The sequence below is a fragment of the Eptesicus fuscus genome, chromosome 16 (assembly GCF_027574615.1).
Source record: "Eptesicus fuscus isolate TK198812 chromosome 16, DD_ASM_mEF_20220401, whole genome shotgun sequence".
Taxonomy (NCBI): domain Eukaryota; kingdom Metazoa; phylum Chordata; class Mammalia; order Chiroptera; family Vespertilionidae; genus Eptesicus; species Eptesicus fuscus.
The window spans coordinates 55,801,347-55,939,201 of record NC_072488.1 but is presented as its reverse complement, the minus strand read 5'-3'; the positions used below and the strand labels follow the sequence as shown (position 1 = coordinate 55,939,201).

Here is a 137,855-nt window from a genome sequence, read left to right as displayed (position 1 = left end):
TCATCCTATATAATAAAACCCTAATACACAAATCGACTGAATGGCGGAATGATGAGCACTGACCACCAGGCGGCAGACACTCCCAGAGGGAGGCAACTGGCAGTGATAGGGGGGAGGGGGGCAGCCAGCAGGCAGTGCCAGGCCGCCAGCCAAGGCGGGTGCCAGCGGAGGGGGGGGGGGGGGGGGGAGCGGCCCTGATCGCCCCACCTGTCGGTCGCCCCACACATAGCCCTGATTGCCAGCTAGGCCTAGGGACCCTACCCTATATATTGGGAACAGTCTCCTAGATATAAAAATTAAAACCTGGCAAGGCTACTCTAACACTGAAAAAACAACAACACAGGATGATGCAGCGATGACATGCATGGACTTAAGCTTGCACATTTTGTGGTCAGCCCTGATTGTGACACTTATAACTGTGTGACAAAGCCAATTTACTTAACTTCTCTCTACTTCACTTTTTCCATCCATAAGATGAGGAAAATGGTACCACTGCCTCAGAAGGATCACGTTATGTACTTCTTTTCATAATTAGGGCAAAAAAAGTAGGTGCCCATACAACAGCAAGATGCCTTTCACCTGTATGAAAAATATGATCACTGGTACAGGCAGCATCTCCATGCAGCATCCCAGGGAGAGGGATGTCTGACTGCTGGTTTAGGCCCCACATCCCCCAAGGGGTCCCAGATTGTGAGAGGATGTAGGCCGGCCTGAGGGAACCACCCCCCAGCACCCACCTCCATGTGGAAGAATTTTGTGTACCGGGCCTGTAGTCAAGAAAATAAAAAGGAAACTCAGAGAGCAGAATGTGATGTTTGAGTGTGTGTTGTGTACAAGGAATTACAAATTAATCATAAAGGGACTGGCAAGCCAGTTAACAAAAGAACTGAGTTGGGCTAGGCCTGTAGGCTTGTGTGCCTGTGGCTGGGGTCCAAAAAAGCCTATGGCACCAGGTATTCCCAGGTGGTCTCCCATCCAAGTGCTAATCAGGCTCAATCCTGCTTGGCTTCTGAGATCAGACTAGATCAGGTGAGTTCAGGGTGGCGTGGCCCTGGGCGCTGAGAGCAGCCTCCAGGAGCCCCAAGAGCCTGGGCCTGGCCTCCAGGACCCTCAGCCCTGGCCGCACCTGAGCTCGTGCTCTCCCTCAACCTTGCTGGGACCAGACCTCTCCCTGAGCCCTTTAGCTGCCCCCTGCCCACCTTCTGCGCTTCCAAAGGGTGCAGGAGGGCAGCTCCTTTGTGGGTGGGATTCCCTGGGAAACACAGAAGGGGGTGCCCTCCCCAACTGGGCAGGACGGAGCCCACTATGGATCATGAAAGTTAGGGGGTCGGGATGGGGGAGTGGGGAGGGGGGATGGGCGGCTTCCCTCTGGGGCATGGGATTCCCTTTGCAGGTTGGTGGGGTGGGGGCAGCAGAGGGATTTGTTCAATTTCCTTCTGTTTCAGGGGAGCTGGGTTCCCAGAGGGGCGCTTGGGGCTTCCACCTGGCGTGCTGGGAAGGAGGTTAAGAGACAACCCCCTCCAATAGAGGGGTGCCCTCTGGAAGGCGATAAGGCAGGAGACTCCTTTCCCAATTGGGAGCGGGGTTGGGGGGCGCCCCACCAGGGCCTGTTCACAGAGTAGCTTGGAGGTTCCCTCCGCACACCCAAGGGGAGGAGGGCAAGGCCGGGCCACTTCCCTGGGGGGAAGGGAGAGCGGGAGTTTGGAAGAACAGCAGGCAGAGGGCGGGCATGGCAGGTGCCAGGGACTGAGAGACGCAGGCGCCCTGGATCCACAGCTGGGCCCCTGGGCTTGTGTGCCTGTGGCGGGGCGGGCAGGCGTCTGGGGAAGGGGGGAGGGCAAAAAACCCGAGTTGAATACTTTAAGGGACAGCCCAAGAGGTAAATCCTCAGCAGAGAAGATCTGGAGAAGAATCAGGGTGAGAAACGAAGTAAGGAACATGTTTGGCGACAAAGTGGGCCCACATCTAATAGTCGTAGGGCAATGTCTGTCTACCAGGTGACTAGGTTTTAAAAGTTATAGGGAGCCGTTAGGCTGATAAATAAAATGTCTACCTTCCTACCTTACACATACATGTTTATACGGATGACAGGGAAGACCAGGGTCTTTAGAATCCTCAGACTCCTAGGAAGACCATGCCAGAACATGGAAATGCTGGGAGGCAGGCCCTGGCCTCTGCTCACGCTCACCCCTCCTGCCCTCTCGCCTCTGACTCCATCCGGAGCCTGAGGGCCTCGCGTGTGGCATGGGGACATGCAGCCTGAAGCTCAAGCTCAAGCTCAAGCTCAAGACACAGACGGCTGCTCTTTGGCTGCCACCCAGGCCCCCGGGTGGGCATCCCTTGCCTGTCACCTCTACATTTCAGCCTCTCACAAAGGCCTGCTCTTTAGGTAAAACATTTTGAAGAAAGAAAACTTAATAAAACTTTTTTAAAGAAAGGTGTGTGTGTGTGTGTGTGTGTGTGTGTGTGTTTTAAAATATATTTTTATTGATTTCAGAGAGGAAGGGAGAGGGAGAGAGAGATAGAAACATTCATGATGAGAGAGAATCATGGTGGATCGGCTGCCTCCTGCAAGTCCCCCACTGGGGATCGAGCCCACAACCCGGGCATGTGCCCTCGACCGGAATTGAACCTGGGACCTTTCAGTTCGCAGACTAACGTTCTATCCACTGAGCCAAACCAGCCAGGGCAAGAAAGGTTTTAAAGGTTCTGTGAACAGTGATAAGAAATGTGTTTGTTTTGTTTTGTGTGTTTTTTGTTTTTTTTACAATCAGAAAGTTGATAAAATTAAAAGCTCCACAGAAAGGAAGAGTTTAAGGGAAATGTTCCGCTCTTCCTGCATGTCGTGCTGTACAAACGTCTATGGACCATATTGGTCGTTTTCAGATGAGGTGTCTCCAGGAGTCTTCCCGTCCAGTTTGCACAGCCCAGAGCTGCTCATTATTCCACCACGTGGATTTGGGTCTGAGTTGAAAAACCGATTTTCCCTCCTGTGTTTCATTCTCTTATGAGCCTGTCTCCACTCCCCACACAGACACCTCAACACCAGGCACTGGGAGCGGGGGGAGGGGGGGGAGGGGGGGGGGGTGCCCCGCCAAGCAAGTCTTTGCGACAGGGGATGGGTCTCCTTCAATTCAACTCACTCCTGCCCGAATTACCATCCCTCCCAACACTTTTGTCATTCATTCCTTGAATCAAGTCCGCTTTGCTTTCCACACCTTGTGGCTTCTGTCTTCCTGACCAGACACAACTCAAACACTGTCGTCCTTAGGAACTCACTGCAAGTCAGGGAATGGATGACAATTAGAAGAGGAAATAATTCTCAGAGGTTTGGCACCATTCATACACCCCCACCTCTGGTTTCCTCAATTGTCAAAGGAAGCTGTAATTACCTGATTGCTCTCTGGAATAAGTGAGATGATATAAGGAAAAAACCTGGGATACAGCCCGTATCTCATCCACCTTTGTGTCTATTTTCCATCTAGTGTAAACCCCCATTCCTTTTATTGTTCCCAAGAGATAGTGGCCTGAATAGTCACTCACAAACCCAATTCTTGTGAAAACCCATACAAGGGACCTAGAAAGAAGCCAGGTTAACGAAACTGCTTAGTTATCGTCCTCTGGTCTTCATTGGTCCCAGTGCCGACTTTCCTTTCAGTCCCCCAAATCAGAACGTTTTGAAGACCCGCAGTTGAGTCTCATTTTTATGACTGGATGGATGAAAACACTTAGCTTCTTTCTCATGCTCAGATCTCGTTCTTATTCCTGTAAGCAAGCAGGACGTCCAGAGTTGCAGAGACGGCAGGCCTTCCGTAGGCCCATGCATAAGTTATGAAGTTTGCTTGTTACCAATGCCACCTGTGACGTCAGCAGCAGCGTCGGCTGACAGGTGCTGGAGAGGCGGCTCCGGGACCTGCAGTGTGGATGTAAATAGATTCCTGTTGCTGGTTGGAAACCGCAAACTGGATTTCTGACATTCAGAGTAAATCCTGTCATCTGCTCCTGCGCTTCCGGTGTGGAACGTGTCTTCCCATCAAGGTAAGCAAAAAGGCCCTGCTCTCTCTTGTTGATTCTCTGTGGGCGCTGAATTCTCAGGACTATCAGTCAACGCATGTTCTTGGTGTGAGATGGGGTTGGCTGAGTTTTGGCATATTCAGAAGCAGGGGTAATCACACCCCCCTTTGCTTATGTGTTAAACTCTGTTATCTGGAATGGCTCATTTTATAATACATTTTTGGGTTCAAATGTTCCATTAACTGAGTTCATACTAAATACATCATGTGAGTTATCCACTTAAAAATGAGAAGACAAGATCCACTAAAGCAAAAAATAATACTAGATACAACAACTTCTTTTTCGTTTATTTTTTATAATTCAGATAGTGGGCCAGTTTTCTGTAGCTCCTCCCTCCATCTCTGTAAGCACGACTGTGGGCGACCTGTAGCTGTACAGACTGGAAGGTCCCCATCCCTCCAAGGGTTCCCAGGTGTATGTGCTGGGCCTCTTTAACACAATCAAAGTGGGGGGTGGGGGGGCAATGGTAAGATATGTACACATATAATACATTAATAAAAAAAAATTGGAAAAAAAAATAACACAATCAAAGTGGTTTTTAGCAAAAACAAAGAAGAGTTTTTGGAGGACAACTTTTTGCCTGAATCCAAGGGTTTAAGCAACATCTTCAGGACTTGGTCACCCTGTCTTCATCCCTTGGAATCGCTATATACACAGACAGGCGCCCATTACTGGCTCCCAGCACAGAGCCTGGCTCTCCACAGGCTTGGGGCTTAGCGCTAACTGAACAAACTGGTTTGGAGGCACATGATGGAAGACACTCCTTCAGGAAAAGCCTGTAGGGGAGCAAGGGGGGGGGGGCAAGAATGTGGTCTCAGGTCAAATCTGACCTGTGCTGACCCACAGGATATTACCCTGGAGGCAAGGAGGCCTGACCATTTACACTCCATATCATTTAGTCATTGGTTAGGGTCACCCTGGGGAAGGTATTACTCTCCAGGGAAAATAGGTCTGCAGCTCAGAGCAATTGCATGGGAGGGGGCAGCTGTGAGCCATCAGCGGCCAAGTCAGAGCACCAGGTGCTCTGGCTGGTGGAGTCTGCATGGGCCCCACAGCACCCACTACTTACGTTTAGTGGGACTTTTCCTGTGGGTACATCTTGCTTTGGGAACCAGGGTTTCCAGACGCATAGCACAAATCCCCCCAGTAGGACAGCGAGAAAGGTCACTCCTATCTCCACCACTAGGTCCTGCTATCAGTGGAGTCTACCTTTTGGGAGCAGCACATTTCAGTGGATGGGAAACCATCCTGTCACAGGAGCTCATCAATGGCCTGAGAGAGGCTTATGTGTGGGCATTGATGGTCCAGGGCCATGGTTGGCAAATTGCAGCTCGCAAGCCACATGCGGCTCTTTGGCCCCTTGAGTGTGGCTCTTCCACAAAATACCATGGCCTGGGCGAGTCTATTTTGAAGAAGTGGCGTTAGAAGAAGTTTAAGTTTAAAAAATTTGGCTCTCAAAAGAAATTGCGATCGTTGTACTGTTGATATTTGGCTCTGTTGACTAATGAGTTTGCTGACCACTGCTCCAGGAGAAGGGGGATTGCACTGAGCTGAGGGTGTGGCTGGAGCTGTAGGGTTGGAAGCTGACCTTCTGAGGGCCACTCTTTGCCTTGGAAGTTTGGCACAGTCTTAATGACGTGGCCCCGAGTCTGTGCTCACTTCAGCTAGTGACGTCTTGAAACTGATTACCCCCGACTTTTTGGAGAGCAGTTCCCTTGTTTGCTATGCTTCTGAAACATGAAGTCACTGATGTTGTTGCTCAATTAAAGAACTTTGTTTTTAATCAATGTGTTCTGGGTAATACAATTAGGGAGTTATAAATTTAGCAAAATTACTTTAGATAGTAGGTTGATCACTTTGTTTTTGTGTATCATCTCAAATATAATATATTATATTCTTTGGTATCTAAAATTCTAAGGCAGTGCTACCTGCTGTTTTTCTGCTTGGTATCCTTCCTCTGACCACAGGGACTGGTTTTCCATATAGAATCCTCCGCCCCCACCTTTAGTCCATGAGGTCTGTGGGGCCAATCCCAGCACTGGCTGTAGGGGTGGGCACATGAATTGTACTTGATCTGTCAGTATATCCTTCCTTCCCTGAGGTGGGCTGCCTTTGCCAGGTCAATGCATCCACCTCCGGCTGCTGATCCACGGAGCATCCCTTCTCTAAAGAATTGCCCTCAGCTCAGGAACAACCTCACCTGATTCACAGTGTAGATGTGCCCTCTACACTGTGCCTGGCCATGGGGAGGGGAACTGGGAGGCAGCCCTCAGCTAACAAGTGAATGATGTGGATAACGTTTGTGTCCCCCACCAAATTCGTATGTTGAAGCCCCAGTGTGATGGTATTTGGAGGTGGGGACTTTGGGAGGCAATTTGGGTTAGATTAGGTCATGAAGGTGGGATCCTCATGATGGGGTTAGTGCCTGCTAGAAACAGGAGGAACCACGATATGTGTCTCTACCATGTGAGGACACAAGAAGGCTGCCATCTGCAAACCAGGAAGAGAGACCTCAACAGACACTGAATCTGCTGGCACCTTGATCTCAGACTTCCAGCCTCTAGAACTGTGTTTCTTGTTTAAGTCCCAGGCAATGGTATTTTATTATAGCAGCCTGAACTAAGACATGGGGTACCAAATGCTGGCCCCTTTAAAGGAAGCAACTCTGCAGTATGATTTATGCTCTAGAGCCCCCACCCCACCCCCGCCATATATCAGGCCAAGATACTGATTATCTCTGTCCAATTCCCTATTGACTCAGTCCCTTCCGGCTGCTCTATCAGAATACAACAGACTGGGTGGCTTACAAACAACAGAACTTTATTTCTCACTGTTCTGGAGGCTGGAAGTCCAAGATCAAGCACTGGCAGAGTCAGTATCTGGTGAGGCCTGATTCCTGGATCAGGGGCAGCTGTTTTGCCCTGGTGTCCTCACAGGGTGGAAGGGGCAAGAGAGCTCTCTGGGGTCTGAAATAAGGACACAAATCCCACATGCCAGGGCTCTAACCCCCATGACCTAATCACTTCCCAAATGTCCCCCCTTTATTAATATTACATGGGGTTAGGTTTCAGCAGATGAATTTTGGGGGACGCATGGTGTAGACCACAGCACTCTCCTGCTTCACTCCCTCAGTGACTCGTGTCACCCAGACCCTGTGTCAGGACACACCTGTTTCAGGGAGTGCAGCCTGAGAAAGTCATCCTGGGAAATGTCCTGGGAAGCAGACGCTGAGGACAGACTCTGAGCTGGGTCTCTCACCAGCCAGCTGGCAATGCATGCCCCACGCTCACGCTAAGGGGAGTGCTGGCAAAACTCTCATAAGTTTCAAATTTTAATTTTTCAATTACAGTTGACATACAAGATTATATTCATATCAGGTGTACAACACTGTGATTAGACATGTATATAACATATGCAGTGATCACCCTGATAAGTCTAGTACCCACCTGACACCTCACAACATGGTCATAATTTAGCTGCTCAATTGCCTTTTTATCTCTGGATGCTTTAAGATTTTTTCTGGTGTTCAATTTTTAGCAGTTGGACTATGTGGTGTTTCTAGGGGTGGGGTTGTTTAATTACAAAATGTTTTTGAAATGTTTCCCCCAGCACAGGACTGCTGATTAGTCCAAGCCCTATTCCTCAGCCTGTGCCCAGATTGTCAAATGCACCTGAGAAAATAAACAGTCATGAGACTAACTAAGGTCTCCAAGAGCCTCCCCTCTGGAATTCCAGGCCGGCTCACCATTCTTGCTTCCACAGCGATCTGCATTTTGGAATAGAATGTGTATAATTCATCTGACATGCAGGACCTTTGACCTGTGGTAATCTATTTTATCCTAACCAGAAGGGCAAGTCTGAGGTCCCTCTTTTCATCTCCATTTGAGGGGAATTTTGAACGAGAGAATAAAACCGAACAAGTCACAGAATTTCAGCATTGGAAATTTGTCTGTCCACCAACACAGGGCTTGACCTTTCTAAATAACACCCTTGAGTTGTCAACCCTCTTTGCAAACCGCCTGGGAAAGGACGTTTACTAGCCCCCAGGCAACAGTGCTCCTAGGATCTGTGAGAATTTTGTCTTCAGATGCCCATTCAGGCTCGTGGAGGACCTTCTCCTGCCATGTGGCTTTCACCCTTGTTCTGAGGAGCATCACAGAGTAAAAGTTGGGCAAAACATGTTTGTTCTACATGTGCAAATAACGAGGACCTCAGGCGTGTTTCGTCATTAACCATTTCTTAAGCTGATGCAGCTAGGAGGTCCGCTTTCCATTCTATTTCTCTGAGCCAGTCTCATTGTCTGAATCACGCTTTTCACCTGCTGCTAAGCCACAACCTACTCTATACAATCAGGCCAGCAGGGGAGCAGTTAGGGGCGATCAGGCCAATAGGGGAGCAGTTAGGGGCGATCAAGTAGGCAGAGGGGTTAGATCCTGACAATTACCCCATTCATCCTTTTAGTATTTCATAGATTACTTTCCCATTGTAAAAGTAAAACTAGATGAACATCACATCAGAGAGAAACATCCTTGGGTGCCAGTCAGCGTGGGCTGTGACCCTGTCACTTCCATTCACAGACAGGAAGAGATGGAGTATTTTGTCTTTGATGACATCGGCTCCATGATTCCGAACGAGGCCATCAGGAGACTCATCTTGCCGATGACGGTTCAGCTTTGCCATCTGATCATGTCCATGGAGAGGAACGATGCGGAGAGTGAGACATTCGCCTCTCTGGAGAAGACCGCAGAGGAATTGGCTCAGGCGAGTGAGGAGTTTGTGCAAATCGCGAAAAGGTAATGATTTCAAAGATTGTGAGCCCTTTACACTGACACGTCTGCAGAAGGAGAGTAATAGAGCCTTATTCGAGTCAAGTCAGGTGTGAAAAATAAATTGATAATACATAAAGAAGGCCTGCCGGTGTGGCTCAGTGGTTGAGCATCGACCCCATGAACCAAGAGGTCACTGGTTTGATTCTCGGTCAGGGCACATGTCCTGAATTTGGGCTCAGTCCCTAGTAGGGAGGCAAGCAGGAGGCTGCTGATTCATGTTTCTCTCACATTGATATCTCTCTCTATCCCACTCCCTTCCTCTCTCTCTCCAAAAATATCAATAAAAACACATTTAAAAAATATAAAGTAAACTTGCTTATGTTATGTTATTAGTTGGGGTGTAATTTCAATATGAAAACATTTCAGAATTAGTTGGGTGGGTTTTGCATTAAGAAGCAGTTGTATGTCCCATCATAAGGTTTCTAGATTCATTCCTATTTCACAGATTGTTTTTATTATAGGGAGAATAATTCTCAGAGTTGTCTAAACATCTTTTTCATGTCTACCATTCAGTGCATGGGGCCTGGTCCTTTTAGTAAACCTGCATGCAAATTATCCTATATAATAAAGAGCTAATATGCAAATGGTCTCCACTCCCTTATGCCGTCATGCCTTAATGGCTCAGACACTCAACACTGGGGAGAGAGGAATGGGGACCAGCCAGGCTGCAGCCCGGGAGAGTCCCGCCTCACAGTCCTGGGCACCTGTGGCTATGGCCCCGGGCAAAGCCAGCCTGGGTCCTGGGTGCCTGCTGCCGGTCAGAGGGAGGGAATCCTGGGTCTCGGGTGTGGGGCGAGGTGGTTAGGGGCTATCAGGCCAGCAGGGGAGCAGTTAGGGGTGATCAGGCAGGCAGGCAGAGGGGTTAAGGGTGATCAGGCAGGCAAGCAGGTGAGTGCTTAGGAGCCAGTGGTCCTGGATCGCGAGAGGCAGTAGGACATCCCCCGAGGGGTCCCAGATTGGAGAGGGTGCGGGCCGGGCTGAGGGACCCTCCCCCCCATGCATGAATTTCATGCACTGGGCCTCTTTCCATATTGAATTCCAATCCCAGGTTTAATAGAAAAGGACCTAGTTATAGCAACAAAACTGAACTCTATAAATGAAAGTTGATTGCAACTTACATGTTGTAACAAAAGTGTTACACTTTTACTGCCCAACCATACTGTAGATGCTGCAGCCAGATTTCCTGTGTTTGAGTCCCACCTGAACACTTACTAATTGTCTGGCTAAGTTCTGAAACCTGTCTGTGCCTCATCTGTCAGGGTAGAAGTGATAACCAAGCCTCCCTCACAGGACTGTCATGGGGGCATGAGAAAGTCACCGTGCCTGGAGCATGGCAGCAACGAACAATTGCTTCAGATATATCTGTCAAATAGAAAGAGTCCCATAAGTATTCCCCTTTCACCCAACAGCATGCACTGACCACCTGCTAAGATGTCAGGCACGGTTCATGGTGCTAAAATGCAGAATGAGTAAGACCTTCACCGTCCCTGTCCTAGGAGCAGAGGAGCAAACAGAGGAGAAAGCATATAACTATATCAACAGGGAAAAGCCAAATACCTATCACTGCTGTTGCAGGTTATCACAAAACTCGGAACTTGAAACAACACAAATCCATCCCCCCACAGGTGTGTAGGTTAGAAGTCGGCGGGCCTGACTGGTTTCTCTGTTTTGGGTCTCACAGACCGGAATCAAGGTGTTGGCAGGCCTGACTCTTATACAGAGGCTCTGGGAAGAATTTGCATCTAGGTTCTTTGAGGGTTGGCCAAATCCAGTTCCTTGTGGTCATGGGTCTGAGGAATCCCTTTTGTAAGGCCTTGAGCCAGAGGCTGGTCTTTGCTTGTCAAGGCGGCTTGTATTCCAGGTGTCCCTCATTCCAGGCGTACACCCCCCCTCAGCCCTGCCGCCCCCCGCCCCCTCCCGGCCTCTGGCACCCACAGTGATGTCAAGGCAAGCTCCTCTCATGCTTTAAACCTCTCTCTGATGTCTGCTTCTGCCTTCCTCCTCTGCTTTCAAGGGCTCATGTGATTACATTGGATCCACCTGGATAGTCCAGGGTCATTTCTCTATTTCAAGGTCAGCTAATTATCACCCTAATTCCATTGGCAAAGTGCCTTCCCAGCGGGACCAGATTAAGATTTGATTGACTGACCAGGAGGCGGGGATTTTGAGGTGGGGCATCTTTAGAACTGTCCACCACAGGACTTAACAATTAACCTTTTGCACTCGGATGTCGAGTGTGACTCGACACGGTTAGCATCGGTAGCAGCTCTTTATAGTCTTTGAATGTATCAATAATTTGAAATATAAAAAAATACAAATAAATAAGTTTGTATGAAAAGAAACTCCAGTTTTTTATTCTACTGCCGCGCTTTGTAAAATCTGGGGTATTTAAAAAATTAAATCCCGAGTAGAATAAAGGAATCGAGAAAAAAGCAAGCGAGTGCAAAGGGTTAAATTTCCCCTGGTTGGAGTTGGTCAGTGGTTAGAGCATCGGTTCCATGCTCCAAAGAGTTGAGGGTTTGATTCCCAGTCAAGGGCACATACCTAGGTTGCAGATTCAATCCCTGGCCCCAGTCAGGGTGAGTACATGAGGCACCCAATCAATGTGTCGCTCACATCAATGTTCCTCTCTCTCTCCCCCTCCTTTCCATTCTCTCTAAAATTCAATGGAAAAAATATCCCTTGGTGAGGATTAACAAATAAAAAGCAACACAAATTTAATGCATGTTCTCAGATTGGGGACAATTAACAAAATTTTGTTTGGTTAATCCTCACCCAAGCATATTTTTCCCATTGATTTTTATAGAGAGTGGAAGGGAGGAGGAGGAAGAGAGAGAGAGAGAGAGAGAGAGAGAGACAGAGACAGAGACAGAGACAGAGACAGGAACAATTGATGTGAGAGACACATCAATTTGTTGCCTCCTGCATGGGCCCTGACTAGGGCCAGGGATTGAACCTGCAACCCAGGTATGTGCTCTTGACTGGGAATAGAACCTGGCACCCTTAGGAGTATGGGACTGGTGCTCTAACCACTGAGTATGCCAGCCAGGGTAGACAACAAAATTTGAATATTGACTTTGGATTAGATAATAGCATTGTGTCAGTATTTAATTTCCTGATTTTGATGATTGTTCTGTGTTTATGAAAATGAACGTCCTTTCCACAGGGAACCCATGTTGAATTATTTGGGGGCAAAGAAGCATCATATCTGGAACTTTCTACACACACACACACACACACACACACACACATGGACACACACAGACACATGCACATACACCCACACATGCACACACACATCCATACACATGCATAGAGAGAAAGAGAGAATAATAAATATGGCAAAATGACAACAATCGGTGAATCTGGCTGATGGATATATCAGAGTTTGCTACATTATTTTTTGCAACTTTTTTGAAAGTTTAAAATTATATAAAAATAAAAAGTGACAAAATATTGTTGAAGATAATCATGCTCAAAAGTTAAGTGACTTGGAAATAAAGAGGATTCAAAACTGTCTATGAGTCATCAAAAAATTGAGACTAGGATCACCATATGGTTCAACAACACTGCTTTTGGGCTTTTACCTAAAAGAAGTGAAAGCAGACTCGTATAGCTATCTGTACATCTATGCTTATAGCAGCATGATTCACAACAGCCAAAAGCATCGTGCCAACATTTAATTTCCTGATTTTGAAGATTATTCTGTGTTTATGTAAAATGAAAAAAAATCATGAAAAAATTGCCAAGATATTAATTTACTTAGGAGTTTGAGAACATAGTGATTGTACACCAATTTCATAGTCTTTTGTATATCCTAAGTTTTCTAATGCAATGCATTTTGTAATCACACAAAAAAGGTACGTTAAGTTTGGGAGAAGATAAATGTCCTTTTGGTCTGTTTCAATAGTGTCTGTTCTGGGCAGGTAAATTATTTACAAAGAGAATTATCCGTGCTCATGACCATGGGAAACGGTCCAGCCCATCCATCGGGGCAATACTGCAAACAATGCGTATTCTGGCTTGGGCTGGGCTCCCCCGGCTGTCAGGCCGCTGCTGGAGCCGAGCGGGAGAGGCAGTGGAGGCCTCGGAGCAGGCCAAGCGTGGGCTGGTGAGTTCCAGTGCTTCTGCCAGCTCAGCTCTCAGGAGCCAGAAAGAAGCCACCACAGCACAGAGCAGAGCTGGCAGCAGGCGGGGCGTCGGGAAGACCCCACAAGGGGAGGCCAGCACAAGTGATGAGAGAAAAATGATGAGAGAAAAATCCTTGATTGGCTTCCTTTTGCTTCAAAATATATCCTATGGGGACTATTTAGAAAATGCGGATGAGATGAGGAAGAAAGGAATTACCCATAAGCCTACATCCCAGAGATAACCACAACAAACACCGGAGTGTATATTTATTCCAGACATTTTCTCTTTCTCTCCCTCTTTCCCACTTCCTATTCCCATCCTTTTTTCTTCCCATCCCTCCTTCTTCCTTTAAAAAAAAAATGTATATGAAGCACTGTGTAACTATGTGTATTCATATCCATGTATACACATATGTATCCATGGATACGTAGGTATAAATGGGCCTCATATATGTGCAAGCAGGGATATGGATATGTAAAATTAGTCACACTGATTGGTGAACAGGGCCGGCCCCTGGGTTGACTTTTCCAGAGGTACCATTTGCTCCAGAGTCCGGGGACTGAGAAGGGCCTTTGAGGTGTGCCCTGCACAGTCAGCATGAGCATCCTGGCAGCAGCTCTGGGACAGATGGTGCTAAACACATCTCCTGCCCCCACTTCAACATCAGTCTCTCCTGGACCTTGAGGTCGGGGGTTTCCAGTTATCTTTTTGGTCTGATTTCTAGTATAATTGCACTGTGGTTTAGCAAATCCTTTGTATGATTCAAAAAATATATATTTTTTATTTATTTCAGAGAGAGAGGAAGGGAGAGAGAGAAACATCAATGATGAGAGATAATCATGGATTGGCTGCCTCCTACAAGCCTTTACTGGGGCTCAAGCCCGCAGCCCAGGCATGTGCCCTGACCAGGGAATCAACCCTGACCTCCTGATTTGTGGGTTGATGCTCACCCACTGAGCCCACTGGCCAGGCCTCTGTATGATTTTTGAGCCATGTTTTGTAGCCCAGCATTTAGTCTGTATTTGTAAATGTGCCCTGTGCTCTCAACTAGACATGCATTCTATTACTGGATGTATATGTCATCTAGGTCAAATTTATATGTTCAGATCTTCTGTCCCCATTTGCTTTTCTTTTGTTTCTCCTTCCTTCCTTCCTTCCTTTCTTCTTTCCTTCCTTCCTTCCTTCCTTCCTTCCTTCCTTCCTTCCTTCCTTCCTTCCTTCCTTCCTTTTCCTTCTTTTCTTCCTTCCTTCTTTTCTTTCTTGTTTTGGCTGAGAAAAGTGTGATAAAAACCTCTCTCTGTGATTGCATTTAATTGTCTCTCCTTTAGCTTTTCCAGTCTGTGGCAGTTCCTTATTCTTTCTTTGTCTTTCATGACCCTGGCACTGTCACAAGTACTGGTCAGTCATTTTGTAGAATATCTATCAATTTGGGTTTGCCGTTTCTTTTTGTTGATTAGATTGAGATTGTGCCTTTGTGGCAAGGATACCGCAGAAGTGATGCTGTGTCTCTTGTCATGCATTCTCTCATGATGTTACTCTGTCTTGTTACTGGTGATTTTACACTTTATCATTAGGTCAAGCTGCTGTCTAATAGACACCTCCACTGTTTTCCCTTTGTGACTGGAATCTTGCAGTTTCTCTTCAGACTTTCATGCATTGACTCTAGTGTCCATCATTGTATCTTTTAAAAATATATACATATTTTTATTGATTTCAGAGAGGAAGGGGAGAGAGAGAGGGAAACATCAATGATGAGAGAAAAATCCTTGATTGGCTGCTTCCTGCACGCCCCCTACTGGGGATCCAGCCAGCAACCCAGGCATGTATCCCCAACTGGGAATTGAACCCTGACCTCCTGGTTCATAGGTCAACCCTCAACCCCTGAGCCATGCCAGTCATTGTATCTTGCCTGCAAAAATTGAATCTGTGATGTTTGCCTAGTGATAATTTTTTCAAAATTCCTCTGTATAGAAAGGTTATCCTTTCTCTCCCATTCAATTACATTTATTTATTCAATTATACATTATAGACTCATGGATATTTATTTGATTAGGTGGGTTTTAATCCAATACTGTCATCATTTATTTTATCGTTCAGTTCATTCCTGCTTTGTTCACTGGGGGCTCCTCCCCTGGGCTCCGGTGTTCTTAAGAGACATTTCCTTTTTTTTTTTTTTTAAAGCACTTCCTTATTTTCCAGGCTCATCTTGTATTTTTTTCCAGCCCCAGCCCTGGAATCTTCCCCAACAGCCCTGGTTTCTTTTTTTTAACAAAAAAATATATTTTATTGATTTTGTACAGAGAGGAAAGGAGAGCAATAGAGAGTTAGAATCATCGATGAGAGAGAAACATCGATCAGCTGCCTCCTGCACACCCCCCACTGGGGATGTGCCCGCAACCCAGGTACATGCCCTTGACCGGAATCAAACCTGGGACCTTTCAGTCCACAGGCTGATGCTCTATCCACTGAGCCAAACCGGTTTTGGCCAGCCCTGGTTTCTTTACTGGAGAACACTGTTTGGAAACCAAGATGTGGGCTCTAAATGTGCTCATGAATGACCACAGGTGTTGTTGCTCCTCGGGCCTCAGCAGACAGAGTAAAGATTATATGCATGTATGCCAATTCATGGAAGCACACTCCTCCATACTTCTCTGTATCTGAACACATATTCATATGTAACATTCATATGTAATCATCCTGACACCTTCCATTTCAATCCAGCATCAATCCCTCTCCTTATTTGCAACTTCTTTCTCCAGCAGTGGAAATCCTCACTCTCATGATCCACTTACCTGTTCAACCCTCACATACACATGAAGCTGCAGAGTTCACCCGTAACCATCTGAGCCCAAGATGGACTAACTAGATGGCAGTGTGCATGCAGTTCTTATTGTTTTTAGCCTGGCTCTATCCTGGAAAAAATGCTGTTCTCCAAAGTTACCTAGGTTAGTTCTTTTCTTGCCCAAAGTATTATAATGTTATTCATTTGTAATTGTATTCATTTTGTATTGCTGCATCATAAATTACCATTTAGCAACTTAAAACAATACCCATTTATTATCTCACAGTGTCTGTGGTCAGGAGTCTGGGTCTGGGGCAGCTGATTCGCTGGCTCACCAGGCTGGGTGACCTGGTGACCCAAATGTTGACTGGGCTGCAATCTCACGTGAGGCTCGGGAATCCATCAGGCTCACTGGCTGTTGGCAGAATTCAACTCCTTGGGGTTGTAGAACCCAGGTCCTGACATGTGTCCCCCTCTACAATGTGACAATTTACTCCTTCAAGGCCAACAATTGAGTCTCTCTTCAATAAGGATCCACTCTCTCTGGTAGGCGCTCACCTGATTTGGTAATCTTTTGATTAACTCAAGACAACTGAATAGGGACCTTAATTACATTTGAAAAAAAAATCCCTTTTTTCATATAACAAAACATAATCAAAGAGTGACACCCCATCCAATTCACAGGTCTCACCCACAGACCAGGAGAGGCCATTGAACAGGGCGTGCACCCAGGGGATGGGAACCTTGGAAGCCACCTTAGAATTCTACCATCTACCATAACTAGTTAGAGTCATTTCTTACTTTTCATAATTCATTCTGGGGTTTCCTTACATTCTAGGTATATTTTCTGATATATTCTTTCTTACCTAGGGTAGTAGACTATAGATATTATTGTACACTTTCACTTTTTTAAAAAACTTAACAACATATCCTGGAAATAGCACATATAATTTTACAAAAATATCCTTAATTTTGAAACGATTTCATAATATGCCATTATGTGTATGAAGGCACAACAATTTATTCAACCACTCTCCCACCAATGGGCATCTAGGTTGTTTCCAGGATTTGACATTATAAACAACTAGAAGCCCAGTGCGTGGATTCGTGCACTGGTGGGGTCTCTCGGCCTGGCCTAAGGACATCCCCCGAGGGGTCCTGGATTGCAAGAGGGCTCAGGACAGGCAGAGGAACCCCACCGGTGCATGATTGGGGTTGGGAGGGGCTGTGGGAGGGCTCCAAAGTGTGTCCAGCCCATCTTGCTCAGTCCTGATCGGCTGGACCCCAGCAGCAAGCTAACCTATTAGTTGGAGCGTCTGCCCCTGGTGGTCAGTGCATGTCATAGCGACTGGTTGAACGGTCCAACGAATAGTCAAACACAGCACATTAGGCTTTTATTATATAGGCTACTGCAGCCAATAATGCTGTGCATGTGTACTTTCAAGTTATTGGGGATGGTAGAGTCCTAGTTGGGAGACTTCTGGGTTAAAATATATATTAAATATGTATTAAGTTATTAGCCCTTTGTATTATTTATTGGATTATATTATTAATCCAACACACAGGTATATTAAATGATAAAGCAAAGTGTACATGGATAGTTATATTATCAGGTTTATAAATATGGGAATGTATTATGCAGTAAGGTTTGAGCCCATTGTCTGTCATATATATTGCAGATATCTTCTCCCAGTTTACCATCAGTATTGTGATTTTTAAAAATGTGTGTGTGTGTGTTTGTTTTTTGCCATTTAAACTTTTAAAAAATTTTTTTTAAATTACTTTATTGATTAAGGTATCACATATTTGTCATCAACCCCTCCCCCCGTTCCCTTCCCAATCCCCCCCCACGCAAGCCCCCCTTCCCCTGTTGTCCGTGATCATTGGTTAGGCTCATATGCAAGCACACAAGTCCTTTGGTTGATCTATCTCCCTTGTCCCCACCCTCCCCTACTTTCCCTCTGAGGTCTGACAGTCTGATCATTGCTGTTCTTGTTCTTCAGTCTATGTTGTTCATCTTTTCCCCTAGATGAGTGAGCTCATGTGATACTAGGAATACACTTATAGGAACTGAAAATGAGACAAGCAATAATGGTTATGCTGAGAGGCAAATGAATCAGTCTGTAGTGAGTTTCTTTCTGGGCCAACAGTTCTTTTGAGTCCCGGTTTCTATGTCCAACAGTTGTTAATGTGTTCATAACAGCAATGATATTTCAGTTCTGGATGGTGGACAAATGGTGGTAATGCAGGTCTGACCCTCTCTGGTTTGGTCCTGGGCAATCTGCAGTGACGCATATCTGCTGACTGCTAGTATGGCAAGGCATCGTCAGCGTCTTCCATCTCTGGACTGTTTCTCTTCTGACTTCATGGCTGGAGCACTACTGTCAATTCCTCTCTGTTGCAGTAATCCACATGTCTCGGAGTTGTTTTCTTTTTCCAGGAGATCTCTGCCCTTCCCAGCTGCAAACTGTCTCACCAGCCGCTTCTCCTTCGCCAATTCGGGCTGGATTCCTCTCGTTTCAGCTGCTCCCTCTATTTCCTCCTGCGGGTGCGGGGCCGCGCAGACTGCTCACTCCCTTCCCGCCGCCATGTTCCTCTAAACTTTTAAAATTTTTGTGGAATTAAATTTATTTACTTATTCTTTTATTATCTTTGGACTTTAATTTATAGTTACAAAGATTTCTCTACACCAATATAAAAGAGGAATTCACTCATCTTTTCTTGTATGGTTTTGATTTTACATTTAGAATCTTTAATCCATTCGAAGTTCAAAATTGTATATGTACTGAGATAGGGAACTCACTTTATATTTTTCCAGATGGCTGCTCTACTCAGTTGCCCCAACCCTATTTGTTCCAAGTTCTATCTTTCTTACCCAAGTAATTCAAGATGCCACCTTTATCTTTTCATGTGGCGTAATTTTAAAACACTGAGTACAGTACAATATAAAATTATAGTGCTTCTAGATAGAATTGTCTCCTATAGAGAATTTAATTTTATTCTGGTGGCAGTTAAACTAGGGAGAGGCCATTCTTATCCAATCAAAGTCTTGAGATGATTCAAGACCAGTTTCAGTCTTTCTAAGGAAATGCCTGTTTCCAGATTGTTCTCACTCCTAAGGTGTAGTCTTTGGGGTCTCAGCTGAAATCCTGGGGTGATCACCAGGTTCTGTCCACATTGACAAGACCCAGACCCTAATTCTTGTTTTCTCAGCACTGTGAGACCTCTGAGGTCACAGCATAGCTGCCCCTTTTCACATGGCTTTTCTGCCTCTTGGCCTGCGTTACTCAGGATGAAGTTCCATTGCCTTGTTTTTTCTCTAGACCCTTAAAATATCTGAAATTTTTTTTTAGTATTTTATCTATCTTTTATAAGTGTTGTTGGTAGAAAGGTTGGTCTCAAATTTCCACTTCAAGCCATGAGCCTTGAAGTGGATATTTGAGACCGCTTATACTATGATTCGCATGATTTTAAAGGTCAAGCCAATAGTGTCATTCAAACCATAGATTAAAAGCAGGAAGGCATACAAATCATACATTAAAAAAATAGTGGACATGGAAGACAGATCCAATTTGCAAATAATGGGACTTCTAGAAGGATAAAAATGAAGACATTGAGGAGAGGCAATAATTAAACAAATAATAGAAGAAGATTTCTCTGAGCCAGTTAATGACCCAAAATCTGTACATAATAACTGCTTCCTGTGTTCTAGGTGAGATTGTGGAGGAAAGATATGCATAAAGCATACGGTTGGTAATTCCTGAATTCTCAGTGCTTTCAGACACAAGAAAGCAAACTACTTAAGAAGGAAGTTTAACTAGCCTGGTATCAGATAGACTGGCCTCAGAGTTTGACCCATAACTGGAGGCCAGAAGATGCTGGAATCAAATATGTGAACTGGAGGGGACAGGCCCACCGCCAAGTATGCACCATCCAGACAGCTTATCATTCAGTGGACCACTGGGAGAACATGAAAGTAGATGAGCAAGGACTTAGTGACTATCTCTCCTCGCACCCCAACTCAAGAAACTCAAGAGAAATATTGATGAGCGACTCTAACCCACAAGCGGAAACCAGAGACCTCAAGAGAAGGGAAGAGGAAGAAGAAAAGCATGTTGGGAAGGACAATACTATATGTGTCCTTGAAAGAGAAGATGCTTGGTCAAGGGAAACTCGAATAGTTGTTTCAAGTTAAAAACATTAAACCAGCTCAGCCACATCTCAAAGTGGCGATGGGAGTGAGAGAAGAGAGAGGAGAGCGGGGAAGCTCAGCGGGTCATCAGAGGGTTCTCTCTCTGTGTGAAGTACCTTATCTTCGAGGTCATACTAGGACATAGTCTTAAATTGCCTGAACACTGGACAATACACCCCCACTTCACAGTAGAGCCTGATGCTTCATAGCTGTGTTTCTCCCTCCTCTTTTTAACGCTGAGAAATGAAAAAACCCAGGAAGGGAGGCTGTGTGGATTAGGGCCCCACTCTGCGAATGAGCAGCTGTCAGGATGTGGCGCTGTCATATGTATAGGCCGAGTGACCTGAAGGTCAGCTGCGCTGGTGAGCAAATGCTGCACAAGGAGTCAACGTGAAATAAAGGGAGGAGACAGCTGTTCTTCCCTCTGCTTTTCTGTCCCAGGGTTTGAACAGTTTGCCATGCTGGGCTGTTTGGGTTGAAGTGACACTGCACATGGGAGCCAGGGAACATTTCACATGAGGGAAGCTGGGGCCGGTGGGGATGGGGTGATGAAATTGGCTGCCGCTCATAAGGGACCACAAGCTGAGAGGAGCTGCTCAGTAACCTTGAGGTGGCACTTGCGAGTCCTCCCAGCCTTCACCTCCAAAGGCACAGCCCTCAGCCTTGTTCGTAAGGAACAACCGCTATCAGGACAGAGGACAGAGGGGGAAGCTTCTCTTGTTTCGTTCTGTGTGGTTAGGGATTATTACTGGCAGAGGAATGTTTGCAATCACATGAGCAGAACAGTTGCTGTGGACATCTGTGTTCATGGAAACAAATTTTTGTCACATAAAACTTCTCTTCTTGATAACACGATGGAAATGAGAGTCTACATATTTTTCCCAACAAAAAGAGGCTTATTGTGTTTTGTAGTAATTATACATGGTCGTTACAGAAGATGAGATAATACAAAAGGAACAGAGCATATTTTAAAACACCAAAGATAGAGCTGCAGCTGGACGTTTATTCTCCTGGATACGTGGTTCTGTATGTAGATCTGCACGTAACTGAAAACAGTGAGATCTTGCCATATATGCTAGTATATAATTTGATTTTATTTACGTAACACTACATCTTGGAGAGGCTGTGTCATCATAAAAATAGGCCTACGTCGCCTTAAAAAATTAATGTATTAGGAGAAGGGGCTCCTAAGGTGACAGGAGAAGAGTTGACTTTGGATGGTGGGCACACGGTGCAATAGACAGATCTTGTAACATAAAAACCCACACCTGAAACCTATATGGTCATGTTGACCAATGTCACCCCAACCAATTGAATTAATAAATATTTAAATTTTAAAAATGTATCTATTTAAAATTATAGTTGACATACAATATTATATTAGTTTCAGGTGTACACTATAGTGATCCAATGTTTATATACCTTATGAAGTGATCACCACAGTAAGTCTGGTACCATCTGCCACTGTACAACATTATTACGATAATATTAACTGTGTTCCCAGTGCTCTACCTTACATCCGTGACTTATCTTAGGGTGAAGGGTTAGATCTACATCACCATTTTAATGGCTTCATGGTGCTCTGTAACTTCTATGTATCATAATTTCCTGGTGGGTATGTTTCTTTGTTGTCACATTGCACGTTGGTAAATGCTGAGTGAGAACGTGTCTGCAGGCTGGCCGAGGACTCCGAGGAGGAGTGGCTCTGGGAGGAAATGGGCCCTGCTGCCGACTCTCTCATCACATCTGGGAGGAACATCATGCTGGTGGCTCAGAAGCTCCGAGTTCAGCCAGAATGTCAGAGCCACCGGGAGGAGCTAGTGTCCACAGCTCAGCAGGTCCTGCTGGACACCATGAAGGTGAGGCTGATGTCAGAGCTGGCTGGCGGGCTGGCCTGGGCAGAGAGCTCATCATGGGAGCCGTGGATGGGGCATGCTGCTCCCACAGTGGACACCCTCCCAGGAGAGAAACCTGCCCAAGTTCCTGCCAAGGTCACAGGCACAGAGTTCATTACCAATTGAATGAATGCTAAGTGTGGAAGCTGCCATAGGGAGCTGAGCAGACATCCTGAGTGAGGCTCTATGGTCTTAACCCTATGTGCAGCCCGTCCACCCCACACTTGTCCACCAACCCCTAATGAAAGGTGTCACCGAGGGCTTCATTTCCCACCCGACCCGTGGCCAGGAGCTATGTGGAGTAGCTACAGAAACCTCTGCAGCTCTCAACCTGTTCGGCAAAGGAGCCTCTAAAACGAAAGTTCTGCTTATTGGCCTACAGCTGGGAGGCCCCGGGGCCAGGACAGCCCCTCAGCCTCCAAACGCTCCCCACACTCCGTCCTGACGTGCCACTAACGGGCACAACTCTTCTTGGTTGGCACATGCTCCCTGTTGGAATGTGTTTGCCATAAATATGATCAAATATTAGTAATGTTCATCACTCAAACTTTAGTAGTGTGGGTTACTGTGGGTGAATTTGTAATTTAACAGAACCTCATTAAAGGGAGATGGAAATGAGAAGATGAGAGCCAGAGGGCCTGGGCACATGGTGCGGGGAGGGGAGTGGAGGAAGGGCCGGCTCTTGGGAACTGCTGGGCACCTCCTCTGTGGAAGGGGAGGGAGAGAGCTGGGGGGGGGGGGGGCAGGCCGGGAAAGAGTCTCAGGGTGCTTCCCGGACAGGCATCTATCTCCCCAGCCCCATCCCCTCATCCAAGCAGCAAGTCCCTCCGACACACCCTTTCCTTGGTTATGTCGGCTACCATGTGGACGGGTGATGGCCTCCTCTAACCTGGAGATAGGCACTCAAGCCCAGACTGGGCCCCTCATGAGATGTAGTTCGAATTCAGGAGGTTTACATTTTCAGCTACACAAGAGTTTTCTTTAAGTGTCACTCCTAGGTGCCTTGTGTGGGCGGGGTGGAGCGGGCTGCAATCCAGTTCTCTTTAGTGTGGGATGACTGGACGTTTATTTGTAAACCGGTGTGGGGTCAGGGAAGCTCGCAGTCGCTCCAGAAACCTGCAGGCCTTTCAAGCTCCCTTCTCCTCCCCTCTGCCCAACAGGTGCTGCTCCTGGAAGACGCGGCGGCGGCGAGGACTGCGGCTCGGGCTGCCGGCCGGTGCCTGGCTTGCCTGGACGCACTGGAGGCGGCAGGCACGGGCTCGCCCCGGGGACCTTGGATGGACCTGGCCGGCGCGCTGCTGAGCCTGGGCCGCCTGGGTGCGCGCTGGCCCGGGGGCCGCCTGCTGAGGAGCCGGGTCCCCGCGCTGCTCGCCGCCGTCCACGCCCGCTCCCCGCGCCCGCCGCTGGCCGCCCGGCGCCGCCTGTTCGCTCTGGCCCGGGAGGCGCTGGGCGAGCTGCTGGAGCGGCTGGAGCCTGGCGTCCAGGCGACCCCGGCCTGTGCGCGTGGCGCGCTCCCCCGCCACCTGCGGCAGCTGCGCTCCCTGCTGGCGGCGCCCGGGCCCGAGAGCCTGCGGGGCGGGCTGGACGCAGTGCTGGCCGCCGTGCTGGGGCCCTGCATGCGCCTGGCCGCCGGTGCCGCGCCGCCCGAGAGGCTGCGCCTGGTGGCCCCCTGCCGCCGGCTGCTGGAGCTGCGGCGCCTGGAGCCCCCGGAAGAGCGCGCGGCGCTGCGGGCCGCCACCGAGGCGCTCTCCCAGGGCGTGCGCGCCGGGCTGCTGCGCCAGATCCTGGGCACGTTCACCGACACGCAGGGTCCTCTGCAAAGGCTGGTCGGAGCCGCCTTGGCGACAGCACCTGTTCGCTCCCCGCGCGGCAGCGAGGCCGGGCCCGAGAGCCTCCAGCTTCTCCTTGCCGCGTTCCAGGAGCAGGCCCAGCAGATGCTCCGGGTGGGCCACTTGGCCTTGGTGTGCAGTCCCCGACAACAAACCGGCGGAGACTTGGAGGTCACCATGGCAGGCCTCTGGGGGCTTGTGGTCACAGTGCAGCAGCTTTTCTCACAAGGCCCGCAGGGGCCCGGCCCAGACTGGAGCCCCTCCGCCCTGCAGGCCCTGCTCCAGGCCTGGGCCAGGGCCTCTGGGCGCCTGCTGGCATGTTTTGATGAGGTTCTCAGTATTCCCGAGTTTCTGAGTGTATCCATTCAGGAGATGGGCAAGCATTTGGACTTCTTCACCTGGGCTTGGAGGAGTGGAGACGCCCGCGAGTTTCCCAGGCTTGTGGCATACTTACAGGGCCGCGCCACACACATAGTGCAGGTGATGAACAGATACGTGGACCGAGATCGAGACCCCATCTTCCGGAACGGCCTGAGAGTCTTGATCCGGCAGCTGGAGCAATCCTCCCTGGTCCTGGGTGCGGCTGCTGAGCGCTGTTCAGGTGGGCACAGCTCTCAGGACACAGATGCGTTTCTAACCGTGGCAAAACGTCTCATCTGTGCCACTCAGAGCCTCCAGGAGGGGCTGGATGGGACGAACCACCCTGATATCCTCAGCCCGCTTCGGGACCAAGTCCAGAGGTTTGACGTGGCAAAGAGACAGTCTCATGTTCTCCCCAGCCTCCAGGACTCCCCAGCTCTAGCACTAACGCACCAGAGGGGGCCAGGGTTCGAGGAAAGTGACCCAGGCACTTCCTATCCACCCAGGAACCATCTTTCCAGTCCCTTGAGTCCCAACACCTGTACACAGAGTAGGGGCCCTCCACTCCCCACCGTCAGCAAGCTCACTCTTGCTGCAGAGAGCTGTAGCCACCAGCCCGTGTCCTCAGCCGGCATCACCCCTCAGCAGCCGGGTGTAGCAGTGGCTGCAGCTCAAGAGTCCCTGGCTGGGGAGGGACCACTGGGGTCAGAGAGGATGAATGGACTCCAAGAAATCCCGGTGCTGGCACCTTCTGCTGCTGACTTGGCAGGGAAGACAGCACACTGCACAGCTGCCAGAACCAGCAGGCTTCTGGAAGTGTCTCTCCAGCTGTCTGGGAGAGCCAGGGACAGCAGGCAGGATTTGGTAGCTATGGCTGGTGACTGGTACCCTCTGTGTCAACAGCTGTTCCGTCACAACCCAGCAGCTGATCTTCCGGGGAGCGCGGCCGTGTTCATGGAGCTTCAGCAGAACTTAGTTTCAATGGCTCAACTAGCGGCCAAGGGTGAGGCCATGGATTTGGGTAAGAAGGACCCTGGCCCGATGGGGCATCCAGAAGCACTTTTACAAATGCAGGACAGGTTGGAGGAGGCGGAGACCCATGCTAAACAGCTGCTGGACAAGGTTCTGGTCTCGGATGGTCTCCAAGCCGCCATTTCTTGGGAGGAGAGCCTTGGGGACAGATGCCTGCTATGGTCCGTGGCTGTCCAAGACCTGCTCCAGTGCATGGAGAGGCTCAGCGGGAGACAAGGACTGTTCCTCCTGCCCCTGCGACAGGCTGTGAAGGACCGGCAGGGGCTGCAGGAAGGGTTGGCTCAGGCAGCAGATGTTTCTCAGAGGCTACAGGAGGCTGCCAGGCTGTCTAGGCTATTGTGTGGGGATGAGCGGGTCAAGGGCGAGGTCGCCTTTCTGTGCAGGGAAGTTCATGTGCTCACAGACGCGCTGCTGGATGTGGCGCAGATATTGGCCTCCTCCCCCAGACCGTCTCCCAGCCTGTCCACACGCTTTGACCTTCTCTGCTTGGAGCTCACCCTCAGAGCCAAGGCCCTGATTGGCCACCTCAGCAGCATCAATGCAGACTATGGACAGGCCCTCCAAGATGCCTTCAGCCCAAGGCTCTCTGTCTGTGAAGAGCCCCAGGCCCCAGGCCTCAGACCCTGCAGGCCAGAAAGCTCCCTGGAAAGGATGGTGTCTGGCATCCAGGCTGTGCAGACGATCGTGGCAGGAGGCCAGGAGGCCGGGCCCTGTCAGGAAGGCCTTCTGGTGGCTCTGGAGAGCATTCTCGTCCTCACCAAGGAGGTGGCCCAGAGGGTCCCTGTGCTCCAAGAACACCCAGAGGAGGGGGGAGCGCACATCCTGGACTGGCTTCAGTGGGAGTGGGCGGCCAAGGCCCACCACGCCGTGGCCCAGCTCCAGGCCTGGCAAGGTGGTCACAGCAAGGCCTGCAGACTCCTGGCGAGGTGCTTGAAGCCCAGGGATGAACAGGACCCTGCCCAGCCCCAGCTCCACCTCCAGGAGGGTGCCTTAGGAGCTGCTGCAGCGGGCGGTCTGGATTCTCCGAGTGCTGCCCCAAGAGATACCCCAGGGAGCTCAGCAGGGACCTGCACGGCCGGTCCAGCCATCACCGGGACCATTGCAGCGGACCTGGACATGGTAGGATAGCAGCACCTTTTCTCCTCCCCTCCTCAGCCCACTTTCTAGGAACCAAACCTGCTGCCGGGTTCCAGAAAAAGCTGTCCCGGTGCCCACGCGTATAACTCACCCCTGGCAGGCAGCACAGGCAGCCTTTGAGAGCCCAGGGTCGGGCAGCAGATGGCCTGGGCTGCGCCTGCCTCTGCCATTTCCCAGCCCCGAGTCCACAGAGAAGCTTTTAGCTATTTTGGGTTCAAGATTCTAATCTGGAGAATGGGAGTATTGATACCTTCTGGGCAGAGGGTTCCTGAAGCATCCACATGAAATACTTGCACATAGTGAGGGTGTTGTGTGGAGTGGCCATAATTACTGACCTCCAGGAAGTTTGCCAAGTTGCCCAGCTGCAGCGAGTCGCCTTGCTGTGACTGACAGCTATCCTCTATGGCCCTGGCTCCTGTGCCACCGTTCCTGCCCTGCTCCATCAGGGTTCTTCTGTCTCAAGTGGCAGGGACCCCAGCTGAGTCAGCGTAGGCAAAAGGAGGACTTGTTGGGAGGGTGCTGGGTCTGGGACACCCTCCGGCACCATCATTTCTTCCCAGGGCAACGGACAGCACAGTAGGGCATCATGGATCCCAAACACTTGATTTTCTTAGACCGACTGTGATCAAAGCCAGTGGGAGACACGGGGGGTTGGCGGGGCCCAAGAAGCTCCCTAGCAGAGAGCGGGGCCAGCATTTTAGGCAAACCTGCTCCGTCCCCTTTGCGACCTTGTGCTAGGAAGCCAGAGCCTCCAAACCCTGCCCGGGTCCTCTCCTGAGATGCAGTTGACCAGATCACCTGTTTCTTCACTCCATTACTCTTCATCTCTTTACTTCCCTTTTCTTGTAATTACACTGTAATTCAGTGTAATTACACTGGCCCGTGTGCTCAGTGGTTAGAGTGTCAGCAGGTGCACCAGAGGGTCACAAGTTCAATTCCTGGTCAAGGGCACATACCTGGGTTGTAGGTTCGATCCTTGCCAGGGCCTACGAGGCCTATGGGGGAGGCAACAATCTGTGTGTCACACATCGATATTTCTCTCTCTCTCCTGTCTCTCTTCCCTCCCCCTTCCTTCCATTCTCTAAAAATCAATGGGAAAAATATCCTCACTCCTCGGTTGAGGATTAAAAAAAAAAAGCAACTACCTTGGGAAGGGGCCCTGTTCCCAGCGTAGCTGGGCGGGCAGGCAGCTCCCTCTCCCAGCGCCTTCCAGGCTCTCCAGCCTCCCCGGCTCCTGGTCCATCCGCTCAGATAGCCAGTGGGCCCCTCCTTTTCTGTTTTCCCGACACTTAATGCCACTGACTTCACTGGCACATTCCGTGTCTCTCAGCTCACCTGACACATTCCCCTTCTCATCAAAACCTGCAGAGAGGAGCGCCTCACACACCTGCTGGCCGCCCAGCGCAGCGGCAGTGGGTGGACACCACAGCAAGCTCCTTCAGCCCCCGCCCCCCCTCCGCCCCCAAAGGGCTTCGTCTCTCCTGCGCAGCTGGAGGCCTCTGGGTGGACAGCAGGCCCCCACCTAGGGGTTTCTGTTCCAGGCACTCCTCCTCCACAGTGGCTCCCGTTCCAAAACAACAGGGACGAGGGCTTTGCCCAGGGCAGGGAGAGGGGAAGCAGCCCCTGTGCTGCGTCTGCCCCACTCTCCCACTAACTGGGGCTCCTGAGGGCAGAGACACCCCTCCACACAGCCCAGAACAGCACCCCCAACCATGAGCACCTGCTGAAGCTGACATGGTTTGGGAAGGGGTTCCTCATCATCTGGGCACTCGTACGTCACAGCCTGGGAATTCTCTGTTTCTAACGAGCAGTCAGAGCAGCTACGGGGCCTCCAGCGTGGTCCCCCTCATCACGGAGGAGCCTGGGGACATTTCTAACTTTGGAAGCAGAGGGTCCCTGACGGTTGCATGTGAGACACGAGCTGAAAAGAACATTTCTGACTTTCCTAACCCTTAGCTCAAGGGCTTTTGCCATTTTCTCCCTGTTTTTGGTCCCTGCAGTTGAGTCGTAGTCCCAGATGAGTCCTCTGGCCCATCAGGGTCCCCACGGGCCCTCGGTGTCATTGGGCCCCTCTCCAAGGCTTCCCCCCCACCCTCGCAGCATCCAGGGATGTCTCAGCCTGTCGGGAGCAAGGCCAGCGAACAGGCTGCAGGAGGTGGGGGGTGATTTCATTGAAGACGCCAACACAGAAAGACGATAGCAAAGCCCACGACTTCCCGTGTGCACTGGCTTAGAAAGACTGCATTGTCAGCGGTGAAGCTCAGGGACCCCGTCTTACCCGTCTTTCGATCCTTCATGCCAAGCTCAGTGTCTGGGCATCGCAGGTGCACAGTTAGTGGCTTTGATTGCTTGCTAGGATGTGAAAGGCAGCTGAGATGTGCAGGAGAGGTTCGGATTTGGGGCAGAATGATCGGGGGAGGCGGGGGAGGGATGGGGGGAGTGGAGCAGGTGTTCTGGGGGTGGGGGGAGAGCAGCCGCAGTCAGGCCAGGCCGTGCACATCCAGCCCCACCTCCAGTCGCCCACCTGCTGGCTGCTGCTCTGGCATCTGGTCAGCTTCTGAGTTGAACTCAGCTGTCAGGGCTCTCCCCACACGCATGCTCGCTCCTGGGCCAGTTCAGGGCCAAGCACACTCATATGAGCCCACACCGCAGGGTGGCTCACCTGGACCCCAGCCTCCGCCGTGTCCTAGCCCCATACTCACTCACATACATCCCGTCTGGTACACGGCAACTGCTCACTTAAACACTCGCCTGCACCCGCAGCTCTAGGGTACGGTTCAACCACCCCTCCTTGGTGACTGGTCTCCTGAGGCCACAGGGTAGCGGCAGCACCTTCCGCGTGAGGGGAGCGTGGCAAACACTGGACACAGCCCCCAACCGGGCAGGGGCGGAAGGCCACAGGCCACACGCGGCGGCCACACGGGGTCTGTCCACAGCCCTGAGCGCCCCTGTGATCCCATTCCTCTCTTGGTGGAGAATCTGCTACATTCACAGCCCCAGACCGAATAGGACCATGAACTTAAAGCTCCCAGTTTTGGTGGAATTTACCATCATGTCTGCGGCCTCAGGCTTTTCCAAAAGCTTAGTCATATCCCTTCTGAGGCCTTAGCGTGCTAGGAGGGGTGCTGGGGGAGGCGTGGGGGCGGGCGGGCCTGGAGGCGGCTCCCCTCCTGCCTCCTGCCCGCTCGAACCGGGGCCCAGGCCCTGCCCTGAGGAGCTGGAGACTGGCTGGCGAGGCAGAGCCACTCTTGAACTTGGTCACTGGGTTCACCGCTAAGTGCAGAGCAACTTGTGTGGCTCAGGTCCTGGGAGGCTCGGCTCAGGGCCCAGCTGGGAGTGTCCCGCTGCTTCCTCACTAGGAAGCAACAAGGCAGGGGGGTGGGGAGCTGTGAAGGTCTGTCTTAGATTTCAGGCTAGTTGGTGTCCTTCAACCTCTGCTCCCTGATGGGTTCAAGAAAGGCTATGATTTTGTGAATCATCTCCCTACGTGCCAGTATTTGGGTTCCCAAAGTTGGAACATTCAGGGATTCCTGAATTTCAAGAACCTATAGATTCCCCCTTCTCCCAGGTGAGGCCCGAAAACTCACCGAGGGAAGACACTGCTGTTGTAACTATCCTGGGATGGACAATGCCAGGTTCCAGTTTATGCAGATTCTGGGTGAATGGCCCCGAGTGACAGGGACCCGCTGTTTCCTCTTCTCCCGTTTTCCTGTGGGTTTGGAGAGATGCTAAGGGCAGCTGGCACGTGGGCAGTCGGAAGCCCTCCCGGTTCCCTCGGTTACACGATGACAAGGCCGTTAACCTCCCCTGGTGGTTGGAAGGTCCCAGCAGCAGGCGGCTCACCAGCTCTGTCTTCCTCCTCCAGCAGCAGCCCGGCAGCGGCCCTCCCTGCGCCCCCGGCGGCCCGGCCCGGCGGAGGGCAGAGCTGGAGCAGCCCCCGCAGGACCACAGCACGGACGGTGGGAACAGAATCACCCAGATGACCCAGGACATGGCCGAGGAGGTGCTCCTGATGGCTCAGAGTCTACGCAGCAGAGGACACCTCCTGGTACGTGGCCTTCGGGGACGTGGGTGATGGAAGGACTGGGCCACGCGGGGGAAACGGGTGCCGGGCGTTGCCCTCCGGGGCCTGGGGCTCCCCGCACAGTTGGGCCACACTCCTCCTCCGCTGCTCAGCACTTAGCATTTCTGCATGCTCTCGTCTTTCTCTGTCTACTGCATCATAAATGTCACGTCACCTCTCCTCTCCCTCCTCTTTTGGGCTCACTGACCACAGTTTTGTCTTACTCACCAGGAAGATAACTTGTCAGAAGCTGCAGTTTAGTAAAATCAAGGACTCATTTGTATCCCAGAAAGATGACTAAGGGGCCACTTACATCTTTTAAAATTGCCCCAAATAGAGGTGACAGGGCGACAGCCTCCGCAGGACCCGTTTAGGGCCAGCACGGCCTGGAGGCCTGGAGGGGAGGGCTGCTGCCTACGGGAGGGGCCGCCTCCACCCTGGCCCTGACCTAACTCTCTCCGGCCCGCGCCTGGATTCAGTTTCGTTAAGCATTGTTTACCGGCACTGAGAAAATAAAAGAGTGGGGACCAGAATGAAGAACTGGAATGACTCCAAAGCCATTTGGAAAACTCCTTCCACGTTGGTCTGCCAGGTACCAATGGCTCCCAAAACCATGGCCAGGCTGCGTGGGGCCCCATTTCTCATCCTGGGTGGGAAGGGAGTCCAGATGAGAAGGCTGGATGTCAGGGTGCCCCCTGACCAGGTGACTACAAGCCAAACCTAGCAGCACCCCCACACCTGCCGGTAAGACCTGCCATTGTCCCATCCCTCCTTCCAACCCTGCCCACTTCAACCAGCCAGCTTCTCATTGGACTGTGACCCCAAGGTCATTAGGTCAGACCTGGCAGTGGTGACCTCTTTTTGCTGACTCCTATTCCCTTTCCAAACCTCTCTGATATCCTAATTCATATAGGGCTTGGGTGTTGGCCGTGGTGTGTGGTCGAGGGGGCCAGGAATATGCAAATCCTGCGCCCCATGGGGTTCCCTGGGAAATGGCACCTAAAGAAGAACCAAAGGATACATTGTTTAAACATATGTTTTTATTGGTTTTAGAGAGAGAGGAAGGGAGAGGGAGAGAGAAATAGAAACATTGATGAGAGAGAAACATTGATTGCCTGCCTCCTGCACGCCCCTCAGTGGGGCTCGAGCCTGCCCTGACCGGGAATGGAACCAGCGACCTCCTGGTGCATGGGACGATGCTCACCAACTGGTCCACACGGGCTGGGCCCAGAGGATAATTTCAATAGTGAGGCTCGTGACTGGTGAGATGGAGGAACATGAAGAATTCTCCTCCAAACCCTCAAATTCCCATCTTCCTACCAACCCGATTTCAAGCACCAAAGTGCCGGGTGCTCAGGAGTAAAACGGGAAAGAGTTTGAAATGGCGGTTAGAGGGCCACAGGCCACACAGGGCGGGGGACCCAGGGTCCTGAGCGGGAGCTGGGAGATTCCGTGACCCCTGGGGAAGGGCGTTAGACCTCGCCAGCGCTGAGGCTGGTGCAGCTGGAGGACGGCAGGAAGATCGAAGGGGTGTCCTGTTTTTGTTTTTGTTTTTTTAGTCCTCACCTGAGGATATGTTCATTGATTTTTAAAGAGAGCAGAATGGAGGAGAGGGAGGGAGGGAGGGAGAGAGAGAGAGAGTGAGAGAAACACTGGTTGCCTCCCTCACTCGCTTTGACTGAGGATCAAACCCACAACCTAGGTATGTGCCCTGACCAGGAATCGAACCCACAACCTTTTGGTCTACAGGATGACGCTCCAACCAGCTGAGCCACCTGGCAGGGCAGCATCTCCTTTCTTGGCGGAGATCTACACCAGACTACTCTCTTGTGGTCTGAGTTTTCTCTGGCACCTTCGAGTCCTGGGGTTATGACCTTCCATAACTCGAAGGTTATGGAATATCGAGCTTGACCTCTTCAGCTGAGCCCCTCTCCTTCATGCTGGAGACCACGTTAAACGGTGTTCATTCTGCAGTAAGCGGTGCCAGGCACACTTTGCACCGATTTCTTGGGGGAAACTGTGACAGCATTGCTTGCCCCCTTCTTTGTCATTTCTTTTGATTTAGACCAAAGAGCAGCTCATTGCCTCTGCCAGGAAAGTTGCAACTTCTGGGCAGAACTTCGCCAGGCTTGTCCGCATCATTGCGAAGAACTGCATAGACCACAGGTGTTCTCAGGAGCTCCTGTGTGTCGTGGAGCAGATCCAGACCATGAGCAACCAGCTCCGCATCATCTCCAGGTAGAAGCGCGTGGTGGGGGCAGCTGTGCTCTGCGGTCTCAGGCTCCAGAGGGCCGGGTGGGGAGGAAACTCCTTTTTTTAACACTCCTTTTAACGTTTCATCCTCCAAGAGCCCACATTGATTCTGGGAATTTCAAATTAATACAGAGGACCAGAAATGCATTTAAGCCACTGTTGTTTCTTATTTTATCACAAATATATCAGATGATACACATAATAAAGAAAAATAAGACTTAACATGAAAACTTGTTCCTGAGTAGGTGCGAACATAGAGTAACCGTAAGGATTTTCAGGAATCAAATCCACCGGCATTGACACTTCCTGTCTTCCTTTGTGACATCGCACACGCATGCTGGTGTTTGCATGTCAGGCTCCATCTACAAACACAAGTCTGTGCTTTATAACTATGTTTAAAATTTTACCATTAGTTATCTAGTTGTTTTTATACTAATAATATAACAAAAAAAGCCAGTTATCAGTAAAAATAATTGCAAAGTGGAAGTATATTCAGTGTTACATGCCCAGGAAAGACTATGCTAGCATATAACTTATGTTAAGATGAATTAATTTGATGTGCCTGAACTCTGGAGGTGAGCAGGGTTTTTGTTTGTTTGTTTGTTTTTGCTTTTAAAAAATATTTTTATTGATTTCAGAGAGGAAGGGAGAGGGAAAAATAGAAATATCAGTGATGAGATAGAATCATTGATTGTCTGCCTTCTGCACACCCCACACTGGAAATCGAACAGTGACCTCCTGGTTCATAGGTTGAACTCAACCACTGAGCCATGCTGGTCGGGCAGCAGGTGAGCAGTTTTGCTAACCATTCCTTACAACAGCTTTTGTGTTGACAATATACAATGTCATAAGTATGGACCAGCTTCATTTCAACTCAAGTGCCTTAAAGCTGCACTGCACATTCATCAGTAACAGACATATATCTCTATATAAAAGCCTAAGTGACCGAATGACTGAACAACCAGTTGCTATGATGTGCATTGACCACCGGGGACAGATGCTCAATGCAGGAGCTGCCCCCTGGTTGTCAGTGTGCTCCCACAGACAACCTCCCACAGCCTCTCCCAGGGGCCCCGATCGGCCCTGATTGCTGGCCAGGCCAAGGGACCCGACCCGTGCAGTGCACAAATTCGTGCACCAGGCCTCTAGTTTGTAATATTCTGGTATTATGGAAAGCTGCTAGTTAAAACTGGTATCAATTATTGTGAGTTATAAAAATAACATTGCCAAGATCAGGGTATATAAATTGTTTTTAAACTAAAAATGTAACCTGGTTACTTTTATCTAGGACAGCGATTTTCAACTAGTAGTGTTGCAAGAGTCAGGGCACTGACCTCTTTTCCCTTAGATTGTCAAATAAAATAATGACAACAGCCAACACAACATTAGCTATCCAATGTGAATAAATCAAAATTATGCCTATTTTCTTATGGTCAGATCAGCAAAAACAATTGTGTGTGTGTATGTGTGTGTGTGTGTGTGTGTGTGTGTATGTTTGTGTGTGTACAGCAGAATTTTAGTAATTAGTTTCTGTGAGCTATGGCATGAAAAAGGTGGAAAATCACCAGTTTAGGAAATATTTCAGGCACATAATCATCTCAAGATTAGCTACTCAAATTTCTCTACTTAAATTACTGGAACTGCAATGAATTAGCACTTTAAATCCGGGGATGGTAAGGGTGCCTTTGTTTAAATCAGGAATGGCAGGACGCGCACACATGGAAATGACTGTCAGAAAGGAGGAAAACCCTCACAGGGCCTAGGAGCAGAGCCACATGGGGCCAAACGGGGTGAGGCCAGGCAGGAGTGAGGGGGAAAAAGGCCAGAGACTTGCTATGGTTTTCATGGGAAGGAATAGGCAAGAGGGGGTGAGCAGGTTACAGGGGTTTAGGATCGGCTGGTTTGACTAATTTCCACGGGCTCTGCAGGACGGAGGCTGCCCCTCCTTGTCTGGTGCCTGGCCCTGGTGTGATCAGCGCAGGAACAGGGGCCTGGAGTGGAAGAGCTCCGTGGGGAGGAGGTGGGCGGGGTTTGGGTTGGTTAGTTTGCATATGGAAGGTGCACTTGCAGGTGACCGTTCACTACCTCCAGGAATTGGCTACCCTTGGGAGGGGCAGCCTTTCCAAGGTGAGCAAGGCCCTAAGCTGTCAGTGCTCAGATCACAAAGATAAGGCCTGCTTCATAAGGTGTATTTGTCAAGCTCTCAATCCTAAAGGCTCTGAAAGTCTGAGATTTTACCCAAGTTCATTACTTAAGTACATCTCTTCAGTTACTTTAATTAAAAACACTTCTTGTTAATTTATAGATACTACATGAGTCATACTTTCTTAGTATCCAAATGTACGTTTGTTTTTTTTAAATGTCAAATTACACCATTAGGACATTCTTTCTCTGAGTCGTGCACACAAAGGCTCACTTTGCGAACGTTCTGGCATTGGGCTATCTGAGACTCGCCTCTCACCAGTGTGATGTCAGCTGCTCTCCTCCTGTAACCCCCAGTGTCAAGGCCTCGTTGGCCAGAAGCAAGTCCTCTGAGGAGCTCCTGCTGGGAAACGCACAGCAGCTCCTCCGGGCCGTCTCCAAGACTGTGAGGGCTGCAGAGGCTGCGAGTCTCAGGGTAAGTGCTGATCCCAGAGCAGGTGCTGGTGTGGAGCACACATGTGCGGGGCTGTGACTTGGGTCACAGCCCGACAGGAACATGATATATTGCATACATGCATGAGGAAACTCTACCTTCTTCTTAGTTGTTAAATTCAACCTGGCCAGGTAGCTCATTTGGTTAGAGTGTCATCCCAATACACCAAGGTTGCAGGTTTGATCCCCAGTCAGGGCACATGCAAGCATCAACCAATGAATGCATAAATAAGTGGAACAATAGATCAATGCTTCTTTATCTAAAAAAAAAAAAAAAATCAACTTGATTCTATCCCAAACCTGCCACTTGGTTTCGTATGTGTTTCAGTTTGGCTAATTTCTATGAACCTACCTTCAGTTTCACTGATTCTTTCTTCAGCTGTATTCAGTCTGCCGATGAGTCTGTCAAAGTATCCTTCATCATTTACCATGTGTTTTTTTTTTCTTCTTATTTTTAGCATTTTCATTCAGTTATTTCTAATAATTTTTTGTTTCCTGCTAGAAATTCTCCATCTGTTCATGCATTTCATCTACTTTTTCCACTAAAGTAATTGATACATTAACCACAGTAATTTTTAACTTCCTATCTGATAGTTTCAACAAGTGGCTCATATCTGAGTATGGGTTGTTCAATTCCTTATCTCTTGAAAGTCAATTGTTTTCTTTTCTTTTTTGCATGTCTCATAATTTCCCACTGAAAACTTGACTCTATGTGTAGACTGGCAGAGATGAACTGAATACTATGTATGCTTGAAAATGGCACCCCGCTTCCCCTAGCCCTTCGTGTGGGGGTGAGTCAGGATTTGAGCTGAGTGTGGCTGTTATAGCGATAGTCACCCCTGATGTGTTTGGGGTTTGGGTTTGGGTGTCTATCACTATCCCTGCTCCACTCAGCATGAGGCCTGCTGTGCACCTTGGAGCTGTTCTCCTCAAGGTTCTTGCCTCTCCCACAGCTTACTTGTCACTCGTGACTCACTGCCTGGCGGGGAGGTGGTTCAGCCTCAGTTGAAGGCAGGCTGGCGTCCCAGGTCGAGGGGTTGGAGCTTTCTCAGTGATCCTGCTCCTCCCCCAGCAATAGGAGACTTTGAATGGTATGAATTCAGGACCATTTTCTGCTCCTTCCCCCTTCCCCCCCCCCCCCCCAAGTAGAGGCCTGTACTCTGTCCCTTTCTCCTCTTGCCATGGCCTCGACCTATGTCCTAGGGATGGCAGGGTGACTTTAGGTCAGTGATGGCGAACTTATGACACACGTGTCAGCACTGACACGCGTAGCCATTTCTGATGACACGTGGCCGCATGCCGAGGATGAAACATTTGCTGCTCCTGAGGATGAAACATTTGCGACTAGAGTCTTGGAGTTAGTTTTTTCCTCAAAGTGACACACTACCCGAGTTATGCTCAGTTTTTTGGCGAAGTTTGACACACCAAGCTCAAAAGGTTGCCCATCACTGCTTTAGGTCTTTGTTTCATAGGAGACAATGTGGGCAGGGGTTCCTGCCTTTGGTCGCCGTGTCGGCTGCTCCCTCGCCATTACTAGGGACATTCCCAACCTCCTGCCCTGTCCCAGATCCTTCTCAGGATCCCCGAGGAGGGCCCAGAGAGAGCCCGAGAGCAGGTGTGGACTGTTCTTGGCTTGTGGTTCTCATGGGTCCTGTATACTCACACTTGTGTGCACTTGGTCATTAGCAACATGTTAAGAATTTCAGCTAAAGTCTTCTTATCAGTCTCTGCTAGCCCGTCTTTCCCCTATGCTCTGTCCTAAAGGAGCCAGTGTGTGAAAGTGACTGTCTTTTCTTAGATTTCAGGCTCGTTGATGTCCTTCAACCTCAGCTCCCTAATGGCTTCAAGAAAGGTTATGGCCCTAGCCGGTTTGGCTCAGTGGATAGAGCGTCAGCCTGCGGACAGAAGGGTCCTGGGTTCAATTCTGGTCAAGGGCACGTGCCTCGTTGCAGGCTCCAGGGCGAGTGCAGGAGGCAACCAATGGATGTTTCTCTCACATCGATATTTCTGTGTTTCACCCTCTCTTCCACTCTCTCTAAAAATCAATGGAAAATACCTTTGGGTGAGGATTTTTAAAAATGATATTGAAGAAAGGTTATGATTTTGTGAATCATCTGACTTTCTTGTTGTCGAGGGGGAGCAATCCTCTCTCCAGCTTTCTGTGTCCAAGTGGAGGCTGGAAATGGAAATACTTGAATGCCTAACAGAACACCTGTCCGGGGCCTTGACACAGGCCTTCACAGGTATTATTCTACCTGGGAGATGTGCCCCTACCCCTTAACTTCTGCCGAATCTCCCCATGTGCCGGGGTTCTTTTTCCCCAGCCTTACAAAGGGGTCAGCATTCTGGAGAAAGGGCTGCACGTAGATGATTAAGAAGGAGTCCGTGGACGAAAGATATTTTTGATAGGCATTGGGGGTCAGAGGAGCTTCCCCCTGAAGGAGCTAGAAGACTCTCACCTTGACCAAGGACCCGTGCTTTTATTAAACACAATTTGTCCCAAGGCCAGGTGGAAATATACACTTCAAAGGGTAAGGTATCAAAGGGTTTACAGAAGCATTGTCAGTTTGGGGAATAGCCTACAGCTGTTCAAGTGTTTGGCCAACAGGAGGCAATAAAATGCCCTGAGCTGTCTGGCAGTTAACAATCCCATTCAGGTTTGGGGGAGATGCTTTGTAGCCGTTTCCAACAGGTAAACTACATGTGACTCAATCCTGTTGAGCTCACCAAGTCCCATCAACCTTTTGGTGGAACTCTTGTAATTATTACATGCTGGAATTGGTTCTCGGCACCCATGTCTGGCTCCTTCTGTCCTTTAGGGCCAAGCTTAAATTCCGCCTCCTCAGGAGATGAAACATCCGCCCATACTCAAACTATATCACACCCAGTTTTCTCTGTTTTAGTACCTTGTATAATTCCTTGTAGCACTTATCCCAATTTGCAGTTACATGTTTGTCTGTTTCTCCCTTTGTATTTATGTATTTGTCTGGCTCTTTTATTAGGATGTAAGTTCCATGAAGTCACAGACTGGGACCAGTGGGCTAGTGCCTGGAGGTGCTAAGTATGCAGAGGGAGAATTTTCATTTCAAGATGCATTCAGTGAAAAGCATTTGAAAAATGTGCATATTTTAGCTACAAGTTTCAGAGTCTTTTGAATATAAAGGAGGTTGAGAGAAAAGCTCAGGCCTGGCCATTAAGGAATAGTGTCCCTCCCTCCAGCTCAACCACACCCACAGCCTCCTACTGGTCCTTCAGCCACGCCCACAGCCTCCCGCTGGTCCTTCAGCCACGCCCACAGCCTCCCACTGGTCCTTCAGCCACGCCCACAGCCTCCCACTGGTCCTTCAGCCACGCCCACAGCCTCCCACTGGTCCTTCAGCCACGCCCACAGCCTCCCACTGGTCCTGCAGCCACACCCACAGCCTCCCACTGGTCCTGCAGCCATGCCCACATCCTCCTGCTGGTCCTGCAGCACCAGCCTAGGCCAGCCAGTCCACGGCCCAATCTCCAGGCCATCTGAGTGCAAGTGAACCTGACATTGAAGCTGAGTGTACACCTGTGTCCTGGCTCTGCTCAGGCCGCTGGGCAGACCCTTGGAGAGTTTGCATAAAGCAAAATGAATATGGCGCAATCCAAAGGAGGCAGAATTTGGGGTAAAGAGAGAGTTTTAAAAATTACATTCTCAGAACATCTTTTTTTTAAAAAAATATATATTTTATTGATTTTTTACAGAGAGGAAGGGAGAGGAAGAAAGAGTTAGAAACATCAATCAGCTGCCTCCTGCACAACCCCCACTGGGGATGTGCCTACAACCAAGGTACATGCCCTTGAACGGAATCGAACCTGAGACCCTTGAGTCCACAGGCCGACGCGCTATCCACTGAGCCAAACCGGTCAGGGCCTCAGAACATCTTATGTTGACGAATATAAGGCTCTTTGCGCTGTTGTGCTTCTCCTTTCAGAATGAGTGGGTGCCCACCCAGAGGACCTCTCCGAACACTGATCTCTGATCTCCCTGATCTCTGTTAAAGCAAAGCGAGACCATCAGGAAACCAGCCCAGCTTCTCAGAGGAATCCCCTAGAGCTCCGGTCAGCGGACGCGGGGAGAGTGTGCAGTGTCCCCCAGGTTCACCTGTCTTTCCCTCCGCCAGGGTTTGAGACAGCTGTCCTCCGATGCGGAGGAGCTGGAAGTTGCCGCCTTCTGCATGCAGTGGAGAAGGAAACTGCTACAGCACCGGCTTCAGGAAACCTCCAACCGGGACTGCGATGAGCTGGGCCTGCGGAAAACCAGCACGAAAGCTCCCCCGACGCTCGCAGCCCTGGTGCCAGAGCATTACGAAAGCTGAGAAACGTCCTCCCAGTCAGATGCTCTGTTGATGCCGACGCTGGCCCTGAGGCTCTCGTCGCCATGGGAACCAGCCTGTGGGGACACGCGGTGGCAGTGGGTTGGGTGGGTGCTGGCTGTAATTAATTTCTCTCTAACCTATCTTGCAGCCACGTTTGCTCAGCCTTGCTCGTGTCCTGCTTCCTCTCTATGTATTGGAGACGTTTGAGTGACGCATCACCACATTGTCAGTGGCTGCCTCCTGGAACATCTCACGAGGTATCTTCTCAATGCACCCTGGCTCTGGGTGAGAGCTGCACGCCCGTGGGAATCTGGTGGGCTCTCTGAGCCAGTGACCAAATGAATCTGGTGGGCTCTCTGAGCCAGTGACCAAATGAAATAGTAGCCGAGGCCTCGGAGCAAACTGCCCAGTGGGCCGCAGTGAGCTCTGGGCTCCGAAAACCCCGATGCTTGACGGGACGGAGGCTGCTCTTCGGCAAGTGTCCGGGGGCTGCAGAGCTTAGCTCACACACCGCAGACGTGGAAAGGAGTGGGTTCTTACCTTTATGCACTGGGGTAGGGGCAGGGAACCCTGTAACACTGTGCTGGCCCTGGGGTGACCACTGGCTGGTATCCATCACCAATCATGGACGACCACACTCCGGCCTCTCCCGCTGGGTCTGTACCTGGGTGCACCGTGGCCTTTTGGTTGAGAAGTGCCCCCAGGGAGCATCAACCAACCTCCCTCAGGACTTTGCCCCTCCTCGATTCTTATGGCTCAAGACCGTGGGGGCCCCTTCCCTGGCTTCTGATGGGGGGGCACCTCATTTTGTCAGAGGGCATCCATGCCGCACAGAAACTGAGAGCCCAGGGGAATCAGGACACAGAAAATACACTCACCTGAGTGTGGCTGCCACACAGCAGCGACGGGGCCTCTGCACCGGTCTCTTCCCAGAACCCCAGCCACGGCACCAGCACGCTCATCCACTGCGCCCACGGAAACAGTCCACACACATCTGACCCGCCTGCTCTCCTCCTCCTGTTCAGGATTCCCAGGGAGGAGAGAAAAGGGAATCCAGCCCTCACTCCAGCCCTCTCCTGCTTGGCCCTCCTTTAGGGCACTGCTCACTGATCTGCTGGAGGAAGAATAAAGAGACTTGGACATCACTTCAAATGAGGCTATGGTACTGCTGCAAAGTCTCATCTTTGAGCATCAAAGCTGAATATTACCTTCATTCTCTTTGTGTCCCTGTAACGAACTGCAGTAGTCTCTTTCTCTCCTCTGCACTGTCCCAGCCGGGTGGATGTCACAAGCCAATGAGGCGATAGTTTGCAAACTTGGAAAGACGAAAGAGAAAGTCCATTAATAACCTTCAAAATAGCACCCCTTTAGTGACTTTCTGATGCTACTTCGAGGAAGGAGGTGACCTCCGGGAGGCTGAGAGGCTTCCTTCCCTCGCTTTTGGGAGAAGTGGTTCCAGGGATAATTAAGGACACTCTGGGGCCCTCGAGAAAATCTGCTGTGCTGCAGGCTATAAGGTCAGTGGACTTACTGTAATTGTCATAAACGCTGGGCAGCGATGAGCCATTGCGGAGGATGGTCCAGGGCAGAGCCACCTCCGTGTGAGGGTTTTGGAGAGGCGCACCGTTAGAGTGGAATGCTTAAGTCACACCAGACACCATCCTTTCCTTTGGTTCCTTGTAGCTTCTAAAATGTATCCTATGTGCTTGATCCTTTGACATTCCCACAAAGCAGGGAGGCGGGAGACTCGCTTTGCAGTGTCATTGGGAAGCAGCCCGTCTTTCCCATCTCAGTAGCTCAGCAGCCACTGGCACAGATGAGCACTCCAACGCCGGTCTGAAATCAGTGATGAGTCCTTGTTTTGTCCACGAGGAAGCGGTGCCGAGTCCTGACTGGTCCACTGCGACCTCGCGCAGGGCAGACTGTGCTCGCTCCGGGGGAGAAGTGGTCACAGTCAGGGCTGCTTGACAGTTAAATCCAGGGCTCCCTCGTCCTGACTGAGCATACAGGAGAAGCCACAGGACATTTTCTAACGAGGTTTCCGACCTCTGAGGGAAGCATGAGTCACCTCGTTGTTGCTCCAATCATGTGGGGGGAGAGTGACCAGGCTCTCTGAGCCTTTCCTGCCAGGAGATGACTTTGACCCTGGAGTTCCTGCTCTGCTCTAAGCAGCCTATTTGCCAGCAAAATCTCATTCAGATCCTTTAATAGAAAACTAATTTCCGCTCATGTGAGATTCTTCCCAGAACAAACGCAGTATGGGGACATAGGGCCTGCAGTGTGCTCGTCGGTGTGGTGCGTGCAGCCTCCTGCTGGATACACTGGAGGCCAGGCCCACCCCCCTCTCCTTGCAGGAAGGCAGGAGTGGGTTCCATTTATAAGATCTTATATGAGTACACGGCTCCACTACACTTTTGTCTTTAAATGATGAATGTATTAAAGCAAAGCAATGCACTGCCAGACAGATACTATTAGAAACATTTTATTTAAAGTCAGACAATAGAAAGGTGTCACAGAAAAAAATTACAGAAACTTGCAACAACAGAATGTAACCTTGCAAGAGTTATTAGTGAGAAGAAATAATAGCTACTCCTGATTTTACCAAGTGATTTGCTCATCCTTAAGCAGAATAATTTATCAATTCAGCAAAATACTCTCATTGCTGGTATCTTTTGAACAGAAAGGAGATTAAAAATGTAGTTAAGCTAATAAACTGGTATTTACTAAAACCTCCAGAGTGAAACCAATAGGACAGCATTTCCCCAACATTTGTAACTTGGAGAAAGATAGAACTTGGGGAACTGAAATAATGCTAGGAAGTTAAAAAAAATCCCACTTCATACTGAATAGGTTTAACCTGGATTTCAGCCCATAGATGGTACTTGTGGGTCTGATAGAAAATAGGCCATCCTAAGTCTGGACACATCTCCCCCCTCCACACACACACACACACACACACACACACACACACACACTGCGTCTTAGGACACATTGCCACCAGCACCCTTGCCACATGCAGGCACAGAAGCCCTGGACTAAAGCAAAGTGACCTGAGCCCTAGCACCCTAGAGATATGCTCTTTCTAGTCATGGGTGGGGGGGCATGGGTTTAGGGCAAAGAGTAAAGGTTTTTTAAAACTTTGGCAAGTTAAGTATACAAACAACTGTCTTGATTGTCACTTTTATAAGGAAATATCATCCTACTTCTTGGAGGGCAAACTCATATAACACAGAAGTGGACTAAAACCTCTTACCTGCAATAATGGTTATTTTTCACCTTCTCTATTTTAAAAAGCATATAAAATATATAGTCTGTCACTGATAACTAATCCCAAGCTATTGCTCATAATGGAGGTCTGGATGGAACAATTTTTTAAAACAAGTTGGTCCTCTATTTAATTCCTTTAAATTATATATCAGACCCCTGATAAAATATTAGCTGATGCAACCAGGCATCAATTCAAATGGAGACTGCAGCCAAGAAATCAAGAGAAGGTGGAGACTAGGAAGGGCAGCAATGAGAAAATTAGAAAAGATCACCAAGAGCAAAGATGCATCGTTAGAGACCAAGCCGAGGCTATCCACACCCTCGTATGCAAAAGCTGGACAGGGAGAAGGCTGATAGAAACAAATGATTCACTTGAAACAGCTGGGAGGACTGAATGCTTTACCAATACCCCAGGCCACCAGACAGACAAGTGGGTCCTAGAGTAAATTAAGCCTAAAACATCGCTGGAGGCAAGTATGACAAAACTGAAGCTGTCCGACTTCAGGCACATCAAGAGAAGGCGGGCTCTTTGGAAAAGACAATAATGTTGGGAAAAACAGAAGGCAGCAGCAGAAGGGGAAGGCCAACTATGAGAAGGATAGACTCCATAATAGAAGCCACAGGCGTGAGTCTACAGCTGCTGGGCGGGGCTGCTGAGGCCAGGACACTGAGCACATCACTCATTCATGGGGTTGCCGGAGACAACTCAACAGTATGTGACACACAGAGTAGTGAGGCAAGAAGCATGGGCCCGATAATTCACAGAGCTGATTTTCTTCCAAAATGCTATAATTATCTGCATATTAATAAAAAAAATAAATTCTAAGTTTAAAAAAACAAGAGATTCAAGGCTGAACAAAACTGTAAGTTTCATTGTGCACACAACCGTTTTGCCAACTGTAGAGTGACTGTTCTGTTCCAAAAAGTAATGAGGGTGTTTAAGGACCAGACACAAGGTCCACACTAGAGTGCAATTCATGACTGAAAAGGTGAATTACTGTTCATGGTGTTAGGAGAAAAACGTTTCAGTGCTATTGGAAATTCATTAGCTTAGGCATATCTTCATAATTTTGAAGATAACCCAAAGGGAGAAACTAGAGATATTTAAAATCTATAATAATAAAAGCATAATATGTTAATTAGACCAGATGTCCTTCCAGACAACCTTCTGGAGGAAGCCGGGGCTGCGAGGGAAGCCCGGGTCCCAGGTGCATGCTGGTGGCCGGAGGGAAGCTCAGGTTCCTGGGTGCCAGAGGGAAGCTGGTGCCCGCAGCTGGGGCAAGGAAGGGCTACTCTTGCGCGAGTTTCGTGCGTGGGGCCTCTAGTAAAAACGTAAGACTCTAGTTATGCAATTCCTTCTGGTTACAGAAAGAATCCTTTGTAGATCTATAGGAATAAATTATTGATCTATTCAAACCTCCACCATTAAGTAAAGTTACATTAAGTAAAGTCTGGAGGATTCTTAAGAGTTATGAATTATTGTACAAACTTTAACTCCAAGCAGAGCTGCTGCAGCCCTACCTTCACATTGTTCAGTTGATGGGGGAGAGGGGAGAAGGTATGTGCCCAGTGTCTACTGAAAGAGGTATAAGTTATGAACTGTATTTCTAATGCAATCAAAGAATGGCTTTGCCACATCTGCCCTAATAGTTGATAGCACCTGAAAATCTAAGCCTGGATGGATTGTGAGAAGCATTCAAGAAGCAGTTAACAAAGCACCAACTGTGTGCCTAGAGCTAGGCTTGTTGCTATGGGAAAATAGAAAAGGAGACACATATGGGTCCTGTTTTCAAAAGCTTAAGTTATAGCTTAAAATGTGGTTTTCATTTAAAAATTAGATATTCTAAATATTATGTTGATGTTAAGCTAACGTCCTTTCTTAGACCCATATTCTTTCCAAAAGAGGCAGGTTACTTTGGGCTTTGTTACTCTAATGGGAGTGTAATTATGTTTGTGAAAGTTATGAAGCAATTTTACATTTATAAATACTTAATAATTCATTTCCTCCTTAAGTCTAACCTGTGAGCAGTAAAAGTTATCTCCATTTCACAGAGAAGGAACTAGACATGAGATGAAATACTTATATCAGAACAAGAATATGAATTCATGGGCTTTAAACCTCTAGTCCTCATAATTTCTCCTTTCCTCCCTCTCCCTTCTAATTAAGTCAGCAAAGTGACTTATATGAATGCTCATACAGGATTTATTTACTAAACAACCATTCTTCCAGTTTTAAAATAAGGGGACTAGGAATAAAAACTACCATTTGAAGTCCTGTGCAAGTCTAAAGACAACAGAAACCTAACCCAGTATCATTTCAAATGTAGGCTGCTTTGGTTGCAGCCTAACGCTGGGGTTTGGCTCATAGGGCTGGGTCACAGAGTGGTCCAACAGAAACAAGAGTTTGAAATCACTTTAACACTTGGTTCATTTTCAAGGTTCAGAATGAGGTCCTAACTGGGAAAGCTCCAGAGACAGGAGTTTGGAACAAAACTAAAGAAGTTATGGAAAAACATCTGGATATCAAAAATCAACATCCTGAATATCCTACTCTATTCAACATCAAAGTGAACAGGCATAAAACTTCTGTCACAAACCAGTATGAATGGTTAAGTCACATCTCAACCAATGAATCCAATCCAGACTCTTTTAAGATGCAAGTTACTTCTGTTATCTATAAATGTTTGGCTTCTAAGAATAAGGACATAACATACTTCTCAGTATACTATAGTATAAATAAAATTCCATGGATTTTAAAATCACAATTCACCTTAAAGAGGAGCTTATTCTCTGGGGAAAATGGCTATTATTAACTTGGTGAGAAAATAGGAAAAAAGAAAGAATATTAAAATAATCCAGTTTGGCCCTGGCCGGTGTGGCTCAGGTTGGGCGTCCCATGGAACGAAAGGCGGCTGGTTTGATTCCCGGTCAGGGCACATGCCTGGTTGTGGGCACAATCCCAAAGAGGAGGCATGCAAAAGGCAGCTGATCCATGTTTTTCTCTCACATCGATGTTTCTCTTTCTCCCTTTCCCTTCCTCTCTCTCTAAAAATCAATAAACTTTTAAAAAATAACCACAGTTGACAGGATGTAACAGATTATCTCCTAAGCTAATGTTATTACAATTTAAAAAGCATCACAGATAGAAATCATTATTTTAAACACAAACAACACATTTTCATATAAAATATAGTTAAATTTGAAAGTAAGTCCAAGCTTTCTTGTAAAATAGTTTCTAGGACATTAGCTGATGTAATACAGATTCAAGGATACTGAGTAAATGAACATTATTATTTGCATTAATGATTTTTAAATTTTACTTTTTAATTAACTTTTTAACATCTATCTTAGTAGTAAAAAATATCTTCTATTAAGGATTTGGATTACATTTTAGTCTTTAACAAAGATATATATATATATAATCTACATATAATAGCAAAGATATATAATCATATATAATTATATGTATAATATATAACTACTAATATATATGATTATATATATATATAAAATCTTGTTTTCGGTCAGTTTTATCTATTTCAGTGACTTTTCAATTAATAATAAAGTTTGAACAGAAAATCAGGGAACACTTTTTATGGTGGCTTTAAACTGCATTTTTAACCCAAAAATATTATCCAGAACCATTTTAGACAACAATGTAGCCCAAGTATAAACAGCAGAAATTCACGTTTCCTTGAACAAAGCGAGCTTCTTAGTTTGGCAGAGTCCTGGTCACTTAACCCCGTGGGAGCGCAGGGTTAGGAAGTGAACATAAAGGACAGGCTGTAACATTAAACCATAGGTTCCTACAGAAACATTTTGCTGTATATTTTTTAATCACTTCTCAAGGGTAGCTGTTCACCCAAGGATTGATATCCATCACTTTCATTATCTCTCATGAGGAAACGTTCCTTTTCAAGTTGCTGAAATTGTTACCAGCAAACACTGTCATAACCTTTCAGTTCAAGACATCAGTATCAGTGTAAACTGTTTCCATTATAAATAATAAAACAAGGCTATTTTTTTAGACTGCAATAAATACACAAGAATGAATGTTATTTTTCATAAAAATGCAATTTCTAACCAATTTAGGAAATTTCCAAACTCTGTTATAGAACGCCAGTCACGTGAGATCTGAAAGTTTTTTTTATTGGTAGCCACACAGTTGACTACAATATCTTTGTGTTTTCTTGTTATTTAAAAAAATATGGAACCTGGACACTTAAACATTATCAATGTAATAATCACGATAGACTTTCACTAAATCTTTTAAAAGTCTGTAAAATTTGCCAAGGTCATGATGAATACAATTAGTGTAGCTACATCATTTGAAAAAGTAATACAAATTATGCTGCTAAAGACAAAACACATGAGCACACATAAACATCACAAGGTGACAGCAGTAACTCATAACTATTTAATATGAAAATTAATACGAAATTAATTTTAAAAAGGTATGTCAGAGAACTTGGGAATTTTCACTTTAGCAAAACAATGTACTTATATATCTCTAACTTCTATGATACAATAAAATACTTTTTAAAAGATATGACATTCAAATGCTTCATTTACACAAATAATATTGCCAACATTAATAAAAGTGATGCCCTTAAATATGAACTGTTCTGCTAACTATGATTTAAAATGTTTTCTGTACTTCATTTTACATTTTTGTTAGCAGTTATGTGTTGACAAGAGAGGTTCCTAGTCAAAATACTGTTTCCCAAAAGTAATATACGTCATATTGCTTGAAATGAACAGCCATATAAAAGTGGTAATCATTTATCTAAACATTGATTATGAAAGACAACTGGCATATATTCAGGCAGAGTGTTCAATTCATGATGGTTTATTTACAAAAAAAAGTATTTTTACTGAAGCTAACATGATATATAGGTTTCTATGTCACTTGCTACAGCCTCTTAAATTTATAAAAATATTATATAAAATACCACAGCCTTTAGAGGATATAACTTCATGTGGTTCTGATACTAGCAGCTGAAAAGTGTTCATAATTTAAAAATAAATAAACTATAGAGGTAAACCAGTTACAAAACAGCGAGGACTGCGATGGTCACGAGACTGAAAAGAACTGCTTAATTACACAGTAGCTAGCAAAATGGTGAAGCAGTTGGATCAAAAGTTTTAAAAACCTCTTTCAGAGATTTGTCATCTGTTTCCCCACTAGGGTCATCCTCTGGGGTGGGGCTCAGCTGTCCCAGCTGCCTGGACTGCCTGGGATCGCTGTACTGGGGTCTCATTAAGCCGGTTAATGCCTGCACAGGAAGGCTGTGCACTGCAGGGACCTGGCCTGCACAGGAGCTGCTGGGGACATGGGCCTGTGCGTCGGCTAGCCCATGGACAGTGGCTTCCACGTCAGCAGTGGTTTTCTGTGGCAGGACTGCTTCTACAGGAGTGCGCTCATTTTTGTCACTGCCTTTTAAACCACCACTTTTTTTCTGGTTCTCTGCATTTTCCGTTGCTGGCTCTGGTGCAGATGATAAGCCAGGCTCCCTAGGGTCATACAAACTAATACCACTGAGAACTGAACTTGGAGTCCCCAGTGGAACACCAGCTGAAGATGACAGTTTAGGGGTGTAGGGAGGCAAAACCCCAGGCCCAGAGTTGCTGGTTACTGCTGCTGAGGGCTGTGATGCACCAGGGCTTGACCTGGCTAAGTGAGGGGCACACTTTGGTGTATGTGACTCCTTCGTAACTGCTTGCTGAGACACTGTATTGTGCAGTCTGTGAAGTCTAGGATCACATTTTTTTTGTAGCCTGGGGTCTCCCAATTTGCTTGCTGAACTGTGCAAGTCCCCAAATTGTTCCAGGTAGCCTTCTCTGTTTGTTGGGTTAATTTTGGCTTTGACTGCTAATTTTGAATCCACGGGCACTGTGCTTTGATGGAGATCGCTTTTCAAATTCCATAACCTCTGGTCAGCTATAAGAGGGGGCAGAGGTAAACTGATTGAAGAGACGGGGTCGGGTTTTGGTAAAGGGACTGGAAGTAAGTCCTCTGGAGCCCACACGATGTGTTTTGCGAAGTTGGGCTTGGTGAGTATGATATCCATTTTAATGTGACTGAACTGCCTCAGCTGCGACCGTGGGTCCTGGAGCACTGCCCCGGGGGGAGAGTCCAGGGGTATTAAGGAAGCCTTTTCTCTCAGTTCTCGTTCTGTGTCCTCTTCCTCATCATCTCCTCTCTTGTGTTTGACATTAGCGCTGGAATGTGCGTGATGTAAATCGCACTTTGCTGTGCCAGCAGAGGAGCTCACCTGCCCACTTCCGTTTCCTCTTGGTTTCCTCGGATCCCACACGAGTCTGAGACCCGGTGCGGGAGACTCAGAAGATTTTCTAATGTCTTGTCTTGGGATGGTTCTAAGTCGAGGGTCAGCAACCTGGTTCCCTTTACTCTTCTCTTTAGCAAGTCTTGGATCAGTAGGAGTGCTGAGTTCCAAGGAAGATTGCTGCTGACTCCTTAAAGTTTCTGTTTGTTTCTGTAAGGTTTTCAGTATTGCCTTGACACTGCTCCCTTCTTCCTCTTCACTACTGGAATACCAGTTAACAGGATCATCTAAATGCAGACAAAGACTTATTATAAATAATGAAGCATGCAGATTTGGCCTGAATTAAGATAAAAAAGCACACGCTACTTCTGAAATAAGTGTAGCCTAACTTCAAGACAATGCATCATAGTCCGTGGCCAGTGTGGTTCAGTTGGTTGGGTATCGCCCTATGTACCAGAAAGACAATGCCATCATCGAGTTTCAACTCTGGAAGAAGGCAGGATGTGACAATCAATTTGGTTATTATACTCTGGAAAGACGGAGCTGGGATACTGGAACATGTGCAAGTCCTTCCAGCCAGAGACAGCCAGGGCCTTTCCTGCCAATTGGGCAGGGGAACTCAGAGCATGTGTGGTGTATGTAACAGGGTGAAGGCAAAATACTCTGGGGACAGAAGACTAAAAGGAGGGGGAAACCAAGATGTAGGCATAGGTAAACACCTAAACTGCTGCCTCACACAACAATTTCAAAACTACAAGTAAAAGACAAAACGTCTATCACCCAGAACCACTGGAAAGCTGGCTGAGTGGAAGTTCTACAACTAGAAGGAAAGAGAAAAGAGCATAGAGACGTACTCAAGCGCTGAAAAGCTGAGGTAAGGAGGTGCGTGAATCGGGCTGGCGGCGGGAGACTGGGTATGCTGCTTTATTCAACCCGAAGGGAGACAAGCTCCCAATTACTCTGAACTCCAGTTTCTGGGGAGACACTGGGGACCCAAACTCCTACAGGGAGAAGCTGGACTGTCTGCCATCAGGTCGGAAAGTGAGGGTGGCTTGCTTGCAGAGCTGCATGCAGCAATCATTGTTTATTGCACTGGGGCGCGGGATGTGGGGACTTGGAAATTCGGAGACGCAGAGACGGCTGACTGGCAGCCATTGCTGTTTGCCACGCCCTAGCCTAGAGACCCCGCCCCACACAATCTACAAACCCACCCAAGCTCCACGCAGTGGCTTTTTCATATAAATGGCCTGCCGTATCGCAGCTTAACCTAACAAACTGCAGCTCTGGTCAGACAGCTCCAAAACCTCCAAACCCCAAGCAAAGAAGAAAAAACTGTAGTTCTCGCTGTAGCTCCTGCTGGGTGGCCTCAGACAGTAGCTGACCTGCACCCCATTGGAGATTCAGAAGCCAGTGTACCTAGTGGTCAGTGTGAGACGACACCAGATTTCAACTTCTCACATCCATAAGTGACATATTCAAGAGGCAGACTCAGTGAGCACCAAAGCCCCACGAAGCAAGTCCTGCCCCATAAGTGTGTCTCCAAGACAGCAGTTCTTCCATTATAGACACAGCGGGTCCTCACAGCTATTTGGCCTAGAGGTCAATTCCTCCCAGTGTACCAACAGCAATCAAGGCTTAACTACACCAAGACTTTCCACTCAGCCCACAAAGGGGTACACCAAGAGTGTCCACAGAGGCTGAACCACTGGAACCTATAGGTTACCTACCACAGAAAACCACTCCATCAGCACAGGGAAGCAGCAAAATGCGGAGACAAAGAAACATGTCACGAATGAAAGAAATGGAGGAAAGCAAACTACTGGACATAGAGTTCAAAACCATATTTTTAAAAAATATATATTTTATTGATCTTTTACAGAGAGGAAGGGAGAGGGATAGAGAGCTAGAAACATCGATGAGAGAGAAACATCGACAAGCTGCCTCCTGCACACCCCCTACCGGGGATGTGCCCGCAACCAATGTACATGCCCCTGACCGGAATTGAACCCGGGACCATTCAGTCCGCAGGCCAACGCTCTATCCACTGAGCCAAACCAGTGTCGGCCAAAACCACATTTATAAGGTTACTCAAGAATCTTCTAAAAAATGCCGAGAAACTTGATGAGACCTCCAAGGAGCTTAGTGAGACCTTCAAGGACCTTAATGAGAATGCCAAAAAATGGAAAAGGACCAGTCAGAAATTAAGCATACACTGTCTGAAATAAAGAATATACAGAAATTCAACTGTAGATCAAAGGACCCCAAGAATCAAACCAAAGATCTGAAATATGAGGAAACAAAAAACACCCAAGCAGAAAAACAAAAAGAAAAAAGAATTCAAAAATATGAAGATAGTGTAAGGAGCCTCTGGGACAACTTTAAGCATACCAACATCCGAATTATTGGGGTGCCAGAAGAAGAGAGAGAGCAAAATATTGAAAACCTATTAGAAGAAATGACAGAAAACTTTCCCTACCTGGTGAAAGAAATAGACTTACAAGTCCAGGAAGCGCAGAGAACCCCAAACAAGAGGAATCCAAAGAGGACCACACCAAGACACATCATAATTCAAATGTCAAGGGCAAAATACAAAGAGAGAATCTTTTTTTTTTTTTTCAAAGAGAGAATCTTGAAAGCAAGAGAAAAAGAGTTAGTTACCTACAAGGGAGTACCCAGATGACTGTCAACTGATTTCTCAACAGAAACTATGCAGGCCAGAGGTAGTGGCAAGAAATATTCAAAGTGATGAACAGCAAGAACCTACAACCAAGATTACTCTACCCAGCAAAGCTATCATTCAGAATTAAAGGTCAGATAAAGAGCTTCACAGACAAGAAAAAGCTAAAGGATTTCATCACCACCAAACCAGGATTATATGAAATGCTGAAAGGTATTCTTTAAGAAGAGGAAGAAGAAGAAAAAGGTAAAGATAAAAATTATGAACAAAATGACAACAAATACATACCTACCAACAAGTGAATCTAAAAATCAAGTGAATAAAAAAATCTGATGAACAGAATGGACTGATGAATATAACAGAATCAGGGACATAGAAAGGGAGTGGACTGACAATTATCAGGGGAAGGGGGTGTGAGGAGTGCGGGAAGAGACTGGACAAAAATCTTACACCTATGGATGAGGACAGTGGCAGGGGGTAAGGGCATGGGGTGGGGTGGGGAATCAGGTGGAGAGGAGCTATAGGGGGAAAAAAAGAGGAACACCTGTAATAATCTGAACAATAAAGATTTATTTTTTTAAAAAGACTAAAAGGATTTGGATCTCCTTAATTCAAGCAATCCTTAAGCTCTGGATTTATTTTGATAAAAATATGTTTGGAAAGAAAACAAATCACTAATAATGACAGTTAAGGAAGCCATGGGTACTGAGCAAATGAGGGGTGAGGTGCAGACTTTTCATTTGTATTTTACTACATTTTTAGATATTTGACCTATGTGACTATATTAGCTATTCCAGCACTAAATTAAAAATATCAAACAAAACTAACACCCTAAAGTTTATATACTTGACCTTTATGAGAACACTTTGGGCCTTACTCCTAAAGTCTGTTTATCCCTTGTGTGTTGCGCACAATGAATAGAAGGTATGGTAGGGTGAGTCTCCTTCCTCTCCATTCAGACACATATAGGTTGACACTAAGTTGGACACACACACTCATCCACACCACCCTAGAATATCCCAGGTCAATAGGCCATTGCAGATATTCTTATTTTATCTCCTTGCACTGCTTACTAATGTGTTTCTACTTCATGGAACTCTAGTGTTACCCTCTTAGTTTGAACAGAGCAGTGCTCACAAAGCAAGCAGTGGTGTTTAGGGTGGGGATGTGTCTTCATATAGAATACACTATGTCACAATAGCAAAAGGTTTTATTGGTATCTCAGGGTCTGGGAAAACCAAGTCTAGATTCTAGCTCTCTTTCCTTCTTCTCTTGGACCTCCAGAAAGCCTAGAGCTGGGCTTGCAATTCACTTTAAATATTTCTGTAGAGTAATGTTCCTCATAGAAGTTGTTACCTGACCCAAAGAGGGAAGATGCTATTTTAATAGTCTCACTTTCATATGAATATATTTAATAAGCAGTCAAATCCCTTTTGGGATGAGAATGAATATAGAAGGAAAGTAGAACAGCAGAGGCCAACAGGAAGCAAATATTATATAGGAAATGATGAGTAACAGCTTTTTATTAAGGGACAGATACAATTTATGAAGGCATTAAAATTTTATAAAAATCACCAGTTGTATTATATTATAATATAAAATTTTATATCATCTAGAAAAGTTATTCTCTTGCTTATGAAAACATAAAACTCTGTAAGACTATAAAAAGTTGACTGCTAAATGGTTGTTTTTTTAAATTAAGTTTTAGCACTTAAAGGAATAAATATAAATTGTACAGGAAATTAAGTTATTAGGTATCCCTCATTTCCCTGTGATATTAAATAAATGAAGAATTAATGTTACCTTATTTGAAGACATAATGACTATTTATGTAATATCTTGTAGCTTCCTACTGTTATAGTTTTAGATAGTTACTAATTTTATGTTTAAGGATGGCCACCAATTTTGTAATTCATAAGAACTGGATGCTTTAAACTTTTCTCTCCTTAATTAACTAGATGCTGTACACTTATCAACATTGAAAACACTAAAGTAAACTTAGTGTCTCCATATTATCTTTTATATTAAAAACTAGAGGCCCAGTGCACAAATTCATGCACCTGGGAGCTCATTCAGCCTGGCCTGTGGGATCAGGCTGTTGGCTCTCTGACATCCCCTGGGGGGTCCCGGATTGTGTGAGGGCACAGGGCCAGGCTGAGGGACCCCAATGGTGCATGATTGGGGCTGGAGAGGGATGGGGGAGGTTGGCCAGCAGAGGGATTGCGGGAGGGCTCCAGGGCGTGTCTGGTCCCTCTCACTCAGTCCTGATCAGTTGGACCCCAGCAGCATCCTAACCTACCAGTTGGAGCGTCTGCCCCCTGGTGGTCAGTGTACATCATAGCAAGCAGTTGAGCGCCCTTAGCATATCATTAGCATATTATGCTTCGATTGGTTGAATGGACGACCAGACACTTGGCATATTATGCTTTTATTATATAAGATAATATTCCTTAATAAAATAGCAGAATCTGAAGTGTAGTCTAGGCCCATAAACATTCCTCTAATAACTGAATTATTCTGAGCTTGGTCTAGAAGTCAAAATTCCTGAACTAGAAGGTGTCTTATTCCTTTTCTATTTATTGTCTTCCAAAATAAAAAGGCCTTAATAGCAAGTCTGCTCACTTAGGCCTTGCACTCTAATTTCAGATCTAATCACTGGTTCAAGTTAACCACCCTGCAATTAATTGCTACTATACCATGGTATGGAAACCACAAACAATCCCCAAAAGAAAGGAGCTATGAAGTAAGCTGGAAATATGATAGACAGTTCAGAGAAACTCATTTTTCAAACTTTAATCTATTCAAGACCATTTTAGGAACTGAGTGACCCAAACAGGTGAGATGCTGTATCATAACATGTGACACATCTACTAGGGAAATGCAAATCAAAATCATAATGAAGTATCACTTCATACTTACATGGATGGCTAAAATAATAATTCCAAAAAGAGAAAATAAGTGTAGGTGAGAATATAGTGACATTGCAACCCTCCTACATTGCTGGTGGGAATGTAAAATGATGCAACCACTGTGAAAAAATTTGGTGGTTCCTCAAAAAGTTAAACATAGAGTTAACAAATGACCCGGCAAGTCCACTCCTCGGTATATTCCAAAAGAATTAAAAACATGGACTCAGACACTTGCATGACACTATTCTTTGCAGCATTATGAAAAAATAACATGACATACCTTCTTCTTTGCTGGGTGCCCTCTGAGGTTGGGTGCTGCTTGGTTCTTCATCTTCGTGGTATTTCTGAGTAAGTCTGACAAAAAGAGCTCTCTGCACTGCAGGGAGGAGACCTGGGGCAGGCAGGGGGTCACGGCCTGTCATGCTGCCGCTGCCATCACACCCACTCCCACGGTTAGGTGAGTCTTGAACAATGGGAGGCTGATGCTGAGCAAACTCACCATGCCACATCCCATCTGCACACATAATAAAGAAACAGACATTGATTTAAGCACAATATTCCATGATAGAGTACCACTGTGAGTTCTAAGAAATTGAAGCCCTACTAATTAATAATCACATTTGATTAGAAAATTATGTGATTGTAAATATTTAAAAAAGTTATTTAAGTTCTATTGTTACAATGTTTAGTTAAATTTGAAGCCTTCCCTGGTACTGCTAAGTGGTTAGAGCATGGGTCCATGATCTGAAGGGTCTCGGGTTTGATTACCAGCCAAGGGCATGTGCATGGGTTGCAGGTTTGATCCTGGCCCTGGTTGGAAGACAACCAATCAATGTGTTTCTCTCACATTGATGTTTTTCTCTTTCTCCCTCCTTCCCTCTTTCTACTCTCTAAAAATCAGTGGAAAAAATATCCTCGGGTGGGAATTAACAAAAAAAGTTAAAACATATTTTAAGGACTCAATTTTATCACATTTTACTTAGGTTTGTCTTCACTTAGCTTTATTTAAAACATACTTTCTTATCATCCTTTCAATGAAAGACAAGACTCCAAATATTTAGCTTGAGTTATTCTGAAAGGTAAACTTACCATTAGAGTTACCGGGTGGCTGAAAATTAGGTGCACCATGCTGAGAATAGTAATTCTCATAAAATTCAGAGGGGTTTTGTAGGGACTCATAACTGGTGCTGAGCTGCATTTCACCAGAACCTTGCAGGTGTGATGAGCCTGGAGAACCATGTTTCTCTCTGGGTACTTGCATCATGTGTTCTGGAAAGCCTGGGCAATGGTAAGCACCACTCATACTTGGTACTGACAAAGGTGCATCTGGTTGAACAATTCCTCCAGCTCCATGTGGACCAGGTGGCAAAGGTGGGCTCTGTGGCACTTGTAGGCCAGGAGGTCCTGCACATGGATGATGTCTAGGGGAGCCTGAGTGCATCACAGGAATACTGTGTCCCTGAGACATATTAGGTTCGGGACCCGGACTTGACCCAGAGCTGTAGATATGCTGAGGATGTGGGCTGTTTTCCTGAAATTGTGGTCCTGGTGGCGAGTCACTGCTATAAAATGCTGGTGGTCTGTAGACAGAAGAATATTATTTCTTAGTTCAAAGAAAAGAGGCAAACAAGAATGTCACATTTTTAAATGTTTACATGTGTTTTCTATATCAGAAGAGAATAGTCTGTATCTAAGAAGCCATTTATTCCATATTACCTTTAACTGGAAGTACCAACATGTGCATCCTGCCTTTGTTTTAGCCCATAGTTTTCTAAATTGCTGATTAACGTTTGTTCTAAATCGTCTTCATTACTGCTTTTAAAAAATGCAGAAAGTACAAAGATAAATAAGAAACACCCCTAATCCCATCACCCACAGATAAATGTTTTGACTGGTTCTCTTCTAGTCCTCATCACTGTGAGGAGGTTTTGAAGCTGGCTCAGGATTCTAGAGAGAAAGCCAAGGGGAGGCAGCAGAGGACAGGGACAAGGAGGACGTGGGAAGGAGCAATCAGGTGTGTGCCAGACAGCTGCTATCTCTACCTGAGCTTACATGATTAACACAGACCCAAGTTAGTTTCTTAATAAGAATTTCTAGTGCGAAAATGCCACCGTTTTTGAAAATTTTAACTTACTTCTTCCCAATCTTATGTGCTAAGTCCACAGTAGGTTTTACAACTATTTCAAAAAGAGATGGAATTTTCTTGAAATCATCAGAGAGATCTGCCTGAAAATCATCCTCAGGATCAGAGAAGGGAAAGTGCTCTGGTGGGGTTGGCAGGAGCCCCACTCCTGGAGGTGGTTTGGGAAGAGGGGTTATGCCGCACTTCCTAAGTTCTTCTAACTCTCTTTCATCCTCATTTGTGGGGTCCTCTTCAGTGTTCAACACCTGAAAATAATTGGCAAAGATTACCACATAAAAACAAACTATCGTCTTCACATTTAAAACTGTGAAGAGTTCAGTAAATTAGTTGTATTAATAGGAAAATATAACATTAAGTTGCCTGGGTGACACACAGCTAACTCATTTTGATAAAGAGAATGAAGGTCAAAGAGGTAAAGGATATTTCTCCAAGTAAACTAGCTTTTTAACTGCAGAACAAGGATCAGAATAAAAGATTCTTAATTCCTAGCCCAATATTTCTGCTTTTCTAAAACACTGTATCAATAAAACATGAAATAACAAATCCATGACTTATTAGCAGGTTTATAAAACATGATTCAAGTCGAAAGAATCTGTAGAGAGACTTAACAATCAAGGAACAAAAACATTACTTACTTTGTCCAAAAGTTTCTTCGTTTCTTTAGTTAAATCATCATGTGAAAATTTACACTTGTCTCCTTGGTAACATTTTGCTCCACTATGATAGAACTTGCATGGAAATTCACGTAAATAAAAATATTAAGGAACAGACCAAATAACATAAAATTCTAATATTTTAAGCCAAAAAACATAACTGCTGAATCAACCAGACTCTATAATTATATACTGTACTGAATTTTCTATAATCACATCAGATAATTTGTTTTAAGGTGAAATATTTGTTATGTAGCAAAATATTCAAAAATTTAAAATCTCTCTTACTTTATTACAACTAGAAAACAATTTTAAAAGAAAAATACTTACAATGGTTATAATATTTATAATGTTTATGCAAGCCCTGTTACTTTCCACAATAAAATAAAATATTATGCAGAACAAATACATTTTATAGCAAGAACTCATACCTATTAAGAATAATGGGCTTGATATGTCATGATAAAGTTAACCCAATAATGAGAGCTACAGGCTAGTCTGACTTAACGGTTAGTCACCTAAGGCTTTGGAAACAAATTTCTAAAGAAAGTATTAATTCTAGCAGTATGGTGAAAAATACATCATTTTCACATGGCATATGTTCAGAGAGAATTCCTGGATGGTTTTAGGAAATTTATCACTATAATCATCACAGTGATAAGTTCAAAAGAGAAAAATTACACTATTATCTTAGCAAGTGCAAACGGTGACTAATAAAATTCAAAGTCCTCATTTGATTTAAAAAAAACTCTTAGTAAAGTAAGAATACACTTAACTTGATTTTTAAAAAAAATCTATCTTAAAACTATAGCCACAAGCTAAAGCAAAAGAACATTATCATTAAAACTGTGTACTATGTCTGCTCTAATCATTACTATTTAACATTATTCTGGACATGTAGCCAATACAATTAAAACAGGAGGTATAAATTATTATATTTACAGATGATATGACTGTAGGGAAAAGTTTAAGGATAGACTGAAAGCTTTTAGAAACAGAGTAATAAGGTGTCTGGTTTCTAAAGAAATATGTCAGATCTGAAAAAAATGTTTTCTTTTTTAAAAAATATGTTTTTATTGATTTCAGAGAGGAAGGGAGAGGGAAAGAGAGAAACATCAATGAGAGAGAATCACTGACTGCCTCCTGCATACCCTGTACTGAGGATTGAGTCTGCAACCCAGGCATGTGCCCTGACAGGGAATTGAACCAGCAGCTGCCAGAAGCCAATTCCAGCACGTCAGCAGGGCTGAAATCTGGAGATGGCTGAGGGCATTTCCCCAAACCTGAAGAGGATGCATAAATTGACTGCTTGCTGCCAGAGAGCTAAGGGCATATCAATCTACATGTCATTGCCTACTACTAGCCAAACACCTGAACAGCCATAGGCAATTCTTCCAATCTGACAATGGATTCTGTATACTAAACCCTGGCCTTTGATGTATATCTACTTTGCATTAGGACAATTTGTGTTAGTAAAAAGCAAGGAGTTCTGAGACAAGGAGAACTTAGTTCCTTTAGCTAAGTATTCTCTGGCTCCTCATAATGCCTTCCAAAATTATGTTTCATCTCTGGACTCTTTAATCAATTTACACACAGTGCCTTCTCAGATTCCTGAACCCTTCTAGATGCTGGATTAAGACCCCCGGCATTAAGCAGCCTCTTGATTCCTGGGTTGATGCTTAACCATTGAACAACCTGGCCAGGCTGTTTTCTTTTTCTTGAATAAGACACATTTATTATAACATTTTAATCAGGAAAAGAAGATTGTTTGCCCTACTAACTATTAACCATACTCTTATAGAGGGGACTGGTCAAATAGCATCATGTATAATAGTAGTATAGAAGCTAAACTGTGCACACATGGAAATTTAGGCTCTGGTAAAGGTGACACTTTAATTCACTGAAGATGAGACAATGAGTTAACCATATGGAAAAAATTAGGCCTTGCACATCATATATCAAAATATGAAGTAAAGATGTAAATGTTAAATAAAGATACAACCTTCACAATCATAGCTTGATCACATTTTTATAAAAATTATGTTTAAATGTATACTATACATCCATCCATTCACAAATGTATACATCCCATCTTAGAAAAATATCCAAAAGACTTTATGCCGTATTGTTAGCATAATTATTCCTGAAGAATGAGATTACTTGGAATTTTTTAAAAAGTTAACTTGAAAATTATCAAACATATACCAAAGGAGAGCGAATAATACAATTAGCTCCCTCAGGCTGCCTGTGTAAGTTCAATTTCATCACCTGGCAATTTTGTGTGATCTATGCCACCCCATACTCTCCTCACACCTCTCCGTCAAAAAACACTGGAGTATTCAAAGTATATTCCAAACACATTTAATCTGTGGATATTTCCATGTTTATTTCAAACAGATAAAGAATATTTTCTTAACAATCACAATCTGTCATCAATATGAAAAATTAATATTTTAATTTTATCTCTACTATCCCATCAATATACAAATATTTTAGACTGTTTCAAAAAAAGCTCTTTTTATAATTGCTTTGTTCAGATTAGGATCCAAACATGGTCTGCAAATTGCATCTGGTTAACATATATCTCAAGTTCCTTAATTGATCTATATAAGTTCCCCTCCCCTTTTATTTTTTTTATCATTTACTTGTTAATTTTAATATTTGTCACTGATGTTAAAATAAATACTCCCGATTGCATCAAGAGGCATTTGATGCCCAGTTGTTTCTTTTTAGTGCTATGGCTGATGGGTTGGAGCAGGTGTTGTCAGTCCCATTCATTAATTATAAAACTTCTCGTTAACTTTTCACCTTATGGTTTTAACAGCATCAGTAATCACTGCCCAAATCTATTAATTCACCAAAATATGCAAAATGGTAGGAACACTATGTCAGAGGGTGAAGTCGTGTGTAATTGTGCCAACACAGCCCTGCTCTCCTCCACAAGGGTGGCCCCATTTTGAATTTCTGCCAACAAAGTCTGAGTGAGTCTATTTTATCACAGCCTTGCTAGCAACTTTTGTTGTCCCGTTTTTTAGGGGGGGGGGGGAGAGGGAGTATTTTTGCAAATCCGATAACTGCAAATAGTATCTTGGGCATAGATAAATTGCATTTCTCTTATTATGAACTAGAGGCCCAGTGCATGCAATTGGTGCACGGGTAGGGGCCCTTCATTCTGCGCCGCCCCCTGGGGGCCAGCACACGTCACTGTGAATGATCGAACTCCCAGTCTCCCAGTCGATCTCCTGAGGGGACACTTTGCATATTAGCCTTTTATATATATATGTATATATATAGGATTGAGCATCTTTACATGTATTGGATCATTTGCATTTCTCTCTATGAATTATCTGTATGCCTTGCCCCATTTTTCTTCTCAAATTTTAGAAGCTCATATATCAAACTTTTTATGATATAAGTTGCAAACAACTTTTCCCATTTTATCTTTTACTTGGCTTATGTCATGTATTTGTCATGTAAAATTAAAAATTTTTATGCTGTTAATTTTTCAGTCTTTTCTCTCATTGCTTCTGAATTTTAAGTCATACTTCTGTTCTAGAGTATAAAGGAACCCATCCACACACTTCTTTGGTATTTGTATGGCTTTATCTTTACATTTAGATAAATGATTACAGGAATTTTTACTTTTTTTACATTGTTTTTGAACTAGACAAGACTATTTCAAATTGTATCTGGAAAAACAGACATGAAAATCTACCAAATATCAAGTGTGCTGATGAGGCAGAAATAATCTCATCAAAGCAGCAGAGATATGAAGACGAACAGACCATGGAGCCAAACAGAAACTCTAGAACAAAACCATATACATAACATTTCATCATAATAAAGATGGAGTTTCAGTCTGAGGGAGAAAGGCTCCATTAGTCCACCAGCACATGTTCTCTCTCTCTCTCTCTCTCTCTCTCTCTCTCTCTGTGTGTGTGTGTGTGTGTGTACACACACACACACACACATTAAAGAACTATAAACATATAGTGAAATACCAATTTGAGTGGGGCAGGAGTACAATTTAGATGTATCGATTTCCAAAGAAAGAACTGAGGAAGAATATACAGTGATAATTGGGGGTAAGATTTATTTTTTATTTTTTTGGGGGGTAAGATTTGATGAGACTTTGATTTTATAATGTTTAACAATGACAATTTGTTACTTATGAACCTAAGTAAAAATAATAAAGTTATAACATAAATACAGGGTATCCCCAAAAATGTAGACACACACTTTGAATAATTATAAAGACAGTATTTATTAAAATAATTTCATTTTCAAAATTGAGCTATCAGCTGTTAAAGCATGTATACATTTTTTGGGGACAACCTGTATTTTGCCAACTCTTTCAGGAAGCACATGCTATTGAAATACTTATAAGTGTATATTAGATACAAAGTACCTTTATTTCACAGATTTTTTTCCACAGGGAAGTTATTTATTTCATTTCCCTAAAGAATAAAAATCAGCTTGCCTTTCTTAAGTACAAAAGCTGACTAGACTTAGTTTATGTAATGTGTTTTAAATTTAAAACCAAACTAGGCTTTTTAGGTTGTACTTAGGATTTTTCAAACCCTCAATTATTCTTTCAAACCTCAATATTTTGGTTAACATATTTTCAGTAAAGGATATTATGCATGTAAATGCAGTTCTCCCCTTTTGTACAATATCCTTGTAAATAAAATCTGCAGATCTCTTTCCTCTTCTCCAACTCTGCATCATGATCAAATTTACATTGATCTCCCTGTTCCAAAAAGAAAAGAAAGGAGGAAACAAAGAGAAAAAAAGAAACAATTGAATTGAATTTTCTCCATGGCATTTCATAGCGGAACTATAGTTATATCTTCAGTCTTAAGAGTTTTTGCTCAAGATGGTGGGTGTGGCTACTAGTACGTGCAAAGGCAGCACAGTGCTGGCTCAGGGGCATCTGCCCACTCACCATGTCTAGCTGAGCTACTATGGGGACTAATTTAACCATGTGGTGTGGCCGTGTTTACAATGGGTCAATAATAGTAACTACTTTCTAGGGTTGCTATAAAGATTCAAACATTTAATATTAGTAATCCACTTTGAACAGTACTTGCCACACAGTCAGCACTGTGTTTATTAAATAAAATCTGATTTCAACAAATTACATCATCCCAAAATGAAATTAAATGAGTTCTGATGTATAGTATTTCCATGAGTTACATTGTGAAGAACCAGTTTTATTACAACTAAAATGAGAAATGAAAAAACGACACCCCACTCCCAAAAAAGGTTTAAATTTAAAAGAGCATTTTGTAAGTGAAATGATTTATCATACCCCTGTGAATTTACCTTAATACATCTCCCTTCCAGAAAGTATTTACAGATTTGTTTTCCTTTGTGTTCCACTGTGTGCTGATTAATAAATTCCTGAGTCATCACCTTCCATTTTTTCCCTGGTTTATTATACTGCAAGAAAATTTTTTTATTAAAATGCAACATATATTAAATAGTTATTAAATTGTACAGTCAAATGAATCTGGAAAGCAGTTCAAACTGACTATTAAAAGTGGCAAGATGGGGCATTCTGAGTTACTCATTTATTCGGAGAGATATGCTTCTAGTGAACTGCTTATGCTACTAGTGGTTGCAAAGAAACCTATTTCTATGTTAAGGAGGATGCAAAACTATATTTTAAAGCATAAAATTATGAAAAGCTTGAAAATTAACAATAAAACTCCATTTTGGCAAAGAAACAATAAAATATAGTGTTGATAGGTATGTTATAAAAGACTTAAAATTTCCATGTTTGTCACAGAATTTGTACTTTATAGGATTATTCTAAATGAATTATCAGGAAGGCACACAAAGATTTATTCATAAATATAACAACAGCAGAATTACTTACATAGTAAAAAAAAAAAACAAAAAAAACCCACCACACCAAACAAACAACAACCCTAGAAACATGCTACACATCCAAAACAAATCACAATTTCATAATAAAAATAAAAAACGAAAAATATACCCCCACATTTAATAGTGTATGTCTCTAGATGAATCCCTTAAAAATTAATTATTTTGTACTTTCTTTAGAGAAAAATATCCTCAGTGAGGATGTATTATCTTTAATTTATAAATTAAAAAAAATAGGAAAAATAGTGTATGATGGCAAATCTCACAGCCCTATGTTTTCCTTTGTTCTCCTCAGGCGCCAACTTGACTTCTGTGAGTATAAGAAGACTGAGTCATGACAGGGGATGGTTCTTGACTGTGCTAAAAACACCATTCATGTGGCCATGAAACCGCACTGTTAACTGAGCACCTCGCATGCGTGTGCCCAGCGCACTGTAGAAGTGCAGTGACTATTTGCTCTCCTGATTTGATTCTAGTTTTCCCTCAATTTACTAGAGAACAATGTTGCACAGTTTACTGATACAGGAAATTGTCTCAAAGCAAACACTTGGAGCAACAGATGGCTAGATTTACACCTGATCCTCAATGCTCACAGCAGAAATATCCATTTTACTGTAAGAAGTCTTTTAAAAAGCACAATACCAAGAAAACATAATCCTAGAGGTTCTTTTTAAAAATATAAGTATACCTACATTGTCCCAGGAAAGAACAATAAAATTGTGAATACTTTACTCTTACATATCACTGAAAATATCTTAAATCTATGTAAATTTGACTTACAAACATTTTCTATTTCTGGCTCACTTAGAACAAGTAGATATAAATGACTAGCTCACATATGCCATCTGTATAAAGAATCATGGCTATAATGAAAGAGACAACTGAGAGAGTTCATTAATGCAAAGCCAGTGAGCCAACCTGAGAAATATACTCTGAAATTAAACAGTAAAAATACCTAGTGATTATCATCAAAGAACCCCCTAAAAATGCACCAAGTAGTTCCTAGACTTTATTAATTTAATACTGTATGTACTCTCATTTTGTCTCTTTCTGTCAGTCTATGTTACTTTCTAATGATATGCCTCAGTGTTTTAATAAAGGATTGTAGTTTTTGTTTCATTTTCCAGTTTAGTTCTGATTAAATGAGTGGAATATATCTCACCCTTGATCTGTGAATTCAGTCAGACCTCACTGGACCTGTGGCAGAATACAGACTACAGAAAGCTACAAAGTTGAAATGTACACATCTGAGTTCAAGTTAACATATATTTATTTGATATCTACCATATGGGTAGTTCATAAATTCATCTTTCCAACCATTTATATCTCTTCTTCTCTTTTAATGCTTTTAACTTCAGTTAGCTAATTTACTACTCTCTTCTTGGCCCGCTACATATTGAGTTATTACCATTTTATTGACATTTGCATCTGGCGAAGACGACTCCTAGGAAAGGAAAGCCCAACAGAGAACTAACAAAACATATATTTGCTTTCCAAATATATCACTGTTATTTTAAACTGCTTTCAAACATATCAGTTTTATTTCAAAGTCACCTAAATTTGCATCTCTATATTAGAATCATGACTAATTAAAAAACAATTACTTTTATGGAATTTATTTATGTTTGATCTGAACTAAGAATGATTCATTTTACTAGAAAAGTAGCATTAAAATCGAATGCTTTATTTGCAGCCAAACAGGTTAAAAGATGGAGAAGCTAATCTCCTCATCATGTATAAACGCTCAGTACCTCTTGAAAGTCATCCATTCCTGAAAACATACTGGGCCCTTTACTGACTCTTCCCCCACGGTCTTTGCGTTTGATTTTCTTCAGCAAACCTCGTCCACGACCAACATTAAAACTTTTAAGCCTCTGTTCAGTACCTAAAAAAGTTAAAATGTACTTCAAATACTATAGAAAAACAGCACACCTGTCAATATATTAGTTTATTAGAAACAGCTGTTTAGTGTGGTTTTTTTTTTTGTTAATCCTCACCTGAGGATATTTTTTTCCAGTGCTTTTAGAGAGAGTGGTAGAGAAAGGGGAAGGAAAGGAGGGAGAGAGGGGGGAGGGAGGGAAAAAGAAAAAGGAGGGAGAGAGAGAGAGAGAAAGAGAGAGAGATAGATCAACCAACGTGAAAGAGACACATCCCTTGGTTGCTCCAACCAAGGATCGAACCTGCAACCCAGGTACCTGCCCTTGACTGGGAATCGAACCCAAGATCCTTCAGTGTGTGGCCGATGCTCTAACCACCTTGCACACTGGCCAGGGCAACACCTTATTTTTTAACAGTCTATAATGTACAGTGCATTTTCCTCCTCTAAATTCAATGAAAAAATTAATTCAATCTTTACATTTTAAAACTTTCTGGGCACTGCTTCTTATACTTTTATTTTGTTTTTTAATCCTCACCTGAGAATATGTTTTCATTGATTTTTTTAGACAGAGGAAGGAAGAGAGAAACTTCGATGTGAGAAACACTGATCAATTGCCTCCCATACAGGCCCTGACTGGGGATTGAACCCCAACCTTTTTTGTGTACAGGATGATGTTCCAACAAACTGAGCCACCACGCCAGGGTTCTTTTGTTTCTTAAGGGATGTTAACACATTAAGGAAGACAAGGAACAAGAATGTACATGGATGGAGAAGTCAAATCCAGTTTCTTTTAAATTTTCCTTAGAAAAAGCAATTAACAAGGCTTTCAGTTTTTCAGAGAATTTAATATTATATTCATCTCTATGGAAGACAATGTAGGTATTAGTGGTTAATTTATAGCGAATTGTTTCTATTGATAATTTTGAGTACATAGCACATATATCTTCAAATAAAACTTATATGTCTTTTACTTTTTAAAAAAGGTAATTTTTTTATTGATTTCAGAGAGGAAGGGAGAGGGAGAGAGAGATGGAAACTTCAATGATGAGAGAGAATCACTGAGCAACGACCTCCTACACACCCCACACTAGGGATTGAGCCTGCAACCTGAGCATATGACATGACCTGGATTCGAATTGTGACCTCCTGGTTCATAGGTCGACACTCAACCACTGAGCCTTGCCAGCTGGGCGACTGACTTGTCTTTTACTTTTGAAAAACTTGCTATTTAAAAGCATCTATAAAGATAGCCAAATAGCAAAAAGTATTTATTAGGGTAGGAAGTTAAAATACAAAATGATTTCTTATTTTACCAAAGTCATATTGAACTAATACATCTTCTAATGATCTTAAACCTACAAAATAGCCAATAAATATGTGGGAAAAAAGTTTTATCTCACTAAAATAAATTAAAAAAATAACATACCGATTTTCACCTCAAAGAATACTGTGTGTAGGGACTTACAGAGTATGGCATTTTCACACACTAGCAAGGATTTTATAAACAGGTACATCACTTTTTTGGTTATCACCCTGTTATATGAATAAAAAATCTTCAAATATGTGGCTATGTCCTTTGACTCAATTCTACATTTCAGAATTTATTAAGAAATACGTTTGCCAAGATGTTTTCTGATATATGTATAAATATGCAAGATTAATCACAGAATTTTAAAAAACTGGGTGCAACTTAAATCTCAAACAATTACTATCAAACAAACCTAACAATTTGTTAGACAAATTATGGTATATCTACTTTGAACAGAATGCAGGCATTAAAAGCTACTCATTAAGGTAAGAAGTTAAGGGGGGTGGAGAACAAATTACCACAGTATAAATAGTTTTTGTTAAAAATAATTGTCAGAGCCGAAACCGGTTTGGCTCAGTGGATAGAGCGTCGGCCTGCGGACTGGAAGGTCCCAGTTCTATTCCGGTTAAGGGCATATACCTTGGTTGCGGGCACATCCCCAGTAGGGGATGTGCAGGAGGCAGCTGGTCGATGTTTCTCTCTCATCGACGTTTCTAGCTCTCTATCCCTCTCCCTTCCTCCCTGTAAAAATCAATAAAATATATTAAAAAAATAAAAAAATAATTGTCAGAAAAATTCTAAAAGAATGTACACCAAAAATGTTCAAGTAATTATCTCTGGAAGTAGGGATTAAAATTATTTTATCTTTGATCTTTGCTGGGTTATCTTGTCTACAAATAGGAAAAGTTTTCTGCATTTGGCCATACATTCCTTCCATAATCCAGGAGAAAACAAATGTCAAAAATAAATGTATCACTCAGTTCATTAATAGCACAAACAGAAAGAGCCTGATGGAAAACCTCAGCGGGAAGGGATGAAGAGGCCTCCACATTTGGGCTATTCCCATGTGGAGTTATCTCCACACCACTGTTTGACTATAATTACAGTAGCAGATGCAGAGACAAATTCCTTTCTCCTTAGTTCAGACAAATTCCTTTCTCTTTAGTTTCATATTTTTCAAAGGAATTTTGCTAGGAAATAAAAAAAGCCATAGAAATAACCAAATTTACTTTTAACTGACTGCTTTTCTCAACAATAATTAAAGGATAGATACACAGAGTTTGGGTGCCCACTGTTTTACCTCGGCCTCATCTTGCTCTAGTTTTCTTGAGTAGAACACACTGATTGAACTTTTCTTAAGCTTGCTTCCATCTTTATGGGGCCCACAGTTTCTATGGTAACTTACCCTGATCTTTCCAGGGACCATGTGTCTCAATATAGCAAATAAATAGGTGATGACTGTAGAAATTTCTTTAGATTAGGTTCTTATTTCCGATCTTGATATATGTCCATAGTCCTAAGTACACTTGCATAGCAAAGGTAACCACCATATTTTAAAGCCAAACAAAATAATAGCTTCCCAGCCCTAGCCAGTCTAGCTCTGTGGTTAAAGAGGGTTGTGGGTTCGATTACATTCAAGAGCACGCACCTCAATTACAGGTTCAATTCCCGATCTGGTTGGGGCGCACTTGGGAGGCAAGCAATCGATGTGTCTCTCTCTCATTGAAGTTTCTCTCTCTCCCCTCCTCCCTTACACTCTCTTTAAAATCAATGGAAAAAATATCCTCAGGTGAGGATAAACAAAGAAAGAATAGCTTTCCAGAACTCTGTCTTTACTGGTCTAAAGTACATAAATACTTAGAGCATCAGAGACAACAGAAAAAGGTAGGTTATTTTTTTTTTCAGTATAGTAATATATTGCAGAGAAAAACATAACAGGAAAATTGTTTTATACTTTTACATACTTTTAAAATATTAGGGTATCTTTCTAATTCAAATATTAACATTTCATACAGATTGAAATATTTATAGACTTTTGTCCTCAAGGCCTACAAGATAAATAAAAATGAATAAACTGATCTTGAGAAAGGGCTAAGAAATGTAAGTTTTCACTCCACAGCTACCTATTTTAATAAGGTTCTTACATTCAAAAACAGATTGACAATTTAAAACTTACCTTGCTGAAGTCCTTTCATTCTTTGTTTTTTCCCTGGTTCTTTAAAAAATGATGATCCTAAAGCAATACTGGAGGGTTCTTTAGCTTGTCTGTATTGTTTGAGCTGACTGTCAAAATCTTCTTCTGTTTCCTGACTGTAGTTACCGAAGTTGTCGTCACTGTAGTTACCAAAGTTGTCATCACTGTAGGTACTGTACTCACCATACTCTTTACTTTTAAATTTTTTGTTATATTGACTCCTCCTTGATGTCACGTAGCTTCCTGATATGTGCCCATGCTAAGTGGAAATGGACAACCCACTGTTAGGATTTTTCAGTTACATACAGGAATTGATAGTAACATAAAGGCTTCTTTTCTCCCCCCGAAAGTTGGAAGAAAGAAGGAGACAGTTATTAGTTCTGCCCCTTGATTAGTACTGATCTAGGACACCAATTAAAAATAAGTTAAAAAGTAAATGCTACTTTGATATTATTAAATTTCATAATGTTCAAAGATCCTTGCTGAGATGTTTTTCTGCTTTCCATGTCCCATGTCTCAACATTTGTACATACAGAATACTTATGTGAATTCCTGTCATACATGAATTCCTTCTCCAAAAAAACAGAAAAAGTATTTTTGGCCGAAACCGGTTTGGCTCAGTGGATAGAGCGTCGGCCTGCGGACTCAAGGGTCCCAGGTTCGATTCCGGTCAAGGGCATGTACCTTGGTTGCGGGCACGTCCCCAGTGGGGGGTGTGCAAGAGGCAGCTGATCGATGTTCCTCTCTCATCGATGTTTCTAACTCTCTATCCCTCTCCCTTCCTCTCTGTAAAAAATCAATAAAATATATTTAAAAAAAAAAAGTATTTTTGAAAATAAGGAAAAGATAGTAAAATAGCTTGGGGGAGGGGTAGAAAAAACATACATATTGTTCTAACATTGAAAAGTTCCAAAACTACATGTTATATTGAATAAAAAATATGTTTAGACATTTTTCTAAGAAAATATTTGTATCTGAGGTCCAATATTGAAAAATAGATTATTTCCCAATAAATAAAAGATATCTAATAAACTGCTCATTAAGAGTTATTTATGACAATGCACCTTATTAACTTTATGGCTTCTTTACTAAAGCATGTGAAAACAACACACTTTAGTCCTAGAAGTTTATTTAATGACAGTATTCAAGCCTACCTCTATTCATCTTATTAGGTCTATCACATCTTCTGTCAATTTTTTTATTATAAGAAAGCAAAAAAAAATTGTAATTACAATTTGAGAATCCAGATAAACCCAGTTTATACATTTTAACTGTGATATAAAAATACTGCCCCTGCCAGAATACCAACATGTGACTATGAGTTTTTAATAAAATGCAGAAAAATATTAAGTTCAGTAATTAGAAATTAGAGAAAATATGTAATTAACACAATAAAGAAAATCAATTAGCTCATAAATTTTAAATACTGAAAACATTGTATTAGATTTTTCATTTTTCAGCAGTATTTTTAAAATTTAAAATTTAAAAATTTAAAAATTTATAAATTTCTCAAGTCTAGCACTTCAGAAATTCAGAAATCAAAATGGTAGCCAAAAGGCATGGTTTCTGATTTTTTTTAAAGCCAATGAAATAAAACAAAATAATTGTTTAAATTAAGTTAGATTAATTAGTTGAATGGTATCCATGTTTCTATTTATAAAAATGTAATAACACTGATGCCTCAATAATATATTCAATGTTTTATGACTAAAAATTACTTTTAATAGGTGAGTATTAATTTTTCTTTGGAGATTAGATGTTTATCACAAAAACTTTTAAGTCTTAATATTAATTCAATTCTCTGATTTGTCATGGCCTTCACAAAAATAATCTTCATATTCCTAGTTTTTAAAATAGAATTATCCCTAGCTTTCACTTTATCTTCTCCCTAGTTTTCACAACGGTAAACATCCTGTCTCAGGGCTCCTTTCGCAGTGGAAGAGTCTCCTGGCTTCCTGAGGGTCAGAGCGCCCAGGCTGGCCACAAGCAGCCCCATTCATGCTCTAGGTCCTAGGAGAAAGTCTCCTTAGGCTGCACATGTTCATCATCCGAATGAACAAAACACACCAGCAAGGATCTAGCAAGTGTTTTTTAAAGCCCAACTGCAAAAAGATAAAAGAAATGAGAAAAACTATTAAATTCTACCACAGCATACAGTTTCTCTGATCACTATGCTGGCTGATTATTAGGACATCTACACTGCTAGAATGTCTTGTTTCTGCCAAACAGGAGCTGGCCCCTTGGCAATTTCTGTCAACATGAAATGAGAGACCAGCAGGGGAAGATATATTAAGTCCTCTGGTGTTAATATACATTCTACTTTTGGCCTGTAATTTTGTAGGTGTTATATTGTTTTTCTTAATTTCTTGGAGTTCTTAAAATAAAAATTCTTGCATCACTAGGGATATATAATAGTCAATAATAATGACAATAACTATATTGTTTAAGAAAATGAGTCACTTAAAACAAATGTGCTATTGTTTGTACATACAAACTGATCCTGTCCTTCACAGCAGCCCCCAAATAAGATTATATAAATTTACAATATGTATAAACTTATTATAGTACTTCTGCCACTATTTAAAATATTCTGCATCTCTTCTTTTGGAGTTACTTTTAGTGACAGCCAATGAGTCAAGAGTTTATAAATCTCAATCCTTGTTATTTTCTGAAATAGCAATGCCCATCTTAAGCATTTCTTCTTTCATTGGAAGAGTATCCAAATGACTTTTGACTATTTCTAAAAAATAAATCTAACTGCAAATGGTGAAATTTAGGCACCAATCAGTATTTGCTGAAACAGAACTAATTTAGAAATTCTGTCATTAGTAGTAAAAATAATTCTAATGAATAGTTAATTGTTTAAATGCTCTGAGAAATGGCAGCACCATTCACTCTAAAATCACTAGACATGTTGAGTATATATGTATACATATACAAATATATAGTCTAATATGTACCTAACTAGGTAAAATTATTAACCAGAGTATAATTCTTTTCAAAGTTTAAAAGAAGATATTTTATTAAAACCTATTTATTCAATGGTCACTAAGTAGCCTCAATTGTAAAGATGTCAGTAGAAAAATAGAAGGCAACAGACACAGTAATGTGATTTCTAAGATCACAAGAGACTGGAAAACCAAATTAGGTGAAAGAATATAGCACTTGCAGACAAGCCAGACTGGCAGAAACTGGGCCTCAGAAAGTCTGGGGCTTTTCAGATAGGAGCACACTGACTTGAACACTCTCCAGTGCTCCTGCAAGCCCTGATCTTTCTAGCACAAAATACAGTAGTTTTTATACTGAAGACTTTGTTGAGACAGTCCAACATATTATATATATATATATATATATATATATATATATATATATCACATATATATAAAGTTTATTATGATGTGTTAAAATATTTTGTGTTTAAAACACTTCGAATAATTTTTGCATTTAAAGAGGTAGATGTCACAAAATTTATATGTTGAAGTCCTAACGCAAGTACCTCACAACGTGACTGTATTTGGAGATCAGGCCTTTAAAGTGGTGATTAGGCTGTTAGGATGGACCCTGATCCACTACGACTTGTGCCCTTATGAGAAGAAATTTGGAGACACAGAGACACCAGGGTTGGGTGATGCACAGAGGGATGACCATGTGAGGACACAATAGCAAGAAGGTGGCCATTGACAAGCCAAGAAGGAAGGCCTAAACAGACCCTTCCCTCATCCTCAGAGGAAACCACCCTGCCAGCACGTGGATCTTAGACTTCCAGCCCCCAGTTGGCGAGAAAATAAACTTCTGTTGTTTAATCCACCCCGTCTGTACTATTTTCTTACGGCAGCCTAAGCACAGTAATACATAGTGTATTTTAAAGCATGTATCTTGTAAAATATCTTTGCAAAATATCAGAAAGCAAAGAATAAAATTGAAAGTTTAGTTTTTCCCTTTTTGAGAAGCAGTACCTCAAAACCACAATGAATACCACTTCATACTCATTAGGAAAGCTATTATAAAAAACCCCACAAAAATAACAAGTTTGACAAGGATGTGCAGAAATCAGGAAACCTCATGAATTGTTGGTGGGAATGTAACACGATGCAGCCTTTGTGGGACATAGGATGGTGGTTCCTCAGAAAATTAAACACAGAATTATTATACGATCAGAAACTCCATTCCTATGAGTAGACACTCATGTTCATAACAGTATTATTTACAACAAAAAGTCAAAACAATCCAAGTGGCCATCAACAGAGAAATTAATATACACATAAGAGCCTAACCAATGGTTAAGGACAACAGGGGGGTGGGGGCATCTGTGGGGAGGGGTGTGAGATGGGAATAGGGGGATGAGGACAAATATTGACACCTTAATCAATAAAGAAATTAAAAAAAAGAGAAATTAATATACAAAGTGTGGTATATGCAAGCAATGGAATATTATTCAGCCTTAGGAAGGAATGAAATTCTGACACATGTTTTGCTGCATCATGGATGAACTTTGAAAATTTTGTAAGTTAATAACAAAAAAAAATTACTGTATAAGTCCACCTATATAGGATACCTAGAGTGGGCAAATTCATAGAGATAGAAGGTAGAACAGTGGTTACCAGGAGCTAGGGGGGAACTAATGAGGTTTTTATTGCTTAACTAGAGGCTCGTTGCACAGATTTGTGCACGGGTGGGGTCCTTCGGCCTGGCCTGCAGCTCTCTGACATGCCCCAGGGGGTTCCGGATTGTAAGAGGGTGCAGGCCAGGCTGAGGGACCCTACCAGTGCATGATCAGGGCCTGGGAGGGTCCGCGGGAGGGCTCCAGGGCGTGTCCGGCCTATCTTGCCCAGTCACAATTGGCCAGACCCCAGCAACAAGGTAACCTACTGGTTAGAGCGTCTGCCCCCTGGTGGTCAGTGTGCGTCATAGCTACCGGTCGAATGGTCAAATGGTGGAACGTTTGCTTAGGCTTTTATATATATAGATGGAAAGACAGTTTCTGTTTGGGATGATGAAAAAGTTCTCAAAATGGATTATTGTGAATATGCTTAATACTACTGAACTGTATAGGTTTACTTGGTTAAAATTGTAAATTTTATGTTATGTGTATTTTATTACAATAAAAAAGACAGCTGAAACCGGTTTGGCTCAGTGGATAGAGCGTCGGCCTGCGGACTGAAAGGTCCCAGGTTCGATTCCGGTCAAGGGCATGTACCTTGGTTGCGGGCACATCCCCAGTAGGGGGTGTGCAGGAGGCAGCTGATTGATGTTTCTCTCTCATCAATGTTTCTAACTCTCTATCCCTCTCTCTTCCTTTCTGTAAAAAATCAATAAAATATATTAAAAAAAAAAAAGACAATACCTGAGGAAATGGAATGTCATAATCCCTGTAGAAACCAGTTCTTTTTTTGTGGGAACTTTCTGTATGTCCGACATCTGAATCAAAGCTGTAGTCTGAACTGTCATCACTAGATGGCGAATTATGCTAAAAGAAGGGGAAAAAAAAACACATTACTTTGCAAATAAAAGAATATTTAACTAGTAACTAGATAAGCTTATTTCAACCAGAAGGGCTAACCAATAGATTACATTACCCTTGTAGGTTCTAAAGTGTTAATTAAAAATTTCTTATTCCAAAGGCCATCCCCCAAAAAAATTCTCGAAAATTTTCTGAGGGAAAGCATATCTTCCCCTCATCTCAGGGACTTCATGGCAGCATTTTCCTCATCATACTATGGCCCAAGGACTTCAAACGGGAAATACTAAATCTCTATGCTCTAAAGAAACTTTAGATATAAGTTAATCTTAAAAGAAATAAAGTTGGTTTCTCGTCACCAAAAAGGTTTCTAGAACATGCATAGAGTATGAATTAATTTATTTTTACCTAAAATGGCTTTAGAGTTCTTCTTCTATTGTATAAGTATCCTAAAGCTAAGATTCTAAAACATTCTAAATTATAAAATAAATCCAACCCATAAAACTGAACAAAAGTGAAACAGAAATCACCAGTAATTGATAGAGTGACAAATATCATTCTTCAAGTATGAGTGCAATTTCTAAAAAAAAAAAAGAAGTCACCAAATTTCCTCCATCTAGTCAAAATAATTACGTTCCCAGGTTGAGCAGTCTTTAAAGAATTCTTAAAGGTCTTATCAGTGAAGAACTGGCTCTGTATTTTATCCTTATTGCATTCCCAGTATCTAGACCTAGAACAAACTCAGTTAAAATTTGGCTGAATTAATTGAACTCTGATGCTTTTAGAGATGTTTTCCTCTACTACATTCTTTAATAAAAAAAGTTTTTATTGATTTCAGAGAGAGGAAGGGAAAGGGAGAGAGAGAAAAAAACATCAATGATGAGAGAGAATCATGGTTCAGCTGCCTCCTGCACGCCCCCTACTGGGAGTCAAGCCAGCAACCCGAGCATGTGCCCTGATGGGGAATGAATCATGACCTCCTGGTTCATGTATCAATGCTCAACCACTGAGGCACACTGTTCGGGTTCCTCTACTACATTCTTAAATGCTTTTTAAGGAACACAAATTGTTTTCCTCTACTTTGTTTTTCAAATGTTTAGTTTTATGGTGTTGTTAGTTCTGTTTTATTGATTTGGTAAGTGATGTGAAGAAACCTTTTTACAAATATGCCATGACATGCTTCATGCTTAACTACCTAATCTTTGTTGGTAAATGTTTGAAATAAATATTGTCCATTTAAAAGTCAAGTTTGCTCAGTTGCTAACAGAAGTCAGCTCTAGCTCAAAGGAAAACCTTTCAGTTAAAAAAGATAACTTGCTTAAGAAAGAAGAAGCTCAAATGAAGACACTGCTTCAGGAAGAACTACCAGAGAATAGAAATTCTGCTTAAGAGAGAACTTTGCCGAAACCGGTTTGGCTCAGTGGATAGAGCGTTGGCCTGTGGACTCAAGGGTCCCAGGTTCAATTCTGGTCAAGGGCATGTACCTTGGTTGCAGGCACATCCCCAGTAGGGGGTGTGCAAGAGGCAGCTGATCGATGTTTCTCTCTCATCAATGTTTCTAACTCTCTATCCCTCTCTCTTCCTCTCTGTAAAAAATCAATAAAAATATATTTAAAAAAAAAAAGAGAGAGAGAACCTTAAGGGCTCACATCCTATCTAATAAAGAGGGAATATGCAAATTGACCATCATGCCATAGCAAGATTGCTGTGCCCACAGAGAGGCAGGGATTCCGTAACACAAAATGGCTATGCCCACAGCAGAGGCAGGGATTCTGTAATACAAGATGGCTGTGCCCACAGTGGAGGCCAAGTTCCTGTAATCAGCCTTAATGAGCAATCAGCAGGGACCTGAGGCTGCATGGTGCTGGGCCAGGGCAGGGGACCTGAGGCTGTGCCCACCCCACCTGGTGGGGCTTGACAGGGGACCTCACGCCGCACCCTCCACCCCAGCGCTAGGATGGGGGACCTCAGGCCACGCCCCACGAGGCTTGACAAGGGACCTCAGGCCGTGCCCCCCGCCCAGTGGGGCTTGACAGGGAACCTTAGGGTGCATCCCCCGCCCCGAAGGGCTTGAAAGGGGACCTGAGGCCATGCCCCCCGCCCTGGAGCCAGGCCAGGGGACCTGAGGCCGCATACCTGCTATGCGGGGCTGGACGGGAGACCTCAGACTGCAACTCCTGCCCATGGGGCTTGACAGGGACCTTAGGCCATGCCCCCCACCCACAGGGCTTGACAGGGGACCTCAAGGCATGCCCCCTGCCCCGGCTCAGGCTGGGGGACCTCAGGCCGTGCATCCCACCCTGGTGCCTGGCCAGACTACCTGAGGCGGCACCCCCTCTTGCCCCCGGCAGGGTTTGACGGGTGGGGCCAGATGGGTCTGGGTCTCGCACTATATCGAGGCACACATGGATGAGCGGGGACTTGACTCTGGTTCCCGTGGCATGCCCCAGACTCTGACAAGAGGAAGATTTTCATATACATTTTACTTATTTTCTTTCATTTCTGACACTTCTATTATAGAGAAAGGGCAAATAGAAATATTAAAATATTTCCTCTAATTCATTCCCTTTTAATGTGCATGAATTTCATGCACCGGGTCACTAGTAAAGTACTAAGAAGTAATCATTAACCTGGAATAAGCAATTGGTCTACATTAAAATAGCTGGAAATGCTAATTAAAAGTTATTAACATTTTAAGTGAAAAGGATGTAATACTTATTCTTCCTTTTTTGGGTATTGTTGGTATTTGTTCAAAGTGTTTGAAAGTGTTCCTTTAATTTTGTTAGTTTACTTATTATACACTGGTAGTTTATTTCCTTCAATATGCTGAACTTGATTAGTAAGTACTAAATTTCAAGTCTAAATTACTATGTTTTTTATAGAACTCTACAAAAAAACATTACATCACATCATGGTGAGTGAAAAGGGCAAAAACATATAATCCAAGAACAAATTAACAGGAAACCACTTGGTGAACCACTTAAATATTCAAATAATGACAGAAAGAATTTAGGGACTTCAGTGATTTCCCCAAACATGCAATCCTTTTCACAATTTTTGCTTTTGTATTCTCTGGATTTCTTTGGCCAACTATCTAATTCCACCTATCCTTCAAGATTTACCACAAATGACCTCTATGCCCAGTAGGAAGAGAATGATTTACTAAAGGATACAGCAATCAATTAAAATGGTATTTTGGAAGATTTTAGAGTAACATAAAAATGTTTATCTGTAATATTAGTAAGTATACAAAATATAAAATCAATTAAACAGTATGTCTCCAATATTCAGGGGAAAAAATCAGGAAATATATTAAAATGTTAACAGTGGTTACTCTAGTTAGTTAAATTTTAGGTGGTTTCTTTTTCCTTTTATATTTCTGAAGTGTCTTCCTGGAGTAAAGAACTTTTCCCTTGGGAAAAGAAGACTTGAATTAAAAAAAAATTCTTATTGATTTCAGAGAGAGGAAGGGAGAGGGAGAGAGAGATAGAAACACTGATGAGAAACATCTATCGGCCCTGACTGGAAATAGAATTGGTGCCCTCAACCAGGTTCAGTGGGGACTCTGCCACTTGAAACACCTGTTGGCAGTCTGTTTTCTGGAAGTTCCTTTTACCTTCCCTCTGCTTCATTACACAGTTGCTATTTGTGGGTTAGTCTTATCCATTTGTACTTTTGACATTTGTGGGGATATCTTGTTACTTCATTTTTTGTAGATATTGTTAATAACTTTTTGGTTTTGACAATATCCTAATTGCTTTGTTTTTATGGGGAAAATTCAGAGTTTCAAAAACTACCTGGGTTCTCTGTCAGCATAGTTTCCTTTCTTCTCCACCCCAACTCACATTATCTCAACAAACAGCACTTTACTGTTTTCTTGATAGCATTTGTTTTTCATGGGTTACTGCCTCTCTCCTTCCCTTTTCAATGTAATCTCTATAAAGAACACTTGTTACTATAACCCCCAGCACATGACACGGAGACCTCCACAGCAAGCACATGATACCTGTAAATAAATCAATAAATGGATGGACAAGGCCAATGCTGTTAATCTGTATCTGCAGAGAATGAAACTTTCATTCCCTAAGCTTCAGCATTCTACAAACTTTCATCAACTAAAAATATTTATTTTAATTTGCATTAAAATTATTTTTTAAATCTAAGATAATTTATATGATACTCATGTTAAAAATACATTAATCACATAAATAAAAAGATATAATCCATGTTTTATAAGAAAATAAGCAATGATTTATACTTTCTAATTTTCAGTATATTTCATAAAAATTTACTGAAAATAAAAAGTAGATTCTAACTAACCTTATGTTTCTCACGTTTTCTCCTTTTGGACTTTTTCTTTTCTCTTTCTTTCTTGTGTTTTTTTCTTGATTTTCTGTAGGCTTTCTCATTTTTCTGTTTCTCATCCTCTTCTGCTTCCTGTTCTTGTGTTTCTTCAAATCCTGCATCATCAATTTCACCATCTTCTAATTCACCATCTTCTCTGTAGAAGAAAATGAAAAATTTCAAATGTCCATTCTAAAACAAATCTTACAGGAACATTTCCCAAAGAAAACAAGCAGGTGAACAGAATTTAAGTTATATTAACTTAGATCAGGGTTAGCAAACTTTTTCTGTAAATGACCAGATAGTAAATACTTTAAAATTGCAGGCAACCTAATGTTTCTGTTGCAAATTTTTCCTTTTATTTTAATAACTCTTCAAAAATGTAAGAACCAGTCTCAGCAGCCACAGTTTGCAAACTTCTGATTTAGATTAGGATTATTCTCACAAAAATAAATGCATGAATGCAGTACTATCCTAAAGTATTACAATAGTTACCATCCACAAAAATACCTAAAATAACTCCAGGAAGGGGTTTTTAACTTAGGGACCTTAGACAGCTAAAAACAGTCCTATCTAATAAAAGAGTAATATGCAAATTGACCATACCTCCACTACACCCAGCAGCTGCACCCAGCAGCCACACCCACCAGCCAATCAGAAGCAAATATACAAATAAACCCAACCAAGATAGCTGTGGCCACAGAGAGCAGGAGGGAGGCTTGGGTTTCGCCAGCAATGGAGGAAGCCAAGCTTTCCGCCTGCCCTTGCCAGCCTAGGCCTCCGCTTAAGGCTACAAAGTTTCAATTATAGAAGATAAATAAATCCAAACAGAAATGGCGGCAGCCACAGAGCTGGAAAGAGCAGGAGGCTAGGGTTGCCCCTGGCGATGGAGGAAGCCCTGGCCTGCTTTGGTCTCCGCTTAAGCCTACAAAGTTTCAATTATAGAAGATACATAAATCCCAACAGAAATGGCTGCCACCACAGAGCAAACAGGAGGCTTGGCTCTGCTCCAGGCTACAAAGTTTCAATTGTAGAAGATAAATAAATCCCAGATACCAGGGCCTCTGCTTGGGTCGCCAGGGGGCGTGGCCGGCCTGCAAACCATCACAGGCCCCTCGCCCAGGCTGCCCCACACCCCAAAGGAACCCCCACCCTGATCCGGGACACCCTGCAGGGCAAACCAGCTGGCCCCCACCCGTGCACCAGGCCTCTATCCTATCTAATAAGAGAGTAATATGCAGATTGACCATCACTCCAACACATAAGATGGCTGCCCCCATGTGGTCAAAGATCCTGCCCCCATGTGGACACAAGATGGCTGCCACAAGATGACCAGCAGGGGAGGGCAGTTGGGAGGGACCAGGCCTGCAAGGAATGGCAGTTGGGGGCGATCAAGTCTGCAGGGGAGGGCAGTTAGGGGTGACCAGGGGGGGCCAAGGAGGGACGTTGGGGGTGACCGGGCCTGCAGGGAAGGGCATTTGGGGGGGACCCAGGCCTGCAGTGGAGAGCAGTTGGGGGGATCAGGCCTGCAGGGGAGGGCAGTTAGCAGGGGACCTGCAGGGGATGGCAGTTAGGGCAAACAGGCTGGCAGGGGAGCAGTTAGGCATCAATCAGGTTGGCAGAGGAGTGGTTATGGGGTGATCAGGCTAGCAGGCAGAAGTGATTAGGGGCAATCAGGAAGGCAGGCAGGCGAGCAGTTGGGAGACAGCAGTCCTGGATTGTGAGTGGGATGTCCAACTGCCCACTGGGATTGGGCCTAAACGGGTAGTTGGACATCCCTCGAGGGGTCCCAGATTGGAGACGGTGCAGGTTGGGCTGAGGGATACCCCCCTCTGTGCATGAATTTCATGCACCGAGCCTCTAACTTTAAAATAAAAGCAAGAATTAACCTATGTTAATTCTTGCCATCAGAATAAACTTCAATAAGCAAACTGCAACAGGTAGATAAGTAACAAAACATTTGCCATAAAAGCAGCAGAATGGTAAATTCCTCAACTGGAATCTATAAAAAATATTCAGAGTAGTACTATAAATCTAATTCTACTTTCCAAATACTAGTTATCTTTGCTTTTATGGAGGCTGAATCCTAGAAACAAACCTTTATATCTATTATGACATTTTCATAGTTATAGAAGCCAAAATGTTCATTAATAGTATTGTAAGTGCAAATTAACCAACTGACCTACATGGGAAGATAAATACATTATTTTAACATTTAATCCTGCTTCCATACAGTTTGAAAAAAAATGCGAACTAGTACAAATAGTAGATGGTAGTGCATAAAGACAGATGTCTTTGTGTTACTGAAAGCAAATGAGAAGTGCCCAAACCATGGTGTATGCATTTAAAAGATACTTTAAAGTTCCTAGAAATGTGTGATTTCTAAAATACAAAACTGATCATGTCACTCTCTTGCTAAAAATCCTCAGGGATGACGTGATGGCTCACATTGCTTCAAAACAAACCACTGGGGATGGAGGAGGTATTCTCAACAAGATTGGCCATGAGCTGGAGTTGCTGGACAGTGGTATCCTATCTAATAAAAGAATAATATGCAAATTGACAATCACTCCAACACACAAGATGGCTGCCCCCATGTGGTCAAAGATGGCTGCCCCCATGTGGACACAAGATGGCCATCAGGGGAGGACAGTTGGGAGGGACCAGGTCTGCAAGGGAGAGAAGTTGTGGGCTATCAGGCCAGCAAGGGAGGGCAGTTGGGAGGGACCAGGCCTGCAGGGGAGTGCAGTTAGGGGTGACCAGGCCGGCAGAGGAGGGAAGTTGGGAGCGACCGGGCCTGCAGGGAAGGGCAGTTGGGGGACCCAGACCTGCAGGGGAGGGTAGTTAGGGGCAAACAGGCTGGCAGGGGAGCAGTTAGACATCAATCAGGCTGACAGGGGAGTGGTTAGGGGTGATCAGGCTGGCAGACAGAAGCAGTTAGGGGCAATCAGGAAGGCAGGCAGGCGAGCAGTTGGGAGCCAGCAGTCCTGGTTTGTGAGAGGGATGTCTGACTGCTCATTTAGGCCCAATCCTCCCGGGATCGGGCCTAAACGGGCAGTTGGACATCCCTTGAGGGGTCCCAGATTGGAGAGGATGCAGGCTGGGCTGAGGGACACCCTCCACCCCACCCCCACCCCCGTGCACAAATTTTGTGCACCGGGCCTCTAGTGTGTATATAAGGGTTCATTCTACTATTATCACTTTAGGGTTGAAGTTTTCCATGATAAAAAAAAAGTTGACCTGAGATTGTCAAAACTCGATACTGCCCAAAGGCTCTTTATCACTGAGTCTCTGCTTACCTGGCTATTTTCAATTTCTTCCAAGCCTGAAACATTGCGTTAGAGACTCTCATTGCCCTGCTCCACTCAACACCCACCCCCTCACTCCTTCACCTGGCTAATTCCAATTCGATCTTTAGGACCCAGTTTAGATATCACTTCCTTCAAGATGTCTCCACTGACTACACAGGTTTAAGTGAGATGCTCCATCCTAAGTATTCCCCCAATAACTCTACAAATTATGTTTGAATGAGTTGTTCACTGGTTGGTGGAAGCAGGGTATATATCTTCCAAAGCTGTATCTCTAACTCCTAGCATGGTGCACACTATTTACAGAATAACCAAATATATAACATCCCTAACCCTTTCCATTATAGAATAGGCCCATGATATTACCCCAAACTGACTGTGAAATCAATATTATTAGCTACCAGTTCCTATTATAGAAGCAAAGACGTATATATCCATTCAGGTGAACTTCAAAATTTCTTGTAAAGACCTGACATTCTGGTTGTTTTAATTAAAAAATTCTGAACATTTACAATACATTAAAACCTTATGGCCCCAGAAAAATGAGTGCATATATTCACCAAAAGACAAGTATTAGGATGTTCTTAGCAGCTTTGGTCATAATAATGATCATAAACAACCTAAATATCCATGAACATGTGAACACATAAATTTTGCCTTACTTATAGAATACTATTAAGAAAAAATTAACTACTTCTATACACAATATGAATGAATCTTATAATTATGAGAAGAAGCCAGACACAAAAGATTCATTTGATGCCATTAACACGCACAATGAATCCATGCTTACATGTCAGAATAGTGATAACCTCGTGGAAGGTTGTAACGGACAAATATCAGGTACTAAGCCTTCTGGGTGTTGAGATATTATTTATATTATCTGTGTGATGATATGATATACACATATACATGTGTAAAACTTCATCCAGTTGTACATTTAAGAACTGTGTGCTTGTCCTCGCTGGATAGCTCAGTTGGTTAGAGCATTGTAATGATATGCCAAAGTTGTGGGTTTGATCCCCAGTCAGAGCACATATAAGAAGCAACCAATGGGTGCACAGATGGGTGAAACAACTAACCCATGTTTCTCTCCCTTTCTCTCAAATCAATAAATAAAAATTAAAAGCATCCTGGGCTTTGCCGTCTGTATTTACACCATAACATTTAAAATGCAAACAACAAAAAGTCCTATAGGTGCCCATTGTCTCCTCCTACTTGATTTATATTCATAAAACCACTGATTCATATTCAGCATTTTGACTAGAGCTATTTAAAACCCTTTGCACTCGCTTGCTTTTTTCTCGATTCCTTTATTCTAATGCTAACCGTGTCGAGTCACACTCGACATCCGAGTGCAAAAGGTTAAATACATAAAGTATTCAAGCTGAAAATGCTGCACAGAATTTACTAGTAAGTCCTCCTACTTTATATAAATTCTTTTACTGTGAAATATGGGACATTTATACTTGTTATCCTATCTAATAAAAGAGAAACATGCAAATTGACCGTACCGCTGCTACACCCACAAACCACGCCCACCAGCCAATCAAGAGCGAGTATGCAAATTAACCCAACCAATATGGCGGTGGCCACAGAGCTGGAGCAAGCAGGAGGCTTGGGTTGCCCCCAGCAATGGAAGAAGCCAAGCTTCCCGCTCACCCTGGCCCGCCCTGGCCTCTGCTCAAGGCTACAAAGTTTCAATTATAGTAAATAAATCCTAGATACCTGCTTCCAGCCGGCCCTGGCCTCCACTCAAGGAGGCGCTGAAAAAAAAAAAAAAGGCAAAACAGGAGGGCCTAGGAGCTTGGGTCACCGGGGACCGGGGCCAGCCTGCAAACAGCCATTATCCCCTCACCCAGGCTGGCCAGGCACCCCAGCGGGACCCCCACCTGGATCCGGGACAGCCTTCAGGGCAAACCAGCCGGCTCCCACCCGTGCACCAGGCCTCTGTCTATACTAATAAAAGGGTAATATGCTAATTAGACTGGGAGACCTTCCAAGAGACCTTCCAGATGTTCTTTTGGACAAAGCCATGGTGGCAGGGCCGAGGTAGAGGCGGTTAGAGGCCAAGAGGGGAGGGAAGTTGTGGGTAATCAGGCCAGGATAGGATGGCAGTTGTGGGTGATCAGGTTGGTGGGGGGGCAGGGCCATTGGGAGTAAGCAGACCAGCAGGGGGGCCAGTTGGGGGCGAGCAGGCCATCAGTGGGGGTCAGTTGGAGGTGATCAGGACAGCGGGGGTGGGGCAGTTTGGAGTGAGCAGGCCAGCAGGGGGGCAGTTGGGGGCGAGCAGGCCAGTGGGGAGGGAAGGTGGGGGAAAGTAGGCTAGCAGGGGGGCCAGTTGGGGGTGAGCAGGCCGGCAGGCAGAGTGGTTAGAGGCAATCAGGCAGGCAGGCAGGCAGGTGAGCAGTTAGGAGCCAGCAGTCCTGGATTGCGAGAGGGATGTCCAACTGCCAGTTTAGGCCCGATCCCTGTAAACTGGCAGTAGGACATCCTTCAAGGGGTCCCAGATTGGAGAGGGTGCAGGCCGGGCTGAGGAACACAACCCCCGCTCCCGTGCACGAATTTTGTGCACCGGGCCACTAGTTAGACATAAAACACCAAAATTTTCATTGTTGTTAATTCTCACCCAAGGATATTTTTTTCCATTGATTTTTAGAGACAGTGGAAGGGATGGGGAGAGACATACAGAGAGAAATGTCAATTGGTTGCTTCCCACACACACACCTCAACTAACACCAGGGATTGAGCCTGCAACTGTGGTATGTGCCCTTGACCAGAATCGAATCTGTGCCCCTTAAGTCAGTGGGCCAACACTCTAACCACTGAGCAACCTGCCAGGGCAAAACATGTAAAGTTTTTATTTCTCTTTTTTCTCCCTTAGCCTATTTATCATTTCAGCATTCAAACAATAACAAGTTTAAACTTGTGATTTTATGCTTGGTAACAAAAAATAGGATAGAACAAGGAAATAAAGAACAATGATCCACACTTCTATGAAATGCTTCCGAATGTGTTTAAAAAAAACACAAAAAACAGCTTTGGGCACATCTGGAAGACATCTGTGGCATAAAGGAAAGAGGAGACTTAATGGGAGGGAAGCTGGATTCTAATTCTAGCTCTGGCACCAGAATAAAATAAAGCTTCCTTAATTGACACCTACTGACGTACCAGACATTAATTCAGCTCTGCAAAAAAATTAATAGAAGACATAACAAAATAACCAAGGGTGCTAGCTTTCTCTAAAGTTTGAGTTATCTCAACACTATCACGAAAGCTGTTTTGTTTACTAAACCGAAGGTAATTTTTGAAAGTTAATAAATCAAAAAGAGGAGTTCCTAGATCAATTATATATTGTCGACTCTTAATGTAAAAAGAATAGTCATTATGTCCTTTTAAGAGTCATATTCTATTTACAGAAATGTAAATAACTGTCCAGTTATTAAACAAAATTACTTTTAAAAAATGTTTTTAGTCTGGCTGGCATAGCTCAGTGGTTGAGCATTGATCTATGAACCAGGAGGTCACAGTTCAATTCCCAGTCAGGGAACATGCCTGGGTGCGGGCTCGATCCTCAGTGTGGGGCATGAAAGAGGCAGCCGATCAATGATTCTCTCTCATCATTCATGTTTCTATCTCTCTCTCCCTTCCTCTCTGAAATCAATAAAAATATATTTAAAAATGTTTTTATTGATTTTTTTAGAGAGAGAGAGAGGAAGGGAGATAGAAACATCAATGAGAGAAAAACATCATCCATTAGCTGCCTCCTGCACACTCCCCTCTGGGGATCAAGCCCACAACGGGGCATGTGCCCTGACCGGGAATTGAACCATGACCTCCTGGTTCATAGGTCGATGCTCAACCATTGAGTCACACCAGCTGGGCACAAAACTATTTTTAAAAGAATTTATCTTTTAGACAAATCCACAGACAGAAAGATTAGGGGCTGCCAGGTAGATTAGAGGGAGGAATTCCGAGTGACTGCCTTCATTTGAGTGATAAAAATGTTCTAAAATTAGACAGTGGTAATGGTTATACAACTCTGTGAATATCCTAAAAACCAATGAACACTTTAAATGGGTGAATTCTATCTCAATAAAGCTGTCATTTAAAAAAATTACAATCAAGTAAAAAAGGTTTTATCTCTTGATTTAAATATGTAGATTGGAGACAACTGGAGAAAATCATAGCACACTGTGGTGTACTAGTAAATTAAAGACGAATTGGCCAATGCTCTTACTGCCCCTGATATGTTCCTATTTTGAGGTCATTATCCACTAAATCCTCATAAACTGATGTGCCTCGATAGAGGTATCTACTTTTTTCCATTCTGGTTTTGTTGACTAGTAAAATAAATGAACTAAAACCATTCAGTGTTACCTTCACAGGCAGTTTCTGCTTCTTCATGCTGCCTAGAGGCTCCTGATACAAACTACAGGTTAGAAGCTGCGTTTTGGAAGAAATACAAAATTCTCACTAAAAGGCGTTACCAGTACTCCTGATGGATGATACTACACAGACACTACTCATGAATATGAGCTTCTTGGGATAAGTTGTACGATCATAAGAAGGACATCTCCCAGAATATCCCAAGCGACTGTGAGAGGATATCCAGGACCTCTTCACAGTCTGGGAGCAGACATTAGAATAGACTGCTTATCCTAAGACTAACAGAACACAAATTTCCTAAGTGCTTGAAACTATGCCCTGATCCAATGTCCTCTCTCCCTTCCCACGGATGGTAGGTAGGTGAGCTGCTCTTCATGTCTCCACACTGCTATACAGACAGGCCCAACCACAGGTGCCCTGAGCCTTGGCGGAGCACCCTGTGCTCCTCCAGGGTATGGGAGACAGGAGGTCCTGGAGGTGCCGCTGTAAGACTCACTCACCTCCCTGCTTTATGGAGGCTGCTGTAAGGCAGGTTCTCATCCACCTTGCCAGCGCCTTAAACCACCCCTCAGGCTAAAAACTGCTTAGCTACAGTATGGAAACTGTTCCTCATGTTACCTATGACCATCTGGCCTCTTGGGGGTCAGTATTCTCCTGCTGGTTGAGGGACATGCGGAGCTAACAATGCTGATTGAGAATGCACTATGTAAGTAATGAACTGGCTAACTTGTCAGCAGGCTTTACAGAAAACTCGCTTGAGTTTCCTAGGCTTTGCCTGCACCTTTCCCGATCTTCTCCCTCAACCTGTATAGCTTACATGGGACCCTCTTGATTAAGCTTTGACCCAACTTTCTACCAAACTAGGTACTTCCCCTTAAGGAATACTGGGGCCATGGAAGAGCTACCTGACATGTTTTTGTGATTTTATGTTTATCCCCAACTGGCCCTTGAACATTTATGTCCTAAATGGCTTGCTGTATGTTTCAGAAAACGTTTCCCTTTACAAACCACGAGTGGTAAAATCTGGATATCTACAGCCTCCAGAGCACTTTTGCCTTTATCATTTAGCCAACACATTTTGACACCTGAAATGTATCTGGTTGATTGAAACTCAGCTTATCCTTTTTTACAATCTGCAGCCATGGCAATTTTTACTTGGCTTGTTTTACTCCTTGAGCCAATCTTAGCATTTGTCAAAGCCTCAACCCAAATACAAATTCAGGAATGGGACTTGGTACAAGTAATTCCTTTTTGTTTTTACAACTGAATGTGGCTTTTCTAGTCATTTCCTGAATTGACATGCTTACTCATATTTGCATCATCAAAATCTAGCATATACAAATAACACTTATATGTAACATGTAATAATTAGACATTTATAGATATTTCTTTCCCATGTCCTCCAGGAGGCCATGCTTCTCTGGGAGTGTCTAAAAAGACAGTGATTTCTCTGGAGAAAAAAACTGTTATTCCCTTTATGCTAGAATCATGAGGGCTCTATTTTCAACTATGGGAGTCATATAACTTGGAAATTTATAAAGAATGTGTTACTAACATTGAAGGTCTAGGCTGGGGGCTGGGGACAGGCTGGAATAAATCAATTGGGGGAAAGGGGACAGATGTAATACTTTCAATAATAAAGAATTAAAGAATAAAATAAAAATAAAAGCATGGAACATACAATTCTGTACAAATACAGATAATAAATGACTAATGATAATAAATGATTGTTACTGGTTTATGTATTCCCCCCCAAAAATTACTAACACTGACTGTAAAGGTAAATAATACTGTAAAGCCCTAGCAGTACAACAAACTAAAGTCATTGCTCCAAGTAGTTGTAGGTAACAGTGTAGCCTAGATCCTGCTGCCCACGGAGGAATGAATGCCACACGGAAAGTTGACCAATCTATACTCAAACTAAAAGAAAAGCGAACGTGGCCATCAAAAGTGGACTCTGAAGGAGTCTTAAGATCTGGTCAAAGTGAGGGATTCTTCAGTTATCACTCTAAAATGCCTTCCAGCTTCTCCTTATAATAGTTGTGGCTGCTCCTACTTCTCCTCTAATGCCTGGTCTCCAGAGTCAGATATGCTACTGCACAGCTGCCATTTCATCAAATAGCACAAAATTTTATTTTGCAACACAAGGAAAACAAAGGGATTCTGATATTTAGTCAAGCTAAATACCAAGCAAGGTCTCTGATAACTTCCACAGAAATCATAACCCACATAGCAGTGAACCTGTAACTGCTGCTCTGTGTGGGTAGGACTAAAGGTGGGGCAGAGGCAGTTAAAATAAAACTCTGCCTAGTTCCCCAGCATGTGTGCACAGAAGTGTTAACTACAGATCCCTGAGCCTAACAGACAACTCTCATATACGTCAACTATCTCTATAAAGCAGGCGTCCTCAAACTACGGCCTGCGGGCCACATGCGGGTGTTTTTGCCATTTTGTTTTTTTTTACTTCAAAATAAGATATGTGCAGTGTGCATAGGAATTTGTTCATAGTTTTGTTTTTTTTTTAACTATAGTCCGGCCCTCCAAAGGTCTGAGGGACAGTGAACTGGCCCCCCGTTTAAAAAGTTTGAGGACCCCTGCTATAAAGCAATGCCTGTGTTTTTGTGACATAAGCAGAAAAAAGGGAAGAATTTCTAGTTCCTAAATGAATCAATCATAACTTAACACCTAGAATTCCTCCCACTACGTAATACACTTTTCATTCTCCTGTTAGTCTTACCCCTTTCAGCACATAGAAACACACTAAACTCATTTCTTACCCAGCAAACAGATAAAAAAGAAAAAAAAAGCAAGCTCTGATGGAGTTTCATTCTTCCTTGAAAGCTAATTATAGAGCCTTTTATTGAACAAACTATAAAATATGTAAATCAGTTAAAATTCTAAAGATTAAGATGATGCTGAGATTAAGATTAGTTTTCAGAGGGGCATGCCAGAAACCCTGGACTAATTCTTAGATGTGAGCTGCAAACTTGGCTCTGCATTTCAAGAAACAAGGATTAGGTGTAAGACAAAAGTGCTTCCAGGACAAAAAAACCCAGACCGCTTATTCAAGAGAATCACAATTTTTTTTTGTGGGAGTGAGATCAGAGAGATATTTGTCCTGAGTTCTCATAAAGACACTATTATCTGGCACAATGGATACTATCGATAGTGTCCATATAGTCAACTCAACACCTTATGACTTACAGCATACTCCAATGTGAAGAACATGGTGCACAGTTCAATTGAGAAAAAGCAATTAGTTGAAGAAACAAAGTAATATTGTTCAAGTACACAGTGCCCCATGTCCTGATTTAACCCAGGGATGAAATCCACATCTGGAGAAGTGATTCTCAAAAACTATGTATATAAGAATTTTCTGTCAGCAAAAAAAAAAAAAAGCCATAAATTCATTTGGAAAATATTTATTCATCACCTCAGTGAGGATACAATGGCAAACAAGAAAGAGACATGGTTTTCTCTAATAACGTTTTCAATCTAGTGGTGGAGGTGACAGACAGACATCAAAGAATCACAAAAATAAAGTAACAACCATACAAGTATATGAAGAAGGTAAATAGTGCTATGAGCACACACAGTAGGGGAAAGTCTGGAAGGCTCTCCCTGAGGAAGTCACGAATGAACTGAGATGAAGAGTTAGCCTGAGAGACGAGGGTGGGCCTCAGGCAAACAGGAAATAGGATGAACAAAATTTCTGTGTAGAACTGAGACAGGAACTGAGACAAGGCCAGTATCACTGGCTCATAAGGAAAAGGGGGGAGGCTGATTCAAAAGAATGCTGAAGTTGCAGGTGGCACCGGATCACACAGAGCTTTGAGCATCCTGAGAAAATGAGGAAGCACTGAAGAGTTTTCAGGAAAGAAGGTGATGTAATTAGGCTTCCATTCTGACTGAAAGTGAAAAACAGACCTAGAGAAAACAAACAGGTGCAGGGAAGCAGTTCAGACATACTACAGTAGTCCAGTGAAAGCCCACAATGGAATGTACATGGAGATTCTGATGCTAGCCACACCCACTGCACTAATGAGAATGCTTTTCCCCCAACAGTGTTGAGGCAGAATTGAGGCAGAAAAATTAGTTGAAAACAATTAACACTGAGAAATCAATAGGCCCTGGTTGGCAAACCGCGGCTCGAGAGCAACATGCAGCTCTTTGGCCCCTTGAGCGTGGCTCTTCCACAAAATACCATGGCCTGGGTGAGTCTATTTTGAAGAAGTGGCGTTAGAACAAGTTTAAGTTTAAAAAAATTGGCTCTCAAAAGAAATTTCAATCGTTGTACTGTTGATATTTGGCTCTGTTGACTAATGAGTTTGCCGACCACTGCAATAGTCGGCAAACAATCCTCCATGAATATGTCAAATATTCCCATAATTTATACCTTGAAAATGTTACTTCATTATGTCTACTGAGGCCTTTCCTTTTAATAGAGTCAAGATTTTCCTTAAAAATAGGCTATTAATGAACAATGAGTTTATTTTCTATATCCTAGCAGTACATAATACCCATCATTTCAGTCTCAAAAATGTCAAAGTATGTGTGTGTATACATATACAGATATATACATATATGTGTATATATATACACATATGTGTACACACATACATATATATATGTATATATATATATATACACACATACCACCTGCTGTAGGTAATGAATATATCAGTAATGCACTAATGAAACATCTAAATTCAAGCAATGTAGCCCCCTGATGAACTAACTTCCATGTATAAATTTGGTACAGAATATACCATGAAGTTATAAAAGACTTCTGAACAAAGAAAAGGAGTCCTCAGAGGGAGATTTATGTTTTTATTTAAACAGATTTTCAGAAAATAAAAATGATTAAGAACAAATGAACTATACATACATTCAAATGAAGACCTTGAAAATGGGCAAAACCAAAAGAACAAAAAGAATAAAAATAGTAAATATAAGGGCAGAAATCAACAAAATAAAGATAAAAAAGATAGCGGATGTAAATAAAGCTTCAGGATATTTTTTAGAAGCAGATCCACCACTCACTATCACGTACCAGCTGGTCTCAATAGCCCTGCAGTCACTCTAATATAGACATGAACAAAAGAAATGTAAATGATGCCATTTCAGCTATGTCTTTAAAAGAGGACAAGTTAACTTTGCTGTTTTCCCCACAAAGGCCAAATACTGCCTGGAAGAGAACCTTTAAAAAACTTGGGCTGTTGGAGGATTATGGATCCATGACTTTAACAAATAATTTAAAAACAATGCTCAATAATTTTTAGTCTACATATTTTATTATCTAATTCTTTCACTATCTGTCTATCTTTGATCCCAGCTAATGTGTTCATAATAAAATAATTCTGAAGTTACATCTCGATTCAAAATTTGCAGTAAAAAAACAAACTAGTGTGATAATTAACAATTATTGAGCACTTACTATGCTGTCAGCTATGTTGGATCAGTTTATTTCATCGTCATGTGAAATCTATGAAATACTATTATTATCCCAATTAATAAGGCACAGAAAGGAGGCAAAGAGCTGAACTAATTGCTAGCAGATGTCACAGCTAGAATCCAAACCCAGGCACTCGATTTCCAGACCCATCCATCATCTTAACCATGTTGCTTTAACAGCTACACACGTGTTTATTCTTAGGAAGAACTTGTAAATAGCCCAAACACTTCACAGTAGCTGATATAAAGATTTAAGAACCTCACCAATTGGTAGGCAGAATATGGGGCTGTTTACTGTAAAATTCTTTCCACATTTTTATATGTTAACATTTTTCATAATAAAATATTGGGAAAAGAAAATTTCACTGATGCAGCATTTAGGTGTTATTTTAAGAGATGATACAAAGAACTGTTAAAATCTGAAAGCTGTATTTCTAACATGCAAAAGTAAATGTGACTTACTTCAATTCCACAGGAGTTATTTTAATGACTGTCAGGAAATAGTAGCTACCAGACTAGGCCCGTTAGATTGTCAAAATTTTTATTATACAGATTTTTTAAAAAGAGGTAATATTTAAATGAGGCAGAGATGGAAAATGGGTCTCCCTACTTCATTTCAGATCTCAGACAAGTTGATCAAGAGTGGTGCAGGGTAGGTAACAGCCTATTAGGTGAAAGCCTCCACATCCAACTCAGAAGAGGGAAAGAAAATAGGGGAATGCTGGAAAAAATAAAAATGCTGTTTTTCCTAAGATTTGCTATTTAATGAAAACAAAACCGGGCTAAGCACCAATATCCAGATAAGAGTGGAATACTAATGAGGCTGCCAGAATAGCAATTTTCACCTAAAGTTAAAGACTCAAACCAAAAAAATACAAACACACACACACACAACCACAACCACCACCACCAAAAACAACCCCAAAACAAACCCTTTAATGAGGGCTCAGGGTTCTGGCAAAGTGAAGTCACCTGTAACTGAAAATTAAAGTAGGAATGTTAAACAAGAACAATAACTAATAATAGATTTCTTAAAAGGACGAATTAATGCTTTAAATTCATGGCATGTTAAAACTGAATACTTAAGACATTCATAGTAGGGTAGAACAGATGCTCTGAGAGGGAAAGATCTGGGTTCAAGTCTTGCTTCCCAGTTTTATACTACCTTGAACTTGAACAAATTATCTCACAAGTTCTTACATGAACTTGAACAAATTATCTCACATTCAATACTCAGGTTCCTCATCTATACTAGTAAAACGGGACTAACCAATTTACCATTGCAGAATAAGGATTAAGACAATTAGGTAATCACTTATCACTATACCTAGCCAACAGTCCTCAACTAAAATTTCCTTTCCTCTTGTGATTTACTTGAAATACATGCATTTGAATAAAAAGGGTATGCTAGACTAGAGTTACTTTCATTGAAATTGGGGAAGGTTATAAATCCAAGAGGCATGGATTCTAAGGGGAAATTGCCCATATTTTCCTTCAGAGAATAAATAACAATGAAAAATTACCAAAACAAGGGATAGCAAAAAGGAAGCTGGAGTGCACCAAGTTTGAAGACTGTTCATGAGGGCATTTCTGCTTTTCCTACAGTGTGTGTCAAAGCTCCCATATTTCTAAAGTCTCCTTAATGTAACAAAATACAAGATGGAATGTAGCACCTAGTGTCGGAGTGGCAATGGTGACAACAGATATTCATGAAAACCCAAAGTAACTTAGAAAATGATAAAACGGTACTATTTAGTAAGATAGGAAGGCACACCAAGTATTTTATTTACAAAGAGTTCCTTTGAAAATATTTAAATAAAATTGGCTGCTGATAAATGTTAATTCCCCAACCCCATTCAATGCCAGAAGAAAAATTAAGAATTTTAAAATATAGCCTTAAACTTGTACATTTGACATCATGAAGGAAAAGCATTCCATTCCTCAAACAGCCTTTATGCCATAAGCAGAGACAGACTATTACATGACTCAAAACTGTTAACTCACTTGCCATAGTTCTTTTATTTTTAAAAAATATATTTTTATTGCTTTCAGAGAGGGAGAGGTAGAGAGAAATAGAAACATCAATGATGAGAATCATTGATCGGCTGCCTCCTGCATGCCCTATACTGGGGATCAAACCTGCAACCTGGGCATGTGCCCTTGACCGGAATCAAACCCAGGACCCTTCAGTCCACAGGCTGATGCTGTACTCATTGAGCCAAACCAGCTAGGGCCACAGTTTTTTGTTTGTTTTTTTGAGACACTTAAAATTTTCTTTTCATATTTCATATATTATCTGGGATATCTCACTGAGCTAAAATTCACTTACTTTCATTTCCTTTCAGTTCCTCCTCTTAATTTAGGCTCTTCAGTATAGACTGGATAAACTAGAAATTCAACAGAAACAAATCCTAGCAAATAAAATACCTTTAGAATTTGAAAGCCAGAAATCAATCTTTCAGGTTTGATGTCAAACAAAAGTTGAAAAAGTCTTGAAGGATGAATCTACAATGAGCTGAGTGAAATTGCCTCTGATCCAATATCTAAAAAGGACCCTTGGTCTATAAGTGTCCAACTTCCCAAATTAACTGATACCAGATTAACTATAATATGAGGTACTGGGGCTTCAGGATTTGGGGAGTGTGATAGCAGTATTTTTTTAAAAGATGCTCTAAAATTAGGCTTTGGCTTAAGTGTCGAGCTAAAGCATGTTTCTCCATTGTGCCTTGGCTGGCTTCAAGTCACTTCTGGTGTCCCTGAATGTGACGTGATCAGGGATTGCATGACATTAGGTCAGTATTATCCAATCAGGGTAACAAGGTCATATATAAGAAAGCCATGTCATTTGAATTCACTGTTAGTACCTGCATATTCATTTTCTAAGTTAAGAAGATATTTTAGGTACAACTTAGAATGAGAATCTCCTTGTATGCTTTATATATTGATATATTGACAATTTACGACTTAGATAAGTATAAATGTATATTGATGCAAGAGAAAAAAGTTGCAATTAATGATGATTATAAGAGCTACTTTTCGGCCCTGGCCAGTGTGGTTCAGTTGGTTGAGCATTGATTGGTGCACTGAAAGATACTGGGTTTGATTCCTGGCCAGGGCACAATCAAGTAACAATTTTCAAACAATCAAATAAAAAATAGAGTAATAATACTGATAGATTATGACTTCAGGAAAAATATTGTATCCTTTTAAAGCTAAAAAAATGATTAAAAATTTAAATGACATATACAAAGCAAAATAATAAATTTGTCATAATACTAACTTTGTTCTATTATTTGGCATAGTAGTATTCATAACATTCAACAAAATAACTTCTAAAGATGGTGTTTAATTTTTAATTACTTAATTCCATAAATCTTTCCAGAAAAAAATCCTATTCCCAAATTCTTATCCTTTATGTGTGAATTAAAAACATAATGTTAACATTGTTACTGCAAAATTTCATGAGAAAAAAACTCTAAAGTCATGTGAAACATAATCATCTTTCCTCCAGATATTTAAAAATATATAAAAAAGAAAGTATTAGTGAAAAAAAGTTCCCCCAACTATTTTGTATTCCAATATTAGTTGAAATGACCCTCTATTCAGGACCTATCATGTGCACTACAGCAATCACAGAAGCAACCTAGCAATAGGCAGTGTTGAAAATTATTGTTACTCTACTGTCATGCCCTATTTTTAAGATTAGACCACAACTTTTATAACAAATTATAATAATTTGAAGGATATTTAAGGTTATTCCAGAAATTTAATATATGATAATGATGCTAGCTTCAGCCCCAGCTTTGGTCAAATACTGGCTTTCACACTTGGACATTAGGCATTTAAAAAATGTATATTTGGTGCAATATATTTATACAGTCTAAAGATGTAGGTATTTCTTACTTAAATTATTCACTTTCATTTTTATTTGCTTATCTAAACTATAATTTTAAACAGACACCTATGTTGTCCAAGGGTAGAAATCAACCCGCAACCTTCTTTATGAGCTAGTGTGGAAGTTATAAAGAACTCAACCCCACACACGTACCAGTGATCTAACAATATTTTATTGTCAGTTCTTCTGATCCTCTATGCATTTTCAATGATTTCCCTTAACAGACTGAAACTTGTGTTTTTTTATAGCTAAAACTTTGCAGATTTAAGTTAAATTTATTCCATAGTCTCTTGAATTATATGAAAAATTCATATTCCTTATAAATTAAATTTTTAATGTTTTAGATTCAGAAAAATGCTGTCATATAAGATGAATTTATAATGACTAGGATGAAATTACCTGTGATCAAATAACACCTCAAAAAAAAAAAAAACCCCCAAACCACTTAAGTGTCCAAAACCCAACCCAGCATCTGATAGCAGATTTACTATCATTAGGAGCAATGGAAGCAACAGAGAGGATGAAACCGAATGCCACACACAGACTGTAATTCTCACTCAGCTGTTTAGTCACCTTGGACAAGTTATTTACCCTCTGATTCTGCTTCCTAAACTATAAAATGAAGATATTAATATTGTCATATGGACCAAATAAATTAAAGTATGTGAATTATAAACAATATATGTAAAATACTGAGTATCCTGAATTCTAAACATAGGTTTTTAATTTTCTATCAATTTTATAAATTATTGATTTTCACAATTGTTTTATGTATAATTTAAATGATAATTAACTTAGGACTCCTTTTAAAAACTCTGTGGAATTTGCTTTCGTCATTTATTTGCCACTCAAGAATGTGGCTATGATTTGTGAAAGTTTAAATATTAAAACAGTTCATTTAAAGTGTTAAGCCATGATATTATAAATAAAGAAAAGTAACATATATAATTTTATAATAGAGAAAGGTTGCTCTGTGCAAGAGTAATAATAATCTATTGAAATTGCTTTTATTAATGTCATCCAAAGACTACTGTCTGGGTTGGTACATGGCATCAGCAATCAAGTATATCTTCCAGGACACAAACACCTGAAAAAGATTGGAAATAAGAATGCCTTCAGGCCCTGGTCAGTGTGCAGCTCAAGATTGCTGGTTCAATTCCCAGTCAAGAGCACACACCTGGGTTGAGGGCTACATCCCCAGCAGGGGTATGCATGAGACAGCCAATCAATGCTCTGATATCAATGTTTCTCTCTCCCCCTTCCTTCCTTCCTCTTTCTCTGAAAATCAATAAAAGTATTTTTTAAAATGCCCTCAGAAAGATCAACCATAAAACCAAAACAAGATGAACCAGAATGGAGATTAGAAAGTCAGAAACACAGGACCAAGTAAAAAGATGACTAAAATTTGAGATATTAACATGCAATGAAAAGAAATTTATCTGTCAGAAATGAGGATTGGTTAGTAATGAAAGTGATGAAAAGGAAACATGGAAAGACATATGTGGCCAGTGCCCAGGGAAGCATTGCCTAGGACAGTGGTTGTCAAACTCATTAGTCAACAGAGCCAAATACCAACAGTACAACGATTAAAATTTCTTTTGAGAGCCGAAAACCGACTTCTGCGCATGGGCCACGAAGTTTCAATCGCACTGTATGTGCACGCCTGCACGTGATATTTTGTGGAAGAGCCACACTCAAGGGGCCAAAGAGCGCATGTGGCTCGAGAGCCACGGTTTGCCAACCACTGGCCTAGGAGTGAGGATATCGTGTAAGGCAGATGGGAGCAAGTATCTACTTGATAGATATAAGATGGAAATATCACTTTATCTGAGCCTAATGCCATTTAAAATTATACTCGTTTATAATCGACTGCCTTGTTCTAATCCCATGTTCTTGTTTATTAGGCAACTTTTAATAATTTAGTTTTTCAAATATTATTCTACATGAAGAGAATATACTCCCTGATACAAGTTTGAGCTCTGGAGTTAGATTATTTGAGTTCCTACTGACTTACTCTGTGACCTTGGAAAATTTAGCAATCTCTTAGTATCTGTTTCTTCATTTGCAAAGATGGAGACTACTTCCTTGGGTTGTTGTGAAGATTAAATTAAATAATTCAGGTAAAGTACTCTCATACACTAAGCACCAAATAAATGTTAGCCATTGTTACTATTTTTTGGGATGAATTAACATCCCCAAGACTGATAAGCTACGAGACTGATCAGTTTCTGAATCTGAAAAACTAAATCAGGACCACTATGTTGTACAAATCCAGGGGGCACCTATGAACAAAAGAATATGCTGGAAGCCTAAGAGTGGAGGCTTGACCAGGTGAATTCAAAGTCACCATCTCTGTGACGTTTTCTGGTAGCTAATTGCCACTTCTCTGTGTAACAAGTGGTCAGGCAGGTCACCTAGTGAGTGAAGCCGGCCTTGCGTAGGTGGCTAACTTTGCGGAGAAAGTATGAGAGAGGGTACTGTGGAGGTTGAAGAACACAAGCCAAGCCTGATGGCAATCAAACACAAATATTTTGAAACACCCTGTTGGGAAAACCACAATGTGGGCAGATTTTAGGCCTGAAATCCACCTATTTGCAAATCCTGCAGCACTCTTTCATTCAAGTTTTTAAATGTCCTAATTTAGTATACTCTTATTTTCCTTTACCTACTTTATCACCTAACACATTTGTTTTTCATGTTTATTGTCTCCAAAGAAAATGTAAGATCCATTAGGTAAAGGATTATTTTCTTTACTGCTATCTTCCCTGAGCATAGAATACTCAATATTAAGTGCTTAACATTTAATGAAAGTAATTGAAAGCTCCCTAACTTGTCTTCTAATCTTTCAGTAGTCTACTGTCTCCTAGCCTCTAAGATATCATACCCAAAAATGTATCTGATCACTCTCCTGCTGAAAAACTTTGACAAGATCTTTATTAATTTAAGTCTTTTCCTCATTGCCCAAAGTATGTTGTACAAACTCCACATACTACACTCTTTCTATCCAGTGAATCTACCATTTCATTTCTTCATACTTTTCATATATTTCTGCCTCTGCTTGGCCAAAACTCTTACTCACCCTCCAGACCTGGTTATCCCATGATGCCTCCCAGATGCTCCCATCTGTGCCACCACTGCATTCAGTTCATACATCCATTATACATGGTGCTATCAATATGTATTAACCAATCCGTTTCTCCTACTGGATCATAAGATCCTGGAGAGCAAGTTCAGTGATGTTGTATTCAGATTGTTTCCCCAGTACTTATCACTATACTTGGCACAGAGATGTCCGATAAATAAAAATTTAGGTCAGCTGCCGTGGCTCAGTAGTTAAGCTTCAACCTATGAGCCAGGAGGTCACGGTTATATTCCCAGTCACGGTTCAATTCCTGGTCAGGGCACATGCCTGGGCTGCAGGCTGGATCCCTGTAGGATGCATGCAGGAGGCAGGTGATCAATGATTCTCTCTCATTATTGTTTCTATCTCTTTCTCCTTTCCATTCCTCTATGAAATCAATAAAAATATATTTAAAAATAAAAAAATAAATAAAAAATTTAATGAATGAAATTTAAAAGTGAATGAAATAACTTGTTTATAAGGGGCTAGGAAAAGAAAAATGTCTTCCTAACAGTTAAGTGCTTTCCTACATCAAACCTGTACATGATGTCTGAGGTTTTTAGGCTAAAGAAAAACTCACTCTGATAGTTTTAGTAATAGCTGAATTAGCAGATTCAGGAATAAAAAATGATAGTTTCAGTTTTTCAAGATGAAGCGTTCTGGAGATTGGATGCACAACAATATGAATGTACTTAATACCACTGAATTGTACACTTAAGAATACAATTAATTGACTAATGGCCTAAGGAGGACAGATGTTTACTTCAGTAAACATACTAATTTATAAACCAGATATTGTATGGAGCACTGAGTGAACGCTGATGTAAGAAGTTGCATCTGTAATTTAATTAAAATCAGTGACTTATTAAAACTAGATGATTTCAGAAATAAGAAAAATCATGGAAAAGAAAAAAAGCATTAACCAAGTTAGAGGAAAAAACTAAGCTCAGAACCCAGGTTTTATTAAGAATGAAAGGGCTCTCTTAAAATACTAGCGTGCGCACACACACACACACACACTACTAGTACATTACAATCCCAAACAATTCAAGAAGTGAAGGCTAGTGCGTACTGCATTAACACTTCAGGTAGGAGTTTGCATTCCTGGGTTATCTCGGCTCTACCTGTGAGATATCAAACAAATATGACACACTGTAATGCTGTACTACCTACTGGGATTAATGTGAGAATCAAATGAAAGCCCTATTACAAAGGGAACGTGTAATCATCTTCTCCAACCTCACTTCTCCAGATTCTCCAAGTCTCCCAACAAGGTTCCCATCATTCTGTGGGGGTGAGGGAGAGATACAAACTCCTACCATTCTGACTAGGTGGAGTTCTGTTGTTCTTGTTTTACATGAGGAAGAAAAGTAGGAGTCGGGAGAAGAGGGAAAGAAGGTAGGAAAGTTGTTCATAACGAGCAAATAACCTCTTCCCAAAAGAAAGGATTAACCATACCTTCTTATCAATGAAAGACAGAATCTTAAGCTTTATATAAACTGCTCATGTTAAATTTTTTCCCCAGTGACGGCCAGTAAAACTTCTGACCTTTAGCATATTTCAGAAAATTGTACAATAGTTACTTGAATGTATAGTAACCTTTCCTACTCTACTGCAGATATGATGTATAAAGGACGAACTCAGTCTTTAACCTTTAGTTGTTTGTGGATTGTCTTAATTGAGATAATAGTCAGGTACAATATAAAGCTAGGTGGTTGGAGTTGTGCCTAAGAGAACTGGATGAAAGGAAGAAATGAATGAAAAAAGAAACAAGAATTTCATCTCCCTTTGACTTCTCCCAACCTCTATTATTTATTTCTAAAGACCTAGGCAGAAGCCTTCTATTTACTAATTAATATTCTATATGTCTACATGTTTATAAGTATTTTAATATTGTTAACACTTTATAAAAATAGTGTTTTCACCCCAGGCATGAAAATAGAGTGGGGCAAAAGTAGGTTTACAGTAGTGAGTATGCAAACAGTTTATTCTTGTATTATTTATTAGTTATAGAATTTTCCATATGAACTCTAAACCTGCTTTTGTCCCATCCTATATTTAGAGGAAAGTACACCAAATGGGTATTTTTTAAAAAAAGTTAACTCATTTGGCAAACAATCTTGTGCAAAATATTCACCAAATGAAACATGTGCAAGAAAACATTTAAAGAGAAAAAAATGTGCATTATGTGAGTTTCCATTTAGAATCTCATTTGCATATATAGTATAATAGTAATATTTTAACTTGTATAATCAAAGTAGTTGTGAATAAAAATCATAGATTTAAGTTTTTCCTGCACTCACAATATACCTTCATTTTCAGGAATGTCAGAAATAGAATGTCCTTGAGATAATGCATAGCCACAAATACCAGAATTCATATATCCTCACCATCTAATTAACAGAAACTTTTATTACAGTATAACTGTAACATAAAAGCACAGAAAATTTGGGGATTCCATGTATTAGTCCATTTCCCCCCAATTTCTTAAGAATCACTTCAGGGGAGCCTATTAAAAATACAGATTACCACAACTCTCAGAAATTCTGATTCAATTGCTCTGAGCAGGACAGAAATTTTTATTCCTCAAAGTGACTGGATGATTAGCTAAGTTTGGAAACACTGATCTAGTATAGTAGTTCTCAAATTACAAGGTCTTAGCATAATTTGAGCTTTAAAAAACCTAAACACAGGCTGAGGTTTAGACATAGCAATGACATCAACACCTTTGAAAAAGCTCTCCATAGATGATTGAGAACCAGATCTTGGAGAACTTGAAACATTCTTGCAGAACCCTCTTAGCAATTAAGAAAACAGGCTTGCTCAAGTTCACAAAGCTAAATGGTACCAAAGCTGGAGCTAGAATTTCTTCTGACTCCTAGTTAACTGTTTTTTTGATGTAGTTGTTTTGTTTTTTCATGTAGGTTGAACAATAAATAAATAAAAAAAGTGTGGAAAACACATCTTTTTGCCTCAGAATAATGCTGCCACTTAATAAGCTAACCTTGTTTCAGAAATTTCTAGAAAATATTTTCTTATTCCTAATAGAAAATAAGCTTACTACTTAATCTTTGGTTCCTACTAAGCTGTTTATATATCTTACGAAAAATTCTTTCAATTTTTTTTTTAACTTCTGATTCAGTGTTTTAAATTTTCATTATTTTTAAAGTTCCTTACTAGCAAAATTATTTTGACACCTGAATTTGGTGACAGTTTCTTCAATACATAGATACATAATTCTACATATTGTGAACAAAGAACAGATTTTCTTCTTCCATACACACAAAAAAATTATTTTAGGCTCCTGGGCAAAACCTCATCTTTGGTTTGTCTACAGATATTGAGTGGGAAACTTCTCAACCCATCCCTAGAATTTTCTTATTTTAGTAAGACAATGTAAAAATAAATCATGAAAAATGTCAAGTGCAAGCTTACATACTCATAATTTTTAAGTTTTTTTACTTTCTAAAAATGATTGTATGTTTAATGCTTTCTGGCAATCTACTTTTATCATTACAGTACCAAAGTTATCAAAATATCATTTTTATCCCTCTCAAAAATTGCCAGATATTTAGATATTTAAAATTTTCAAATTTCTGTGATGTTTGTGATTTCTGCTTCTGTATTGTGCGTGTTGAAGTGTTTGGAATGCTGCCGAAAGCAGACATTAGTCCATCGGTAGAACTTCAGCAATGTGTATGTACAATGTGTACTTTTGATTACCTCTATTCCCAAAGAATTGCCAGATTCTAGATTTTTCAATATACTATACTACATATAAGAATCAGATGCAATGGGTTTTGCAGTCACATTCAATGGGTTCTAATACTTTCAGAGAAGGAAAGCTCTTCCTTCCTCCTCATCACTAAGATGTCAACGTGCAGGCACGTGCTGCTCAACAAAGGGAATGCGCTCTGAGAAATGGCTCGGTGAGACAGCCTTGTGCCAGCATCACAGAGTGCACTCACGCAAACCTAGGAGGTGCAGCCTCCTGCTGTCATTACAGGTGCCAGACTTCCCGGGACTGGCAGCGCAGCGGCTCTGTGGACACCAGCATCACCCCAAACACGTGAATACCTTGCGCTAAGATGTTAGAACACAACAGCTACGCGGCCCCGGGCGGTAGGAACCTTTCAGCTCCATTCCTGTGTAATCCTATAGGACCTCGGTGGTATATGTGGTCCGCTGTCGACCCAAATGTCATCTCACCGCTTAGACTCTCAGTAAGAAACCTAATCCAAAGTTCAGTACGCTCTTTACCCCACTGAAAATCTGTAAATAACACAAACCTTTCCGTGGAACTAAGAGTATGCCTCTAAAGGTAAAGCAAAACTAAAAAAATCAACATCTCAGTTAAATGTTCAGGTGACCTATCATACTTAGAAGATGGGGCTTAGATGGGATAATCCATGGAGTTTCCACTCAGTGCTACACCAAGGTTGGCAAAGCCTAAGTATTTGTGTTAAGATTTTAAACTTGAAACTTGCCATTTCAGACACATGGCCTGTTGGTTTGCTTAAATATTTCCTAAAAGAAAAAAAACAAACAAAACAAAACAAAACAAAACAAAAAAAAACCCCAAACATGTTTATTTTTCGGAGTGTGCTAGGGTCCCGCTCAAACACCAGTTATTACCAATTCGTGGCCGGTCCTGTCTGGCCAGGCCCGCAGCGCCAGCCGTGGGCGGGGGTCGCGCGTGCGGCGGGCGGGGCGGGAGGCCGGAAGGACCCGCTCGGCGGGCTGGGACGGGACCGGACGGGAGGGGCCGGCCTCCCCGCGGCCGCCAGCCGGCCTCCCCGGGCGCCGTCCAGCACGGCGGCCCGGTGATGCCTCGGTCATGCAGGGCCCGCCCGCCCCCGCCCAGCCCTCTCCTCCGACACACAGACAGACAAGGTTCCGACCTGCCGCGCCCTGCGTGTTCACAGTCTGTCATGTTTGGTCAGGAGCGGGGCGGGGCTGCGGGCCGGTCTGCGGGGCGCGGGACCCCGGCCGCCCGCCGTAACGAGGCGGTAAAAACTCACGGTTACTAGTGAGCGACACAGACACAGACTTTCCAGTCTGTTAACAACCACGCCAGAGAGATGCGCTCTCTGCAAACACGGGCGCGGCCGCGGCCGGCGCCGCCACGCTAGTCTCTACTCGCCGCCGGCGGCCGAGGCTCGGGAGCGGGCGGGCGAGCGCGCCGCGACGCAGGGGTTTGGACAGTGGCCGTGGCAGTGACTGCTCCTCACCGACATGGCGGCCCCGGGGCGGCGTTCGACAAGATGGCGTCGCTCACCAGCCGGGGACTCCAGGCGCAATATCCCTCCGCGCGCCCGCCTCGCCCCGCCCGTTGCGCGTCGGCCATTGCAGGATGCGGCCGTCAGTCACCGGCAGGGGCGGGTCTCCAGCACTTGGCCAGCGGCGGAGGCGGCTCTGGGTCCGGGGGCGGCCTCCGCTCGAGCGTTCCGGGCGGTTCGGGTCTCAGTGCCACCGCAGGACGCCGCCAACCGGGGGTTGGGGAGGCCCCTAACTAGTGGCTTCTGAAGCGGTCCTTCGGTGTGGGCTGTGTTAGTATGGGTCACTCGTGGGGTGTGTTTTTTAAATATATATTGGGAGTTATTTTAAATATATTTTTAGTGATGGAGAAATGTACTTTTTCCTTCATGGTTGTAGCGAGCTCTCTTTTTATAATGTGTAGTACTCGGAATCACGTTTTGAGGAAAATAGCGTGGCTTGCTTCTAGAGGAAACGCCTTTGCTTTTTATTAAAATGATGGACTTAGGACTTGACCCTTCCAAATATCTGACTTCCTTTGCCATTGCTTAGTGGTAACAACAAAGGTCCACAAGTAGGGCAGGCAAGCTCTGGGGACCACGTGCAGCCCTGGCAGGCTGGGAGACCAAGAGTAACTACCCAGGATGGTCTGATCACAAATTGCTAACTGGGCGGGTCATGGCAGGTGTCAAGTTCCAGGCCTGTTAGCTTCCTTAGCAACTCACTCTTTGCCTGGAATATGAGCCCAGCCTGTTCTCCTGCATCTAGGAGGATAAGCCATCTCTCTGAAAGATCGGGGTAATTTTCCAACACCTCAACTGGGAGACTATGAAACTCCTTATTGTTATCTTGTTGCCCACTTATTTACTGTAAATGTTAATTACCCCATACCTACCAACGTAAAAGGAGTATGTAACTCCATTTTGTTTTTTATCCAATGATTTCAATGCTTTGCTTTCCCTCACCTCCCTAATCTACCACCAATGGATTTCATGCAATTTCTTATAATGGCATGAAATCCATTTCTTATAATTGCTCCTTTGGTCCTACTTCATAAAAGGGACTGGAAAACTGCCTTTTCCCAGAGTCCATTTATACTCCTAGCTTTATCTTTTCCTGTGGACATTACCTCAATACAGAGCTCAAATACGCTCCTTTCAAAAAGAAGCCTTCCCAACCACTTTTCTGAATCCTCTTAGTTCTTGGTACTTTTAAATGAACTGTCTGCCTAAAAGTTGTGTTAATCCCATTGGATGACAACACTCAACAAGTCACGTGAACTGTCCACACCTGTTTCCTTATCTAGAAAATGTGGAATAGCACCTGTAATAAGTTGAGTGTCCTGAGTTCCAGTGAGCATTAAGTGGGCTAAATGTGAAACATGCCTGATATTAAGCGAGCGCTTAAATCAATGTTTCTTTTTAGAAACAAAGGGTTTTTGATCCATAGAAGAACCCTAAGGACCGAGCCTAAAAACCATAGCAAATATTTGAGATAACGGGTCACCAAGTGCAACAAGAAGCATAGATTTAGGGCGGTGCCTGCGCGGAGCTAGTTGATCAGAGCGCGCGTGCGCACTGGGGCTAGGAGCGCGTGCGCAGAGGGGGCGGGCGGCGCATGCGTAGGCCGCCTGCGGGGCCCCGGGAGCCCCTCCTTCCTCTCCTCTCTCCGCTCCCGCTGCTGGTTGTCACTAGGTAGCTGCGGGACTCTGGACGGGAGGATGGATTTTGAGAATCTTTTCTCCAAACCCCCCAACCCGGCCCTGGGCAGGAAATCGGTCACGGACTCCGACGCCAAGGACTCTGACGACAGGTGACGCCCGTGTTTTGCTGCCCTGAGCGCCGGGGTCCCAGCGGGTTCCGCCCCTTCGCGCGTCCCAGACGCCAAGTCGCGGGGGGCGTGAAGCGCGCGGGAAGCTCAGACGTGGAGCGATGGTGCGGGGCGGGCGTGGTGGTGGAAGCCGGAGGTGGGGGACCCGAGCGGGGCGAGGGTGCGCCGGGAAGCTCCCCTTTCTCCCGGCGGACTAGAGCACGTGTGAGCTCCTAGAAGACAGAGGTCATCTGTCATTTCTCACCGACACGTGCTAGGCACTCTTTTTGTAGAAAATAATGAAACCGTCAGTTCGCCAAGCGGTGAAGTATGAGTGAATAGTCTGCTCTTATTCCATTGATCAGCATCGAAAGATCCTAAAAACTATCACAAAGCAGCAAAGACCTTTTGGTTGTATTTCCTTTATGTTGAAAGGGGAAATGAGGCCGCTGGCCAAATGGCTCTAACTCATCTCATTCGTGGAGACTTGGATATGTAGTTTCTTTACACCCAGATATTCATTCACTCTTTTCCTTGTGCCTTTGAAATGCTAAAAAACCATCTTTTCTTCTAAACCTGCATCTTTGCCCCAGTTTCCCTAGGCCAAAACCTTAACACAACCTTTATTCCTTTCTTTCTCTTATCAACTATAAGTCCTATTATGGTTGACTTTACCTCCAGATCACTAAAATCTTTTCACTTCTCTCTGTCTCACGTACCTTAATTGGAACTATTGCTTTTATTCAGGCTACCATCAAGAGCTTTACTATGGTGCATTATATAAAATGTCTTTAAAATTTCACAGACTTTAAGATATCCTTCACAGACTAAGATATCCTTATTTTTGTAGATGAGAAAGTTGAGGTACAGAGATGATAAATAACTTGTCAAGATTACACAGTGTACTAGTAAGTGGCAAAACTAGGATTAAGTTACTTACGTAAGTCTTCCTCTAGGACCCATGATTTCATCCCCATGTTTCTAAGGCACAATTGGCTAAAATAAGACCTATAAATATTGAAAAGAGAAAAAGATACTAATTACTTGCAGATGATAGGATCATCTACAAAGAAAAAGGAGAGGAATCAATAAACTTAAAATACATAAGAGAAATCAGCAATATAAATAATCACACAAAAGACAGCGGCAACATGTAAAAAACCAATAGCAGCCATCAATTTGAAAATTTTACTGAACTACTTTTATGTCATCCTTTTATAACACTTATGGATTTTTGCCAAAATGTCAGGTGCAGATGGTATTTCAATATGGTTATGGTGAGTGTCTGTGAACTATTATTCATATCCTTTGCCCATTCTTCTCTTTAAAATTTTAGGCTCTCTAGTGAGCAGATATTTTATCCCAATTTGTTATTTTTTCTTTTAACTTTGCTTATGGCATTATTTCCTATGCATAAAGGTTTTTGTCTGTTTTAAAAGCAGTCAAATGAATCAATCTTTTATCGTTTCTGGAGGGTTTTTTTGTTTGTTTGTTTGTTTTTAACTAGTATCTTTATTATGAAACTAGAGACCCGGTGCACAAAATTTGTGCACTCAGGGGATCACTAAGCCCCGCCTGCGCCCTCTCTCAGGTGGGAAATCTCTGGGCCCCTTGGGAGCACACTGACCACCAGGGGGCAGCTCCTGCATTGAGCATCTGCCCCCTGGTGGTCAGTGTTCGTCATAGCAACCAGTCATTCTGCCGTAGGGCCAAAACTGGCTCTCCGACATCCTCCAGCAGGTCCCAGATTGGGAGAGGGTGCAGGCCAGGCCAAGGGACCCCACCAGTGCACAGTCGGGCTGGGGAGGGACACAGGAGGTTGGCCAGCCAGGGAGGGACCGCAGGAGGGCTCCAGGGCATGTCCCATCTGTCTCGCTCAGTCCTGATGAGCCGGACCCCAGCAGCAAGCTAACCTACTGGTTGAAGCATCTGCCTCCTGGTGGTCAATGCATGCCATAGCAAGCAGTTGAGCGGCCTTCGCATATCATTAGCATATTACGCTTTGATTGGTTGAACAGCCAACTGGACGACCGGACACTTAGCATATTAGGCTTTTATTATATAGGAATATAGGATTACTCATTTATTGAGCACTAGCTATGTACAAGGCATTATTCTAGGCCCTGGGAACATAATAAATTAAATATATTTTTTAAAAGTCTCATGCTCATTTATATTCTTGGGGCACAGGCAATATGTAAATATACAGTCCTCAAGTAATGTCATTTCATTCTACTTTGTTTCATTCTAAGGTCGATGAGATGCCATAGGAACCTAACTCCTGTGAATATCAGTTAGCCTATGGTAAAATTGATTTCATTATATGCTTCATTGCAGTTCCAAGAGCCTATGGATGATGTACTGTATGGTATTGTAGGTGGTGATAAATGACATAGAGAAAAATGAAAGAGGGTTAGTTGGATAAGAAGGGAGAATGTATGATGGAAAGGATGTAGATATTTTAAAGAAGGTGATTAAGGGAAGCCTTATATATTAACATTAATGAGTAATATTTGAGAGTAGGGACCTGAAGGAGGTGAGGGAGGTTGATATCTAGCTGGAGAATGTTCCATATAAAGGTCCTGAAGTGTAGGAGCTTGATGTGATTGGGTGGTGGGAACAAAGTGGCCAGAATGACAATTGGAGTAGCGTAAGAGTAGTCAGACTTGAGTGGTATTGGGTAGGATGGGGGAGGCAGATCATGTAGGGACTTGTAGGTGCCATAATAAGGACTTTGGCTTCTACCCTAAAAAAGATAAGAGGCCATTGGAGGGTTTTCAGCAGGGAGTGACAGTTTAGTAGGGTTTTTCTGCTTGTGTTGAGAGTAGAATGTAGGGCGGCAAGAGCTTTCATCATAGTATTAGTGGTAAGAGTGGTCAAATATAGATAAAATGTTGAAGATAAACTGCATGTCTTCATGGTTTGGAGGAGGGACATAAGAGGAGTCAAGGACAACATCAAGGTTTTGGGGGGTATCATTAAAAGGTTGGACTTGCAGTTTAAGATAGCAGAAGTTCAGTTTTGAATATATTAAGGTTAGTCTAGTAGACATCAGGTAGATATGGTAAATAGGGAGTTGGCTCTGCCTGCCAGCATTCCAATCTCAGTTCCACCATTTACTAGGTTTGTGGCAAGTTGCATAAGCTTTCTGTAATTCAGTTCTCTCATCTGTAAAACGGCCTTTTAAGCAGTAGTATGTACATTATAGGGTTGTGATAATGTGTATGGGACAGTGTCCAGGCACAGAGTAATCATAATGCAAGTGTTCACTGCTGCTGTAGTTGCTATTATCATTATTCTGCCCAAGGATAGATTACTTCCTGCTCCCCGTGATTCATTACTGAAAACTAGAACAATAAAGATACACAGGATTTGGTTTATTGGCTCTTGCTTCTGTAAAAGGCTCAAAACATGGTAGCTTATCTGATGGGTGTAACTCTGAAGCTCTGAATGGAGATAGATCAGTGGTAAACTGTTGGATTGGGTATAGCTGTGAAGCCTGAATTCCTGTAACTTGAAGAGAAGCACAAAGCCACTATTCACATTCTTGTAACATGTTGCTTTGAGTATGTAGAGATTGCCTAGTCCTTGCCTTTATCTGGCATGTAACACACATTTGAAGCTTTATTCAGTAGTCACTACTTTCTGAGACAAAATTGTGTTTAATGCCCCATGTCTATACCATCAACCATTATTTCGCTTTATTTATGAACTAGAGACCCGGTGCACGAAATTTGTACACAGGGGTGGGAGGGAGGGAAGGGGTCTCTCTTCAGTCCAGCCTGCACCCTCTCCAATCCGGGACCCCTTGGGGGATGTCCAACTGCTGGTTTAGGCCCGATCCCTATGATCGGGCCTAAACCCTAAACCGGCAGTTGGACATCCCTCTCACAATCCTGGACCGCTGGCTCCTAATCACTTACCTGCCTGCCTGCCTGCCTGCCTGGTGGCCCCTAACTGCCCCCCCTGCCGACCTGGTTGCCCCTAACTGCTGCGCCCCCTCCCCCCCACCCCCACTGGCCTGGTTGCCCCCAATTGCCCCCCTCTGCTGCAGCCTGGTTGTCCCCAACTGTGCCCTGCCCCCCCGCCGGCCTAGTCGCCCCTCACTGCCCCCCCTGCCAGCCTAATTGCCCCCAACTGTCCCCCCTGCTGGCCTGTTGTCCTCAACTGCATCCCCCACCCCCTCGTTGGCCCGGTTGTCCCTAACTGCCCTCCCACACACACACTGGCCTGGTCACCTCTCACTGCCCCCCTGCCAGCCTGGTTGCCCCACGCAGTCTGCTTGTTCATTTGTTTGGTCGTCCCTCACTAACCCCCCTGCTGGCCTGGTCGCCCCGTGCAGCCTGCTTCTTCAGTCGTTTGGTTGTCCGTCACTAACCCCCCTGCCAGCCTGGTCGTAGGCAGCCATCTTGTGAGGGCGTGAGGGTTAATTTGCACATTACCTCTTTATTACATAGGATTTTACTGGCTTCTCTGTTCACCAGTTTTTTTTGTATTTCCTGTCTTTATCTTTCTTGGGTTCAGTTTTAGTTTTGCTGAAATACCCTCGAATAACTTTACTTGATGGTGTGCATGCATGCCAGCTTCTCAGTCCTTGTGAATGTGAAAACAACTTTTCTTTTTCACCTTCCACTTGAATATAAGTTTGGGCTCTCCTGACCTGAGAAGGCACCCTGAATTCTACCTGAAATACTCTTCTCCCTTGCATTCATTCCTCTTTGTTTGCTCTTTCATGTCTTTTAGGTTCAGAAAGCCTCTGGCACCTAAATCTATAGATTGTGTCCTTCATATATATACCTGTACTTACCCACACCATATTGAAATTGCTTTCCTTCTCTCTTCCAAACAGATAGAAAGTTCTCAGAAGGCAGAGACAAGGTCTATTTTATTCATTGTTGTATCCTAGGATTTAAGGCCCAGAGCCTATATGCTGAGTATGGTAGATACTCAGCATTTGTTGAATGAATTGAATGAGAATGAATGGATAAATTAAAAACCTGCTAATATTTGAGCTAATGTTCAAGGTTATATAATCTAAAATTTCAGCTTTATTTTTTACTCATAAACATGTTGTCATTTACTACTCATAATAATTTTGTACATAATTCTCTGGAAAGAAGGGTAGGTGGAGTAGAATTTAAATTTGGAATTTCTTTGAGGGCAAGTTGAAGATAAGCCAAAGCCATGGATTTTAATGCTGTGGGATGAACCCTTTTCAGGTTGAAAAAATTCTCTTGTGCTATTTCATATTTTTGCTACAGAATCGATGATGAAGTAGATGATACAGAAGTTGAAGAAACACAAGAAGAGAAAATAAAAGTGGAATGTGAGCATATTCCCAAAAAAGTAAGATTAAGTTGGCATATTGATAAAACAGCACAGTAAACCTTCGATTTTGCAGACCTTGATTTAACGGTCTTTGGATTTAATGGACAAAATTTCTGGTCCGTATGTCATGTGAAAATTAATATCCTGTTAATTTTTAAATGTTTTAACCAAGATTTGCTTATAATTAAATCAACTGGTTATTATTTTTATTAATTAACTGTTATTTTAAACAAATTTTAGCAAATAGGCTATATGTTGGAAAACATACTGTAGTAATTTCGCCAACATAAATAAATATTACATATCTACAACTATAGTTTACATATTTAAATCCAAGAGTCACTGCTTGTAGCCAATGTTTGGCCAATGATTAGAGTGTGATCACACCTTATCGCACACATAATTGGTTCTGTTTTTGAGTGGTGTCACTTTCTGCAATGGTATTAACTCATGCTATGGGATGTTCCCATGTGCACTAAGCCACACCTAGCCATGTGCATTTGTTTGCTCATGGTAACTGGTGAATGCACACATTTAATAAATTTAAAATTACAGTAATACTTTTCTGTGAAATTAAACTTTTCATACTTAATTTTAATTGTAGAATGTGTATAAATAAAAACAGGTAAATTAATTTGTCAATTATTTAATATACAAATTCGTAAAACATACTTTATTATATAACGGACTTTCAGCTTTAACAGATACCCGCTCATCTGAATTAGTCTGCTATATTGAGGTTTTACTGTAATGGATATGAGAAACTTTTTAGGGATCCTGTTTGTTTCATTTTAGTTAGCATTTGAGACATAGTTACTTACATCAAACCCAGTTACACTTTTAAAAAAATTTATCCTTAAGGGCTTTGTCATTTAACATGAACTATTTTTAGTGCATTGTATTTATTTTTGTTTTCCCTATTTCTGAAATGAGTTGTCAAGTGTTTCAAAGTTTTCTTCTTAAATTAGATCTAAATTTTAAGGATATCGAATTGCTAATGTAACTAACCTTAGTGATTTAAAGTGTAAAGCTTGTATTCATTTGCTAGGACTGCCATAACAAAGTACCTGACTGGTGTTCTCAATGGTTAGAGTGTCATCCTGTGCATCGAAGGGTCATGAGTTTGAATCCATGTCAGTGCACATACTCAGGTTGCAGGTTTAATCCCCGGTCTGGGCCTGTATGTGAGGCAACCTATCAATGTTTCTCTCACTCCCTCTCCCTTCCTCTCTCTCTAAAATAAATGAAAAAGATTCTCAGGTGAGAATTTTAAAAAAGTATTACAAACTGGGTAACTTAGAAAGTGGAAGTTTGTTGACTCATGCTTCTGGAGTCTAAAAGTCTGAGATCAAGGTGTCGGCTGTGAAAGGGAATCTGTTTCAGGCCTTTCCCATCACTTCTGGTGGTTTGCTGGCATCTTTGGTTTCCTTGGCTTGGCTTCCACAGCATCACCTTGATCTTTACCTACCTGTTTGGCGTTCTCCCTGTGTGCATGTCTGTGTCTAAATGTCCCCTTTTCTTAAGGACACTGGTTTTAAAGGATTAGAGCCCACTCTAATACCTAATTTTAATTATACATACAATGCCCTTTTTCAAAAAAAAAAAAAAAAAAAAGTCACATTCTAAGGCAGGCGTCCTCAAACTACGGCCCGCGGGCCACATGCGGGTGTTCTTGCCATTTTGTTTTGTACTTCAAAATAAGATATGTGCAGTGTGCATAGGAATTTGTTCATAGTTTTTTTTTTAAACTATAGTCCGGCCCTCCAACAGTCTGAGGGACAGTGAACTGGCCCCCTGTTTAAAAAGTTTGAGGACCCCTGTAATCTAAGGTACTGAGGGTTAGGAGTTCAACGTAAGAATTTGGGGGGACACAACCAGTAACAAAGCCAATATCTGCTCTTCTTTTGCCTCTTTTTTGTCTTTTGAACTTCTTTTTTTAATGATTAATTTTAGCACATTACAAAAGAATGGGTTTTAATTGGCAGTGAGACTCACAGACACAAATAGACTATACTGCGATACTCTTTTTTTTTTTTTTCAAGGATATTATTCTTTTTGACAAGAACACAGAAGTGCAGACATTGTCTTGGGCTATGTTTCACATTGAATGAATAAAGCTTTTCAAAATGTTAATCATCAACCATGATGGAAATTGCTTTAAGATATTTTTACAAACTGTTTTGATGAGTTCTAAGATTCTGTGTGACATTTGTTTATGTCCCTGCGATACTCTTATACTTAGGTTTGTACAAGGATATAAGACAGAAAATATAGCAGGTACAGCATCTTCAGCTCCTCAGGAAGACTCTCAGCTACCCAAGTATATGACTTCTTTTGCCCTGCTATAGACGAGGGCCAAGATTGACAGGGAGAAATTACAGCTTGGATTTCCTACAATTTTTTTCTATTATTTTAGTCATTTGGGCCCACTACTTCATGCCCATTTAAAGTCCTCTAATCCATGTATAACACTATACAGTAGATAGGCAGGTACAACATTCCAGGATTATTTTAAGTGATTTCCAAGAAACAGTACTGTGAGAAGATGGACACTGATTTTATTCCTAAGGAGGCCTGCTTTAGCCCAGGCTCTTTACTCACAAGTGTGTAGAATGTGAATGTATCACAGGTGATTAAAAAGAGAGCACCCAGGACAGCACATTGGAAGTCAAGAAAGATCATGACCATCAGAGCCTCTGGTGCCTCCCTTCTCAGCCAGCCTCCTCGTTTCTGCCTAGAAATACAGTCCTAATTCACGTACTAATCACTTCCTTGCTCTTCTTTACAGTTTTACTAATGCTGTCATCCACAAGAATACAGTTTGTTCTTGCCCATTTTTGTACTTTATAGAAATAAAATAGCGCCATGGATGTTCTTTTTCTCAACATTATAAGATTCATAGATGTTATGGTGTGTACATGCTTGCTTATTTTCTTAGCTGCAGAGTGTTCCATTATTTGAACATAACTAGATCTGTTGGTAGACTTTTCTAGGCTTACGGTTGGCAAACCTTTAAATTGGAAAAAGAATAGGCTTTGGTAGCTATGATGTATCTTAGTGTAGTGCATTTTTAATTGGGCTATTAAAATTTACTTTTATGAAATCATGAGTCACTGAATTAAACCATTTGAAAGTATAGTCAATATCATGGGAGAAATAAAATGTAAACTATAATACTGTATTTTTTTAATACAAGAATTCTCTGCTTTTTAAAAAAATATATATTTAAAAAAAATATATATATATTTTTTATTGATTTCAGAGGAAGAGAGAGAGAGGAGAGAGAGAGAGAGAGAAATGATGAGAGAGAATCATTGATCGCTACCCCTACTGAGCATTGAGCCTGCAACCCAGGCATGTGCCCTGACCAAGAATTGAACCCTGACCTCCTGGTTTAATGCTCAATCAATGAGCCACAGCAGCCAGGCAATTTTATTTAAATCAAAAATTAAGATTTGGGGATTTACTCTGTTAATTCAGCAAAGTACATGGAGTATACAAAATCCAGAATCTTCCCTCAAATTATCTTTAAGGATGGCTGTGTCATACTGTTTTTTTGTTTGTTTGTTTTTTAATTCTGGAAAATTTCAAATACATGAGAGTGGAAAGAATAGTATATGATCCCCCATGTATCCATCACCTAACCTCAGCAATGATCAGTTTATGGCCAGTCATTGTTTCTTCTTTATAACCACATGGTTTTGAATCATGCTAAAATTTTCAAATTGAAATTTTAATTTTTACTTAGTTTAGGCACTTTGGAAACTCTACAACCTCACCAGAGAATTTGCTACATAGAAAATCAAGAAATAAGGACTATGATGTATACACTGATAATATCTGCAATCAGGAACCAGAAGATACTTTTGCTAAAGAGCTTCAACAGTATATACAAGCCAAAGAAATGGCAAATGCTGCTCAGTCCTTATTGTCTCATAAAGAATCCTTGAAGAAAGAGGAAGCAATGTGTATACAGAAAGGTAAAGATAAAACATTTTATCATTTAAAGTCTATCTAGAGGAATAATCACTTTGTCCATGACTTGGCGGTGGGGGTTCTCCTGCATTTTATAAGACTAGAGGCCCAGTGCATGAAATTCATGCACGGGTAGGTTCCCTAGGCCTGTTCCATGATCAGGGCCAATCAGGTTCTCCACCTCCCTGCCTCCAACCTCTTGGCCTCCTCATTCCCTCGCTCCCTCCCCCCCCCTCCCTGCCCCACTGCTGACTGCTAGTTGCCCGCCATGGTCCGCGCCTCCCCCTGGTAGTCAGTGCACGTCATAGCGAGCGATTGAACTCCCAGTCGCCTAGTCCAACTCCCGAAGGGACACTTTGCATAGTACCCTTTTATATATATATAGATCATCGTTTATATGGATCTTTACTCCAGATGTGAGACACCCTTCAACACCTGACCACTCATTGTACAATGCTCACTGAGTTTGCAGGAGGAGCTGGGAGTTCAGGAGGGTTATCAGAAGCCATGACTACTTTGAAAGGGAGGAAAAATGCTAAATCCCAGCCTCTGCATGTAAAAGGGACAAGATATACCTGTTTGTATTGCTATCATCTGAAGATGAATTGACTCAATGTCAGGGATGGTAGTGTGTCAGACTAATTTCACGTATATATCCTTTTACATATCTTAGTTTCAGGTGTACAGCTTAGTGATTAGTCAGTTATATAACTACAAGGTGAGTTATATAAATAAGTCCAGTACCCATCTGGCCCCATACATAGTTATTACAGTATCATTGTATAAATGCAATACTTGATCCTCATTTACTGCCTCCCCCCCTTAAAATGCTTTTCTGTTTAATACGGGTCATAGATGAGTTTAATCTAGATGAAATGTTTTCAGTGAAAAATCTGATAGGAATCTACACAGTCAGTTTAAACATTTGAAAGCTTTACTGTTATAGTTTTACTGTTACTGTTATATGGCAGTTCCTAATTAGATTCCTCCTACCCTGAACACTTCAGAAGGACCTGGCTTGTGGCTAGACCAGGGACCGAACCTGCAATGTAGCTATGTGCCCTGACTAGGAATCAAACCTGAGACTCTTTGGTGTACTGGGCGACGTTTCAACCAACTGAGCCATATCAGACAGGGCTGCTATTTGTACTTTTATATCATCATTAAAATTAATTTCCTGTTTTCAGATGTTAAACAAAGCAATAAAAACTTTAAAGCTGCCTATAAGAATGGTAAACAGAAGAAAATGAAGCGGAAATGGCCTGGCACTGCAGACCAGGGATCAAATGCATCACTGAGGAACGGTGGCTCACAGGGACAGGTACAAGGACCATTTCTGCCTTACCCTCAGTGTCAAGTCACAAAATGAGGGTTATCAGTGGTGAAATCTCTGACCACAGTGGGGTACATGTTCTTGCTCACACAGGAGCTGCCAGCACCCCCTTTAAGCCCTCGTGCTGCACCGTTTCCACGCATACATACACATCAGTATTCCCTTCATTTGTTTACATTGACTTGATTTTTGCGTGTTGTGCTGTCAGTGTATATGGACAGACAGACGGGTAACAGGGAGAAAATACAATAATCATGAGCATATTTCAAAGGCCACAGAGTCTTATAAAGTTTCTGCAGTTGTAATCCCTGAGCTACTGGGTCTTGTTTGATTTTGCTTGTAGAAGTTCTGTATATGTAATCAGGGTGGTACCATAAGTGACTCCTCTGGACTCGGCCTTTCTGAGGGCTTCTAAACTGGTGGCAACCATTTTTATCAGGTTTGGCCACAGGGACATGTGCTAAATTACTAGAAATACTAAATTGTCTATACTAATAAAGGGGTAATATGCTAATTAGACCAGACATTGTTCTAGATGTCCTTCCAGACTAAGCCATGGTGGCAGGGGCCGAGGCAGAGGCGGTTAGGGGCGATCAGACCAGCAGGGGAGAGCAGTTAGGGGCAATCAGGCTGGCATGGGAGAGCAGTTAGGGGGCAATCAGGTCAGCAGGGGAGCAGTTAGGGGTGATCAGGCAGGCAGGCAGGCAGAGGTGGTTAGGGATGATCAGGCAGGGAGGCGAGCAGTTAGGGGTGATCAGGCAGGCAGGCAGGCAGGTGAGCAGTTAGGGGTGATCAGGCAGGCAGGCAGGCGAGCAGTTAGGACCCAGCAGTCCTGGATTGTGAGAGGGTGCAGGCTGGGCTGAGGGACCCTCCACTCCCCACCTCATGCACGAATTTCATGTACCAGACCTCGAGTCAAGTTATAACTGTCACTGAAATGTATGGTGCACTGAGGTGTTCCCAAATGCCAGAATGTGGAGGACTTACTGTGAGGTCTTATTACCCACCTAAGGCGTCTTGGCTTTTATCAGGCATTTTATTCAAATTCTTTGGAGAACAGCCCTCTCTTTTTGCCCAGGGTAAACTTCTCTTGGATTGTGTTCTGATGAGGGGTGGGCAGAGAGAATTTGTTATAATAACTTCGTTTATTTCCATGTAGAATTTTAATTCGTCATCAGTTACGGCCTCATTTCTTACCCTCAACCTAAGTCGAGCCTCCAGCTTAGAACTTGCTTTTTGTTTATCAGAAATCTGCCAAGAACTTGTTGAATTCTCTCAATTACTGATGAATGTACCTCATGCCCTCCTTCTGTACTGTATTTCTGTGGAATGTCAGGAAGTCATACTAGTTTAGTAAACCATCCTGAATCAAAAGCAGGAAAATTTTTTACTTACAACTGCTTTAATTAGACTCCTTTAGAAAAAGGGGAAAATAAAGTTGTACTGTCGTGTTTGTATTACATAGAGAACAGCAAACATCAAAGCAGTGAGTTTATAGCTAGTTGTGAAGAAAAGTATTAAGGCAATCATTTGTATTTTGTGTTATTTCATTGCCCTCTGAAAAGAATCATATCAACTAGTAATACTCATCTCTAATATAACTAAAATAAGCTCTCCACGGGCAGCTGCCAGCCCTGGGCTTCTGCTACAGTGGGTACCTATGTTTGCAGCTGTCGTTTCAGAACAGCTCCAGCAGCAGTTAGAAAAGCATTCCTGAAAGTAAAGTTAACCTGATTAAAGAGAACCGGGCAGGTCTTTCTTCTTGTCATCATGACTGCAACTTCCTCTGTCACCAACGCTGTGAATTATGGGAACAAGGATAGGCTTTGGTAGCTATGATATATCTTAGTGTAGTACATTTTTAATTGGGCCATTACCATTGCCATTGTCCTGGTTTTATTTATACTGCTAAGTCATCTCATCTTCTTCTTTAATACAAGAAAATCATATATGTTATTACTTGCAATAAAAGGGGTCTGCTGCAGTACTGTAGGCCTGCATGTTTTGTGCAAAGGGGGCATTTAGTCACTCATTTGGATTATTGTAATATTGATTCACATACACTGAATGGAATTTTATCTCTGTGTGTTTGACTAAGCTGAACTTGGGAGCTATGGCATATTGAATGATTTTTTCATTCTCTAAATAAAAGTTAAAGAACAGAACCAAGGTAAACACAATCATTACAAGAGTCAGCCAACTTTTTTATAACGGACCAGATAGTGCATCTTTTTGACTTCGTGAGCCATATTGTCTCTGCCACAACTAAGCAGCCATAGATTATAGATGATAAATGAATGGGTGTGCCTGTGTTCCAGCAAAACTTTATTTACAAAAACAGGAAGCCAGGCCAGTGTTTGCCAATTCCTGACCAGAAGTTCTGTTTATAAGTTTTTTGTATGGTGTTAGTTGGAAAAGGGTGCTCTTTCTTGAGGATGTGGAGATGAAGAACTTGGTGGCCTGAAGACTGTTGGATTGGTTGGTAGTCTTGTCTGGTGTAATGAAGAGAAAGTGTGCATCAAAGCCCTTGTCAGGTTAGGAAACTTTCTCAGTTTGTTTGGATTCTTCAAGCAGAAGCAAATTCATTTTCTAGGCTTACAGTTGGCAAACCTCTAAATTGGAAAAAGAATAGGCTTTGCTAACTATGATATATGTTAGTGTAGCGCATTTTTAATTAGACCATTACAATTTACTTTTATGAAATCGTAAGTCACTGAATTAAACCATTTGAAAGTATAGTCAATATCAAGGGAGAAATAAAATGTAAACTATAATACTGTAACTTTTTAATATAAGAATTCTCTGCTTTTTTAAAAAATATATATTTTTTTATTGATTTCAGAGAGGAAGAGAGAAAGAGATAGAGATAGAAATGATGAGAGAGAATCATTGATCAGCTGCCTCCTGTACGCCTCCTACTGGGGATCGAGCCTGCAACCCAGGCATGTGCCCTGACCAAGAATCGAACTCTGACCTCCTGGTTCAATGTTCAAACATTGAGCCACAGCAGCTGGGCAATTTTTTTTTTTTAAATCAAAAAGTTAAGATTTGGGGATTTACTCTTTTAATTCAGCAGAGTACATGGAGTATACCAAATTCAGAATCTTCCCTCAAATTATCTTTAAGGATGGCTGTGTCATGCTGGGTATTTGTTGTTGTTTTTTTGTTTTGTTTTTGTTTGTTTTTTAACTCTGGGAAATTTCAAATACCTGAGAGTGGAAAGAATAGTATACGATCCCCCATGTATCCATCACCTAACCTCAGCAATGATCAGTTTATGGCCAGTCATTGTTTCTTCATGGGTTTTGAATCATGCTAGGATTTTTAAATTGAAATTTTAATTTTTACTTAGTTTAGGCACTTTGGAAACTCTACAACATCACCAAAGAATTTGCTACATAGAAAATCAAGAAGTAAGGACTATGATATATACACTGATAATATCTGCAATGAGGAACCAGAAGATACTTTTGCTAAAGAGCTTCAACAGTATATACGAGCCAAAGAAATGGCAAATGCTGCTCAGTCCTTATTGTCTCATAAAGAATCCTTGAAGAAAGAAGAAGCAATGTGTACACAGAAAGGTAAAGATAAAACATTTTATCATTTAAAGTCTATCTAGAGGAACAATCACTTTGTCCATGACTTGGGCGGTGGGGGTTCTCCTGCATACTACCTAATAAAATAGTAATATGCAAATTGACCGCACCCTCTCTACGCCCAAGCCACGCCCACCAGCCCAAAGCCACACCCACCAGCCAATCAGGGTGAGTATGCAAATTACCCAACAAAGATGGCGGTTAATTTGCATACACTGAGGGAGGGAGGAGTGAAGACTGAAGACAACTTAGAAGGAAGCGGGAGGAAAAGCGGAAAGCAAGGTGGCTGCCAGAGGGAAAGCCCAGGCGGGGCGGGGCGGGGAGGGGCGGGGCGGGCGGCAGCGGCCACTTGCAGGATTCTTCCTGCAAATGGGCTACTAGTATTATGATAAGATGATTGTTTTTTATGGATCTTAGCTCCAGATGTGAGACACCCTTCAACACCTGGCCACTCAGTGTACAATGCTCACTGAGTTTGTAGGAGGAGCTGGGAGTTCAGGAGGCTTATCAGAGGCCATGACTACTTTGAAGGGGAGAATGCTAAACCCCAGCCTCTGCGTGTAAAAGGGATAAGATATACCTGTTTGTATTGCTGTCATCTGAAGATGAATTGACTCAATGTCAGGGATGGTGGTGTGTCAGACTAATTTCACGTATATATCCTTTTACATATCTTAGTTTCAGGTGTACAGCTTAGTGATTAGTCAGTTATATAACTACAAGGTGAGTTATATAAATAAGTCCAGTACCCATCTGGCCCCATACATAGTTATTACAGTATCATTGTATAAATGCAATACTTGATCCTCATTTACTGCCTCCCCCCCTTAAAATGCTTTTCTGTTTAATACGGGTCATAGATGAGTTTAATCTAGATGAAATGTTTTCAGTGAAAAATCTGATAGGAATCTACACAGTCAGTTTAAACATTTGAAAGCTTTACTGTTATAGTTTTACTGTTACTGTTATATGGCAGTTCCTAATTAGATTTCTCCTACCTTGAACACTTCAGAAGGACCTGGCTTGTGGCTAGACCGGGGACCGAACCTGCAATGTAGCTATGTGCCCTGACTAGGAATCAAACCTGAGACTCTTTGGTGTACTGGGCGACGTTTCAACCAACTGAGCCATATCAGACAGGGCTGCTATTTGTACTTTTATATCATCATTAAAATTAATTTCCTGTTTTCAGATGTTAAACAAAGCAATAAAAACTTTAAAGCTGCCCATAAGAATGGTAAACAGAAGAAAATGAAGCGGAAATGGCCTGGCACTGCAGACCAGGGATCAAATGCCTCATTGAGGAACAGGTACAAGGAACAGGTAGGGATAGGTACAAGGACCATTTCTGCCTTACCCTCAGTGTCAAGTCACAAAATGAGGGTTATCAGTGGTGAAATCTCTGACCACAGTGGGGTACATGTTCTTGCTCACACAGGAGCTGCCAGCACCCCCTTTAAGCCCTCGTGCTGCACCGTTTCCACGCATACATACACATCAGTATTCCCTTCATTTGTTTACATTGACTTGATTTTTGCGTGTTGTGCTGTCAGTGTATATGGACAGACAGACGGGTAACAGGGAGAAAATACAATAATCATGAGCATATTTCAAAGGCCACAGAGTCTTATAAAGTTTCTGCAGTTGCAGTCCTTGGTCTACTGGGTCTTGACTCCCTCTGGAAATTAAAAATGAATATATCTAAGCATTGGCCTTACCACTCACCCCTACCCTCCTCTTAGTTTGATTTTGTTTGTGGAAGTTCTGTACATGTAATCAGCGTGGGACAATAAGTGATTATTCTGGACTTGGCTTTTCTGAGGGTTTCCAAACTGGTGGCAACCATTTTTATCAGGTTTGGCCACAGGGACATGTGCCAAATCACTAGAAATACTAAATTGTATATTTACATACAATCTTGCTCTGCCCCCATATTTTACAAATGAGGAATCAGGCCTGGGGTTCAGGTGACTGCCATGGTCACCCAGGGCCAGACCAGCGCTGGCACTTTGTGTTTTGACCCCCCCAGAAGTATTTGGTTTTATTTGGTTTACATTGACTTGAAAGGTTATTCATCCAAAGCTGATAGCTATTCTATACGAGAAACAAATCTAGTATATATGTTACAATTTAACAACATAACCAAAGAGAACCAAAGATTTAAACTGACATATTTATAAGACATATTTATTTGATAGTGCTCAGTGGAAATTTGACATTATTATGAAGCAGACATATAAACAGTAAATTTTATGTACAGCCAGCTTCCTTCTTTGTATTTCCCAAACTATTGAGAAAATTGATGTTCAGAAGTAGTAGCTGTGTTACAAGTTAACACACTAATAGTGGTTTATGCTTCTAAAGAGCTAAAATGTATTATGAGATCCCCTTTTTTTATACCTTTATCACCATCTTTGAGGGGATAGTTCTAGTTCTAGTTACATTTGTTCTTTTTTTTTTATCCTCACCTGAGGACATGCTTAGAGAAAGGAAGGGAGAGAGAGAGAAACATTAACCGATCGGTTAGCTTCCTTATGTTCCCCGAGGATCACAGTCTCAACCCAGGTATGTGCCTTGACCTCAGACCTTTTGGTGCACAGGCCAACACTTAACCAAATGAGCCACTCAAGTTGGGCTACATTTGTTCATTTGAGCTGGTTAGTATACTTAGCTCACACCCAGAGAGCATCTCATTGAAATGAAACATTACACTGCTTTCAGTTTTTATGATTTCCAGTTTTGTCTCCATTGTTCTAAAGAGCCTTGTTCTTGCCTGACTCGTGTGGCTCACTGGTTGAGCGTCGACCTATGAACCAGGAGGTCAAGGCTTGATTCCTGGTCAGGGCACATGCCCATGTTGTGGGCCCGATCCCCAGTAGGGGGCGTACAGGAGGCAGCTGATCAATGTTTCTCATCATTGATGTTACTGTTTCTCCTTCTCCCTTCCTCTCTGAAATCAATAAAAAATATTATAAAAAGTAAAAATAAAGAGCTGTGTTCTTAGACCTCGCTTTCTATCACAAGTAGTAGCAATTTTATTTTTTTTTTTATTCATTTAAAAAAGTAAGGGCAAAGTACAATAAAATATTTAAATTGTATGTTTACTAATGTTGAATGATAGAATGCTGTTGAGACTGGCAAAACATTCATTTTTCAACTGGTGTACAAAAGTCCAGATCTTATATGTGAAGGTCAATTTAGAAAAATCACTTTCTAATGTTTTGTATGTGTTTTAAAATAATTTGCAAAGGAATAAGAGATTTCATTTCCTGTTTTTCACATTTAGTTTTTTGTTTTTGTTTTCAAAGGATGGTAACCCTAAAGAGAAGCACATTCAAATGAATCAGGGGTTCATCAACCAACACACAGTGAAGCGAAAGGGAAAGCAAGTTTGTAAATATTACATTGAAAGGAAATGTATTAAGGTACAAAAAATGTGTAAGCAAAAATGTACTAAAATGGAAGGTGTGGCAAAAATGTACTAAGATTGACTCTTATTTCTATTAAAAGCATTCCTGTTTCCTCCTGGAAAAGGTTCACTTAGAAAATTTTACTGAAATACTCTTTTAAGTTTAAGAGAAGTAATTTAAAAAAATGTTTTGTATTACAAATGTTTAGGCCTTAAAATTTTAAGTAGATAAATATGATAACTCATTAAGAATTGGACCATACGGCTTCTATTTTCTTCTGAAATTATTTGTTTATCTGAAGTTTAGTAGGAATTGTAATGAGTTAACTGTGAGAAATAATTTCTTTTCCTTGTTCCTTCTTTGGCCCAGGGAGACGAGTGTAAATTTGATCACGATGCAGAAATAGAGAAGAAAAAGGAAATGTGTAAATTTTATGTACAAGGATATTGCACCAAAGGTGAAAACTGTCTGTATTTGCATAATATCCTTTATTACAAGATTTTATAACTTTACTCTTCATAAATTCTTATGTGAACATTTAAAATATGTACAGTTTTGAATGGAACCAGTGTCTTAGCTATGGCGAAGCTTTATTATCTAAGCCCAACTCAGTATTGAAGTGATTCAGTTGTATACAGATTTTTTTATTTCACGTAAGAAAAGAGGGATTCCTTAGAAAGTCTCTCAGATGAAGTATAGTAGGTTTGTGAGACCTGTTTAAGTCCAGAAAGACTTTGTGAGAATTTCTGTTGTGACATTCACTCCCTGAATCTAACAAGAGGCAGGACTGCATTATTTGGGAATGCTTGTTTCTGTATATTTTGTATTCTGTAGGGAATAACTGTTCCTTGATTTGAAGCTAACCCTCACTTCAGAGCACAGGGTACAGACATGTTGTAAAAACATGAACATTTTAAGGTAATAGCATCTTTGGTTACTTTTAGTCATTCAGTACAGGAAATCACAAATTCTGACTTGAGATTCTTTTCCTGGGAAACAATGTTGACATTGTATAAATTGATTCTTATACATGAAAGATTCAGATTTGTTAAGACATACCATTGTCATTGACTTTAATTTCTCTACCCCAAAAGAATGTTTTAAAAATAATCACACTTCTCAGGGTATTTAAAATACACATCTCTTTTCTTTTTAAATTTTATTGATTTTAAAGAGAGAGGGGAGGAGAGAGTGAGAGAAGATAGAAAAACTTCGATTTGTTGTTCCATTTATTTATGCATTCACGGGCTGATTCTTGAATGTGCTCTGACTAGGGATCAAACCCGTAACCTTGGTGTATCAGGATGATGCTCTAACCAGTTGAGCTAACGGGCTAGAGCCACACCTCTTTCTTATATCAATGAAACATATCTGTTGTCTATTAGAAGAGTGGGTATGAAGCAGAAAATGTCCTGTGATAGCTAATAAACTTGATTTATGTAATCATCCTAAAGTTAGATTTTTTTCATGTAACCCAACTAATAATTTATTGTCTTAAATGGAGAATTTTATATGGGGAATTAGATGTTTCTGCTAGTCAGAAGGTTCTTTAAGTAGGAAAAATAAAATCATTAAGTGAATAACAAATTGGTTTAGTTGGATTAAGATTGTTCTCTTCCTTAACATTTGGGATACATGAATATCCTTGCAAGTTTTACCACACAGGAGCAAAATGCTATCAGGGCGAGAGCTGCAAGTTTTCCCATGCTCCTCTCACTGCTGAAACACAGGAACTGTTGGCTAAAGTAAGTACAGTTTTAGTCATCTTTTGTTGTTTTTTAAAGAATATGTTTCCACTAAGGGTGAAAATTTGAAAAGCTGTTGTTCTTGAAGGAACATGCTTCATAGGTTAGCAAATGGCATATATTAGCACTAATAATCTAAGAATTTACTTCAGCTTAGAGTATTATTCATTTTTATATTTGTCCTTGTAGCTTACAGGAAAATTTACACTCATTGCTGTTATAAATTTGAGTATTCTTAGAACCTTGAATGCAATTAGAAATGTTAATAGCTAAGCTAAGAAAGGAAATAGCAAATAGGAGAAAGGTATTCCTATTACACTCTTGGAAGGAAAGTTAAGGATCATTGATTGGTTTATAAACATTTTAGAGTCACATCACAGAATATTCTAGCTATTTCAAGCCTTTTATTTAAATATTCTTTCAGTCTATGAGAAAGGATAATTGAAAAATAATAGTCATTATATTCTATCATTTCCCATGTGTTATTTGGAGCAAGTCTGTAAAATTAAATTGACATATAAGTGAAAACAAAAGATTATTTTAAAACCAAGCCATACCATATTGTGACAGGAGTTGTTCTGAGCACATGCAAATGTTAGAAACTCAAAGGTGCTTATCTATACTAATAATCAAGGAATATGCAAATCGGCTGGGATGCCATCATGTAATGACCAATCAGGATGGGGGCGGGGCTGCAGCAGAGAGCTCTCAGCTTGCCTGCTCCAGGGATCTGGAGAGGAAGGGAGAACAGATAGGCAGTTAGGGGGATCATGCCAGGAGGGGAGAGCAAATAGGCAGTTAGGGCGATCAGGCCAGGAGGGGAGAGCAGATAGGCAGTTAGGGCGATCAGGCCGACAGGGGAGAGCAGTTAGGGGGATCAGGCCAGGAGGGGAGAGCAGTTAGGAGGATCAGGCTGGCAGGGGAGAGCAATTAGGGCCATCAGGCTGGCAGGGGAGCAGTTAGAGGCATCAGGCAGACAGGCAGGTGAGCAGTTAGGAGTGGTTTTGGATTTCGAGAGGGATCATGGATTGGAGAGGATGCAGGCCGAGCTGAGGGACACCCTTCCACCCCGTGCACAAATTTAATGCACCAGGCCTCCAGTTTCTAGATATTTTTAGATTGTAAAATCTGAAGGGTTACTCTAGAATTAGAAGTCATACCAAATATTTGTTTGCTTATTAGTATGAAATATGTATGGTAAAATGACATGTAAAATTTGTTTTTCAGTTTCTCTTACAGTCAATATTAGATGATTACTAGGATGAATATTATTGGATCATGAGAAAAATTACAAGAATTATGATATATGTGATATGCATAAAAATAATTGTTTTTTTCATATTAGGTTTTAGAAACTGAAAAGAAGTCATCATGAAGATAAAAAACATTAAAATAAGGTAAAATTAGGATTTAATACATTTTTTTTTTCTGAAACATCTCTAGAAGTTGGCATGGAAACAGGACTTTTTCTCAAATAGAAGTAATTTTCTCTTTCCTCCCCAACTAAAAAAATTATAAAATATTTGGTACATATGCATAGGTATATAGGGTGTCCCAAAAAATGTATGCACGCCTTGAAAAATTATAAAGGCAGTGTTTATTTTTAAAATGTAATAGAAATCAGCTGTTAAAGAGTATTACGCTGTATATTATGGGTCTCCATGGACCTGCTTCCTCCCCTGGGTTTGTCACTATCTTTTATATTTTTATTTTCTTCCTCTGTTTCTTTATAAATTTACCAAAGGTACATGGTTCACTAAATAGTATATTTAGTTGTGCTTGTGTTTTATTTAAATACTATCATCCTCTGTATTAATTGGTAACTTGCTGTTTCACTCAACGTTATCCTTCTAAGATTTATGTAGACGCATGCAGCTGTCATTCATTCACTTTTACTCCTACATAGTATTTCAATCATTGAATATGTTATAGTTTATTTAGTTTTTCTATTGATGGACACTGAGGTTATTTTCAGGTTTTTAAATACAAACTGTTACTACAAATAATCATGTTCATGTCTCCTGATATAAAAGTGTGTGAGTTATCCTGGGTGTATACTAAGGAATAGAATTGTTGCATCATCTTAATATTTAAGATGATACCAATCTTCTGTAAAGTGCTTGTAACAGTTTGTACTCTCACCAATTCTTAAAGAGCTGTTGATCCACTTGCCAACAATACTTGGTTTTATTAAGTCTTTACTTTTTTTTACCAATTTAGTAGGTGGGAAAATGGTGTCCATAGCTTTATTTTATGTACTTATTTTTAATATATTTTTATTGATTTCAGAGAGGAAGGGAGAGGGAGAGAAAGATAGAAACATCAATGATGAGAGAGAATCATTGATCGGCTGCCTCCTGCACACTCCCTACTGGGGATCGAGCCTGCCACCCAGGCATATGTCCTTGACCATAATTGAAACCAGGCCCCTCAGTCCCCAGGCTGATGCTCTTTCCACTGAGCCAAACTGGCTAGGACCCATAGCTCTATTTTCATGAAGTTCACATTCTTTCTGATGTTTACTGGTTTTTGAGTGTCTCATTTGGTGGAATGCCTGTTAATGTCTTTTGCTTATTGGGCTGATTGTCCTCTATAAATTGGTTTTATATATTCCTGGTATAATCCTTTGTGAGGTATGCATGGCAGGTTTTTTTCCATTTTGTGGGATGTCTTTTCACTTTTTTTGAGATATCTCAATGAGCAGAATAACTTACTTTGGCAATTTTTTTCTTATGGTATGTTTTGTGTTTTGTATCTTATTTAAGAAATCCTTCCCAATCATGAAGCTTTAAAATACTTGAATATTTTTTAAAGTTTTACTTTTTACCTTTATATTTTAACTAGGGGCCCGGTGCACAAAATTCGTGCATTTGGGGGAGGTCCCTTAGCCCAGCCTGCCTCGTCTCACAGACTGGGAGCCCTCAGGGAATGTCCTACTGACAGCTTAGGCCCGCTCCCCAAGTGGGGAGTGGACCTAAGCTGCAGTCTGGCCTCCCTCTGTGGGAGGCAACTGGGCGGATCAGAGGAAGGCGCCAGCTCCATCACCCCGCGGCTGCAGCCACTGCCAGCCACCGCAGCCACCAAGGTGTTTTCATCAACACAGACTCCAGTCCCTTCACCATGAAAAAATGACAACTTTCTTTAGGCATTTTCAAGATATGTCTTTCATAGGATATGACATTTCTTTCTTTTTTTTTTTTTTTTTTATCCTCACCTGAGGATATGTTTCCATTGATTTTTAGAGAGTGTGGAAAAGAGAGAGAGGGAGAGACAGAGAGAAACATCAGTATGAGAGGGACACTTTGATTGGTTGCCTCCTGCATGAGCCCTGACTTGGGCCCAGCCAGTGAGAAGCCTGCAACCTAGGTACATGCCCTTGATCAGAATCGAACCTGGACCCTGCGGTGGGCAGGCCGAGGCTCTATCCACTGAGCCAAACTGACTAGGGCAGGATATGACATTTCTTAGCCCCTCCAGCAGCAGACCTTGGTTTTTTCCTCCAGGAGTGTGGTGAAATAAACCCTAGATCACCTTCTTGGATTCTTATTATCCCAAGTTACCAAGAACACTGCAAGTGGCGGCGTACAGGGAGCTTAGCCAGTGAGCAGTCAGAAAAGGTGTTTACGCTCAAACTGGTTTGGCTCAGTGTATAGAGCCTCAGCCTGCAGACTGAAGGGTCCCAGGTTTGATTCCTGTTAAGGGCATGTACCTTGGTTGGGGCACATCCCCAGTGGGGAGTGTGCAGGAGGCAGCTGGTCGATGTTTCTCTCTCATCAATGTTTCTGACAGTCTATCCCTCTCCCCTCTTCCCTGTAAAAAATCAATAAAACATATTTTTTTTTTAAAAAAGGTATTTCCTCTGCAGCCCATGCCCAGAGGATCCTCTGCGTTGTGTCAACTGGGCTAGGGGCATGACCCCAGCTGCCGAGGGCACACCCCCAAGTCCGGTGGCCCTGCGTTCGCTGTGTCTGCCAGGCTGGGGGCATGGACCCAGGCTGCTTGGCGCATGCACACTCACAAGCGCCCTGCCCCGCCCCGTGCCTGTTTGCACTTGGTGCCCCCGGCCGCTTGTCCCGGGACCCAGCCTGCTTGGCGCCCCAGGCTGCTCATCCCGGGGACCACTTGGTGCTGGCGCCCGTAGGCCACTCCTGGCGTTCTGGGACCCCGGCCGCTCAGGGCCTACATGTGGACATACAGTCTTGGAGCGGTCTGGGTTGTGAGGATGTTCCTGGGACCCAGGCTGCTCGGTGCCCGTGTAGGCAAATTAACTCGTCATCTTTGTCAGGTTAATTTGCATACTCACTCCTGATTGGCTGGTGGGCATTGCAGAGGTATGGCCAATTTGCATCTTTCTCTTTTATTAGTGTAGATTCCTTCAACTGAAATTATATCAGTCAACATTTGCCACAATAATGATGTTTAACAAACTACCACAAACTCTCCATACCAGGTAAAAATAAAAATTTCTTTTTCCTGCAGCTGCAGATGGTTGGGTTGGCTGTACTTATGTAGCAGGTCCACTGAGATGGCTCTGCCCCACATTTGTCTTCCTGGGACCAGTAGGCTGGCTGGGCATGTTCTTTTCCTAGCAGCTCAAGAGGTCCTGTTTGCATCACATTTACATACAACCATTGGCCAAAGTCAGTCACATGTCCAAGCCCAAAGTCAAGGAATAGGAAGTACATTCTTTTTTTTATACTTTCTTTCTGTGTGGGAGGAACTGCCATATTACACAAAAAAGAGTGTGGCTATGGCTATAGGGAGAAAGGAAGAAGTGCAGCTAATCATTTATTTAATGGTAAGGCTGAATAATATTCCATTGTATGTATATACCACATTTTATCCATTCATCTGTTGATGGTCACTTGAGTTTCTTTCATGTTTTAACTATTGTGAATAATGCTGTTATGGACATGGGTATACAAATATCTTTTTGAAATCATATTTTCAATTCTGAATATATACCCAGAAGTAGAATTGCTAGATCATATGGTAATTCTGTTTTTAATTTTTTGAGGAACCACCATACTGTTTTCCCCACCAGCTGTACCAGTTTACATTCCCAGCAAGAATACATAGGATTCCATTTTCTCCACATCCACACCAACACTTACTTTGTTGTTGTTGTTTGTTTTTTTGGTGAGGTGGTATCTTGTAGTTTTGAATTGCATTTCCTTAATGATCAGTGATGTTGAGCATCTTTTCATGTGCTTATTGGCCATGTGTTTATCTTCTTCAGAGAAATGACTATTGAAGTTTTTTGCCCATTTTTGAATTGGGTGTTTGTTTTTATAGTTAAGTTTTCGGAATTTTCTATATTCTGGATATTAATCACTTATGATATACAGTATATCATTTGCAAATATTTTCTCCCATTCTGTGGGTTGCCTCTTCACTCTGTTGATAGTGTCCTTTGATGCATAAGATTTTAAAATTTTTATGAAGACCAATTTGTTTGTTTTTACTTTTTTGTGCCTTTGGTGTCATATTTAAGAAATCACTGTCAATCCAGTGTCATTAAGCTTTTATCCTATGTTTTCTTGTAAGAGTTTTGTAGCTCTAGCTCTTATGTTTAGGTCTTTGATCCATTTTTTGTTAATTTTGTATATGATATTAGGTAAGGGCCAAACCTCATTGTTTTGCATATGGATATCCAGTTTTCCCAGCACCATTTGTTGAAAGCACTGTTCTTTCCTCATTGAATGATCTTGGCTTCTTGTTGAGATATGCTAATATTTATTTCTAGGCTCTGTATTCTATTCCATTGGTCTTTGTTCTTTTTCAACTTTGTTTTGGTTAATTGGGACCCCTTAAGATTTCATACAAATTTTAGGGTGGATTTCTCTCTCTCTCTGTAAAAAAAAAAAGTCATTTTGATTTTGGTAGGGATTGCATTGAATCTGTAGGTCACTGTATAGTATTGACAACTTAATAATATTAAGTCTTTTAACTAATGAACATGGGGGTCTTTCCATTTATTTATTTCTTCTTTAAATTCCTTCAGCAATGTTTCAGAGTTTTCACTGTACAGCTTTTCCCCTTTTGGTCAAGTTAATTCCTAAGTATTTTAATTCTTTTGAGATATAGTAAATGGAATTATTTTCTTAATTTCCTTTTCAAATTGTTTACCATCATTGTATAGAAATGTTACAGATATTTGTTTGTTGACTGTGTATTCTACTATTTTGTTGAATTTGTTTATTCTAACTTTTCTGTGGAATCTTTAAGTAAATTTTCTACATATGAGATCATTGGATGGATGTTTTCTTAACATGATATAATCTTACACTTAGTAAGAAAGTCAACATTGTACTTAATGGGCAAACAGTAGAGGCATTTCCACTAGAAATGTCCAATGGGACTGTCTAGTTTCTAAAAGTTGAAGAAGGTTCTCTGGAAACATCTGCATTGGGCTCCAGTTTCATTTATGAATGCCCTTGATGAGGCAGTAAAAAGTATTCATGCTATTAAACTTCAGTTCTTGAGTGCTTGTCTTTCATTATCATGTCTAGCAAAATGGAAAGATATTATCACATATTTACATTTACACACTAAGTGGTATTTTGAGGAAGAGCACTTGTGCTATTATCTGAGTTCAAGCTGAATCAACTGCATGTCTTTATGAATACTCTTTACTTCAAAGAACAACTGTGGGGGCCAACTGGTTTCTTCAGATGTGGCGGTTTGGCAGGCACTTTTACACAAATGAATGGAGTGACCCTGTCACTTCAAGGAAAACAACTGAAAATATTTGTTTTCAATGGTAAAATTCTGGCTTTTGAGCACAAAGGACAATTTCAGAACATTTTATCTGCCTCTAAACTTTTGCAAGCTTTTCTGTATTTAAACATTCTTTTGGTGAAGTTGGTTGGTAATATTAAAGAATGTGATTTTTAAAATACTATATAGTAGAACATTTGAAAGATCTGCATAAATTAGTAAACTAACATTTTCCAGATAAACAATGCATGACATTACAAAGTTATGCATGGGCAAAACACCCATCCAACCTGCAATACAGACTAATGTATTTTCATGTAACAGTGTAGATCATTCCTTGATGTGGTTTCAGATTCTGCATTGCAACTGGAAATTTGTTTGCATTTATTTATTTGTTTGTTTGTTTTACAGAAAACTTTATTTAAAAATTTTTTATAATACTTTTATTATTTTTAAATTAAATTTAATGAGGTGACATTGGTTAATAAAATTATGTAGGTTTCAGGTGTACAACCCTATAATACATCATCTCTATATTGCATTGTGTGTTTAACACCCAAAGTCAGATCTCCATCTATCACCATATTTTTTACCCTTGCATATATTTTTAATATTCATTTGACCATCACATAATTTCTAGCTTTTCTTACAGTTGTGTTATTGCAGCCCTTTCCAACCGATCTGCCTCTATTTCCACTTTCTTTTCCTTAGAGGGCAGATTTCCCAGTGCACTGCTTCAGCTGCGCCTCCACTGTGTAATGCCCTAAGTCGGGATCTGCTTGTCTGCCTGGTTTTATGTTCTCTGTAGTCTCGCCATCTCAGCCTACTTTTAGTTCCTGCTGCCCTTTGTTCCACTTTGCTCCCCTTGGTTTCCTCCTGGGAACTAAATCTCACTGACCCCTGCAGCTCCAAACAAGCACACGTATAATGAAACCATAGTTGGTTAAAGAATGCGGATCAGAGGAAATATAAGTAAGAAAGCTGTGAGGAAAAAGCTGTATATGGATTTACTCGTATGTGGCCAGCATGGTTATCATGGCTGAATTAAATTTATATCTGCTCTTTTTTATAGCCAAAACAAAAAGGATGAACAGTTTATTTATCTTTTATTATCAGAAAGGTAGGATGAAAAACTTCTAATTATAATTTCATAAAAACAGTTCTTAATGTAAGTCTTCATTATGGAATTCACTGAATAGAATGGACAGCATTTTCATTTCTAAGATCCTGTGTGACAGGTGTCGTATAAATTTTTTGTGATCACTCACTAAACGCCACAACAGTAAAACTCAACTTTTGTCAGTTTGTAAGATAAGTCAAGTATGTAGCTTTTTGGTGTTTTGACTTGATCTAGTTGCAGTACTAGAGGAATTCCAACTAGAGGAAGTTGACCAGAGATGTTAAGTGACTTGTCCCTGACTTCCTAGATTTCCTGACTTCCTGCACAGTTGTCTCGGTTCACTGACTAGTTTCTGATAAGCATAACCATTGGGGGGTTATGGTTATGGATTTCTTACAAAATTGCTTGTAGAAGTCGAAATGCTGTGATTGGATGATCTGGTTTGAGTAATGGGAGCTCAGACTGCTGGTTAGAAGCACCAACACCACACAGGTTCAGTGGGATCAGAGTGTCTCAGGATAAGCACCTGCTGAAGGAATGCTAGGACCATACACATGAAGTCCTCCTTAATACCTGTCACAGGGATTGTGGTAGTGAAATCCAGTTTTGCTATTTACAGATGAGGAAACCGTGTCTGTAAGAAGGTCACCTGGCTCCTGTTCTTAGTTGTGTACCATCACGCATGTGTGCTCCCCTTCCTAACAGAATTCCAGTTTCGCTGAGGTGTCCCTCCCTCGTCCATGGCTAGTCTGTGCGTTGTGCAGGACGGCCCTGGCCCCAACCCTTAGGGTGTAGCCACAGGGTCTGGAGTTGTGATTTCCACCTTGGCGTCACATTGGGATCACCTAGGAAGCTCTGTAAAACATATGGTGCCTGCAGCTCACTCCCTGAAATTCTGATCTGGTATTGGGGCCTGGGTTGCAGACATGAGATTTTCAGTAGCTTCCAGGTGATTCTGAAGCACAGACAAGGTTGAAAAACATTGGCCTCAACAAATATTAGAAGTGCCACTCTTTTTGCCAGCAGTTGGTTTAGGCTTGAAATAGGAATACAGATCCTCTGGTATACTTCTGGGAAAGTGATCATCTCTTGAGATACACAGGAAGAGGCTAGACATTGCCATGTCTGAATATGACACCCAGAGCGGAAGCAGCTGTCTCAGGACTTCAGGGGGAGCTAGCAAACCAGCTGAGGTTGACAGGAGAAATCTGGGAAGAAGTTGGGTCCTCAATAGCTGAGCCATGGAATTCACCAGCCTGAGGGAGGAGAGAGCCGACCTTCAGCTTGCGTGTTATATATACCACGTGAAATTATATATGCACAATTTTTTATTTTTTATTTTTTACTGTTTGGCCCTTTTTGATTTGAGTTCTCTGTTATCTGCAGCCAAAGGCAAGATGATAAATGTGAGCCAAGAATGAAACCTACATTCATCGTCGGAGTCCACCTCTGCTCAGCCCTCTTCACTGAAGGCTGCGTTCACTGCCTCTCCGCTCCTGTTGACAGCACACAGCAGGAAGCCGGTGTGAGAGAGGTGGAAACGTGACATCGGCAAGGAAAGGACCGATTTAAGAGGGCTGAGAGGAGAGAAGGTGCATGTTGAATAGGGAGGGACAAGTTGTCCAGCTCACCTCAAGGTGGTGTTGGTTCCTGTGAAATGTGCAACCCTCCTTTATATTATTTAAAAATGTGGGGGAAATAAACAGTTTTAGTTATTATATGTCATTAATTCTGAGGTACGGTTTTGTAATTAACATCTCTAAGGTTGGAGTGTCTTTTTCCATTGATATAATGTCACACTTTCGTTGTCAGTTTATTTTTATTGGTACATGAATAATGGTGGCTCTTGTTAGGTTAGTGACATGTTTAGATTTGAATATAATTTTAAACTGAAGTTGTACATGTATATAGTCAAAAGTTTACTGTGAAATAAAATTTGTTACGAAATTTATTTTGAATTAATAAATTATGAAAACAAAGAGGTTTTTAATGAAAAAGTGGTTTCTGCCTCTTCCCCTTTGTGTAGGCAGAGTTCTTGATTGATTGACTGATACATTTTTTTTTAGAGAGCTAGAGGTAGGGGGAGGGAGAGAGAGCCAACGATTTGTTGTCCCAGTTATTTATGTGTTCATTGGTTGATTCTTGTATGTGCCCTGACTGGGGACCAAACCTGCAACCTTGGGGTAGCAGGATGATGCCCCAACCAACTGAGCCACCTGGCCAGGCTGAGGAAGGCAGAATTCTAAGATGGCTCCCAAGACTCCTTGCCTGGCCACTCGAACCTCCTCTGAGTGGGCGTTACTGTGAGTGTGAGGGATTTCACTCCCACGACTCATTTACGATACAGATAAAGAGGAAGCAGTTTGACCTTTGATATAATTAAGGTCTTGGGTCAGTTGGTTTTGAGTTTAACAAAAAGGAGATGTTCCTGGGTGGGTCTCAACTGATCAGATGAACCCTTAAAAGACATTGGCACCTGCTGAAATCAAAGCCGAGAAGCAGAGGGAGGTCCTGCCGGCCTGGGAGCTGCCCTGCTGTGAGAGCCAGGGAACTTCAGTCTTCAGCCACCAGCATTTACTGAATTCTGCCAGCTACCGAATGGGCTTGCCAGAAGTGCTCCAAGCTCATTTGTACGTTCCCACCTCAGCCTTCGAATCGGCCATTTCCCAAAGGAGCCCAGAAGTTTTTTAATTGCGACAGTCTGGCCAGGTGAAGATGCCTTGAGAATATAGCTTCTTGTGAGCTGTCATATAGATCAAAAGTGACTGGGCCCTGGCCAAGTGGCTCAATGGTAAGTGTCAGCCCAGGCACTGAAGATCGAGGTTCGATTCCCGGTCAAGCACACATACCTGGGTTGCAGGTTCTATCCCCAGCCCTGGTCGGGGTGCATGCGGGAGGCAACCAATGGATGTGTCTCTCTCACATGGGTGTTTCTGTCTCTCCCCTTCCACCCTCTCTCTCAAAAAAAATTTAAAAAAATAAAAATCAAAGGAAAAATACCTTCAGGTGAGGAATTTTTAAAGAGCAACTGTTCGGGGGTTTTGAGGAGCTCCAAACCTGTTCCACTCACTGGGGACCCCAGGGTGCTGGCTTTGACAGTTCCTATAGTTGTGAGCTGGGAAGGAGGGTGAGATTGGGGCAAGTCATGGCCACCAGGCATTTACTACGACTCAGCTGTTTTTCTTGAGTAAATTCTCTTTGAATTCATCTGTTTGGACTTAATTTCCAGAGTTCTGAAAAAATGGCTTTAGCGGGTTTTGCCAGAGTTCTCTCGTGATTTGTGAAGTGCATTTTCAGAGATCCTCAGTCCCTGGCCCAGAAGTGGAAACCTGGCTCACTCTAAGTATTGTTTGACATCACAATACCTTCTTTTTAAATTTATATCTGCACTTTAGAAACCTTTGCTTGTGGCTGGCAGGGAGACGGACGGGTGCCCTCTGGGGTCCTTCCTCTCACAGCCCCCTTCCTGCCTGGCTGGCAGGGCTCATCCTCCTGGCAGGATGCTCCTCGCTCCTGGGTTTTGGGACATTCACTCGGCTCCAAACTTTTAAACTACCTTCTTAAGAGGTTCCACAGAAGTGGCCTTATTTATCATTCACATAAGTCTTAAATGAGTTTTGTATGCCAGCTGTATTAAAAAATATTTCAAATTTATTTGCCTGGATATGTTGCTTGGCGGGTATCTCTGTTATATAATAATATAAACTGGACTTTAATCTTGGACTTCCTGAACAAATTTGTGATTCAGCCCCAGGGCTGCTGACACACCAGCTCCTTTCAGCTTTCCATGCGCCTGCAGACTGGACGCCAACCTAAACTTCCCCCTGCAGCTGAACTCAGTTAGGTAAACCCGAGTCAACAGAAGTGCCCCTTATTTCAGCCAAACACACATAAAACAGCCATTTCAGTCCACGACGAAGGCAAACCTGGTCCCAGTGAATTCCTGATTGTCTCGGGGGCTGAATGCCTGTCCTTGTGCTGCCGTGAAGGGTTCTGTGTTCTCAGGAGCTGGGGAGGTGATGAGGCCGAGGCCCGCCTCCCGGCCCGCGGCTCTGGCTGCCAGCAGTTCTGCAGGCCCTGTGTTCTTTGGGACGCATCCTACAGCTAGATTTGTACCAGGAAAAGGAAAGAGAGGAAAAAGGGACCTTGACTTTTAAAGAGGGATGTGCAGGACCCTCCATCTGGGGCCAAAAGGCAAGACAGGGAAGGGGGAACCTGTGAGGAATGGGGAGACCCGGGAAATACTCAGCCAGGAAGACACTGCTGGTGCCCGGTGACATCGCTGCAAGAACACCGTCGCTGTAAGGAGGCTGTGAGGGGCTACATTCAGGACCGTGACAGGGCCTCCTGGCCCACCCACAGATTAGCAGGGCCAAGTCACAGGATTAGGAAATGGGGGTTCAGGACAGCCGGCGCCCACAGGCCCAGTCACCTGTGGGCCTCCAGACCTCACCCACGTCCTCTGCTGTTGGGCAGCTGTCGTGAACATCAGGCAAGGACCCTCACACCCCTCTCCCTCTCCTGGGCTCAGCAGCCCTACACCCCTGTCTCACGTTGCCCTCCCTCATGGTCTGGAAGCAGCACAAGGACATTCTGTCTTGTTCAAGGCTGCGTCCTGCGAGGATCGAGCTCATGACCGGCCCTCACTCGGTAGTCATGAAATCATTCAGGTGTTCAATATTAAAGGGGAACTGCTCTTTTCCTCCAACCATTTGAAAAATGGTGGGCCTCAGGTGAAGGCATGAAAAGGATTTTTTAATGTTGAAGCCTTGCAGTGGTAGAGGCCAAACAAGGAAACAGCACATATGGGAATGTGTGTCATTCTGC

General features: G+C 42.5%; 2 protein-coding genes, 1 long non-coding RNA gene and 1 pseudogene across 4 annotated transcripts; 1 reads left to right on the top strand and 3 right to left on the bottom strand.

Annotated features, from left to right (window-relative positions):
* Positions 1 to 938: 938 nt before the first annotated feature.
* LOC114229360 (5S ribosomal RNA) lies at positions 939 to 1,057 on the bottom strand (annotated as a pseudogene).
* Positions 1,058 to 38,956: 37,899 nt separating this feature from the next.
* On the bottom strand, positions 38,957 to 41,704 carry LOC129151855 (uncharacterized). Its single transcript, XR_008558551.1, has 4 exons — positions 41,089 to 41,704; positions 40,766 to 40,872; positions 40,436 to 40,671; positions 38,957 to 39,631 (listed from the first exon to the last, which is right to left on the bottom strand). It is a non-coding gene; the product is annotated as an uncharacterized LOC129151855 (long non-coding RNA).
* Positions 41,705 to 47,657: 5,953 nt separating this feature from the next.
* ZC3H6 (zinc finger CCCH-type containing 6) lies at positions 47,658 to 104,133 on the bottom strand. Of its 2 annotated transcripts, none has more exons than XM_054728010.1 (12): positions 103,965 to 104,133; positions 78,543 to 78,723; positions 74,109 to 74,231; positions 68,747 to 69,023; positions 65,134 to 65,267; positions 62,819 to 62,935; positions 62,132 to 62,243; positions 57,476 to 57,585; positions 56,832 to 57,085; positions 55,787 to 56,277; positions 54,978 to 55,211; positions 47,658 to 49,398 (listed from the first exon to the last, which is right to left on the bottom strand). In XM_054728010.1, exons 1-12 carry the CDS (start codon positions 104,078 to 104,080, stop codon positions 47,936 to 47,938), a joined length of 3,612 nt encoding a protein of 1,203 aa, XP_054583985.1. In that variant the 5' UTR covers positions 104,081 to 104,133; the 3' UTR covers positions 47,658 to 47,935. The 2 variants fall into 2 exon arrangements, with proteins under 2 accessions (XP_054583985.1, XP_054583986.1); XM_054728011.1 differs by having other exon boundaries at positions 103,635 to 104,013.
* Positions 104,134 to 105,695: 1,562 nt separating this feature from the next.
* ZC3H8 (zinc finger CCCH-type containing 8) lies at positions 105,696 to 135,072 on the top strand. Its single transcript, XM_054728023.1, has 11 exons — positions 105,696 to 105,801; positions 111,060 to 111,144; positions 114,875 to 115,106; positions 116,289 to 116,422; positions 119,787 to 120,018; positions 121,226 to 121,356; positions 123,342 to 123,458; positions 123,813 to 123,926; positions 125,081 to 125,188; positions 126,534 to 126,585; positions 134,415 to 135,072. Exons 1-10 carry the CDS (start codon positions 105,710 to 105,712, stop codon positions 126,561 to 126,563), a joined length of 1,275 nt encoding a protein of 424 aa, XP_054583998.1. The 5' UTR covers positions 105,696 to 105,709; the 3' UTR covers positions 126,564 to 126,585; positions 134,415 to 135,072.
* The last annotated feature ends 2,783 nt before the right edge of the window (positions 135,073 to 137,855 follow it).

Excerpts from the sequence above, each read along its gene's own strand:
- ZC3H6 (XM_054728010.1), bottom strand. The coding sequence starts at position 104,080 with ATGGCCGACGCGCAACGGGCGGGGCGAGGCGGGCGCGCGGAGGGATAT. Across the intron at positions 78,724-103,964 it reads GCCCCGGGGCCGCCATGTCG|AGAAGATGGTGAATTAGAAG; the intron begins GTGAGGAGCAGT and ends TTTCTTCTACAG. Across the intron at positions 62,244-62,818 it reads TGGAAGGGAGATGTATTAAG|GGAGATCAATGTAAATTTGA; the intron begins GTAAATTCACAG and ends TTTTTGGAACAG.
- ZC3H8 (XM_054728023.1), top strand. The coding sequence starts at position 105,710 with ATGGATTTTGAGAATCTTTTCTCCAAACCCCCCAACCCGGCCCTGGGC. Across the intron at positions 115,107-116,288 it reads AGCAATGTGTATACAGAAAG|ATGTTAAACAAAGCAATAAA; the intron begins GTAAAGATAAAA and ends TCCTGTTTTCAG. Across the intron at positions 121,357-123,341 it reads GGAACAGGTACAAGGAACAG|GATGGTAACCCTAAAGAGAA; the intron begins GTAGGGATAGGT and ends TTGTTTTCAAAG.